At 39.1% G+C, this 144,179-nt stretch overlaps 2 protein-coding genes across 3 annotated transcripts; both read left to right on the top strand.

Annotated features, from left to right (window-relative positions):
- Positions 1–28,294: 28,294 nt before the first annotated feature.
- Positions 28,295–97,716, top strand: TMEM196 (transmembrane protein 196). Of its 2 annotated transcripts, none has more exons than XM_040260629.1 (4): positions 28,295–28,598; positions 88,864–88,920; positions 92,814–93,068; positions 97,240–97,716. In XM_040260629.1, exons 1-4 carry the CDS (start codon positions 28,452–28,454, stop codon positions 97,297–97,299), a joined length of 519 nt encoding a protein of 172 aa, XP_040116563.1. In that variant the 5' UTR covers positions 28,295–28,451; the 3' UTR covers positions 97,300–97,716. The 2 variants fall into 2 exon arrangements, with proteins under 2 accessions (XP_040116563.1, XP_040116562.1); XM_040260628.1 differs by having other exon boundaries at positions 28,295–28,616.
- Positions 97,717–112,820: 15,104 nt separating this feature from the next.
- On the top strand, positions 112,821–125,845 carry POLR1F (RNA polymerase I subunit F). Its single transcript, XM_040260626.1, has 4 exons — positions 112,821–113,105; positions 119,422–119,563; positions 121,826–122,034; positions 123,476–125,845. Exons 1-4 carry the CDS (start codon positions 112,864–112,866, stop codon positions 123,885–123,887), a joined length of 1,005 nt encoding a protein of 334 aa, XP_040116560.1. The 5' UTR covers positions 112,821–112,863; the 3' UTR covers positions 123,888–125,845.
- The last annotated feature ends 18,334 nt before the right edge of the window (positions 125,846–144,179 follow it).

The following is a 144,179-nucleotide window of genomic DNA, read 5'->3' as shown; positions in this document are numbered from 1 at the left end:
TCCACTACTCTTTCCTCTACTACACTTAGAAACTTTACTTGTAATTGCTTATTAAGGAGATAATATGCTCATCTGCGCTTCCTCCAAAGTGAAATAGCTTAAGTAAAACTTGTTTTTAAAAAACATGCATAGTGAAATGTGTCAGACATAGCAAGACACATACTGTATGATCTCACATGTGGAATCTTAAATAAACTCGTAGATACAGAAAACAGGTTAGTGGTTGCCAGAGGCAGAGGCCTTGGAAAGGGGGTGGGCAAAATAAGTGAAGATGGTCAAAATATATAAACTTCCAGTTATAAGATAAACAAGTCCTGGGATTGTATGTACAGCATGGCGATTGTAGTTAACAACTGCTATTGCTGTTCAGTTATTACTTAGTCATGTCTGACTCTTTCTGATCACATGGACTATAGCATACCAGGCTTCTCTGTCTTCCACTGTCTCCCAGAGTTTGCTCAAATTCATAACCATTGAGTCAGTAATGCTATCAAACCATCTCATCCTCTGCTCCCTGCTTCTCCCTTCACTTTCAGTCTTTCCAAGCACCAGGGTCTTTTCCAGTGAGTCAGCTCTTTGCATCAGGTGGCCAGAGTATTAGAGCTTTTGGCTTCAGCATCAGTCTTTCAAATGAATGTTCAGGGTTGATTTCCTTTAGGGTTGACTAAAGGAAATCTCCTTGCAGTCCAAGGGACTTTCAAAAGTCTTCTCCACATTCACAGTTCAAAAACATCAATTCTTTGGCATTCAGCCTTCTTTATGATCCAACTCTCACATCCATACATGATTACTGGCAAAACCATAGCTTTAACAAGATGGACCTTTGTTGGCAAAGTGATATCTCTACTTTTTAATATGCTGATTATAAAGCATATTAAACCTCGGAAAGTTTGTCACAGGTTTCCTTTCAAGGAGCAAGGGTCTTTTAAATTCATGGCTGCAGTCACCATACACAGTTATTTTGGAGCCCAAGAAAAGAAAATCTGTCACTGCTTTCACTTTCTCCACTTCTATTTGCCATGAAGTTGTGGGACTAAATGCCATCATCACAGTTTTTTAATGTTGAGTTTTAAGCCAGCTTTTTCACTCTCCTCTTTCACCTTCATCAAGAGGCTCTTTAGTTCCACTTTGTTTTCTGCCATTAGAGTGATACTTGTGTATCTGGAGTTGTTATTTCCCCCAGCAATCCTGATCCCAGTTTGTGATTCATCCAGCCCAGGATTTCACTTGATGTGCTTTGCATAGAAGTTAAATAAGCAGGGTGACAATATTCAGCTTTGTCATACTCCTTTCCCAATTTTGAACCTATCCATTGTTCCATGACTGGTTGTAACTGTTGCTTCTTGACCTGCATACAGGCTTCTCAGGAGACAGGTAAGGTGATCTGGTATTCCCAGCTCATGAAGAATTTCCCACAGTTTCTTGTGATCCACACAGTCAAAGGTTTTACTGTAGTCAATGAAGCAGATGTTTTTCTGGAATTCCCTTGCTTTCTCCATTATCCCATGAATGCTGGCAATTTGATCTTTGGTTCCTCTGCCTTTTCAAAACCCTGCTTGGACATCTGGATGTTCTTCGTTCATGTTCTGTTGAAGCCTTGCTTGAAGTATTTTGAGCATACCCCTGCCAGGAAGAGAGTTGGAACATTCTTTGGCATTGCCCTTCTTTGGGCTTGGAATAAAAACTGACGTCTTCAGGTCCTGTGGCCACTGCTGAGATTTCCAAACTTGCTGGCATATTGAGTGCAGCACTTTAAAGCATCATCTTTTAGGATTTGAAATAACTCAGTTGGAATTCCATCACTTCCACTAGCTTTGTTTATAGCAATGCTTCCTAAGGCCCACTTGACTTCACACTCCAGGATGTCTAGCACAGTGAGTGACCATGCCATCATGGTTATCCAAGTCATTAAGACCTTTCTTGAATAGTTCTTCTGTGTATTCTTGCCACCTCTTCTTAATCTCTTCTGCTTTTATTAAGTCCTTACTGTTTCTGTCCTTTATTGTACCCATCCTTGCGTGAAATGTTCTCTTAATATCACCAGTTTTCTTGAAGAGATCTCTAGTCTTTCCCATTCTGTTGTCTTCTTCTATTGTTTGCATTGTTCATTTAAGGACTTATCTCTCCTTGCTAGTCTCTAGAACTTTGCATTCAGTTGGATTTATCTTTCCCTTTCTCCCTTCTTTTGCTTGTCTTCTTTCCTCAGCTATTTGTAAACCCTCCTCAGACATCCACTTTGCCTACTTTTGTTTCTTTTCCTTTGGGATGGTTTTGGTCACTGCCTGCTGTACAGGGTTATGAACCTCCATCCACAGTTCTTCAGGCAGTCTGTCTACCAGGTCTATTCCTTTGAATCTGTCACCTCCACTGTATAATCATAAGGGATTTGATTTAGGTCCTTCCTAAATGACCTAGTGGTTTTCCCTAGACAGTAAATCTTAAAGGTTCTTTAAGAAAAATTAATATGTAACAATGTGTAATGAGAATATTATGTAAATATTATATATACTTACATGTAATATGTTTATTGGAGAAGGCAGTGGCACCCCACTCCAGTACTCTTGCCTGGAGAATCCCATGGATGGAGGAGCCTGGTAGGCTATAGTCCATGGGGTTGCAAAGAGTAGGACACGACTAAGCGACTTCTTTCACTTTTCTCTTTCCTGCACTGGAGAAGGAAATGGCAACCCACTCCAGTGTTCTTGCCTGGAGAATCCCAGGGACGGCGGAGCCTGGTAGGCTGCCATCTCTGGGGTTGCACAGGGTCGGACATGACTGAAGCGACTTAGCAGCAATATGTTTATAACTTTTAATATATAATGCTTAGCATCGTGCCTGGCTGATAATCATTACTCAGAGAATGATAGTGGTGATGATGGAAATCATAATTGAACACATAATCAGTAACAGTAATTATTTAATAACAACAAAAGTTAGGCAGTATAGAACATTTTGGCAACCTGTTGGGCAGTATCTTTCACAGATGAATATTTGTACAAGCTATCCCTCATTAATCCCATTCCAGAAGACGTCTGTATGTGTATATATGGGTGTATCTCTGAAATGGGTACATATTTCAGCAAATGGCATATACTAAAATGTTCATAATAGTGATATTTGTAATAGCCCAAAACTAGAAATTCCCAAATACCCATCAAGAGTGGAGTGGGTAAATAAATTGTGATGTATTTATAATTTATGGAATAGCACATAGCAATTGGAGTAATGATATAGAACTACATGTAACAGTATGGATGAATTTCATGAATATACTGTTAAATTAAAGAAGTCAAATATAAAAGAGTATAATATATGATTCTGCTGATGTGAAGTACAACAGTAGGCAAAAATGTGTGTTGGTAGAAGTCAGGGTTCTGGTTACTTTGAATTGTTACTAGAAATGGGCATGGAGGAGCTCTGAGGCTCCTGGTCTGGGTGTTCAATTGGCAAAACCCTATTGGTCTGTACATTTAAGTGCACTTTTCTCTTTGTATATTACACTACAAAAAATGTTAAAAACATAAAAGAAACTATGAAGTCATATAAAGGTCATTGCATATATGGAAGCTTTCAGTATCTAGCTATAAAACCCTGAGCTACTTGAGTTCTGAAAGGGAATATACCCATTTACAATATGTTACAGGGTTATTATAAAGAGTAAATGAAACATATGAAAGTATCACAAAGAAAGTTATCAGTATTAACCATGGGTACCTTTGTAATAGGCTTCAGACTGCTGAACTGTCAGTATGAGTGATGTGGTGGCAAAATGAGTAGTATATTGCTCGTTTTCAATTACTTCCTATAGTCTTTATCCAGATAATGATTATCTCAAGCTCAGTCATCAAGAAAGTTCCGTTTTTATGAGTTTGTGTCACTTGGCATGACTGCCAAGTGGTCATAAAATGAAATAAAATATGCTTTCTCATGGTATCAAAGAATGCCAGTACTATTTTGGGCACTGTGTCATGGTGAGAGGATTATTATCACTTTCAACATGACTGTGTTAAGATTGCACCTGAAAACTTTTTTCTTTTTTTTTTTTTGTACCTCAGGAGCCTCTAGAAGTAGAGCAAGTGGTAGGAAGCCTAGGAAATATGAAGTTCCATGTCTGTAAGAAAAAGAAAAAAGATTATAAATTAAAATGCATATAGTTGTGCTTTTTCAGTGAGAATGAACATAGTAGCTCATAAATATGGGAAAGGTATAAATTCTAAAAGATAAGGTAAAATAAGGATAAGGGCTTCCCTTGTAGCTCAGTTGGTAAAGAATCTGCCTTCAATGCAGGAGATCTGGGTTCAATTCCTGGGTTGGGAAGATCCCCTGGAGAAGGAAATGGCAACCCACTCCAGTATTCTTGCCTGGAGAACCCCATGGACAGAGGAACCTGGCAGGCTGCAGTCCATGGGGTCACAAGAGTCATACACAACTTAGCAACTAAACCACCACCAAAATAAGGATAAATGATTAAAGTCAAGTGTAAAAAGTTCTATGAGTGCATGCTAAGTCGCTTCAGTCATGTCTGATTCTTTGCAACCCTATGGACTGTAGCCCGCCAGGCTTGCCATTCCCTCCTCCAGGGGATCTTCCTGACCCAGGGATTGAACCCGAGTCTCTCATGCCTTCTGCATTGGCAGGTGGGTTTTTTATTACTAATGCCACCTGGGAAGCCCCCTATCTTTGAGTAGTAAGATATAATTTTTTAAAGAACAGTTTAGGTTTAACACAAAAGTCTCCTTAGAGAAACAGCAATTCAGCTGAACATACATTTAAGAGAGAAATGTGAGCCCCGTTTCTCAAGACAGTCCCAACAGAAGCAGCCTAAGCAGACAGGGAGTGTTATGGGGAGTAACTTCCTGACAAGAACTTAGTTTGGTCTAGCATAGTTTTTTTTTTTTTCCTTATCAAATGGTTATTTATGAAAATATTTATAGAGTCTAGATCATTTTTTAAATTTTTAAACAATTATATTGGAGTATAGTTGATTTAAAATGTTATGTTAATTTCTGCTGGGCAGCAAAGTAAATCAGTTATACATGCACATATATCCATTCTTATTTCCTATATATGTCATTACAGAGTATTAAGACAAGTTCCCTGTGCTATACGTTAGTTGTCTATTTTATATACAGTAGTATGTATATGTCAATCCCAATCTCCCAATTTGCCCCCCCCAACCCCACCCCCTAGTAACCATAAGTTTGGGTCTGGCATCTTAAATACTGAAATTGGTCTAATTTAAACATATACTAAGAGATGCCTGAGTTTGGATATATTTATTTTGCCTTTAATTTGTCTTGTTTCCAGTTGTTTGTCTCTCAGTGGGAAGATAAGAAAGATAAAATATCTGTATTATGGAATATGTTAATGTATCTCTGTTGTGGCATTAAAACTAATGATTTTTTAAAAGTTTTTTGGGGGAAAAAGCATAAATCTTTCTGTTCTAGTCTCAGCTCATAAAACAGTGCATTGTAGGAAGGCAGTAAATATTTTTTGGATAAATGATGAAAAGATTAAACATAGAAGGTAATACATATACCTAAATTATGTTCAGTATTTAAATAGAAAATGGACAAATTATTAGGCCATGCCAAATTCAATTTTCTACACCATATTGAATCCTAGATTCTGTTAGGGTATTTAAGTGCCATGGAATAAGTTCAATCCTTATATATTTGGAAATCAATTATTTAGTCTTTTCTTTTTCCTTAAATCTCTTTAAGGCCAAAGAGTAGTGCAGTATTAGATTTCCTATTTAGAAATAAAAAAATAACAAGAATTTCTGTTTCTACCAAGCTCTACTTACCAAACCTTTTTGTGAATATTATTGTTTACATAAATGTATAAACAAAAGCATGCTAGGTAAAATAGACAAGTTACTATTTTTGCTGGGATACCTCATGAAGGAAACCTGTTTTGCCAGGATTTTTCTGAATCTCCTTCTGTAAGCAAATGCTTATAATGCATTTGCATTAGATATATATAATGCAAAGTATCATGGTAACACTCTAAGACCAATTAATACCTTATGCGACAAATAAATTCTCATAAAAGAAGCTTTTGTTTACTCTTTTGCTGCCTTCTGATTTATAAATAGGTATGATCATTCTCCTCAAAACTTATATATAAGAAATATCACAATGTGTTTTAATTCATACACTTTCACTTACATCACTATTGCCAGAGTTTCTAAAACACTCATTATGGTGGAGGGCTAGGGAGAGATTTTTGTTTTTTCCAAAAATTGTTGTGTAAGAGTTCAAGAGACCATACACAATTCAGAAAACTGAAAAATCAGTTTGTCCTTCATTCTTCATCATCCACCCTGAGAAGGTCATTATCCAAATCAACACTTCCCAACCAAGGGTTTCATAAAAGTTATGTCCAAAGCCCTAAATATTAATATTTCATTGTATGTAATGATTTAACTTTTTTCTTTGCTCCAAGAATAGGACTACCTATAATTCATCCCTAGGAGGACTGACAAAATATTCATGTCTTGTTAAGCATAACTTTCTTGTTGAGGCTTGGCTGGGAAAAAGGTGGTCTGAATTCATGTGGTCTATTTTAAGCCTATTCCTTGACTGCTTACAGCATCCAGTCCTCTCTCAGCCACAGGGACTTTTCAACATTTCCAAGGCCTTGGTACCAGCAATCGTATATAACAGTTCCATCAGATCTACCTCTTTCCACCTCTCAGGCCCGTTAATGAGCATAAGGCCCAGGTTTCAATACTCAGAAATCACCCCTCCTTTATTCTTCACCTTGGCAAATCCAGTCTTCCCCAGTCTTTTTTCAACCCTTTCATGGGTTCTCCAGTTCTCCCCACTATCAAAACAAAGCCTCTTGGCTCTCTTGGAGCAAAGGGAGTCTTAAGATCAACTGGCTCTTTTGAGAGAAGAAATAGAAGTTGCCTCTTATTCTTTCTTGAAGTACCTAAGGAGCAATAGGGCAAGATTATTTCTCAGTTACTCTGAATAGACATGAATATCTGAACTGGCTTCATGCTCCTAACTATTCCTTCCAGTATTCTTAAGTTTCAAGACCTTCTTCAAGTCATGGCACATAGAGAAAATTATGGAAGATGTATGGCCCATTGGAGGAAAATTAGAGAATTTGGGGACATCTTTATGGGATTTATTTAAAACCTCATTGTGTTTCATTTATATGGCTTCAGTTCAGTCGCTCAGTCGTGTCCAACTCTTTGCAACCCCAAGGAATGCTTATTATATGGCTTAATTATGATGAAAAACCATTTAAAGTGTTAGAGAAAATATTACATTTTGAATTTATATAAAATTTCTAGATATCTGACAAAAATTTTATGGAAAATAATATTGTACCAATTTTTTTTCTGTGACATGTATGCATAATCCCTGATCAAAATTTTGTTAAAATTCAATTTCTTGACAAGCAACTTTATTTGGATCAGTTCAGTTCAGTCGCTCAGTTGTGTCCAACTCTTCACGACCCCATGGACCACAGCATGCCAGGCCTCCCTGTCCGTCCCCAACTCCCGGACTTTACTCAAACTCATGTCCATTGAGTCGGTGATGCCAGCCAACCATTTCATCTTCTGTCATCCCCTTCTCCTCTTGCCTTCAATCTTTCCCAGCATCAGGGTCTTTTCAAATGAGTCAGCTCTTCACATCAAGTGGCCAAAGAATTGGATTTTCATCTTCAACATCAGTCCTTCCAATGAACACTCAGGACTGATCTCCTTTAGGATGGACTGGTTGGATCTGCTTGCAGTCCAAGGGACTCTCAAGAGTCTTCTCCAACACCACAGTTCAAAAGCATCAATTCTTCGGCACTCAGCTTTCTTTATAGCCCAACTCTCACATCCATACATGACTACTGGAAAAACCATAGCCTCGACGAGACAGACCTTTGTTGGCAAAGTAATGTCTCTGCTTTTGAATATGCTGTCTCAGTTGGTCATAACTTTCCTTCCAAGGAGTAAGCGTCTTAATTTCATAGCTGCAGTAACCATCTGCAGTTAATAATAATTGTATGTTTTATTTTTATGTGCTTCTAATTTTTATTGAAGTATAGTTGATTTACAATATTATATTAGTTTCAGGTGTACAACATAGTGATTTGCATTTTTACAGATTATAGTCCATATAAAGTTACCATAAAATATTGGCTATAAACCCTATACTGTGTATCTTTATATCTTATATGTTGAAAATATATATGCACCCCTATGTTTATAGAGGCATTATTTATAATAGTCAATATATGGAAGCAACCTAAGTGTTCATCAATAGATGAATGAATAAAGAAGATGTGGTATGTATGTATTTGTGTGTATACACACACACACACACACACACACAATGCAATATTACACCTCCCCCCCCCCCCGGAAAAGAATGACATTTTGCCATTTGTAACAGGGATAGTGCTAAGAGGGTATTATGCTCATTGAAATAGGTCAGACAGAGAAAAATAAATACTAGTTTGTTTTAACTTATTTGTAAAATCCAAAGAGTAAAACAAATGAATATAACAAAATAGAATCAGACTCACAGACATAGAGAACATACTAGTAGTTATCAGATGGGAGAGGGGTGGTAGGAGGAAAAGTAGGGGAAGGGGATTAAGAAGCATAAACTACTAGATATAAAACAAAAGAGATAATTTTAAATCATTGCTATAAATGATCATAAATGATAACATTTGTAATGTAAAAATTCTGCATTAATTTCTATAATTTGCAAGTGTACTTTTGAAATTTCTTACAGTAATGTGACTGCTTCTCAAATTCAAGTAGATTTTTTTATATCAAGTATTTCCTAATAATTATCTGTAATTGTAAAACTGCTTTCAACTGGCTTACATGGCATTACAAGGGCACAAGTGCCACCAAAGGAATTTTCCAGTAAACATGAACACACTATGACCTAAAACTGCACCCTTCAAAGCTTCCACTTGGCCACCGTTCCTTTTTCCTGACTGTCACCTTGTAGTATTTCATTGATCCTTAGTACCTAGAGTAAGGGTTCCTAGGGAATATGTTTGCACCTGGCCAATTAAATAGATGTCCAAAAGACAGAGCTCTTCCTTGGCAACGCTCACTATCACATGCCATACCAGCAAGTACTGGACTTACTGAATATTCTGCTGGGGCAGCGACTGCAGATTCACTCAGCAGTGGGAAGTATCCAGCAGTGGGTATGGAAGGTGATGGGTGAACGGAGGAAGGATTTCTACCCAACACCCCACCCTAACAAGCACTCTAAAGACTGAGAAAACATACTTCCTGGCACGTATGTAATACGTTTACCATGCTGCAAAGTGGTGAAATACCAGTACCAACCTCTGCCTTAGGCAGTTTTACAAGAGTCACTCTTCCTGTCTCCTCTTTTATTCCTTGGCCTGGTTTCAGGTTCTCAGACCAGCACTATAAAATAAGATTGCAGCTGAATGTTCTACTTTAAAAAAAAATTCAGATTTCTTCTTTGTATTATGTTGTCAAAATGTACTTCTCACCACCTCCAACGCTACCTTTCTAGTTCAAGGTTTTATTTACAATTTCAATAGATTCCAGTTGCTTCCATCTCTACCCCATCCCTCAGTGGATTGTATGTTAGGAAGCTGATTTTATTAAAATATAAATCATATTATGTCACTTCTTTTCCCAAGAACGCTCAGTCTATCCACTTAGAATGAAATGCAAATATTACCCAACCAGGCAGGCTTAAATAATCTAGTCCTTGGCTATCTCTTCAACTTCGTTTCCAGCCACTTTTCCCCTAACTCACTAGCTGTTAGCTGTTCTCATGCTTAATGATCCTTTCTCCCCGTGTCTACTATACTTTTTCTCCAGTTCTTCCTTGAGTTTACATGCTCACTTTATATCTCTGATCATGTGCAACCTTGTGAAGACTATCTAAACTACCCATTTATCATTTCATTCCCATAACTTGACTTAATTTATCTGAAATTAAATTTATTTTTCAATATCTGAAATTATATAATTATGTGTTGATTTGGTTGGTTAAGTCCCACACAGAATGTAAACCATTTTAGGGTAGATGTTTCTGTATTATTTATGGAATACCCTCAGTGGCTAAAATAGTGCCTGGTACATGGTCAGTTCAGTTCAGTTCAGTCGCTCAGTTGTGTCTGACTCTTTGCGACCCCATGAATCGCAGCACGCCAAGGCCTCCCTGTCCATCACCAACTCCCGGAGTTCACTCAGACTCTCGTCCATCGAGTCAGTGATGTCATCCAGCCATCTCATCCTCTATCGTCCCCTTTTCTCATGCCCCTAGCACTCCATAACATCAGCTATTGTTCATCTTTAACTATTAAATGTCAGGTCCATGAATCAAGGCAAATTGGAAATGGTTAAACAAGAGATGGCAAGGGTGAACGTTGACATTCTAGGAATCAGTGAACTAAAATGGACTGGAATGGGTGAATTTAACTCAGATGACCATTATATCTACTACTGTGGGCAGGAATCCCTCAGAAGAAATGAAGTAACCATCATGGTCAACAAAAGAGTCCAAAATGCAGTACTTGGATGCAATCTCAAAAAGGACAGAATGATCTCTGTTCGTTTCTAAGGTAAACCATTCAATATCATAGTTATCCAAGTCTATGCCCCAACCAGTAATGGTGAAGAAGCTGAAGCTGAATGCTTTTATGAAGACCTTCAAGACCTTTTAGAACTAACACCCAACAAAGATGTCCTTTTCATTATAGGGGTCTGGAATGCAAAAGTAGGAACTCAAGAAACACCTGGAGTAACAGGCAAATTTGGCCTTGGAATGCAGAATGAAGCAGGGCAAAGACTAATACAGTTTTGCCAAGAAAATGCACTGGTCATAGCAAACACACTCTTCCAACAACACAAGAGAAGACTCTACACATGGACATCACCAGATGGTCAACACCGAAATCAGATGGATTATATTCTTTGCAGCCAAAGATGGAGAAGCTCTATACAGTCAACAAAAACAAGACCAGGAGCTGACTGTGGCTCAGATCATGAACTCCTTATTACCAAATTCAGACTTGAATTGCAGAAAGTAGGGAAAACCGCTAGACCATTCAGGTATGACCTAAATCAAATCCCTTATGATTATACAGTGGAAGTGAGAAATAGATTTAAGGGCCTAGATCTGATAGATAGAGTGCCTGATGAACTATGGAATGAAGTTCGTGCCATTGTACAGGAGACAGGGATCAAGACCATCCCCATGGAAAAGAAATGCAAAAAAGCAAAATGGCTGTCTGGGGAGGCCTTACAAATAGCTGTGAAAAGAAGAGAGGTGAAAAGCAAAGGAGAAAAGGAAAGATATAAGCATCTGAATGCAGAGTTCCAAAGAATAGCAAGAAGCGATAAGAAAGCCTTCTTCAGTGATCAGTGCAAAGAAATAGAGGAAAACAACAGAATGGGAAAGACTAGAGATCTCTTCAAGAAAATTAGAGATACCAAGGGAACATTTCATGCAAAGATGGGCTCAATAAAGGACAGAAATGGTATGGACCTAACAGGCAGAAGATATTAAGAAGAGGTGGCAAGAATACACGGAAGAACTGTACAAAAAAGATCTTCACAACCCAGATAATCATGATGATGTGATCACTAATCTCAAGCCAGACATCCTGGAATGTGAAGTCAAGTGGGCCTTAGAAAGCATCACTACGAAGAAAACTAGTGGAGGTGATGGAATTCCAGTGGAGCTATTTCAAATCCTGAAAGATGATGCTGTGAAAATGCTGCACTCAATATGCCAGCAAATTTGGAAAACTCAGCAGTGGCCACAGGACTGGAAAAGGTCAGTTTTCATTCCAATCCCAAAGAAAGGCAATGCCAAAGAATGCTCAAACTACTGCACAATTGCACTCATCTCACATGCTAGTAAAGTAATGCTCAAAATTCTCCAAGCCAGGCTTCAGCAATACGTGAACCGTGAACTTCCTGATGTTCAAGCTGGTTTCAGAAAAGGCAGAGGAACCAAGATCAAATTGCCAACATCCACTGGATCATGGAAAAAGCAAGAGAGTTCCAGAAAAACATCTATTTCTGCTTTATTGACTATGCCAAAGCATTTGACTGTGTGGATCACAATAAACTGTGCAAAATTCTGAGAGATGGGAATACCAGACCACCTAACCTGCCTCTTGAGAAATCTGGAAGGTCAGGAAGCAACAGTTAAAACTGGACATGGAACAACAGACTGGTTCCAAATAGGAAAAGGAGTATGTCAAAGCTATATATTGTCACCCTGCTTATTTAACTTATATGCAGAGTACATCATGAGAAACGCTGGATTGGAAGAAACACAAGCTGGAATCAAGATTGCTGGGAGAAATATCAATAACCTCAGATATGCAGATGACACCACCCTTATGGCAGAAAGTGAAGAGGAGCTAAAAAGCCTATTGATGAAAGTGAAAGAAGAGAGTGAAAAAGTTGGCTTAAATCTCAACATTCAGAAAACTAAGATCATGGCATCCGGTCCCATCACTTCATGGCAAATAGATGGGGAAACAGTGGAAGCAGTGTCAGACTTTATTTTCTTGGGTTCCAAAATCACTGCAGATGGTGACTGCAGCCATGAAATTAAAAGATGCTTACTCCTTGGAAGAAAAGGTATGACCAACCTAGATAGCATATTCAAAAGCAGAGACATTATTTTGCCAACTAAGGTCCGTCTAGTCAAGGCTATGGTTTTTCCAGTGGTCATGTATGGATGTGAGAGATGGACTGTGAAGAAGGCTGAGTGCCAAAGGATTGATGCTTTTGAACTGTGGTGTTGGAGAAGACTCTTGAGAGTCCCTTGGACTGCAAGGAGATCCAACCAGTCCATTCTGAAGATCAACCCTGGGATTTCTTTGGAAGGAATGATGCTAAAGCTGAGACTCCAGTACTTTGGCCACCTCATGCGAAGAGTTGACTCATTGGAAAAGACTCTGATGCTGGGAGGGATTGGGGGCAGGAGGAGAAGGGGACGACCAAGGATGAGATGGCTGGATGGCATCAGCGACTCGATGGACGTGAGTCTGAGTGAACTCCGGGAGTTGGTGATGGACAGGGAGGCCTGGCATGCTGCAATTCATGGGGTCGCAAAGAGTCAGACATGACTAAGCGACTGAACTGAACTGAACTGTTAACTCATGGATCAGTAAGTACTACCCTGTCCTTTTGCTCAGAAAATATTTCCGGAATCTGAGCCCATACATAGAACCCCAAGTCAAGATCTGATGTGGGTGTGGGTGATGGTAAACTAATTAGAAAAATTCAGAATAAAAATTAATCAAACCTTGAAAAATAATGTGTAATATATTTCTAATTCAGGGCCCTCAAAATAAAGTTTGACCTACTTCTTTAAACTTTCTTTTGTTATGAACAATGCCAATGTCACTATCTCACCAATCAGTAACACGCAAATGTTTAGTTACTGTTGGCTATGTACAGAGTTCTGAACTAAGAACCATTCCTAAGTTAGCAAGGAAATGTAAAGGCTACCTTTATTCCTCAAGATTTTTTTTAATGAAGATACAGGAAATAAAATATTACTTTTATTCAGGTCAAAATGGCCTGAAAAATGAACAGAACTTTCAGTGTTTCCTTGTTTACTCTAATAATTGGCATCTTTGCTGAGAAAAGATGGTGTTGATGGAGCAAAAAGAGTTTCCTTTGCAATCTCAGAAACTTTATGCTTATTCAACCCCTGCAGCTAAAATCTACTACAGTTAAAGTCTATCACTGGAGGAATAAACTCTTCCATATTATTGGATTTTCCATTTTCCCATATAATCCCTTAAGGGTTGAAGAATACATTTTGTCAAGCTTTAAAATTTCTGATTAAAAAAGAGATCTTTTTAAAATCTGTAATTCATTCCCCTGGCTTCATAAGCTGAGAATTTTTAACATGACTTCAGTTTCCAAACACTATCATTTTTAACTTAAGTTTCTAAGTGAAAGTTTCACAAAATGATGTCCTCTGGAGGTTTTGAGATTCACCTGCATTTTCCTACCCATGTTAAGTGATCACAGGCCGCTATGCTTTTTAGTTCCCATTTCTTATTTGTATAGCTTTCCTGATTAAAAATTAATGCAAGTTTTGTTCCCAAACTGAAAAGTACAGGAAGCATAAAGGAGAAAAGCATAACATCAAAACATTAGAGTACTAATACAGTTAATAAAACTAATAAAAAAAACAGACACATTATTTTTCCAACAAGGTCCATCTAGTAAAAGCTATGGTTTTTCCAGTAGTCATGTATGGATGTGAGAGTTGAACTATAAAGTAAGCTGAGCACCAGTGAATTGATGCTTTTGAACTATGGTGTTGGAAAAGACTCTTGAGAGTCCCCTGGATTGCAAAGAGATCCAATGAGTCCATCCTAAAGGAAATCAGTCATGAATATTCATTAGAAGGACTCATACTAAAGCTGAAACTGTGGTACTTCGGCCACCTGATGCGAAGAGCTGACTCATTTGTAAAGTAAAATAAAATAAAATAAAATAAAAAGAAAGCTTAGAAAAGAAAAGACCCTGATACTGGGAAATATTGAAGGCAGGAGGAGAAGGGGACAACAGAGGATGAGATGGCTGGATGGCATCACCGACTCAATGGACATGAGTTTAAGTAAACTCTGGGAGTTGGTGATGGACAGGGAGGCCTAGCCTACTGCAGTCCATGGAGTCGCAAAGTGTTGGACACAGCTGAGCAACTGAACTGAACTAATAAAATTATTGTGTAATTCCTTGTAGTGTTCTTTATATTCATATTTTTAAAGAAAATTAGGTTTATTTACTTATATGATTTTAAAGTATACTTCAAATCATATTAATAGCTATTTAATAGATAATATATGATTTTAATATATGATCTTAATCACTATGAATTATTCTCTTATAATTTTATGATTCTTTATTTCATTATTAGTTTTTAATTGAAAGATTAAGCTAATTTTATCTTTTTTCTACAATAATACTGTTGTTAACATTCTTATATGTAAATCTTTTTGATCATCAATGAGTTTTTTATTAGAGTAAAAATGCAAAGGTTATCACTGAGGTAAAGTTTATAAGCATTTCCAATACTCAATATGTATTATTAAATGTCTTTTCAAAATATTGTATCCATTTATATCTCCATAGTATTTATGAGACTAACCATTTAACTTTACCCCAGTAACATTTATTACTACTTTAAAAGAAATTTTTGCCAGTCTAATAGAATTAATCACCGCTTGCACATTTTGTTTACTATTGAGTCTGAACATTTGTAAAGATGTTAACTAGCCATTTGTGATATTTCATTTTAGTGTGAAAAGTGCCTGTTCATACACTGTGGTCTTTTTAATCAGGTTGTTTTCTTTTCTATTTGAAATGGGTATTTATATGTGAAGATGAAGACTTTATCATAAATATTTCACTTTTTTCCCCAAGTAATTATTTCATTTTATCCTAAATGAATCAGCGAAGGAAGCAAGGAGAGGCAGCAGTCACCATGATGATCAGATTATTTTTTTTATAACTAACTATAAGTAGTTGAAGAAGCTGAAGTGGATAATCTTAGAAAAATAACATTTTATCTCAATTCTTCATCAATTCTTTATTTTAAGTTACCACATATTTGTTAAACAGGTATTTATTATTTATTTGTTCAGTATGTTTACAAGTTAGTATCAACTCAAAATACAGCAAACAAGCATTGATATAGTAAAATATACACCCAAATCGCTAGAATACACAAGATGAGGCACTGGTCAGATACTCTAGTTGTAAGATAGCCGAACTGGACAGGATTCTCTTAAAACCAACATTGTGATTATAACTATAAATTCCTCCTTTGGGGGAAAATAAACAGATTAAAAACTATTAAGTCTCGTGTCGGCCCAGGAACTACTCAGATAGGCATGTATTTTGAGGGAAATGCACAAAGCTAAAAGAAGGGTCTTACACATGATGATAAACCGAGTGACAGGAATCTGGAAAAACAGAAGCAGAAGCAAGAGACATAAATGAGCAGAGCCTTGTTAAAGATGCCAAAGACAATAAAAATTACATCTTTAGGAATGTTCAGAACAAGAAAAATGAGGCCAGAATAGGCCCATTGCTTGGGGATATGACATACATAATACTAGAAGGAATAGCTAATGCATGGGATGACAGAGGATTCAAAATGACCTCTACAGGAAAGAATAAAGGGCCAGAGCTAACAGGATGAAATTAGATAGTTATAAACAAATCAACCTGTCCTTAGGTTAAAAAAAATCAACTGTACAAGTTTAGAGAAACAGAGTCTACAGGAAAAATATTCTGGGATTTTCACTGATTGAAAATTAAGTATGAACTGATCATTCAGAATGCAATCAGAAAGTGGCCACAATCATTGTAGGGCACATTTACAAAAATACAGAATCAGAGATAATTATCCTCCAGATTTAGCCCTTATAACACACTTGTATTTTTTCTTTTCTTTTTTTTTAACATAGATATAAGTGTTTTTACTCTAGAGAAACAGGGACAAGTTAAGACTCACTAGTATAGGTAGAGAACGGACTTGTAGACACACTAAAGGAAGGAGGCAGCAATGCATTGAGAAAGAAGTATTGCTGTATGTACTATACACTGCCATGTTCAAAACAGATAGCTAGTGGGATGCCGCTGTATAGCATAGGAAGCTCAGCTCGGTGCTCTGCAATGACCCACACAGGTGGGATAGATGGAGAAGGAGGGAGACTCAAAGGGGAGGGGATATATGAATACTGAGAGCTAATTCATATTGCTGTAAAGCAGACACTCACACAACATTATAAAGCAATTATCCTCCAATTAAAATCAACTTAATAAAGGACTCAGTATCAGTGATCTGGACCACTTTCTATGATCTTTAAGGAACTTAGAAATTTCTCCTGTAAATGTTGAACAAATTTTCACAAGGCATGAAAATTGTAAACTATTTGAACACCTGTGATAACAAAAATAGGTTTTACATGTTCTCTGTTTTCCAAAAGATAGAACTGAGTGCCATGGGTGGAATTAAAAAAAAAATTAAAAAAAATTACTTAGCCTTTTATTACTAGCCTCCTAGTCACCAGAAGAATTAAGAAGAGGTCAGAAATGTGGTAGAAAGGATTTAAATATAGGATGTAATCTAACAAGAGGGATTCTTATGGTCCTATCAAACCTATCATTCTGTGCTAGCACAGATAAAAATAATAATAAAATAGCACAGATAATAAAAAAATTTTTTTTTTTAATTTTTGGCTGTGTTGGGTCTTCACTGCTGCACGGGCTTGTCTCTAGTTACCATGAACTGGGGCTACACTCCAGCTGCGGTGTGCAGGCTTCTCATTGCTGCTGGCTTGTGTTGTTACAGAGCACAGGCTCAAGGGCTTGCAGGCTTCAGTGTTGGAGCACGTGTGCTCAGTTGTAGTTCCCAGTCTCTTGAGTGCAGGCTCAATACTTGTGGCCCATCGGCTTAGCTGCTCTGCGGCATGTGCGATCTTCCTGGACCAAGAAGTCTCCTGCATTGGCAGGTGGATTCTATACCACTGAACCACCAGGAAAGCCCTAGCTTACTTTTTGTATTTGTTAATGTAACCTAATAGCTTGCTCTCATCAGTTTGTCTCTGAAATAATTATGTAAATAGTTGCTCAGTTAATGAATGCATAACAAAATGATTATTAGATATCTGAACACTCAGAAGTTGTTTAAGAGAGTAACAAAAATCAGAAATAGGTGTGAAAACTGTATTCTGGCAGCAAAATTTGGGGAGAACTGCATTTCATTGAACTTCAAAAGTGAAGCAGCTGGTTCTTTATATGGTAGAACAAATCTCAGCAGATATTATTATCCCTGGTTTATTGATTAGGACAGTCAATTGATAGTTTTGTTTATTTCTCCTACGTATTTGCTGAGTTTTTCCTCAAATTGTTCTATCAACTGGGTATTTAAAATCTCCAAATATGGTAGAATTTTCCATTTATCTTTTAAATTCCATCAGTTTGTCTTACATGATTTGGCAGTTTCTTGTTGGGAGTTTTTACTTTTATGATTGTTATACCTTTGTATTAGTCTATTGCTCTGTAAAAACAAAATAATGCCAAAACTCAATGGCTCGAAGCAGCCTTATTATCTCACAGTTCTGGAAATTAGAAATGTGCACACATCTTAGGTGGTTCCTCTCTTGTAGTCATGGTATTGGCTAGGTATGCGGTCATCTCAAGACTTATGTGGTCAAGGATCAGCTTCCAAGATCACTCACTTTGTTGGCAGGGTTCATTCCCTTCTCCTGTTGTTGGACTGAAAGTGTTAATTCCTCATTGACCATTGCTCTGAGGCTGCCCTCAATTCCTTGTCTTGTGGGCCTCTCAACGTATCAGTATGCTTTCTTAAAAATATATAATCAGAGAAGGCAATAGAGATTGTCATAAAGTGGTAGTCAGAGTCTTTTAAAACCTTGTCACAGAGGTGACATCCCATCATTTTATCAAATTCTATTCGTTAGAAGTAAGTCACTAGGTCTAGGGAAGGGGAGTATACATTCAAGGGGAGTGGAATATACAAGCATTGGAATACTAGTAAGCAGAAATCATTGTGAGAATCATTGTCAGAAGCTAACTACCACAATCTATTTGTTAATATAACTCTTTTATTCTTTTATTATGTCTATTCCTGATTCTGATACATATAACTTTTTTCCTTTATTGCTTTTAAAATGCTCTTTATCTTTGGATTTCAGCTATTTGACTTTGCTTTGTTGTGCTTTGTTGTTAACGTTTTTACGTTTCTCTGCATATTGATTTAGCATCTCAAATATATGATTTTCTCCCTCTCATAACTGTAAAATTTTAGCCATTGTATTTTGAAAGATTTTTCTGTTCAGTCCTCTTACCCCTTCTTCTTCTAGTCCAGCTATACCTGTTTTTGACCATTTGCTATCATTTGCTATCATTTAGCAAGGTCCTGCACCACCATTTATTTTTTTTTTTTTACATTTTTATTTTTACTTTATTTTACTTTACAATACTGTATTGGTTTTGGCATACATTGACATGAATCCGCCACGGTGTACATGAGCTCCCAAACATGAACCCCCCTCCCACCTCCCACCCCACATCATCCCTCCGGATCATCCCCGTGCACCAGCCCCAAGCATCCTGCATCCTGCATCGAACATAGACTGGCGATTCGTTTCTTACATGATAGTATACATGTTTCAGTGCCATTCTCCCAAATCATCCCACCCTCTCTCTCTCCCTCAGAGTCCAAAAGTCTGCTCTACACATCTGTGTCTCTTTTGCTGTCTTGCATACAGGGTCATCATTACCATCTTTCTAAATTCCATATATATGTGTTAGTATACTGTATTGGTGTTTTTCTTTCTGGCTTACTTCACTCTGTATAATCGGCTCCAGTTTCATCCATCTCATTAGAACTGATTCAAATGTATTCTTTTTAATGGCTGAGTAATACTCCATTGTGTATATGTACCACAGCTTTCTTATCCATTCATCTGCTGATGGACATCTAGGTTGTTTCCATGTCCTGGCTATTATAAACAGTGCTGTGATGAACATTGGGGTACATGTGTCTCTTTCAATTCTGGTTTCCTCAGTGTGTATGCCCAGCAGTGGACTTGCTGGGTCATAACGCAGTTCTATTTGCAATTTTTAAAGGAAACTCCACACTGTTCTCCATAGTGGCTGTACTAGTTTGCATTCCCACCAACACTGCAAGAGGGTTCCCTTCTCTCCACACCCTCTCCAGCATCCATTGCCTACAGACTTTTGGATCGCAGTCATTCTGACTGGTGTGAAGTGGTACCTCATTGTAGTCTTGATTTGCATTTCTCTAATAATGAGTGACGTTGAGCATCTTTTCATGTGTTTGTTAGCCATCTGTATGTCTTCTTTGGAGAAATGTCTATTTAGTTTATTGGGTCGTTTATTTTTCTGGAATTGAGCTGCAGGAGTTGCTTGTATATTTTTGAGATTAGTTGTTTGTCAGTTGCTTCATTTGCTATTATTTTCTCCCATTCCAAAGGCTGTCTTTTCACCTTGCTTATAGTTTGCTTTGTTGTGCAGAAGCTTTTAATTTTAATTAGATCCCATTTGTTTATTTTTGCTTTTATTTCCAGAATTCTGGGAGGTGGATCATAGAGGATCCTGCTGTGATATATGTCGGAGAGTGTTTTGCCTATGTTCTCCTCTAGGAGTTTTATAGTTTCTGGTCTTACGTTTAGATCTTTAATCCATTTTGAGTTCATCTTTGTGTGCGGTGTTAGAAAGTGATCCAGTTTCATTCTTTTACAAGTGGTTGACCAGTTTTCCCAGCACCACTTGTTAAAGAGATTGTCTTTACTCTATTGCATATTCTTGCTTCCGTTGTCAAAGATAAGGTGTCCATATGTGTGTGGATTTATCTCTGGGCTTTCTATTTTGTTCCATTGATCTATATTTCTGTCTTTGTGCCAATACCACACTGTCTTGATGACTGTGGCTTTGTAGTAGAGCCTGAAGTCAGGCAAGTTGATTTCCACCATTTATTTTTAAAAGTTTCTATTACTTATGAAAATGAAAGTTGCTCAGTTGTGTCTGACACTTCACGACTCCATGAACTGTAGCCTGTCAGCCTCCTCTGTCCATGGAATTCTCCAGGCAAGAATACTGGAATGGGTAACCATTCCCTTTTCCAGGGGACCTTCCCAACCCAGGTCTCCCACATTGCAGGCAGATTCTTTACTGGCTGAGTTACCAGGGAAGTCTTACTTACTGTAATGTATCATTTATATAATTATCATTATTTGCTCTAAGTATTATATTATTTACTATAATCATTACTATAACTATTGTATTAAATACTGTAATTATTAATCAATATAATTACCATAATTATTACTACATCATTTACTATAATTATTAATATTTATTTATCCTTATTCAAACTAACTAACTCTTCTCTGTCATGTTCATTGAGCTTAGTCCTTCCAGTTTTATTTCAAATATTGTAGTTTTTACTTCTAGAATTTCCTTATTTAAATTTATATTACCTTTGCTAAGATTTCCCATTTCTCTACTGAAATATTCATTGGTTAAAAATGTTTTCTTTTAGTTCATTGCAGATAATTGTAAGTACTGTCTTGAAATCCTTATCTGTTAGTTTCAACATCTGCTTCATTTTCTGGTCAGACTTGTTTTTTCCTCTCTCTGTTGAGAGAAGGAAATTTATTTGGGGGTCCATCATATTTTGGATAATGTTTTTTATCATATCTAGGATAAGAATATTAAGTTGTAAAGATTCTAGATTCTGTGATTTTTCTTCTGTAAACATTATATCGTTTGTTTCCACTGTTAATTTTTTTTGGCTGTGCTGGAACTGCAGACTCTGTTTCTTGCATGGCAGCTCTGTTTTCAGTACATATTTCTTATTCTTTTTGAGACTAAAACTGAGAAAAAATACTGTTCATGGTTACTCTTCTATGTTGCATTATGGTGCTCAGCATTTGTTTGTGTAGGTCTGAGTTTCCTTCTAATATATTTTAATTCTGTTTGAAGCATATTTATTTTAATACCTATTAAGGTGAAGATCTCATGTCTTCACTGAATAAATTTGCTAAGCAAATTGTCTCAGTTTTTGTTGGTCTGACAATCTGTTTCTCTTTCACTTTTTATGGTATTTTTGCTGGGAATATAATTCTAGATTAATAGATTTTTTATTGTTTTTAAGTTTCAGTACTTTAAATTATCATTCACTTGTCATCTGGATTGAATAACTTTCTGGCATCCTTGCCTCTTTTTCTCTATATGTAGTGCATCCTTTTTCCTCTGGCTGCTTTTAATTTTTAATTCTTACCACTATTTTCCAGAAATTTGATTGTGGTATGCCTTGTTGTATTTATTCTATTTACAGTTTATTGCACCTCTTGGATATATGTGTTTGTAGTTTACATCAAATATAGAAAATAATTGGTCGTTTTTACTTAAATTTATTTTTACATACCTATTTTTCTACCACTTATATTATGTCCATATAACACTTTTTGAATTTTTCTACATGTCATTGAATCTGTTACTTTTTTCAGCCTTCTTTTTCTTCTGTGATTTAGTTTGTGTTGTGATTTTCTCTGTAATTTTAATTTCTATTGTTATGGCTTAATGTTTACTAACATTCTTCTTCAGTGTCTAACCTAATAATTTCAGATATACTATTTTTCATTTTACACATATAGTTTTTTCATCTATAGAAATTATATTTTGTTTTTTTGTTACAAATTCAATTTGTATCTTTATTACATTAATTTTTTTCTCTTTACCTTTGAAAATATTTCTAATATTTACAATAGAAATATTTAAGTGTTAACAAATTCCATTATCTCTAAAATCCTAGTTATGGGTCACATTTTCCTGGTTCTTCATATTTCAGGTATTAATTAGATAGTAGAGACTGTGAGCATTACATTGTTGAGAGATAGGTTTTGTCATTTTCTTTAAGATGTGTTAGAGTTTGTTACTTATAAAACAGACTGATACTTTAAAAGCTCGTTTAAAAGCATTTTTAGGTCTGAAATAGAGTTGCCTTTACTACAGGCATAGTTTAGCCCCACTTCGTATGTGTGCTCTTCCTGTTATCTCCACCAAAGGCTGAGTATTTATTCAACAAGCACTCTCATTGGCTATTATGAAACTGAAAAATTTCCCAGGATCATGTAAGCTTTAGATTTCAGTTCACTGGAAATGAAATTTCATTTCTAACCTTGTGCATTGCACTCCATGATTTTGTGGCTTAGATTCAACAAGGACACAAAGGAACCATATGGAGATTTATGGATCTCTTTATGAAACATCCTCTTCTCTAGTACTCTGTCCTGAAAATACTGGCAACCTCAGTCTCCAAGAACTCTGCTGTTTGTCCCATGAATTCTATTAAGATTACTGTGCTCTGCTTCATACTCTTCTTGTGAAACAGCCTGTTAGATGCCTATAACCTTGCTTGTCTTCTCACAGGGATTACACTTCTGCACTGTCTCTCGTGCACTGTTTATTTAAATGTCTGTGATAGGAGAGTAAATCCAGAACCAATTACTCCATACAGGTTACGAGTATAAATACTCACCACACTCTTTATTAAAAAGTAGGTATCAATATAAAATACACAATTGAGGTTTTATACATGCTTAAAAGTCAGTAATAATCAAAAGATATTTCAGACATAAATGGAAAATTGTGATAAATATAATGCTAAGTACTATAATTTCTCTAATTTTCATAAACACTGAAGTTACTAGTAGATATTAACACTAAAAGACAAAAGGCAGAAGATAAATTCAGGTTTAATTACCTCTTCTTGAGCTTTAAATAAGGAAAAAATCCTCAACAGTTTTTTCCCCTTTTACAGCAGAATTACTCTATAAAATCCTAACTAAGTCTTAGGTACCATTACTTTTAGCCACACTGACTAGAGTATTGAAATATTATATAGACTTGTAGCACTTTAAGAACTGCTAAATGGTTTGTAATAATTTTGTGATTTTTTATTTTTTATTTTTCTTAATCGTGTGTACAGCTTTGGTCATTCAGTACAGGTCTAAGATCACAGTAGTACAAACTATAGTTTTTAGATCTTTAATCTTTAGATCAAAGATCTTGTAACTTTTGTGACTTTAGATCACAAAACTGAAAAATTTATAATAATTTGAACACTTTAAACCAATTTTAAAAATTAATCAGTTTAAATTTTGACCTTTTCATTTACTAACCTTGTATTAAGACTAGACTGATTATTTCAGCAACTTACTTGACCATATTAAGACAGGTGGAATTTATTTCCCAGCTCCTGGATTTTCCTTTATCCATGTATTAAAATTTTTATATATGGCACAGGGAATATAGTCAATAATATTATAATAATTTTGTATGGTGAAAGATGATTATTAGACTTGTGGTAGTCAATTCATAATGTAGATAAATGTCAAGTCACTATGTAGTCTGCCTGAATCTAATATAATGTTGTATGTTAACTATAATTTAATAAAACAATTCTATAAATCTAACATTTATAAAACTAGACAGCTTATTAAAAAGCAGAGACATTACTTTGCCAACAAAGGTCCATCTAGTCAAAGGTATGGTTTTTCCAGTAGTCATGTATGGATGTGAGTTGGACTATAAAGAAAGCTGAGCGCCGAATAATTGATGCTTTTGAGCTGTGGTGTTGGAGGAGACATTTGAGAGTCCCTTGGACGCAAGGAGATCCAACCAGTCCACCCTAGAGGAAATCAGTCCTGAATATTCATTGCAAGGACTGATGCTGAAACTGAAACTGCTATTCTCTGGCCACCTGATGCAAAGAACTGACTCACTGGAAGAGACCCTGATGCTGGGAAAGATTGAAGGCAAGAGGAGAAGGGGACGACAGAGGATGAGATGGTTGCGTGACATCACTGACTCAATGGACATGAGTTTGAGTGAACTCTGGGAGTTGATGATGGACAGGGAAGCCTGAAGTACTGCAGTCCATGGGGTCACAAAGAGTCGGACACGATTGAGCAACTGAACTGACAGATAGATCTAATTTGGGTAAATGGGTCTGTGAACATCTCAGAACACTTAAATACTTATTGGCAGACTTAGGTCCTTAAAGAAAGGAATTATGGAGGATTTTTCCTGATTAGCTAGTAAATTTAATAAGAATTATTTTGAGTTGCACAATTCATATTCATTGTGTCCTATATGAGCCAGCAGGTGGCAAACTTGAGAGCTTTTGTACTATTGCTCCTATTGAAGTATAAGTACTGAATTAACTATATATGTATCTATACTATTCTATACTATACTATATATGTAGACGTTTCTGGTGGCTCAGATGGTAAAGCATCTGCCTACAATGCAGGAGACCTGGGTTCAATCCCTGGGTTGGGGAGATCTGGAAAAGAAAATGGCAACCCACTCCAGTATTCTTGTCTGGAAAATCCCATGGTCAGAGCAACCTGGTAGGCTACAGTCCATGGGGTCGCAAAAAGTCGGACAAGACTGAGCGACTTCACTTTCACTTTCTTTCATATGTGTATCAATGGACCTTATGAATAGCTTTTTTGTTGTACCATAGCATAAGAAAAATTAAAACCTCTAATTGTAGAGCCACTGGTGTTAGGATACCAATGTATTTTCTGTCTGTTTGTTTTTCTCTAGATTTATTGTTTTTCCTATAATTCTTTCCCTGATAAATAATTTTGAGAGAGGATGCTGACTGAACCTATTTTTTTGCTATGATTTCCACAAATAAGAGCAAAATGTAATGGTCCTGCATTTACTTGGAGGTGGAGATCTTTCCAACATTTAAAAGGACATGCAAAATATATTTTGTCTCCCAGAATAAGTAATATAAGATTTTTTTAAAGTTCTAATAACATTGATCTTCATGTTTTTAAATATAAAACAGTAATTTGTGGTGATGATTGTTTTCATTTTATTTCTATAAATATTTCCATTTGGGGGTGGCTTTTTGTTAGTCATATATAAGTGAGGATGGATTTAATTTATTTCTTTATTTTTATTGGAATATAGTTGATTTACAGTTGTGTCAGTTTCGGGTATACAGCAAAGAGAATCAGCTATATATATATCCACTCTTTTTTATATTGTTTCCCCATATTGGCCATTACAGAGTACTGAGTTGAGTTCCCTGTGCTATACAGTAGATCCTTATTAGTTATCTATTTTATATAGAGTAGTATGTATATGTCAATCCCAATTTTCCAATTTATCCATCTACCCTCTTACCTACTGATAAGCATGTTTGTTTTCTACATCTGTGACTCTATTTCTGTTTTGTAGATAAGTTCATTTGTACCCCTTTTTAAAAAAAGATTCTATGTATAAGTGATGTTATATATGTATATTTGACTTTCAAAAAATTGGTTATATTCAAACATATGATTAGGCTTTGGGGTTATAAGAAAACACATTTCTACCTATTACATTCAAAGATGAAAATTCAATCATAATACATAACATCCCTTTCTTTCTCTCTGGGAAGTTCATCCATTGCTAACACTACCTCTAAAAATTAATTTCCCTTCCTGTAAGTTACACTTCTTTTTATATGGCTGCTTTAACCTATCTATTTTAGCAATGACTATAAATTTCTCTTTTTGATGGGAAAGAATGAAAAAAGAAAAGCAATGACTAAAGATACACAAAAAGTAAGAGAACCTAGATGTTCCATTATTTCTACATATGAATTGGATCATTAAATGACTTTTATAAGATTTAAATAAAGTAAATTATTCTTCCCTAAAATAAAAAGCTATATGAATGATTGTTAGTGTTGTTAGTGGACTGAGTCTTTTAAGGGGTGGAAAGTAAACTCACCAAGTATTGAAAATACTTGAGTTCTTTTCCAAATACCACAATAACTGAAGGCTCTTTAAGACTTATTAAGTTTCTAATACTTTATAATTCTTCCTTCCTTGCTTTTTTTAAGGGAAGAAGATTCCATTTTTTAAAAAAATATGGAATATAAATATAAGGAAAGTAAATTATACTGTACAGTTGAATGTAAACAACGAAACAAGTTCTGAAATTTAAGAAATGTAGAACTGGCACTTATTATATAGGTTGTATATCACTCAACTTTAATGTTCTCAGCACTGGGGTTTAAAAAACAAAAGAGGAAAAAGCTTCTAATCAGAGGTAACTACTGCTCTAGTCTACATGCATTCAGAGATTCCCTGATCTTGTGCAGTGTGTTCTAAGTCCTCTTTTCTTCTGTTTTCCTTCACTCCATTTCCAAATTCCCCAGAAACCAGTTTTTGAGAAAGATGACCCACAAACACTTATCATCCCCCACTCCCCACTCTTTGCATCTTCCTGATGGAATACCTTGAGATTTTTCATGAAATCAAATCAGGGACATGAAACTGAGCCCAGACTTGGTGATTCCCGGACTTCTAGAGTCCTATGTGCATCGGATTACAAACCCAAAATCCCTGAACCATGGCTGGCCCTTGCTCTAAGGATTCTGATGAGTGCCAACTATCATAAAGTGTGCAGTGAGGCAGCTTTTTGTTTTCTTAAAAAAAAACAATGTTGTTTCTATTTAGTTCTTAAATACACATCTCTTGAATTTGAGTGAGAACACCTGGTCCCAGGCGTGTGATCTGGTGATGCAACCCAGAACATGCCCAGGGAGAGCTAGGGTCTGCCAGCTGAGGAGGAACCACGGCCACTTCCCTGGAGAAGTGTGGCCCCAGCCAACTGCATCTTCCCCATGTTCAACAGGGAGGATGACAGGTCATGGAAGCTCCTTAAAACATCCTGGAGAGTAACTCTTCTTGAGAGGGGAGTTCCTCCGTGAAGGTCCTTTGGAAGTCCTGTTGAATTTAGGAGTCTGTACCTTCTCCATTCCCTGTGCTCTCTGTGCCTTTCTTCACTCACTGCGCTCCCACATCACCCTGTGTACACGCAAAAGAAAGTTTCACACAGAATGAGCCCCGTGTTGACGCAGGCATCACCTCCCCTCCCATCTGGGCAGAAGCCCAGGAGGGAGCAAACGGGGCGGGGTGGGGGTGGGTGGGAGAGTGCGAAGGAAGGTATCGCTTGGATCTCTGTGGTAAGGGTCCCCAAGTGGGGCCGAGCAAGGGTCAGTCAAGAGTATTGGTCCTGCACCCACAAATACATCAAGCTTTTCCCTCCTCCATCAACCTCTTAAATCCCAATGAGGTCACTGCAATGAGAGAGAGTCAGATCCAGAGAGGGGGAGAGAAAGAGGAGGACGACGACGAGGGAGAAGAAATCCAGACAGGAAAAGGCCATCAGACAAGGTCGCTTTTTCTGGCGACACAGCAACTGTGAGGAGCGTGGTGCTGAATATCATCCGCCCGCTCAGCCTGGGGACCGAGGGACTCGTAGAAGCACTTCGTGTTACCACGAAAACAAAGGAAAGGAGACCGAGCGAGAGGAGGAGAGATGCTCTGAGCAGTCCCGTTTAGGATCTGGGGAAGCAAAGCTCGTGTACTTGCGGGGAAAGAAAAGGGAGCCTGAAAGGGTCTCGGAAGCAGAGGAGAGAACGGAATTTCCCTGCGGAGACTTGGGACGCGGCAGAACTCTGGACAGCGCCTCGACTCCGGAGCAGGGCTCCCAGCTCCCTGGCTCCCCCAGGCTTCTGGCTCCTTATTGAAAGCCCTTTCTGCCAGTGTGCTCTCCTGGACTCCGACCACCGACCGGGAAAATCCTTCTATGATCCCTGTCTGAACGTGCCAGGGGTGGAGCAACTCTGCTTCTGACCCGGTCAGGGAAGACGGTCTCCGGTTCAGGAAATCCAGTCCTTGTGGATAATGCTTCTCTGGTGAAGAAAGAAAAGTTTTGGGGTCTGGTAGCGGGCAGAGGGGATAAGGAGGAGAGTGGAAGGAAGAGGTGGATGGTCGGCTTCCCTCTCTGACCTGGAAGGAATGATGACCGAAGAAGGATGTGCACCAGCGGCCAGATTATTGGGAGCCTCCTGGTGCTCTCCGTGCTGGAGATAGGGCTGGGGGCGTCCAGCGTGGCAGTGGGGGCGGTCAGCTTCAGCCTGGCCCTCCGAGAGCACAAGCCGCAGCTTGGAGACTCGTCCCCGGTATGGAGCGGGGTGTGTGTACGTTGAGCCATTTCACTCTCTCTTTACCTCTTTACGATGATGGTCAGTGTGCGCGCGCGTTAGTCACTCCCTCCCTGGGGTTGAAAATCATGAATCTCCTCTGGCTTGGGTGTAGGTTCATGTCGCAGGCTATGCCTCTGTATGTTGTCCTTTACTTATTAGTAATTTCTTTTTGCTTACCTTGACTTGACACCAAATTAAATGGCTTTGTTTAAAGTTGGGGGAGGGCAGTTTCCACTGGCTGAATCTGCAAAAGCTTGCCCAGTGGGGCTGATTGGGGGAGTGGGGGCGGGGGTCACACCTGTCAAGGGCAGGCTCAGCCTCCATACTTTTACAAGGAAAATCAAAATGAAAGTGTTACATCATTTTCTTACACCACCAATAAGCAAGGGTAGAGTTATGCATTTATTTCTCGGTAACAGTGCCCAAAGTACACTAAAGACAACACAGATGTCACAAAGAGAAATATGATGTATGAAAGGAGGATTTCATCCCAGAAAACACTGCTCTTAATTTTCCCTTTATAAAACTCTTTCGTAAGTTCTAGGGAATAAGGTAAACAACAAATGATATGTAGCAACATTCTGATTCAAGAATAACTCAGCTTAAAGAGTAACTAATGGTCAGAGAAAATGTCATAATTTTCTTTAGGTCAGAGGGCAGACCCAGGGAGCTTCGAGTTTATTTACTGTGGGTGAATCTCCAGGAAAACCTTAAAGACCCATTCCTTCCACCCAGGATCAATAAAATAACTCAGCACTATTCCTAGTGTGAACCTACTTGTGAAAATCAGTTTTTCTTCTCCTTTAAGTTATATAGCTCTTGTATCCATATCCTTCTGGATCTTTAGCTTGATTCTACTTTGTAAGATAATTTAATAAGATGTTATTCTGTCACTGATAATTAGTGTAATTAACAATCATGGCTTAGTTATTTGTGCTTTAGGTGTCTGAGGAAAAAAATGATAATGTATGAGTTCAAGAGTAATTCTGAAGCAATTCATTTTTAAGTGAAGTTCTAGCATTCTTTAAACCGGCATAATTATGCTTTAGAAAATTAGTTTTTATACTTTAACTTTTCTAAGTGAGGAGAATGTTTTTAAATTGCAGAAATTAAAAGAAAAATGGTATTCAGTTCTAACATTGGATTCTTCTAAGAATCCTTGTTTTAAATTCAGTAAGTCCCAGCAACCATAAAGAATTACCTTTTGCTGTATTATTTTAAATATAAGTATGAAAGACTAAATAAAAGGCAAATCTTAAAGCTAGTTATTTTACGTCTTATATGTAGTAGTGATTATTTTGAGAGTTGTAGTTAGCATTATTATTTGATTAAACATAAATAAACTCAAAAACTTCTACCAGACAGTTTTCAAAATGAAATGTAATGTCAACATTTAAATCAAGCGGGAGAAAATGTGATCTTTTGGTGGCTTGTGAGGAAGAACACTTAAATAGTCTTCAAATTAATTTCCCTCTGAAGTTCCAAAAATTGAGTAAGTGAATGTAGGTTGTCTCAAAATAGCATTTAAGTATCCAGTTTACCTTCATGAATAAAAAGATGGTTGCATTTGCTTGGTGTCATGTAAGAAAAAAATTTTTTTAATTTTTTTTCTCTCTTTCTTGGCTATTTACTAATTATCTAGATGAGTTGACATGTGTATGTACAAAAAAAAATTTGAAGCAGCTCAGTGAAAAGCAAAATAGTAAAGCACAGTCATTATCATAAATAATTCTTTCTTTTTTAAACATTTTGCTTTGCAGAGTAACCAAATTCACCTATGATTCTGAAATAATAGGTTCAAATTCTGTTGTCTGATTCAGTAAAAAAAAGTTTAAAAATAAATCCATGTGATTGAATGAACCGATTTGAAATTTGAGTGCCAAAAGAGTTGGTAACTTTTATAAATTCAGTAAATCACATTTGCAAAGAAACAAATGTCTAAATTTGACCATTGTTTATCAAATTATAGTCTTGCTAACTTGATTTTTAAAATAATTTTTCAGAGGTCATTTGTAATACAGTCTGGATTATCACAATTCTGACGATGAATTCATGCAACCAATATTTATAGAGGGCTTACCGCATGCAAAGCATTTTACTGTTTAACACAAAGACTATTAAGATGAATCAGAATGCCAAGCTGAGGAAGTAAGATGGATATGTCACTTCCTTTACCAGTGGTGAGAAATTAGAGTTTGACTTCAAGGAGTTACAGATACAGGGGAGAGAAGAAATAACCTTGGGAGAAGTATTATTTTTCTCTTGATCTTTAAAGTTTATTGAAACTTGGAAGGAATGTATCATAGTATGAAATCTGGAGTCTGCCTGGGTGTAGATTGCAGGTCAGCTTTTAGCCATTTACTATCTGGTTGACTAGTCAAAGTTTCCTTATACTCTGTCAAGTAGGGTTGTTAGACGGCACAAGTAAAATCATGTTCTTAGTAAAATCTATGATATGTAGTATGCACTGAATAAATGCACATAGCTAGTTTTGGGTGCACAGAATGGCAGTGAATGCCTGAGAAAGAAAACCTTCTAGGCAGCAGGGTTGAAAACAAAAAACGGACAGGATGGGTTGTGTTTCAGGAAGAACAAGCTCTTATCTTTTTCTGAGGCTTAGGTGTGTGAGGGATAGATAAGGGTGGAGAGAATGGTAGGGACCAGACCATGAGAGGCTGTGTACTCAGGTTATTTCCTCATAGTTTTAATAAAATGATAATAATAACAATTCTTAATTTCCAAAGAGACCCCAGGAATAGGCAGTAGAAAACTAGACTGATAACTACTCATCTCTTTGGTATTATATGAATTAACAATCTTATGTTATTTCTAAACACTAGATGGGATTGTATAATTATTAACTTTTCAGGTCATAATCCATAAGCAGAGTGTATTTTGATTGGTGCTGTGAAGTTTTTTTCAATACATAAATATCATTATTACCAGATTTTGCTTTCAATTTTAGAAGCCAATAGAAATAAAAACTGTACTATGAAGGGATTGCTTATTATATATGGACCTCAACATCATAAGCTTTTAATCTAGATCAAATGCACTAAGAATTTAGGCAACTATTTTGATTATTTGGACTTAAATTATTGTTGGATATTTTGGGATCATTGTAAAAATGACTGGGCCAAAATTTTAAGTGGCTTGAAAATGAAACACTACGAAGAAAAGGGGCTTAAAATCCATAAGATGGATGTTTATACAGATTATTTCCAGTCACTATTTCATAATAAGGTAAATGGTTATGGCACTGGGGACCAGTCTAAAAGATGTGGGGAATTAGAAGGAAAAAAAATTTAAACTATAATTTCATAGCAAAAGAAAGCTATAAGTGCCTTATAGGATTTTGGCCTCTTCTTGATTCTTTGTTGTAGTTTATATAGATACCTCATTGAAAACATGAAATAACACATTACTACTAGATAACAATAAATGAACCATTGAATAAACTGCTTTGGAGAAGACATAGGCATGTGAAATATAACTGATGTGTAAGATACATTGACAGGGAGTTAGACAGGACTGTGTCTCCAAGCGGCTGTAGGATCATCATTTTTCTCAGTCTCCAGTACATCATCTGTAATGTGAATGGATCATATTCAGTGGTACACAGATCCAAGGAAATTTTATTTTGTTGCTCTAAATTGGCCTTTTGAAATCTAAAGATTCAAATGGTGGTGTCCAGAAAAACATCTGATACAGTTTTATTTTATACATACCATGCTAAATTCCATCCATGTATATCTGATATTCATTCTATAGATGTACTAAAAGAACTTTCCTTAAGCTCCTTTACCCCACATATAAAATAATCTTTTAAACTATTCACGATTTTATTAACAAAATCATAAAGTTTGAGTGATTTTATTTCTTCTGGAGCATTCTTAATTTGTACACCATAACTTTATCTGCTTCAAAAATCTGATATTTTAATGAAATTTATAGCCTAGTCAAGTCACATACTTAGTATGTGGATTTCTGATTGTGGATTCCTGATTCACCATGGCAACAACTCAGCCAACTGTAAGATTGTGTTGAAATTCACCTACTGTACATCCTAATCCATACCAGAGCAAAAGAAATGAAGTGCTGTATATAAATGATAGTTGCTCCAAAATGTTATTTCTAATATTTAAGTCTATTCAGTTCATTTAAGGAAAAAAAATAAGACAAAGTAAAAGAAACCCCTCAAACAGTTACTTCAAATGTACAAAATTTGAAGCTAGTATGTCTCTGGCTAGATAATGCATCATTTTTTCTAAAGTTAGAATATATAACATAAAGGACTCATATTATTTATCATGAGATGAAAACAGTGCCCTATCCTCAGAAAAAAACTACAACTGTACATTTATGTCCAATTTTTAAATTAATTTAAATTATATAAGTAATTTATAATTCCTGTTGCAAAGGGTTAAAAAAAGTCAAAACTGAAATTCTCTTCCCTACCACATCATCAAAATTAGCCAACATTATAAATTTAGTGTATAACCTCACAGATATTTCTCCATGCATACGTATTATTTTTTGAACATACAGAGTAATTTTTATATCAAGTTTCTGGGTATAATAAAGCCCCTTCATGGCTATCTAGAGCCCAGGTAAAGAATATTTTCTTTATCTGAGTCATACTCTTATTCTCAAGTGCTACTTGTTATCTACTGGAATCAGGGCAATTAAATAAGTGGCAATTAGATAAGTAGGACAAGCTAAACAGTTGGAATATGTAGTTATTATTCAAGGAACCATACTCTGTCAAAAAAAAAAAGTAAAATGCCTATTTCTGGTGTTGATTGATAATGACATGATGGGAGGAAAACAGTGAATTTTGTCATTATCTGACAATAGTTTTGTTTGTTTATTTTAGTCAATATTTCACCCATATGTAAGTGTCATGCATTGACATTTCTATCCAGAACACATGTCAAATTCTGTTTCAGGATTTTGGCCCTTATTCGAGGGTAAAAGTGGCCTTGAAGAATTTGCCATAGACATATTAGGGAAAAAATGATAATAATGGCATCAATCACCTATTTGTTGACAGTTTGCTTCGTACAAACATGATCTAGACATAGTCATATCTTTAATTTGGATGTTTTTGCATAAAATGTTCAAGTTAGATCTCTATATTGATTTGTTAGCCAGGTCATACATTATGTGCTTTGAATATAGCTAAGCAATTTAACCTTCCTGAATATTCACTCAGCCCTCAGAGCATACTTAATTATATTAGTAGTTGGGAGATATAACCCAGCCATCCAAACTGAAATGCCTGTCTTTAAAATTCGGTAAAAACTAGAATAGATTTTGGTGTGTGTGTACACACCATGGACAGAGGAGCCTGGCGGGTTACAGTCCATAGGGTTGCAAAGAGTTGGACATGACTGAGCACAGAGTTGTTGAAGTACATGGACAATGGAAGAATAAATAGGTAATAGTATAGAGAGACTCATTGAGCATCTTTCTAGCAGAAAAAGAGAAAGAAGAAAAAAAAGTTATGCTACTACTTTGCTCTGTGATGTATAAAGCCTTGCAATCCTCCTCATGAATGCAGATCTAATCTGTATGTATACTGTACTCGTAGTAAATGGTACATGGGATTCATACATCTCACTCTATATTACTGTGGCTCTGGATAACTTATGCTTCTTCACTAAGTCAGGGAGAGAAATAACAGTACCTATTATATGGGTTACTGTGAAGTTGTTGGGAAGCTAAGGCAATGCTTATAAAGCTGTCAATACTGAGCCTGGCCAGAAGTAAGTGCACAGTGAACATTAGCTGCTCCTTACTTCTACTGCCCTATTCAGCTCCATGACAACCAGGACCTCTAACCTACTAGTGATACACTGGTTCTCAATATGTCTCCAACATCCTTAACCAGCTCTAGTTTGACTCATCATTTTTGCTTTTGTTTTTCTTTTCATGTATTGTTGGTTGGTTGGTTTAGTCACTAAGTTGTGTCTGACTCTTGTGACCCCATGGACTGTAGCCTGCTAGGCTCCTCTTGTCCACAGGACTTTCCAGGCAAGCATACTGGAGTGGGTTGCCATTTTCTTCTCCAGGGGATCTTCCTGACTCAGGGATTGAACCTGGTCTCCTACATAACAGGGAGATTCTTTACCAACTGAGCTACAGACCCCGCATTTTCATGTATAGCATCTAGTTAGTTTTTGACTTATTATATACATTAAATTAAAAGACACTTACTCCTTGGAAGACAGTTATGACCAACCTAGATAGCATATTCAAAAGCAGAGACGTTACTTTGCCGACTAAGATCCATCTAGTCAAGGCTATAGTTTTTCCAGTGGTCATGTATGGATGTGAGAGTTGGATTGTGAAGAAGGCTGAGCGCTGAAGAATTGATGCTTTTGAACTGTGGTGTTGGAGAAGACTCTTGAGAGTCCCTTGGACTGCAAGGAGATCCAACCAGTCCATTCTGAAGGAGATCAGCCCTGGGATTTCTTTAGAAGGAATGATGCTGAAGCTGAAGCTCCAGTACTTTGGCCACCTCATGCGAAGAGTTGACTCATTGGAAAAGACTCTGATGCTGGGAGGGATTGGGGGCAGGAGGAGAAGGGGACGACCGAGGATGAGATGGCTGGATGGCATCATGGACTCGATGGATGTGAGTCTGAGTGAACTCTTGGAGTTGGTGATGGACAGGGAGGCCTGGTGTGCTGCCATTCATGGGGTCACAAAGAGTCAGACACGACTGAGCAACTGAACTGAACTGAACTGATATACATTATACATTAGCAACTACAAAAATATACCAAAATATTTACATTGGAAAAGTCATGTAGATATGCAGCTTAAAACTGAATGGGAGAACAGCTGCCATTGTAAGACACTTGTGTCTGTCTGTTTTTCTGTTGGAGGTGGAGAGGGTAGTGGAAGCTCTATGATAAAAATATTTGATAATCAGATACATTAGACAGTTATCTAAATTAGGCAAGTCAAACAGGGGGGATATGATAACTACTTTTGTACCATGAAGTCCTCAAAACACATATGTAATACAATAGAAGTTATTGTTATAAAGTCAGAATAAAAATGCAGAGTAACACTTCTGACAAAGATACTCAATAACCTGGAAATTTGTATGGTTTTGCCTGAACTACCCAAATAGCCTTTAAAACATAACTAACCCTCATGTTATTTAGTGACCATGATTTTTCGCAGTAATGCAACTCAAGAAGCAATTGAAACTTCCATGAGTTCATGATCTGTTATTAAATACTGGGGAAAAATAAGACAGAAATAAAATTAGTGGTTAAGCATATTACTGTGGAGGACAAGTTGCCTTGAGCTACTTGTCCTGTAGAAATAATACTAGGCATGATTTATTAATAGTTAACTATGGTCCATATGCTTTCATATACATTTTATTTCTAATATTAACAACTTCATGAACAATGTTTTGTTTTGTAAAATTTATATAGGAAAAAGAACTTAACTAGGGTACACCATTATTTAATCAGCTGAGTTAGTATTTAAAGCCAGGGCAGTCTTATTTCATAATCAATAGAGAAAATTTATTTGTGTGAAACATGGGAAATTTTCATGAAATGAAAAAGTCATTCACTGAGGCCTGACCTCATTATTTGCTCCCAACTTCAATCTGTGAGCCAGGCAAGATGGCATAAAGGCCAAGTCCTGATCACTGTTTGTTTTCCAGAAGAGACTGATAAAGTCACTTGATCAACCATGCAAGCTCCATGTTCTCAAAAGAGTGTGAGATACTAGATTAAATTGTTCCTACCCATAAATCTTAAGCTTTAGCCTTGAAAAATAAAGCTAAATAATGCATCTCAAATAATCATTAAATATTATAAGCCCAATCAGGAAGACACAAAATGACATATTTGTTTAAATACATTCAAAGTGAGAGGTATCAATAATCAAGGATATCCATCCTCATGGAGGAAGAACTTTACCCAGGCCTTGTAGATCAGGCAGATTTCCAGCAGCAGAGGGAAGAAGATAATGTGCTAAGCAAAGTTATTAACGTGTCAAGTCATGGAAGGGACAGTAAAATTGAGAGTTGGTGAGGGGGGGGGATTGAGGAGACCAAACTTGTTAGAGCAAAGATATATTCAAAGAAAAACTGGTAAGTGAAGCTCTACCTCACCTGAATAGGATGTGGCCAGCTTCAAAAGGGTCCTGAAAGAATCGTAAGATTTGTCTGCTCTTGATTCCCAGCTAAACTTTGTAAGTTCTACTTTTTAGAATTTGATGGGCTTGAGGCCAATGTATTCCTGCTCAATTTCAAGGCAAAACACCAGCCCTTGGTTCCCAGATGTGTACGTGGGATCAAAAGAAAGACTTGAGAGGAATCTTGAGATGTGTGTGTGTGTGTGTTAGTCACTCAGTTGTATCTGACTCTTTGCAACCCCATGGACTATTGCTCACCAGAGTCCTCTGTCCATGGAATTTTCCAGGCAAAAATACTGGAGTGGATCGCCATTTCCTTCTCTAGGGAATCTTCCAGACCCAGGGATCGAATCCACATCTCTTATCTACCTACATTGGCAGGCTGGTTCTTTACCACTAGCACCACCTGGAAAGCCCCTTTGAGACTTGAGGGAAGTGAAAATCTTACATCACAAACCTAACTCCAACTTCAAATGACTTTCCTATTGTTGATGGTAGATTTGTAAGATCATAAGTTCCTTATGCTCAATTATTCTTACAGCTGTCTGACATATAAGAGTTCATTTGTATAATTGGTAGTATTGGCATGATACAAATAAATGAAAACAGGTTTTGGAAGTATTGAGACTTGGGGTCAAATTCTAGCTCTAGCAGTTTCTAGTTGTTTAGGTTTGAATGAGTTAAATTATCTCACTGAGCAGTCAGCTAACTATCCATAAAATAGCAATCCTACTATTTCATGGAGTTTTCTAAAAATTAAATATAGTATTTATATAAAGGGCTTGATAAACATTAGGTATTCAGTAACTGTGACTGTCCCACAGTAATGACCACATGCTTTTGCTATATTTCTGGAAAATTCATTTTCTGTATGTGGCTTCTTTTGTGTATTACAGACATTCTGTTTTTACACATTCCTAAAGGGGAGGTTTATTGTAAGACTGTTGATGAAATTGACCTTGGACTCAAAACGAAGTAACATTTAGGTCATATACCTGGTCTTAGAAAACATGTACTTTTCATACCTAGTTTTAGGCATAGTAACAGTTGTGATTTAGTGTGCTTATTCCAGGATCACAGGAATAATATCTAGGTCAATACTGGGATAAAGAGGTGTGTTTTTTGTTTGGTCTACCAAGTACAGATGTGTTCTTGATTTTCTCATTATTTTTGCTGGGTTATTGGAATTTTTAGTTCTTTCATGACTTTTTTCTGCCAGTTAATTTCCTACACGGATAACTCTGAGGAATTAAAATAATTAATGATAATAATGATGACATAAATAATGGCAGTAGCAGTTTATATTTACAATATTCTATGTTGCCTAAGAATTCCACCTGCTTTTGTTATCCACTTATATTAGCAGGTGAGTTTCTTCACCTAAGGTATAAGAACCTAAAGGATTTAGGATTTAGTGACTTAAGATCAGAAAGTGAAATCCGTTACAGGAGCAAGATAGAAACCTACATCAGTTGAAGAAAGAGTGTGTGTGTGTGTGTGTGTGTGTGTGTGTGTACGCACGTGAACCCATGCAGGTGCTCATACATGTGCAGTGGAGATGAAAAAATAAGTAATTCCTAGAAGGAAGTTGATAACTGTTGCTGATATGCAATATAAGCTACATTCAGGCTTCTGTTGCCCTGATTTGGGGGCAGTTCAAAATGTTGTGAGCCCTCTGTGAGCTGCCTCTTATTTCCATAACTGGCTGGCTTTTGAAAACTGCCAGGCACGTTGGATGGCTATTTGTGCATGGTGTTGACAATTCTTAGGAAAAGCATAACTTCTACTCTTTATTCCTCTGGAGTCTCTGTACCTAAGATTTAGCTAGACAATTGTCACTTAAATATACTGCAGATTCAGAGTTCTTCTTGATGAAAATTTACAAGTTTAGTTAAAATGTTTCCTTGCTACTTAGGGAGCAGAGATGGCTTAAACATCAAAAAGCCTTGTTTACTTAGCACACTCAAAATATTCAACAGATTATTTTTTGAAAAGAAAAACTATCACAAAGCATAATTGTAACAGAATACAGTGCACAACTGGTTAAAATCCCAGTGGGATTGCATCACAGGAACTGAGTGGGGGAGTGAAGGGGTGAATGGCATTCTGAGAATCCAGGCTGACTCTTTCTGAAGAAAGAATTCCACACTGAAGGATCTGGGTCCCAGGCCACTGGAAAGTCTCTGAGATTTCTGGGCGTTGGTTCGTTTGGAGGAGCCTGACTTGCCAGGCAGAGGCATGCTGTGTTTCGTGCTTTCTTCTGAAATTCCCTCTTGTGCATTGCTGGTTTCATTCAGTTACAGTCTCAGCAAAGGCTTCTTTCACTACTCTCGTGCATCTGCATTTACCATGTAGGGTTTTTCCTTCCATTTCTCCCTTGGGTGCTTTGGTTTAATTTCTTTATTTGCTATGGTTACCTCTTATTCCATGACATCTGTTAAGCTACCAAGATGGCCTGTGCTAATGGCGGACTGCTTGCTCATCACATCAACATATCTCTTGTACATTTTATCCCCTAGGTATTTCCTATAAAGTTGATTATAATTGTCAGAGCTTATGGTTCTATTGAAAAAAAAATGTACATTTATCCTTTGTCAGTTAAACTTTAATTTTTGGGGGGTTTCAAATTTTCCTGGAGTGGAAGAAACATAGTACATGGATCAATATATATAAAATGCCTTGCTTTTTTCAGTGTTCTGTTTTGGGATGGAAAATAAGAAATTAGATCTAGCTTAAGGGGAAAAAAGAACACTGCATAATTAGCAGGGTTTTCCACTGACTAAGGAAAAAAAAGAAATATAAACAGGAAAGTATAAAAGTGATTTATTTTTTAAATGAACGCTTTGCTAAAAATGCAAAAGAACTGGGAAAGGGGAAAGAGAGGCCATTGATGAGATCTATAAATCTAATAAAGGCTGAAAAAGTCCAGGAAACCAAATTGTCAGATAGCACAGTCAGGTCCTAGGACCCCCAGGGGTTAAGCTTATGAAAATGGGGCCAAATCAATGTTGAGGTAAATGACAGAGAGCTGCATGGTTTACACTGAGTTAGGATGAGTCAAGAATAGGAATGAGCTGTGGAAAATCAGGAGAGTAGAGTTCCTGTTCCTGTTCTCATAAGCCAGATGCTTATTTTCCTCAGTTCGCTTCCCTATTAGATTTAGTTAATAACTATTGATTCCACAGTTACAACATTCTATGCTCTGAGTTAGGTTCTGAGAACTTAGCAGTTAATAAAACTATAATGGTCCCTGATCTTCTGAAGCTTAATTTAATAAGGAATATGAAGAAGGAGACGGTGGGATGAATGGAGAAAGTAGCATGAAAACATATACACTTCCCTATACAAAATAGAAAGCCAATGGGAATTTACTGTATGACTCAGGGAACTCAAATTGGGGCTCTGTAACAACCTAGAGAGGTGGGAAAGGGTGGGAGGAAGGAAGGAGGTTCAAGATGGAGAGGACATATGTATACCAGTAGCTGATTCATGTTGATGTATGAAGAAACCAACACAGTATTGTAAAGCAATTATCCTTCAATTACAAATAATTTAAAAAAATAAAAAGGAATATAGATAATGAACAAATAAGGCAAAATTAACAACTGAAGTTTGTACCTGGTAAATAGGAGAAATATAGGCTTATGCAGACTATAACAGTTATCAATAATGGGAGAATCAGAAAATGCATCTCTAAGGAAGCAACATTTCTGAAGGATGATGAGGTATTTCCCAGATGAAGAGGAAAAAAGCATTGTCCCAACCAGGGGGAACATCTGTGTAAAGACTCTGAGATAGAAAATGTTTCATATGCTTGAACAACTGAAAGAAGGCCAGGTGACTGGAGGATGACCAATGGGCAGGAGGAGATAGAAAGTTCTGGGTGAGGTGAAGAAACAAACGGTGTAAAAATCCCTTAAGGCTTTACAGACATGATACAATGGTTTTACTTTCTCCTAATTATAATAGGAGCCACCAAAAGATTTTAAGTGGGACAATGACAAGATTATATTTGCCTTTAAAGAAGCTCATTTGGGGCTGTAGTTTAAAAAGTATTTTGAAGTCAGACAAGTTCTTGTCACAAATTAAGTCACAGGTCTATTTAGGAGGCTACTGGGCTGTATGATACAGTGGTTACATGGATGAGAGTTAAGGAATAAAATAAAAACAGAAGAAGAACAGATACTTGAGATACAGGGTTAACAAGATTTTGTTTCATGAGATGCCACTGTAAAATATTAAGAATGAGTTTCACATTTCAGAACTGAGCATCTAAGAGGATCCTATTTACTCTTTGAGATGAGAGGATTAGAGGAGGAAAACCTGTGTGTGTGTGTGTGTGTGTGTGTGTGTGCGTGCACGCGCACGCGCTGTGGGCTATTAGATGGGTCTAGAGATCAATGCTGGAAATCTAAAAATGTATTAAATACATTTAAAGGTATTTAAAGCCACATGACTTGTTGAAACATCCAAAACAATGCCTTTAATTACTATTATATTCAGAAGCTGGACATTCAGAATTAACCATAATACTCAGGAGTAGAAAAAAGAGACTGAGAAGCTGTGATGAGAAAAAATAAGTTGAAGTCCAGGAGAGTGTGGTATCAGAGAAGCCCAAAGGAGAGGGGTTCCTTGTAGGATGAGGACTGAAATGTGGAAGTCGTTACTTATTTTAGCAAGAGGTGATCAAGTCAAAACAGAGGGTTTAGAAGCCAGTCTGGAGTCCGAGAGAGAAAAGGAAGTAAGAACATGGAAAGAGTTAAGTGTAGAAGCTTGGCAGTAAAGGGAAAATAGAGTAGAGAGATACAGCAATCAATGTAAAAAGATGTGGAGTCAAGAAGGTTTTCATTTTTTAAGGAAGATTTTGGAACTCTTTGGCAAGCTGATGTGAATAATGGAGTAGAATGAGAGAGAGATAAAGGGAGAGAAAAAGACTTTGAGTAAATGAAGGGTAATAGAACTAAGAGCTAAAATGGACGCTTTGTGTTGGTAAGTTTTATCTTCGTTTCTTATAATAAGGCAAGATAATATGAGTGAAGATACAGAGTTTGTCACACCTAATGGCAAATGGAGAAAGGAGTCTCTGATGGCTTCTGTGTTTTCTAATTTGAGACCTGTCAATAGCTAAAGGTAAAGAATAAACAAAAGTCTGGTTGACTCTGATAACATGATTAAAATGCCTTTCTCTTGGTTAAGAATTATAATTAAGTCACAATATGAACAGAAAAGGGACATAATTTATCCCAAACTTATGATTTTACAGGTAACTAAACTGAGGCCCACAGAGTTAGCACTGGTGGTAACTGTAGAACCAGGACAAGAGTCAGGTCATCTAATTCTTGGTCTAACACTATTTCCACAGACACCTCAAGACATTAAGTATCCTTAAAATAAGTGTTCAGCCAAAAGGATAATAAAGTTATCTGGCTACTGCCCCAAACTGAACAGGCATGATCTCAACTCACTGGCACTGCTAACTATCATGGAGATGTAATAATCACTTTAACAGATTTCAGGAGTTCCCTCCCAGTTTGGAGTTTCAAGGAAACAGCTTTCCATAGAAATTGTAATGTGTTCTCCCTGGTGATTTTCCAAAGTAACTGGGAAATTAATCAAAGCTAATTTTTAGAAGTTACTAGCATTTCCAAACCCACAAAAGCTAGTGATCAATTTAGGTAAGTAAGCAGAGTGCCTTTAAGAAGACTTTAAAAACAAAATCCAAAGCTCATTTGCTCATTTTTCAAGCTTTATACATTTGAAGAGCTTGGAAAGGGAATGCCAAACTCCTATAGTTCTAATATTTTCTGTCTGAGGCTTTTCTTTTTAATTCAAACATCTAGAAATTGAAATTAAGATTTAGTACACAGTTTGCCTGAAGCGGCTAGAAACAATATGTGTGTGTACACACATATAATGTCTTGATCTAACACTGTTGTAAGAATTGTCCAAGTATTTTGTAATGATAAATTCATTTAAAGGGACACACAAACACACAAAAAGGGGCTCTTTTTGTAAATATATCCTTGGCTGTGAATATAGTACAGTGTACTTACTAGTGATAGGACGAGCTGTGTTTTCTAGTGTGACATTAAAAAATTAAAATATTATGAAATATTAGCAATTTTTGCCACCTTTATACCCCCATTACTAGTAGTTGAAGAAAAAAATTTTCTCAAAGGAACAGTTCTTTTGAAGAAAGAGGTGTAACTTTAACTGGTGATTTTTTGCTGATGTCTTTTCAGCTCTAGCCAAAGGGGTATCTTCAACCTCTCAGACTTTCAAAATAGTGTCTTAGAGGGCTACTTAGGAGTTTATGAAATAAAAAGTTGAAAGTATCTACTGCATTGAAGATTCAAGTTTGGCAGACATCATGCAATGGGTTACCAGGAAAAGTGGCCCAATAGAGAGCAAAGAGTCTCTAGAGCTCTCACATATGGAAATAAACTAATTTAGGAAATTATTGTATTGCCTGGGTGATATTTGGGGTGGGGCAGGGTGGGGGGCAGGGGGACTTGTTTTTCTTTTACTTGGGACCATAGCAAGAATTAGGTGTTCTCTAGATTTAGAGAGCTTAGCCACATATTGCTACTGAGAACTTTAAATGTAGCTAGTCTGACTTTAGATATATTAATAAGTATAAAGTACACATTGGATTTCAATGACTGTATATGAAGTATCTCAAGTTTCTTAGAAGTTTGATTTCATGGAGAAATAATAGCATGAATATACTGAGTTAAATCATTAAAATTTTCACCTTTTTAATGTGACTATTGTGCTCAGTCATGTTTGACTCTTTGTGACCCCATGGACTGTAGCCCACCAGGCTTCTCTGTCCTTGGAATTCTCCAGGCTAGAATGCAGGAGTGGGTTGCCATTTCCTACTCCAGGGAATGTTACTATTAGAAAATGCAATTATGTATCGACCCACATCTGTGGCTTACATTAGATTTCTATTAGACAGCTCTCATCTAGATACATTTTTCTAATTAAAAAAAAAAAAGGTCATTAGCTGGTCAAGAGAAGTGTCATGCTTTGTCTGCCTAAAACATGAACTATAGATGAGGAAAGTCTTTAAGATAATTTGAGTTATTAGTGAATTGGGAAGGCTGAGTTGGCTGAGTTGTCTGGTAGAGATACTAGAAACAGCTAAGCGTTATAGCGCAGCATTTTCCAAAATGGACACTTAAATTGCTCCTATGACACAAGCCTTTTGGCCTCGGGTTTTTAAATGGTGAAATCAGACTCTGTGTGACTTTTTGTTAAAGGAATTTTAAATATGTTTCTGGAGACGAGAGGCTTTTCCCACTTCCTTTAATAACCTGAAATCCATTTCTTCATTTATCTATTCATCAACAAATATTCAGTGAATTTTTTGTATGTGTGAGGTCCTGTTTTAGTGCTAAAGTTTTAAAGATTAAAACATAACATCTGAACTCAAGAAGGAGTTCAAGCACTTTTAGAATGACAGATATATAGTGGATAATTACCATAAAATACGATCAGTGCATCAGTGTTATAACAGACATGAATATAATATTTTTGTTAGATCCTAGCTAGGAGTACATAGATGGGTTGAAAGGCTTCACAAATAATGGATCTTTATATTAAAAAAAAAATAATTTTCCAAAAGGAGAAAATATTTATTGGCACTTACCATGTGCCACAGTCAAGACTAAGCACTATCATGTGGGTTGTCTCTTAATTCCACATGTTCTTAATCCATGTTATATTAGTCTCCTCATTCTTATAGAAGGAATGGAGAATGTCTTTTTATTAGAAATGAAAGTTTATTGTAAATGGTATTTTCAGTGTCAGAGCTGTGATATGTGTCATGGTAGGTGCTGGAGAAACAGCTGGTACATACGGTCAATATTGGAGAAGTGTCTGCTTAAAATGAGTGGAGGAAAAACAAGGTTGCTGAGATTACTGATCAGAGAATGTCCGAGCAGGGAGAACAGCACAAAGCCCATCCAATTAAACTCTTTCCTTTTAAAGATGAAGCCCAGAGAATTTAGTTGACTCACCTAATATAATTAAATGACAAAGGAAGACTGAATGAGAGCCTAGGGCTTCTGTTCTGAAGTGCACACCTCCCCCCCCCCCCTTCCCTGACCCCCCATAGTGGATGGCCACAGCTTCCCTGCTGGCTCAGTGATAAAGAACCCTCATGCAGTGCAGGAGACCTGGGTTTGATCTCTGGGTCAGGAAGATCCCCTGGAGAAGGGAATGGCTACTCACTCTAGTATGCTTGCCTGGAGAATTCCATGGAGAGAGGAGTCTGCCATGGGGTCACAAAGAGTAGGACAACAACTGAGCGACTAACACTTTCACAGCTTGTTAAACCCATGACTACACAAAACAATTCTCTCAGGAGCAAGCTTTGATAACAATGCATCATTTACTGCTCATTGTTCACTGCAATTTTTCAGCTTGTTTGTACTCAATTCCTTTCCGTATTCTACTGTTTAAAGTCGCAGTTACAGTATTAATAATTTTTCACTAATTTCTCCAGTTTTGAAATCCTGATGATTTTCTCTCCTCTTTCCTTGCTTTGCTAAATACTTGTTCCTTTAACAGAAGAACAGAACTGGTCTTACTAAGATAGTTGTGCTAATACTAACATAGGGCTTTAAGATATACACAGGACCCTAGAGCTTCCCAGGAAATCAGATTGACATAATTACTGGTCTTACTTTAAATGAAGTGCTTTGCTGAGAATCTGAAGATAGATAATTATCTGGACTCTGGATTCAGGGGCTGTATAGCTGGTAGGAAAATGTATGTAAATATTAATAATAACAGATATTGAACACATATTCATTTAAGTGCATTCAGTTCAGTTCAGTTCAGTTCAGTGCTCAGTCGTGTCCGAATCTTTGTGACCCCATGAATCACAGCACGCCAGGCCTCCCGGTCCATCACCATCACCTGGAGTTCACTCAGACTCACGTCCATCGAGTCAGTGATTCCATCCAGCCATCTCATCCTCGGTCGTCCCCTTCTCCTCCTGCCCCCAATCCCTCCCACCATCAGAGTCTTTTCCAATGAGTCAGCACTTCGCATGTGGTGGCCAAAGTATTGGAGCTTCAGCTTTAGCATCATTCCTTCCAAAGAAATCCCAGGGCTGATCTCCTTCAGAATGGACTGGTTGGATCTCCTTGCAGTCAAGGGACTCTCAAGAGTCTTCTCCAACACCACAGTTCAAAAGCATCAATTCTTTGGCGCTCAGCCTTCTTCACAGTCCAACTCACATCCATACATGACCACAGGAAAAACCATAGCCTTGACTAGACGGATCTTCATCGGCAAAGTAACATCTGTGCTTTTGAATATGCTATCTAGGTTGGTCATAACTTTTCTTCCAAGGAGTAAGCGTCTTTTAATTTCATGGCAGCAGTCACCATCTGCAGTGATTTTGGAGCCCCCCAAAATAAAGTCTGACACTGTTTCCACTGTTTCCCCATCTATTTCCCATGAACTGATGGACCGGATGCCATGATCTTCGTTTCTGAATGTTGAGCTTTAAGTCAACTTTTTCACTCTCCTCTTTCAATTTCATCAAGAGGCTTTTTAGCTCCTCTTCACTTTCTGCCATAAGGGTGGTGTCATCTGCATATCTGAGGTTATTGATATTTCTCCCAGCAATCTTGATTCCAGCTTGTGTTTCTTCCAGTCCAGCGTTCCTCATGATGTACTCTGCGTATAAGTTAAATAAGCAGGGTGACAATATACAGCCTTGACGTACTCCTTTTCCTATTTGGAACCAGTCTGTTGTTCCATGTCCAGTTATAACTGTTGCTTCCTGACCTGCATACAGATTTCTCAAGAGGCAGGTCAGGTGGTCTGGTATTCCCATCTCTTTAAGAATTTCCCACAGTTTATTGTGATCCACACAGTCAAAGGCTTTGGCATAGTCAATAAAGCAGAAATAGATGTTTTTCTGGAACTCTCTTGCTTTTTCCATGATCCAGCAGATGTTGGCAATTTGATCTCTGGTTCCTCTGCCTTTTCTAAAACCAACTTGAACATCAGGGAGTTCACAGTTCACGTATTGCTGAAGCCTGGCTTGGAGAATTTTGAGCATTACTTTACTAGCATGTGAGATGAGTGCAATTGTGTGGTAGTTTGAGCATTCTTTGGCATTGCCTTTCTTTGGGATTGGAATGAAAACTGACCTTTTCCAGTCCTGTGTCCACTGCTGAGTTTTCCAAATTTGCTGGCATATTGAGTGCAGCACTTTCACAGCATCATCTTTCAGGATTTGAAACAGCTCCACTGGAATTCCATCACCCCACTAGCTTTGTTCATAGTGATGCTTTCTAAGGCCCACTTGACTTCACATTCCAGGATGTCTGGCCTGAGATTAGTGATCACGTCATCATGAATATCTGGGTCGTGAAGATCTTTTTTTGTACAGTTCTTCCATGTATTCTTGCCACCTCTTCTTAATATCTTCTGCTTCTGTTAGGTCCATACTATTTCTGTCCTTTACTGAGCCCATCTTTGCATGAAATGTTCCCTTGGTATCTCTAATTTTCTTGAAGAGATCTCTAGTCTTTCCCATTCTGTTGTTTTCCTCTATTTCTTTGCATTGATCGCTGAAGAAGGCTTTCTTATCTCTTCTTGCTATTCTTTGGAACTCTGCATTCAGATGCTTATATCTTTCCTTTTCTCCTTTGCTTTTCACCTCTCTTCTTTTCACAGCTATTTGTAAGGCCTCCCCAGACAGCCATTTTGCTTTTTTGCATTTCTTTTCCATGGCGATGGTCTTGATCCCTGTCTCCTGTACAATGTCACGAACCTCATTCCATAGTTCATCAGGCATTCTATCTATCAGATCTAGGCCCTTAAATCTATTTCTCACTTCCACTGTATAATCATAAGGGATTTGATTTAGGTCATACCTGAATGGTCTAGCGGTTTTCCCTACTTTCTTCAATTTAAGTCTGAATTGGTAATAAGGAGTTCATGATCTGAGCCACAGTCAGCTCCTGGTCTTGTTTTTGTTGACTGTATAGAGCTTCTCCATCTTTGGCTGCAAAGAATATAATCAGTCTGATTTCGGTGTTGACCATCTGGTGATGTCCATGTGTAGAGTCTTCTCTTGTGTTGTTGGAAGAGGGTGTTTGCTATGACCAGTGCATTTTCTTGGCAAAACTCTATTAGTCTTTGCCCTGCTTCATTCCTCATTCCAAGGCCAAATTTGCCTGTTACTCCAGGTGTTTCTTGACTTCCTACTTTTGCATTCCAATCCCCTATAATGAAAAGGACATGTTTTTTGGGTGTTCTAAAAGGTCTTGTAGGTCTTCATAAAACCGTTCAGCTTCAGTTTCTTCAGCGTTACTGGTTGGGGCATAGACTTGGATAACTGTGATATTGAATGGTTTGCCTTGGAGACGAACAGAGATCATTCTGTCGTTTTTGAGATTGCATCCAAGTACTGCATTTTGGACTCTTTTGTTGACCATGATGGCTACTCCATTTCTTCTGAGGGATTCCTGCCTGCAATAGTAGATATAATGGTCATCTGAGTTAAATTCACCCATTCCAGTCCATTTTAGTTCACTGATTCCTAGAATGTTGACGTTCACCCTTGCCATCTCTTGTTTGACCACTTCCAATTTGCCTTGATTCATGGACCTGACATTCCAGGTTCCTATGCAATATTGCTCTTTATAGCATCAGATCTTGCTTCTATCACCAGTCACATCCACAGCTGGATATTGTTTTTGCTTTGGCTCCATCCCTTCATTCTTTCTGGAGTTATTTCTCCACTGATCTCCAGTAGCATATTGGGCACCTAATGACCTGGGGAGTTCCTCTTTCGGTATCCTATCATTTTGCCTTTTCATACTGTTCATGGGGTTCTCAAGGCAAGAATACTGAAGTGGCTTGCCATTCCCTTCTCCAGTGGACCACAGGTGCATTACCTCTATTATATTATCTAATGTTTATAGCAATTCTATGAAGTATATTCTCTTATGTATCTAATTAAAGGGAAAACTGTGGCAAATTATTTAAATAACTTTCTCAAAGTCTCACTGCTGGAAAATGATGGAGCCATGATGCAAACCAGCCAATTTGCTTCTAAAGCAGTCATTCTTAATCTCTAAACTAACCGACTCCTACTAATCCAGATAAATACAGAATGCAGAGTACGCATATTCTATGCATGGGAAAGTGAGCTGGGAGACAGATGAACTCAAGGAGGGTGTGTTTTGGTGGCCAAGTCTGGGAAAAAATAAAGTAGGGAGAGCTTGATGGGAGGTGAGGAGAGAAAAGCATTTCAGGTTGGTGGAGACATGATCTGTGGAGAGCTTGAGAGTGGTAGAGGATGTTGGTTTCAGAGCCTAGAATGTTCAGAAAGAAGAGAGTCTCAAGAGGTTGGCTTGAGCTGTTAGAAACCTCAGTATTATACTATAGGATGTGAACTTACAGTTTTAAAGAAATGGACAGGTATTAAAAACGTTTTAAAGGTTTTGAGGAAGGAAGTAACAAGAATCGATGTATTTTAGGAATAATTACCTTAGAAGCAATTTGAAGAATTAAAGCCTGGGGATTATGACAATCTTTTGTGTTAAAATTTGGAATCAAAATGAAGATAACACCAGTAGGAATGGAAATTAAAAGGGCTTATGTGAGCTTTATGGAGTTAAATGATAACAAAACTTGGTGGGAAGCAGGTTATAAAAAATGAGGGTAGAAGAGATTGGAAATTAAAGCTTCTTTTCTGCCTGAGTTGAAGAAAATGAGAGAGTTTCCCTGAGATCTGGAAAACAAAAATGGAGGCATGTGTGGAAGGCAAGAAAACAAAATTAAGTTTAGACAAGTTGTGCTTTGTCAAGTCATTTATTCATGAAATACGCATGCATCGGTTTACAATAGACTTTGTGTTATATCTTCGAAATACAGTAAAGAACAAGAAGATAAGGTCCCTGCCTTCAGGACACTTACAGTCTACAGTAGGGAGACAGACAGTAAACAACTAAATATAGAAATAAGTATTTAATTACAGGGCTACAAAGGAAGGATGCCATCAGACCTTCATGGGAACTGAATCCAGAAAATTCAGGAATCCTTCCATGAAGTACTAATTTAAGCAGTTAGGTAATATTTAAATCAGGAATAGTCTTCAGTCAGTCTGAGAAGAATGGCCTGATTTCAGGCTAAGGAAATAGCATATTTCAAGCCGTTTCCTTGAGTAGGAAGGGATCTGATAAATTCCAAGAAGAGAGATATCAGTGAAGGTTGACACTGTAGAAGAAGGCAGATCATGAAACACTTTGTAAACTTCATAAAGAATTTTTTTTTTTACTTTTTCTTAAAAGGGCAATATGATCGCATTAACCGATATGAAATGTGAAAGAAACAAGTTCAGACAAGAGTGGATTTATGAAGGCAAGGTGAAAAAGACAATTTAAAAGTTTTTGCTGTAATACTGACGAGAGATGATTCTGGAGACAAACGAAAAAAAATGTGTGGCTCACTGACTTGTATATGAAGGTAGGAAGGAGGTGTCAGTAAGGCCTTCCCAGATGTCAAGAATGAGAGCTGAGTGCATGTCTGTGCTATTTCCAGAAGTGAGAAATATTGGAAGAGAAAAACATTTTCAGGGTGAAGATGGCAGGGTGAAGCTTTCAGGAGAATACGCTCACGGTGTCACAGTATTTTCAGGGGAAGATGATCAGAACATTCTGAGTGTAAAGCATTTTCGTGAGACACCTTGGCACCTAGTTCTTCTAGTCGTCATCATTCTTAGTTCTCACATTGTGGCCCCCAGCAGTTCTCAGGTCATATCATCATCAGAGGTAGGCCAGCAGAAAAGATGGTCTGCTTCCTGGCTGATGAAACAAAATGTCTAAACTTCATTGTCTTTTTCTCAGTTGACCTTACTTGCATCTTGTGGTCACATCTGAAGCACTCACTGTGACAAGAGGACAGAACCTGCTAATTTATTAAGCCTGAATCACAGGTCTGTAGGGGATGAGAAGCACATGCCTAGCAGTGATGGATGGATAGTTTTCTAGCAGAAAAATGAAGTGTAATTGCCGGAAGGTGGATAAATACATTCTGAAGAGCAAAATAGCAACTTTCTACCACCACACATAATAAGCAATGCCATGCTGCTGCTGCTGCTGCTGCTAAGTTGCATCAGTCGTGTCTGACTCTGTGCAACCCCATAGACGGCAGCCCACCAGGCTCCCCCTGTCCCTGGGATTCTCCAGGCAAGAACACTGGAGTGGGTTGCCATTTCCTTCTCCAATGCATGAAAGTGAAAAGTGAAAGTGAAGTCGCTCAGTCCTGTCCAACTCTTAGCGACCCCATGGACTGCAGCCTACGAGGCACCTAAGGAGCATTAAAAAGAGGTGCTTAAAAGTAAGAGGACAGCTGGTGAATTCAATGTCATGGAACCCAGTGAGGAGAGACCATTTTAAAAATGAAGGAATGACCAGTTAAATGGCACTGATAATCTTTGAATGGGCAATTTTAGTGAAGCTATATGTACTACTTTATTTATACAACAAATAATTACTAAGAACTTACTGATTGTTGGGCTTCCCCAATGGCTCAGTGGTAAAGAATCCAGCTGCAGTGCGGGAGGTACAGTTTCTATCCCTGTCTCAGGAAAATCCCCTCAAGGAGGACATGGAAATCCACTCCAGTATTTTTGCCTGGAGAATCCCATGGACAGAGGGATCTTTGAGGCTGTGGTCTATGGGGTCTTAAAAAGAGTCAGACCTGGCTGAAAGGACTGAGCACACACTGATTGTTAAGCACTGTGGTCAAGCACCTTGCTCTTCCATTCCAAAAATTCAGTATGTGTGTAATATAAACCAGGTCCCATGCCAGGTTTCTGGTGGGAGTAAGGTACTTTGTTTTTGTTCAGTTGTAACCCCATGGACTGCAGCACGCTAGGCTTCCCTGGCCTTCCCTATATCCCAGAGTTTGCTCAAACTCATGTCCATAGAGTTGATAATTTCCTCCAACCATCTTATCCTCTGTCGCCCCCTTCTCCTCCTTCCTTCAATCTTTCCCAGCATCAAGGTCTTTTCTACTAAGGTGCTGGTGGTCGTTATAAACCAGAATAAAAAATAGTCTCTTCCTTGAAGAGCTTACTGTCTAGTGATATAGATAACAAACATATAATACAAGAGAAATATAATAAGGACCATGAAAAGAGGTACATAAAGTAACTATGAGAATTCAGGGGGAAAGAAGATGGAATCACAACTGCTGTGATTAGAGATGGACCCTGGAGTATAGGTAAGAATGAGAAAATTTTGTTAGCAGAGGAGTAAATACAGGCAAAAACGATAAACCGAGAGTTTCCAGGGATTATTAAATCTGCTTTGGTTGTTAGGATATCAGTAGGAGATCAGCTTACAAATTAGGTTGGAACTATCCATCTGGGCCCTCATGACAGGGTGAGAATTTTGTGGAGAGTGGCTTCCTCCAGTGGGAAGGAAAAAAAAAAAAAGTGAGGTACTAAAAATCATGCTTAGAAAGAGTTTCAGATGACACTGGAGAAACAGAAGGCAAAGAGACTCTCCGGAGAGCTCTTAGATAATCCAGAGGAGGATGAGAAGGGCTTGAATAAAATCAGAGGTTCATTGTGAATGTAGAATTAATAGCACATGGTCATTGATTTGATAAAAGTGATATGGAAAGGAGGAAAAATCAGAAGTGCCTTTGAGTTTTAAAGAATAGTATTAAGAGTGATAGAAATAGTAAAGTGATGAATGAAAGCAGACTGAAGACTCATTTTGTGAGTATCTCTGCTGAATCTCTTCATTGATGTCCATCTATCTGGTTGTGAGCACACTGAATTGTATAATGATTGCAAGGTGAGTGAAAAACAGATGAAGCTTTCATGATGACCAACATAAGTTATTCTCTGGTCTCTTGGAACATGAGCCCACTTTACACATCACATTTTATTTCAAAACATCATATTCAGAAGGGAGTATTGTTGGCAACACTTAGAATACTGCCCTTGCGTCAAATAGAAATTAGTACTTTTGATAATTACTTACTAGAATGTAGTCCACTGACAAACTCTGAAGTGTTGTTCATTGCAGCTCAGCATATTAGGACTAGAACTCTGAGAGAATAATAGTGCCCTGAGTACATACTGATTTGATGTGTGTTTTCATTCCAATCCCAAAGAGAGGCAATGCCTAAGAATGCTCAAACTACTGCATAATTGCACTCATCTCACACGCTAGCAAAGTAATGGTCAAAATTCTCCAAGCCAGGCTTCAAGAGTACATGAACCATGAACTTGCACATGTTCAGGCTGGATTTATAAAAGGCAGAGGATGGCCAACATCCTTTGGATCATTGAAAAAGCAAGAAAGTTCCAGAAAAACATCTACTTCTGTTTTATTGACTGTGCCAAAGTCTTCTACTGTGTGGCTCACAACAAACTGTGGAAAATTCTTAAAGAGATGGGAATAACAGACCACCTGACCTATCTCTTGAGAAATCTGTATGCAGGTCAGGAAGCAACAATTAGAGCTGGACATGGAACAACAGACTGGTTCCAAATCGGGAAAGGAGTAAGTCAAAGCTGTATATTGTCACCGTGTTTATTTAACCTATATGCAGAGGGCATCATGAGAAAGGCTGGGTTGGAGGAAGCACAAGCTGGAATCAAGATTGCTGGGAGAAATACCAATGACATCAGATATGCAGATGACACCACCCTTATGGCAGAAAGCAAAGAAGAACTAAAGAGCCTCTTGATGAAAGTGAAAGAGGAGAGTGAAAAAGTTGGCTGAAAGCGCAACATTCAGAAAACGAAGATCATGGCATCTGGTCCCATCACTTCATGGCAAATAGATGAGGAAACAATGGAAAGTGACAGACTTTATTTTTTTGAGCTCCAAAATCACTGCGGATGGTGACTGCAACCATGAAATTAAAAGATTCTTGCTCCTTGGAGGAAAACTTATGACCAACCTGGACAGCATATTAAAAATCAGAGACATTACTTTGCCAACAAAGGTCCATCTAGTTAAAGCTATGGTTTTTCCAGTAGTCGTGTATGGATGTGAGAGTTGGACTATAAAGAAAGCTGAGCACCAAAAAATTGATGCTTTTGAACTGTGGTGTTGGAGAAGACTCTTAGGAATCCCTTGGACTGCAAGGAGATCCAACTAGTCCATCCTAAAGGAAATCCATCCTGAATATTCATTGGAAGGACTGATGCTGAAGCTGAAGCTCCAATACTTTGGCCACCTGATGCAAAGAACTGACTCATTGGAAAAGATCTGGATGCTGGGAAAGACTGAAGGTGGGAGGAGAAGGGGATGACAGAGATGGTTGAATGGCATCACTGACTCAATGGACATGAGTTTGAGTAAACTCCAGGAGTTGGTGATGGACAGGGAGGCCTGGAGTGCTGCAGTCCATGGGGTCGCAAAGAGTCAGACATGACTGAGCAACTGAACTGAACTGAACTGAACCCACATCCATAAAGGGGCAAATATACATACAGTTTTGGCATAAGATAAGATTTTATGATAAAATAATATCAAAGAATGTATGTATAAAATTTTTTTATAGTTCCTGTTAGGAATTCAGACACTGGACTATAGTCATCAATTGTAATACTCAGAAGTATTATAATTTTAACAATTATGAATAACTCCAATTGCTTATGGTTTATTGGGTATTAGAAATTGCACTAAGCACCAAACACACCATAAGCATTATCTCATTAATTATTTTAATATGACTGTAAGACGAGGATTAGAGAAGGCAATGGCAACCCACTCCAGTACTCTTGCCTGGAAAAATCCCATGGATGGAGGAGCCTGGTAGGCTGCAGTCCATGGGGTCACTAAGAGTTGGACACAACTGAGTGACTTCACTCTCACTTTTCACTTTTCTGCATTGGAGAAGGAAATGGGAACCCACTCCAGTGTTCTTGCCCGGAGAATCCCAGGGACGGGGGAGCCTCGTGGGCTGCTGTCTATGGGGTCACACAGAGTCGGACACAACTGAAGTGACTTAGCAGCAGCAAGATGAGGATATCTGTAGTAGTGTAGCCATTTTATTAAATAAGTGTGTGCGTGCTTAGTCACTCAGTCATGTCCAACTCTTTGCGACCACGTAGATTGTAGCCCATTAGGCTCCTCTGTCCATGGGGTTCTCCAGGCAAGAATACTGGAGTGGGGTGCCAATTCTTCCTACAGGGAAATCTTCCCAACCCAGGGATTGAACCCAGATTCCTGTGTCTCTGACATTGCAGGTGGATTCTTTACTGCTATGCCATCTGGGAAGTCCATCAATTTTACAGATGGGAAATTGAGATTCAGAGTTAAGGTAGCTGCTATAAGTCCCACTAACATGTGGCATAACCAAATTTAAAACCCATGTTTTCCTGACTCCAAAGTCTGTACCCTTAACACTACACTCCATCCATTTTTTCCAAGCTCTGGCTATATAAAGCAGCACTGGTTCTATACCCCAGACCTTAGTGAACAGCACCCATTGGTTAATCATTTCCTAGAATGAGGAATGTCCTGAAACATAAATACAACTCCAACAATTCCTCAGGGTGGCTGGCAGTTCAGCTTGAAAAGGCATTGCGGATACCTTTCTTCCACTGGTAATTCTCTTCTGTGAGCTGACACACAGCCATCATGCTGTCTTGTCAAGAGAACTAGATTATTTTTTCTTCCAATATTTGTGTTTCTTCTTCATGTCATTTAACAGAGAAACCATGAAACCTGCATTTTCCTAATTCTTCACATTAAAAATAATAATAATAACCATGATATCTTTTTCCTCAAATTAGATGTTCTTATTTTTTTCACCAGAAATCAAACTTAAAATTGCATTCTATTTTTTCACAATTCCCCTCAGTTTCTCCCAAGTATTACAGTTAGTTCTCACAGACACTTTTGGAAACAAAACACTATTCAAGGAAATGAGCATTGGGAAATTATAACCTCTAAAACAAATATTTAAAAAGAGCATAAAGCACATTTCTCCCTCAGAGCTTCTGAAGCTGTATCTTGGTGATAAATTGTGGAAGCCCCACTTTACTTCTGAGAGATTAATGTTACTTTTATTGAGCTGTGTAAAGTATAAAACTTTAAAATTATTGGATTATGGGTAGTGTTTGTTTAAAAACTTCAAAACATTGTAAGGATCCCCAGGTAGCTCAGGGGTAAAGAATCTGCCTGCCAAAGCAGGAGACACTGGAGACGTGGGTTTGATCCCTGGGTCAAGAGTATTCCTAGGAGAAGGAAATGGCAGCCCACTCCAGTATTCTTGCCAGGAAAATTCCATGGACAGAGGAGCCTGGTGGACTACATTCCATGGGGTCGCAGAGAGGCAGGCAGACTGAGCACAGACACGAATTGAAGACCCTATATGTTTTCATCTGTTATCCTGTTTGAGTGCAGAATGGCCTGGAATAGACAAAGAAGGCCGGAAGTATCTATCACCCAACAGCAAATTTCCATCCATTTAAGATTGCTAAATGTTAATTATTCTGCAATACAAATAACAATAGGTAGGGTAAACTTATGGACCAGACAGAAGCCCCCCAGGCTCCTCTGTCTATGAGGATCTTCCAGGCAAAAATACTGGAATGGGTTGCCATGCCCTCCTCCAGAGGATCTCCCCAACCCAGGGATCGAACCCTCATCTCTTGCATCTTCTACATTGGCAGGCAGGTTCCTTACGACTAGCGACACCTTTGCTGTTGTTGTTCAGCCACTCAGTCCTGCCTGACTCTTTGTGACCCCATGGACTGCAGCACTCCAGGCTTCCCCATGCTTCACCATCTCCAGGAGTTTGCTTAAATTCATGTCCATTGAGTCAGTGATTACCATGCAACCATCTTGTCCTCTGTCGTCCCCTTCTCCTCCCGCCTTCAATCTTTCCCAGCATCAGGGTCTTTTCTAATGAGTCGACACTTCGCATCAGGTGGCCAAAGTATCAGAGCTTCAGCTTCAGCATCAGTCCTTCCAATGAATATTCAGGATTGATTTCCTTTAAAATTGACTGGTTTGATCTCCTTGCAGTTCAAGGGACTCTCAAGAATCTTCTCTAACAAAACAGTTCAAAAGCATCAATTCTTTGGTGCTCAGTTTTCTTTATGGCCCAACTCTCACATCCATACATGACTACTGGAAAAGCTGTAGCTTTGACTAGACGCACCTTTGTTGGCAAAATAATGCTCTGCTTTTCAATATGTTGTCTAGGTTTGTCAGAGCTTTCCTTCCAAGAGCAGCCTTTAATTTCATGTTTGCAGTCATAATCTGCAGTGATCTTGAAGCCCAAGAAAATAAAGTCTGTCACTGTTTCCATTGTTTTCCCATCTATTTGCCATGAAGTAATGGGACTGGATGTCATGATCTTTGGTTTTTGAATATTGAGTTTTCAGCCAGCTTTTTCACTCTCCTCTTTCATCTTCATCAAAAGGTCTTAGTCCCCCTTCCATTTCTGCCATAAAGCTGGTGATATTTGCATATCGGAAGCTATTGATATTTCTCCTGGCAATATTGATTCTGGCTTATACTTCCTACAGCCTAGCATATTGAATGATGTACTCTGCATGTAAGTTAAATAAGCAGAGTGAGAATTTACAGCCTTGATGTACTCCTTTCCCAATTTGGAACCAGTCTGTTGTTCCATGTCCAGTTCTAACTGTTGATCTGCATATAGGTTTCTTAGGAGGCCAAAGTAATATTGTATTCCCATCTCTCTAAGAGTTTTCCAAAGTGTGATGTGATCCACGCTGTCAAAGGCTTTTGTGTAGTCAATGAAGCAGAAGTAGATGTTTTTTCTGGAATTCTCTTCCTTTTTCTATGATCCAATAGATGTTGGCAATTTGATATCTGATTCCTCTGCCTTTTCTAAATCCAGCTTGAACATCTGGAAGTTCTCCATTCATGTATTGTTGAAGCCTGACTTGGAGAATAGTGAGTATTATCTTGCTAACATGTGAAAGGCATGCACCTGTGCAGTAGTTTGAACATTCTTTGGCATTTCTCTTCTTTGGGACTGGAATGAAAACTGACCTTTTCCAATCCTGTGGCCACTGCCCAGTTTTCCACATTTGCTGGCATATTAAGTGCAACATTTTCACAGCATCATCTTTTAAGATTTAAAATAGCTCAAATGGAATTCCATCACCTCCACTAGCTTTGTTTGTAGTGATGCTTCCTAAGGCCCACTTGACTTTGCACTCAAAGATGTCTGGCTCTAGGTGAGTGATCACACCATTGTGATTATCTGAGTCATTAAGATCTGCTTCATATAGTCCTTCTATGTATTCTTGCCACCTCTTCTCAATATCTTCTGCTTCTGTTAGGTCCATTCCATTTCTGTCCTTTACTGTGTCCATCCTTGCATGAAATGTTCCCTTGGTATCTCTAATTTTCTTGAAGAGATCTTTCCAAGCTCTTCTTTGTAACTCTGCATTCAAATGGGTTTATTTTTCCTTTTTTCCTTTGCCTTTTACTTCTCTTTTTTTTCTCAGCTATTTGTAAAGCCTCCTCAGACAACCATTTTGCCTTTTAGCATTTCTTTTTCTTAAGGATGATTTTGATCACCATCACCTGTACAGTGTTACAAACCTCCATCCATAGTTCTTCAGGCAATATATCACATCTGATTCCTTGAATCTATTTGCCACTTGCACTGTATAATCATAAGGGATTTGATTTAGGTCACCCAAATGACCTAGTGGTTTTCCCTACTTTCCGCAATTTAAGTCTGAATTTGGCAATAAGGAGTTCATGATCTGAGCCACAGTCAGTTCCCAGTCTTGTTTTTGCTGACTGTATAGAGCTTCTCCATCTTTGGCTGCAAAGAATATAATCAATCTGATTTTGGTGTTGACCATCTGGTGATATCCATGTGTAAGTTGTCTCTAGTGTTGTTGGAAGAGGGTGTTTTCTATGACCAGTGCATTCTCTTGGCAAAACTCTTGTTAGCCTTTGCCCTGGTTCATGTTTTACTCCAAGGCCAAACCTGCCTGTTACTCCAGGTAGCTCTTGACTTGCTATTATTGCATTCCAGTCCCCTGTGATGAAAGAACATCTTTCTTTGCTCTTAGTTCTAGAAGATCTTGTAGGTCTTCATAGAACCCATTCAACTTCAGCTTCTTTGACATTAGTGGTTGGGGCATAGACTTGGATGACTGTGATACTGAATGGAAACAAACAGAGATCATTCTGGAAACAGACGGAGATCATTCTGTTGTTTTTGAGATTCCACCCAAGTACTGCATTTCAGATGCTTTTGTTGACTACAAGGGTTACTCCATTTCTTGTAAGAGATTTTTGCCCACAATAGTAGATATAATTGTCATCTGAATTAAATTTGCCTATTCTACTTTAGTTCACTGATTCCTAAAATGTCGATATTCACTCACCATCTCCTGGTTGACCACTTCCAATTTACCTTGATTCATGCACCTAACATTCCAGGTTCCTATGCAATATTGTTCTTTACAGCAGTGGACTTTACTTCCATCACCAGACACATCCACAACTGGGTGTTGCCTTTTACTTTGGCTCGGCTTCTTCATTCCTTCTGTAGCTGTTTCTCTACTCTTATTCAGTAGCATATTGGGCACCTACTGACCTGGGGAGTTCATATTTCTGTGTCATATCTTTTTGCCTTTTCATACTGTTCTTGGCATTCTCAAGGCAAGAATACTAAAGTGGTTTGCCATTCCCTTCTTCAGTGGACCATGTTTTGTCAGAACTCTCCACCGTGTCCCATCCATCTTGGGGGGCCCTATGCAGTGTGGCTCATAGTTTCAGTGAATTAGACAAGGCTGTGATCCATGTGATCAGTTTGGTTAGTTTTCTGTGATTGTGGTTTCCATTCTTTCTGCCCTCTGATGGATGAGAAGAGGCTTGTGGAAGCTTCCTGATGGGAGGGACTGGCTTAGGGGAAACCAGGGTCTTCTTGCTCTGGTGGGCATGGCCATGCTCAATAAATCTTTAATCCAATTTTCTGTTGATGGGTGGGACTGTGTTCCCTCCCTGTACTTGGCCTCAGGCCAAGCAATGATAGGGGTAATGGTGGTAATGGCAGCCTCCTTAAAAATTACTTATGCCAGCAGTACCACCTGGGAAGCCCTAATAATGATGAGAGACACCAGTGATCTGAAAATCTGCTGGAAAGAAATCCTCTCCTGGATAAAATAAGATCTGCCAATTTATTGATTGTTTTTTAGGCAGTTCCATTGCTATCAGAGAAGGAACATTCTGGAGAGAGTGTTCAGAACATTCAGGAGAGAGTGACCAGGAGCAGGGCTGAGGAGTCAGAGCTTGTTTGCCCCCAGAGGAAACAGAGTTAATGGGGTCTTTGTCTTAAAATGTGGATAGTGGGAAGATACCACAGAGATAAAGCCCTCAGGCTTACTGAAAGAATGAACTCTCTGACAAGTTGAGTCACTTAATGATGAAAAAGGCTGATTCTTGATGGAGCAGACTGATCCAAAACTGTAAACACTTTTGTCAAGCAAGGGATGCAAATACTAGAATTATGTTGGTTGGGCATGTTATGTCCGTATGAATCACTAACATCCTAGGTTTCAGAGCAACAGCTTGAGTTTAGACCCAGTAAATAGGAGGACTGTTTGTGAGCATTGTTTACTTGGAAGCAGGAAGATAAACAAGAGAAGATCTAGAGGAGCTGTTCAGGAACACAAGGCTCACAAAACGCCGTGACCTCCTCTTTCACTGGAAACAGAGCTCTCCAGGACACTGAGTACTGTTCTGGATTATCACCAAGGGTTCTTATATATATATATATATATATATATATATAAAACAATAAAATGGTGTTTTCCTATATGGGTTCTAATTTTTTTTTTCTTTTTGCATGTAAAACCCACCCAAGTTGTAACTGGGAATTTAAATTGATGCCCTTCAGGATTTTGTGACCTAATTCAAATATATCATTCAGTTGGTGGGGACTTAAAGTCAAGGAGAGAAATGCTTTGACTAGTTCCTTCCGTAACCAGTCCATCCTGAAGGAAATCAGTCCTGAGTGTTCATTGGAAGGACTGATGCTGAAGCTGAAGCTCCAATACTTTGGCCACCTGATGCGAAGAACTGACTTATTTGAAAAGACCCGGATGCTGGGAAAGATTGAAGGTGGGAGGAGAAGGGGCGACAGAGGATGAGATGATTGGATGGGCATCACTGACTCGATGGACATGAGTTTGAGTAAACTCTGGGAGTTGGTGATGGACAGGGAGGCCTGGAGTGATGCAGTCCATGGGGTCACAAGAGTCAGACACAACTGAGCGACTGAACTGAACTGTATTACACTTTATCAGTAGATCTTTGTCTGTCTTTAAGAAGCTCTCCCATCTTATTTTCCATCTTTTTCCTATTCATTAAGTCCTCTAAATGCTACAGTACTATATTATTTTGTAAGACTTTACTGTACAGAGGGGCTTCCCAGGTGGTGCAGTTGTAAAGAATCTGCCAGCCAGTGGAAGAGATGCAGGAGACACAGGTTCAAGTTCTGGGTCAGGAAGGTCCCCTGGAGAAGGAAATGGCAACCCACTCCAGTATCCTTGCCTGGGAAATCCCATGGACAGAGGAGCCTGGCAGGCTACAGTCCAGGGGGTTGCAGAGTCGGACACGACTGAGCACACACACGCTGTAGAGAATCGGGGAAAATGCAGAAGAGGAAAACTAACATTGAAATCACCAAAGAGTCCACCACTCAGAGATTGGTGGTAGTGGTTTAGCGGCTAAGTCTTATCCGACTCTTGCAACCCCATGGACAGAGGAGCCTGGCAGGCTAAAGTCCATGGGATTCTCCAGGCAAGAATACTGGAGTGGGTTGCCATTTCCTTCTCCAGAGGATCTTCCCAACCCCGGGATTGAACCCATGTATCCTGCATTGTAGGCGGATTCTTTACCAACTAAGTGACAAGGGAAGCCCACTCAGAGATTATTCACTGTTTGTATTGTGACGTATTGCCTTACCTTTGTATGAAAATAATAATTTTTGTAATATAAGCAATGTGCATAAATTTTTTGCTTTCCACTGTTTGTTAAACTTAAAATAATGTTATAACCTATTCAAAGTAAGCACAGTTTTAAAGACTAAAGTTCAGTTCTTTGGTCCAGTGTTCTGCTTCCAGATGGTTTCATACATTTACTTAAGACTAATATTATCTATACCTCCTAAAATATATTTGCTTTCAGTTCAGTTCAGTCCCTTAGTCATGTCCGACTCTTTGTGACCCCATGGACTGCAGCATTCCAGGCCTCCCTGTCCATCACCAACTCCCAGAGTTTACTCAGACTCATGTCCATTGAGTCGGTGATGCCAACTAACCATCTCATCCTCTGTTGTCCCCTTCTCCTCCTGCCCTCAATCTTAACCAGCATCCGGGTCTTTTCAAATGAGTCAAAGGCTTAGGGGAAACCAGGGTCTTCTTGCTCTGGTGGGCACAGCCATGCTCAATAAATCTTTAATCCAATTTTCTGTTGATGGGTGGGACTCCAAAGGATTGGAGTTTCAGCTTCAGCATCGGTCCTTCCAATGAACACCCAGGACTGATTTCCTTTAGGATGGACTGGTTAGATCTCCTTGCAGTCCAAGGGACTCCCAAGAGTCTTCTCCAACACCACAGTTCAAAAGCATTAATTCTTCGGTGCTCAGCTTTCTTTATAGTCCACCCATCACATCCGTACATGACTACTGGAAAAACCATAGCCTTGACTAGACGGACATCTGTTGGCAAAGTAATGTCTCTGCTTTTTAATATACTGTCTAGATTGGTCATAACTTTTCCTCCAAGGAGTAAGCGTCTTTTAATTTCATGGCTGCAGTCACCATCTGCAGTGATTTTGGAGCACAAAAAAATAAAGTCCATCACTATTTCAACTGTTTCCCCATCTATTTCCCATGAAGTGATAGGACCAGATGCCATGATCTTAGGTTTTTGAATGTTGAACGTTAAGCCAGCTTTTTCATTTTCCTCTTTCACTTTCATCAAGAGGTTTTTTAGTTCCTCTTCACTTTCTGCCATAAGGGTGGTGTCATCTGCATATCTGAGGTTATTGATATTTCTCCTGGCAACCTTGATTCCAGCTTGTGCTTCATCCAGCCCAACATTTCTCATGATGCACTCTGCATATAAGTTAAATAAGCAGGGTTACAATATACAGCTTTGACATACTTTTTTCCCGATTTGGAACCAGTCTATTGTTCCATGTTCAGTTCCAGCTGTTGCTTCCTGACCTGTAAACAGATTTTGCAGGAGGCAGGTCAGGTGGTCTGGTATTCCCATCTCTTTCAGAATTTTCCAGTTTATTGTGATCCACACAGTCAAAGGCTTTGGCATAGTCAATAAAGCAGAAATAGATGTTTTTCTGCAACTCTCTTGCTTTTTTTAATGATCCAGTGGATGTTGGCAATTTGATCTCTGATTCCTCTGCCTTTTCTAAATCCAACTTGAACATCAGGAAGTTCACAGTTCACGTATTGCTGAAGCCTTCTTTGGAGATCTTAGTAGAGCATTCCAACTTTCTACCTGACTTCAAAATGTCTTCTTTAACAAATAAACTTATATCTTCTTGTCTCCACATCAGAGAATTAAGCATCCTTAGAATTTTGACTTTTCTTTTTAATCTTGAAACTTAAAAGTCTTTCATAACTGCTTCTTTCCTTAGACATGCTTGTACTGTTACCAGAGTCAGCATGAGACAGTGGGGAGTGTGCATGACATAGAGACTCCCGGTTCTGTATTTGAACCCTGATCTGGCAACGCAGGAGACCTGGGTTCAATTCTAGGTCAGAAAGATCCCCTGGAGGAGGGCATGGCCCACTCCAGTATTTTTGCCTGGAGAATTCCATGGTCAGAGGAGCACGGTGGGCTGCAGTTCAGGGGGTCACAAAGAGTCAGACACGACTGAGAGACTAAGCACAGCACATACATTTTATACATTTCTGCCATTCGTTAACTTTATATACCATCCAAACGTATCTTGGAAAAGATCGCATATTTTTTTTAACTTCAGGTTCTTCTTATGTAAAATAGACTGGTTTTGTGAACTAAAACATGTTTAATATTTCTTTATTACTTTAAACCAATGTGAATAAGTTAATAAGTCAATGTTTGTATTAATAAGTTTCCTTCCAGTTATGTTTTGATAAAACCTCCTATCTATTCTTACCTAGCTCTGTCATCATCCTGTTTTGGTCAGCTACACAATAAGTACCTTGAAAACTATAAGGCTGAACAGAGGAAACTTCTCTATGTAGTAATTTTGTATAGTCTTTATTCTAAAGGGAAATCAAAGGACTTTTAGGAAGGCAGAAGGACATCCAAATAATGTCCAAGATATCATTATAATTATCATAAAGTACATCGGAGAATAACTGATAGAAATAAATTCATTCTATGAGAAGGTTAATTAATTGAAGGGAGAAAGGTTAAAAAAAAAAAAAAAAAAAAAAAGGTCACTCCCAGCTAAAGACCAGCATTTCTATTGTAAATTGAAAAACAACCGTGTAAATTAATTGGTAGCTGCTGCCACCAAGTGGTAGGAAAATATTTGTTCAAAGATAAGGATCCAATAGCCTTTAGGGGGAAAAGCTTCCTTATCACAATTTAGTAATTAACCGTGGACCTGAATTTATTTCATCCCTTCCTATTGCATAATAACCACCCAGAACCTGATCTTCATTAGATGCTCATCTGTCTTTGATTTATATTACCACACTACCAAAGTATCTTTCTGTTCAAAGAGAAAACTTAAGGCTTATTTTGCTGTCTGTCCCAGGAGCTTTCTCCAATACAGAAAGAAAAAAAAGAAATATAAATACAATGAACACTGAGAGAGTTGGGATAAAATCATGATGGAAAATCCTTCTGTAGTTCAGAAAGATGGATGCTTGAGCTTTGCCACTTACCAGATATATGATGTGAAAAAAATTGGTCATAGGATCTGTTTTCTTAATTGACTATAAGGATTTGATTACATGATATATATGTAAAATGTTTAGCCTAGAGCCTGATATCCTCCAGTGCTCAATAAATGATAACCAGTTCTTCTTATTACTATGACTGTTATAGTACATTATAATTGTATGACTATATATGACATTTATGGGCTTCCCGGGCAGTTCAGATGGTAAAGAATTTTCCTGCAATGCAGGAGTCCTAACTTTGAGCCCTTGGTTGGGAAGATCCCCTGGAGAAGGGAATGGCAACCCACTCCAGTTATTGTTGCCTGGAAAATTCCATGGACAGAAAAGCCTGGGGGGCTACAGTCCATGGGATCCCAAAGAGTCGGACACAACCGAGCAACCAACACCACACTACACTACATTGTAGTATAGTATTATCCTGTACTATCTTCTTTCCCTAATCCTAAATAAATATTTATTGTCATGACAACTAGTAATAATATAATTTAACCCAGCCCTAAAAAGTTTTCGGTTAAGAAGATAAAGGGTTTCCCAGATGGTACTAGTAGTAAGGAACTCACCTGCCAATGCAGGAGACATAAGGGATGTGGATTCTATCCCTGGGTCAGTTTGGAAGATTCCCTGGAGAAGGAAATGACAACCCATTCCAGTATTCTTACTTGGAAAATCCCATGGACGGAGGTGCCTGGTGGGCTACACTCCATGGGATCGCAAAGAGTCGGACTTGACTGACTGACTAACACTTTCAAAGAAAACAAGGGTGAAAATACAGAAATGAAGAAATATTCATTCAGCCTGGATCTGGTGGTTTGTCCTTCCTGCTGAGGTTCTATTACATTTTTGGATAGATATTAATGGATAGGAGGTTTTATTAATGTTTAAGAAACTGGACTAAGATACAAAATCCCTATTTGATGCCAATTATAGTTTTATACACTAGAAACCATAGTCATCTATTATTAAGCTTAAATAAAATGGTAAAAATAGCATGGCTGTTTTTCCAGTTACAGTAAATGGTTGTCTGGCATTCTATATTCAGTAACCTCAAATAATCAGTCAGTTTATACATTTATACATTGTCTTCAGTAACTTATGACAATAAATAGGTCAAGGCACTGAGGAGCCTAAAATGTCTTCTGTTTCCTTAAAGACAGCATGGTGTCACATGTTTGTCACTGAGCTCCAGTTCTTTAAACGTTGATCATCTAGTCATGCAGTATATTTCTCTCACCTAAAATGTCACTAGGTTTCTTAGAATCCTACTTCAAACTCTTGTCAAAGCTGTACCCACTAGTTCTCTGCAACCCAAGAGGTGGTCGTACAGTCATTCCACCAAACATTTCTAGAGGGACCTCATTAATGTTATGAGGAAGCCTAAGCTTACTCTGTGGACAGGTCTGTTCATTAGAAAATATTTCCTGGTAATGCATGGAAATCTCCATCCATATAATACATATCCATTATTCTTGGCTCTAGAATTGAAATCTAAAAATAATAGGCAACATTTTAGGCTATGGTCATCTCCCAGAGAGGCTAAAGGTCAGAATTTTGAATAGTACTAGCTTCACTGTATAAATATGCATATCCTACAGTAAGAAGGTACCTGTTCTGTGTAACTTACCTTTCAACAACCATGCAATGTCATGGATGGAGATTTTAATGGTCTCAGCAGTTTAAAAGAAATAAAAAGTAAGATTCTCTGAGTTATCTGATTTGTAAAACCTCTGACTAGAATCAAATGAAATGCAAAAGAGTCATCATTTTTATTAAATCAATTCACAGAGTAATCCAAAGGATGATTTCAATTGGGAGCAGATGACCACAGAAGTGGCCTCTGGCCCTTTGTCTCCTAAGACTGGATCTGCTTTTGGAATCTTCAGTATGGGGTCCTTCAAACAGGATGTGAGATGGAACCCAGCCTACAAATTAAATGAGTTATGTACAAACAAGTGGGCCGTTTCCATGCATCTTATAATTTCTTTGCTGATTTTGCTCTTGTATCCCTTTGTTTTCTTTTTTTTTTTTTTATCAAGTTCCTTTGAAAACATCAGCTTATTTTAGTTGTGTAGAGGGGATAAAATACAAAGGAATTTGTTTTATGCTAGAGTTTGTTTACAACTGGGCTGGAGATACAGCTGGAAACCTCAAGCTAAGGATGATAGTGCCTTTGAGGGAAAGAGAAGAAATTTCAAGGAGAGGGGTAAAGCTGAAGTGGTAGTCATATTTGTATAGCTGTCCTCCCTTTCATGGAGATTTCTCTTTAAAAACTTTCCCCTGGGAACATTTTATGACTTGTTTGTTTTGACAAGGTGTTTCTAATATATTCGAAGCAAATGTGAAATGGGGTGGAGTGTACAAGAAGAGATGATTTGGGTACCCCAATTTTCAGTTTTCATTGAACTGCTGCCACTGACTTCCTGTATATTTTTTTTTTTTTGGCATCTTATTCCTCTATCCACAAAATGGAAATATTAAGGAGTTTGTTCAGCCTTCCCAGAAATACTGGGAGAGAGAACCCAAATAGTAAGTGTTGCAAACTTCTGAAAAAGTAAACTGTGGAAATTTGAGGATTTATACCAACAGAATACTTAAGAAACTGTTTCCATTTGGGGTTCTCTAACAGGAATCAAAATAAAGAGACTGGATGATGAGGGTAAAGGTTCATCTGCTTGGAAACTGTCTTCCAGTAAGGCTCGGTCTTTGAGCTGAAGGCTGTTGATGGGCAGTGCAGCATTTAGTATCTTCTCCAAAGCCTATAACCCATTTTTTAAGTGCTCCAAAATTATTTCTTTTGCCACATTATTATTTCTTCCTGTAATCTTTGTGAGGTTTTCAGTAAAAGCATACCTTAACTCCAGGAAATAGCAAATCTATCAGGCTTAGCTTTTCTGCTACTTGAAGAGCCATTACCTGGTTGTCTGGCTGTATTGAGAGTTTAGGTTATATTTTTATTCACAGTGGTATCATAATACCACAAAGACATGTAAGTGTCCCTGCCACTGCTGGCATAATAAACTTGCTGAGTAATAAAGAAATGAATCAGTGGATGACTTGAATTAAAATAATTCAAAATTATTTTATGATGGTCTTCTTTATCCAGAGAAAGCTGAAAGCCATCCCATTTATAGCATAAATCAATGAAGCTCAGAAACCACAATTCAGAACTATTCAGAAACCATTCAGAAACTCAGCATCTTCCCTGAGTTTTCTATTAGCTTAAGTTAATAAATCTTTTCTACCATATTACACTTCAGTTACAATGATTCCTTCCAAATTGTGGTCTTCAAAAACCTCACTCTCCAGATTCATTTCCCAGAATCCCTGAACAACCTGATTCATGTTCTTATGTGATCTTGTACTTAAAATTTTTTAGGCAATGAAAAATGTATAATTTTATCAATTTTATAAGTTTCCTAATGACCTTTTTTGAGAATTGCTATACAATTGATGTACAAGTCTCCCTATTGACTTTGTCAAGGTTTTAGGGCTCTCTGGGATCAAACTGAACCAGGTATAGGAAAGATGTAATGCATGATTGCCATCATTTAAAACCTGTTTGAAGTTAACTAAATAGGTATGTGAAGAGAAGGGACACTTCACCTTCTGAACTCATTAATAGCAACTTACTGATAGTGCTCTGCAACTCATTGGTTACCCATGGTTTATGGAAACACCTTATTTTAGTTCACTTTTTCCAGGCTTGCAAAGTTCATAGTCCTTTTATGTATACTGAAACATTCTGGCATAAATATATTGAGGGATAAAATTGTAATTTCCTACTTCATCCAAAATATTCATTATGACAACTGTGGCAAACAGAATGCCTGGCTAAGTAATATAAACTATAATACTCAACCACAGAGTGGAATAACATTCTCTGTGTTTATTGCACAAGATTAATCAACTGCTCCAGACTCTCTTAAAAGAGAGAAGGAAACAGACAAACAGGTGAACAGAGGAAGCTGGGCAAGAAAACCTTCCCTTTTGTTAATGCCCTGTAGAGAAGCAATTCCGTCATTTCTTTGAGGCTCTTTGTGGAATACTGATAGCCCCACCTTCGATTCAGTCTAAGTGTTCTGATCACTAGAAATGATTCATCTTTAAGGGCAACACAGCGGGGGGAAAAGCTTAAAAGACCTTACAAGCCCAAATATACCACCATTTCTTGATGGGAAAAATGAATCTTGCAAAGATAAACCACTTCAAGCTTTTCATGCAAAGGCATAAAGTAGCTACAGTAGGTCCTAGAGAAAGCAACATCACCTTCCTCTCCCAGTGCCTGATGATATGCATGGACAAGACACTCTTACCTCTGCAAGAATTCTTCTGTCAACTGGCCTAACACCTGGGAATGGAGAGAAAAGTGTTCTCTATGAGGGTTTAAACCCTTCAGGAAAGAGAAGCAGCTTGCTCTACCTTATAAGCCTAGGGAGTCTTCAGAGTCTGCTATTAGACATCCATTCCTGCTCCCCTCAGGGCTGTTACTTCTGTGCTAGGTTCCACAGCTGGCCAGTTCCTGGTGGGTCTGCTCATCTAAGCCAAACTAAAGAGTTAAACCATTCCTTTGATTTTACAGCTAAGGTTCTCAAATTATAGGAAGGGTTAACAGTTACCTTGGAATTTACCCAAGATATGGATTTTTTTAATCCTATACCACCAAAATTTAATTCAAGAGGGCCTCATGACTGCATTTATAACAAGTATATCCATGTTATTATGATAAAAATGGTTTATGGTTCTCATTCTTGGGAAAATTCTTGCCAGTGCTTTGTAACTCAGGTCATTTGGGCTAAAGGGTGTCCAGTTGTTAAGACAGCCAAAAGCATATTCTCAAAGACTGTCCTTGGAGAAGAAAAAGGGTGTGGTGTGAGCAGCTTTATATAGTGCCTAAATCCAAAGTGTTTGGGGAAAACTTGTTACTTCAAGCTGCTGCTGCTGCTAAGTCGCTTCAGTCGTGTCCGACTCTGTGCGACCCCATAGACATCAGCCCACTGGGCACCCCCATCCCTGGGATTCTCCAGGCAAGAACACTGGAGTGGGTTGCCATTTCCTTCTCCAACGCATGAAAGTGAAAAGTGAAAGGGAAGTCGCTCAGTCGTGTCCAACTCTTAGCGACCTCATGGACTGCAGCCCACCAGGCTCCTCCGTCCATGGGATTTTCCAGACAAGGGTACTGGAGTGGGGTGCCATTGCCTTCTCTGGTTACTTCAAGCTAGATAGATACATTTTCAGATGGGACTTTTATGTGAAACATATGTCCTTAACTGGGGAGTGTTCCCTTTACTTTGAGTGAGATCTTAACAAAGACCTTTTGTAGTAGAGTACATAAAGTCAAGATTATTTTGAATATGATAAGCCCTAAGGTTTGATGAAGCTGATTTTAGGGATCCTACTCTGCCTGCCATTGTATTCTCTTTTTCCCCAAAAGAAACACAAAAAGATAGTCTTGAAAATTACATACCTTTAGTCATAGGCATTTCAAGACGGCCTATTGCTTCTAATCGGAAAGTGAGATACTCTTTAAGCTTCAGAATCTCTGCTTTCAGACATTCTTGGCTTGGCTGGTATAGTACCTGATGGCTTAACCACAGAATAACAGAGCAATTGACCTGATGATGGTTTAAAAAATTGTGTTCTTATTATTTGAAGCCCTGAAGCTTTCTGTGATGTCCTTTAATTGTTTTTCATTATTTGATCTTGACTGACTGAAAAGTGTCCGTACTTCTTCTAGAAGCAAATTTCTTTTTTTTTAAATTAATTAATTGATTAATTAATTAATTTTTTATTTTACTTTACAATTCTGTATTGGTTTTGCCATACATTGACATGAATCCACCACGGGTGTACATGCATTCCCAAACATGAACCCCCCTCCCACCCCCCTCCCCGCAACATCTAAGCTGTGGTACATAGAAGCAAATTTCTGAATGGGATTGAGATAGAGTGCATTAAGATTAAAGGATAGTTAAAGAGGAGATTTAAATAGCTCAACTGGAATTCATCACCTCCACTAGCTTTGTTCGTGGTGAGGATTTCTAAGGCCCACTTGACTTCCCATTCTAGGATGTCTGGCTCTAGGTGAGTGATCATACCATCATGATTATCTGGGTCGTGAAGATCTTTTTTTGTACAGTTCTGTGTATTCTTGCCACCTCTTCTTAATATCCTGCTTCTGTGATGTGCTGCCCTCAATATGCCAGCAAATTTGGAAAACTCAGCAGTGGCCACAGGACTGGAAAAGGTCAGTTTTCATTCCAATCCCAAAGAAAGGCAATGCCAAAGAATGCTCAAACTACTGCACAATTGCACTCATCTCACACGCTAGTAAAGTAATGCTCAAAATTCTTCAGTAATGCTCAAGCCAGGCTTCAGCAATATGTGAACTGTGGACTTCCAGATGTTCAAGTTGGTTTTAGAAAAGGCAGAGGAACCAGAGATCAAATTGCCAACATCCACTGGATCATCAAAAAAGAAAGAGTTCCAGAAAAACATCTATTTCTGCTTTATTGACTATGCCAAAGCCTTTGACTGTGTGGATCACTATAAACTGTGGAAAATTCTGAGAAAGATGGGAATACCAGACCACCTGATCTGCCTCTTGAGAAAGCTATATGCAGGTCAGGAAGCAACAGTTAGAACTGAACATGGAACAATAGGCTGGTTCCAAATAGGAAAAGGAGTACGTCAAGGCTGTATGTTGTCACCCTGCTTATTTAACTTCTATGCAGAGTACATCATGAGAAACGCTGGTCTGGAAGAAGCACAAGCTGGAATCAAGATTGCTGGGAGAAATATCAATAACCTCAGATATGCAGATGACACCACCCTTATGGCAGAAAGTGAAGAGGAACTAAAAAGCCTCTTGATGAAAGTGAAAGAGGAAAGTGAAAAAGTTGGCTTAAAGCTCAACATTCAGAAAACGAAGATCATGGCATTTAGTCCCATGACTTCATGGGAAATAGATGGGCAAACAGTGGAAACAGTGTCAGAATTTATTTTTTGGGCTCCAAAATCACTGCAGATGGTGACTGCAGCCATGAAATTAAAAGACACTTACTCCTTGGAAGGAAAGTTATGACCAACCTAGATAGCATATTCAAAAGCAGAGACATTACTTTGCCGACTAAGGTCCGTCTAGTCAAGGCTATGGTTTTTCCTGTGGTCATGTATGGATGTGAGAGTTGGACTGTGAAGAAAGCTGAGCGCCAAAGAATTGATGCTTTTGAACTGTGGTGTTGGAGAAGACTCTTGAGAGTCCCTTGACTGCAAAGAGATCCAACCAGTCCATCCTAAAGGAGATCAGTCCTGGGTGTTCATTGGAAGGACCGATGCTGAAGCTGAAACTCCAATACTTTGACCACCTCATGCGAAGAGTTGACTCATTGGAAAAGACCCTGATGCTGGGAGGGATTGGGGGCAGGAGGAGAAGGGGACAACAGAGGATGAGATGGCTGAATGGCATCACCAACTCGATGGACATGAGTTTGGGTGAACTCCGGGAGTTGGTCATGGACAAGGAGGTCTGGCATGCTGTGATTTATGGGGTCTCAAAGAGTCGGACATGACTGAGCAATTGAACTGAACTGAAAGTTGAGATTAGACCGTCATCACTCAGAATAGTTTACTTTTGATCAGACCAGTGGTTATGGATAATAGCATTCACGTGAAAGTACTGAGGCACTGTCCAAATTCTAAATTTACCAAAGGGGAAAAAACTATTCTGGGTCTATACTGAAGCCAAGGTTGGTATTCTGAGAGAAAATGAATCAACAGGTAGGATATACACTCATTGGTAACTTTCCTAAGTCTATTTCTCTCTTACAGACCCAAAAGTACAAATTCATGTAATGTTATACATAAATTATTGTGCAATTAAAAATTAATCAAACATTTTTAAAGAACACAACTTTTTTTCATTCCAGAAGCACCTTATCATCTTTAAAAAGAATCTTCTGGTAATTATCACTCAGTTCCAAGGTATTTTGTTTTTTAGTTTCTTATTTTTATTTTTGTAGAAAGGTCTACTTATACTGACATCTCTAGACCATCTGAGGCTTGATAAGGAAATTTTTGAAACCCACAAAGCTAAGTTGTGACATTTAAAAAGTCCACACCTCTAAATTATTTTTTAGGGAATTAACCTAATCTGATCAAACATGAGTATTTTGAAATAAATTTAATTGGAAATAAACTATAAATTTAATTGGAATTTATTCAGTAAAAAACTAATTGCACCCAGTTATATATCTTGCCGTTGTTGATGTTGTTCTGTTGCTCAGTTGTGTCTGACTCTTTGTGATCCTATGGACTGCAGCACGCCAGGCATCCCTGTCTTTCGCCGTCTCCTGGAGCTTCTTCAAATTCATGTCCATTGACTTGGTGATGCCATCCAACCATCTCATCCTCTGTCATCCCCTTCTCCTCCTACCTTCAATCTTTCCCAGCATCAGGGTCTTTTCTAATTAGTTGATTCTTCGCATCAGATGGCCAAAGTACTGGAGTTTTAGCTTCAGCTTCAGTCCTTCCAATGAATATTCAGGACTGATTTCCTTTAGGATGGGCTGGTTTAATCTCCTTGCAGTCGAAGGGACTCCCAAGAGTCTTCTCCAACACCACAGTTCAAAAGCATCAATTCTTCTTGCTCAGTTTTCTTTAGTCCAACCTCCCCATCCATACATGACCACTGGAAAAGCCATAACTTTGACTAGACAGATGATGGTCAGCAAAGTAATGTCTGCATTTAAGTACACTGTCTAGTTTTGTCATAGCTTTTCTTCCAAGGAGCAAGCATATTTTAATTTAATAGCTGCAGTAGCCATCTGCAGTGATTTCCCAGCCCAAGAAAATAAAGTTTATCACTATTTCCATTTTATCCCCATCTATATGCCATGAAGTGATGGAACCAGATGCCACAGTGTGCGTATTTTGAATGATGAGTTTTAAACCAGCTTTTTCACTCTCATCTTTCACCTTCATCAAGAGGTCTTAGTTCTTCTTCACTTTCTGCCATAAGGCTGGTGTCATCTGCATATCTGAGGTTATTGATATTTCTCCCAGCAATCTTGATTTCAGCTTGTGCTTCATCCAGCCTGGCATTTTGCATGATGTGCTCTTCATATAAGTTAAATAGGTAGGGAGACAATATACAGCTTGGCATGCTCCTTTCCCAATTTGGAACCAGTCTGTTGTTCCATGTCCAGTTCTAACTGTTGCTTCTTGACCTGCATACAGATTTCTCAGTAGGCAGGTAAGGTAATCTTGTATTCCCAATCTCTTTAAGAATTTTCCACAGTTTGTTGTGATCCACACAGTCCAAGGCTTTTGTGTAGTCAGTGAAACAGAAGTAGAAGTTTTTCTAGAATTCTCTTGCTTTTTCAATGATCCAAAGGATGTTGGCAATTTGATCTCTGGTTCCTCTGCCTTTTCTAAATCTAGCTTGAACATCTAGAAATTCTCAGTTCATGTACTGTTGAAGCCTGGCCTGGAGATATTGAGCATTACTTTGCTAGCATGTGAAATGAGTGCAACTGTGTGGTAGTTTGAACATTCTTTGGCATTGCCCTTCTTTGGGATTGGAATGAAAACCGATCTTTTCCAGTCTTGTGGCCACTGCCCAGTTTTCCACACTTGCTGGCATATTGAGTGCAACACTTTAATAGCATCAGCTTTTAGGACTTAAAATAGCTCAACTAGAATTCCATCACCTCCACTAGCTTTGTTCATAGTGATTCTTCATAAAGCCCACTTGACTTCACACTCTGAGATGTCAGGGTCTTGGTGAGTAATCACACCACCATGGTTATCTGGGTCATTAAGATCTTTTTTGTATAGTTCTTCTGTGTATTCTTGCCACCTCTTCTTAGTATCTTCTGCTTCTATTAGGTCCATACCATTTCTGTCCTTTACTGTGCCCACCCTTATTTGAAATGTTCCCTTGGTATGTCTAATTTTCTTGAAGAGATCTCTAGTCTCTCCCATTCTATTATTTTCCTATATTTTTATGCATTGTTCACTTAGGAAGGCTTTCTTATCTCTCCTAGCTCTTCTTTGGAACTCTGTATTCAAATGGGTATATCTTTCTTTTTCTCCTTTGCCTTTAGTTTCTCTCCTTTTCTCAGCTATTTTAAGGCCTCTCAGACAACCATTTTGCCTTTTTGAATTTATTTTTCCTAGGGATGGTTTTGATCACTGCCTCCTGTACAGTGTCAAGAACCTCTATCCATAGTTTTCATGTACTCTGTCTCAGATCTAATCCCTTGAGTCTATTTTTCACTTCCACTATATAATCACAAAGGATTTGGTTAAGATCATATGAAAAGGCCTAATGGTTTTCCCTATGTTCTTCAATTTAAGTCTGAATTTTGCAAAAAGTAGTTCATGATCTGAGCCACAGTCAGCTCCTGGTCTTGTTTTTGCTGACTGTATAAAGTTTCTCCATCTTCAGCTGCAAATATAATCAATCTGATTTCAGTATTGACCATCTGGTGATGTCCATGTGTAGAGTAGTCTCTTGTGTTATCAGAAAAGGGTGTTTGCTATGACCAGTATGTGCTATTGGCAAAACTGTTAGCCTTTGCCCTTCTTCATTTTGTACACTAAAGCCAAACTTGCCTGTTACTCCAGATATCTTTTGATTTGTTACTTTTGCATTCCAGTCCCCTGTGATGAAAAGGACGTCTTTTTTGGGTGTTAGTTCTAGAAGGTCTTGTAGGTCTTCATAGCACCGTTCAAATTCTTAGGCATTAGTGGTTGGGGCATTGACTTAGATTACTGTGATACCGAATGGTTAGCCTTGGAAATGAACCGAGATCATTGTCATTTTTTGAGACTGCACCCAAGAACTGCATTTTGGACTCTTTTCTCGACTATGCCCACTAATCCATTTTTCCCAAGGGAGAAATGTACTACCCACACAGTAGTAGATATATAGATCATCTGAATTAAATTCACGCATTCCAGTCCATTTTAGTTCAGTGAGTCATAAAATGTGATGCTCATTCTTGCCATCTCCTGTTTGAATACTGCCTGTTTATCCTGATTCAAGGACCTAACATTCCAAGTTCCTATGCAGTATTGTTCTTTACAGCATCAGACTTTACTTTCACCACCAGATACATCCACAACTGGGTGTTTCCACTTTGGCTCTGCCTCTTCATTCCTTCTGGAGTTATTTCTCTGTTTTTCACCAGTAGCATATTGAACACCTACTGATGTGGGGAGTTCATCTTTCAGTTTCATATCTTTTTGCCTTTTCATACTTTTTATAGGGTTCTACATCTTGGAATTGGCTAAATTTTTGCCCCTCCTCAGCATGCTGTAAATACATTCATGCATCCATACTAATTCATTCATTCTGTTTGAAATTCTATTATGTCATCTAGAAACTTTATTTCAATAGCATAGCTTTGTCTGAGGAGCTGGCAAAGTCAAATATAAAAATAGATGATCCTGGGTTGAGAAGATCCCCTGGAGGACGGGATGGCAACCCACTCTAGTATTTTTTTGCTTCCCTGATGGCTCAGCTGGTAAAGAATCTGCCTGCAGTGTGGGAGACCTGGATTCAATCTCTGGATTGGGAAGATTCCCCTGGAGAAGGGAAAGGCTACCCACTCCAGTATTGTGGCCTAGAGGATTCCATGGACTGCAGAGACCATTGGGTTGCAAAGAGTCAGGTACAACTGAGCGACTTTCACTCACTCACTCTAAGAGTACCCATAATGGCAAATGAAATAATACATCCAATTCCATTTTTGTAGTAATATGAGGTTCAAAGCTGTTTTTCTGCTCTGTTATTTCTTTTCTTCATTGACTTGCCCATTATGGAGCAAAATTCCCTTTTTCAATCCACTATTTTTCTAGAGGATTAAGAGATATCAAAATGCTTTTAAAAATACAAATATTATTTCATCTACTATTATGATTAAGTAGAACTACAAAACCTTTCCCTAAATAAAGATGAGATATGGTGGTCATTGAGGGTGAAGCTGTATTTACTTTAATACACAGTGGTTTGATTCATCATATTTAACTGAGAATAAAACTACATCCAGCCTTCAATCACAGTTCTCCATGATAGGTTTCATTTATTTCAAAAGGACTGAACTCAATCCTTGTAAACTGCTCTGTGGCATTTCTGGATCTGTGCCTGAAAGCTCTGACTGTGGCAGGTTCCAAACTCAGTTCAACATGCAAAAGCATCCTCGTGTAAAAGTAGGCAAGATGCTGGCCTTAGTGTTGTGACTGAAGAGATACTAGCACAGCTCCTTGACTTCAGAATATGTGCTGCCATCCTTCTTTCCAATATACATTCTGAAAACACATACACTGGGGAGTTTTGTTAGTTTTTTTTTTTTTTTTAATACTCATAAGAAGCCTGGAACTTTGAGTCATTCCAACTGAATTTAATCAATTCTCTACTAACAGTTGAGATTGCTCCTCTTGTATCATTACTAACACTTATAGAATAAATAATTTGACACTAGATCGTTTTGTACACTTGCAGCCATAACAGTTGGATAAATTCTTAAATGCAGGTTACGGGGCAAATTATATATATATATGCATGTACATATGTGTGTGTATGTGTATACTACATGCACGTATGTGTGTGTGTGGGTGTGTATTATATTGGACAAGGGCATGTCAACCCACTCCAGTATACTTGCCTAGAGAACCCCATAGACAGAAGAGCCTGGCAGACTACAGTCCATAGGGTTCGCATAGAGTAGGACATGACTGAAGCAACTTAACCTGGCCTAATGCAAGTGTTTTATATGCATGTCTATATGTGTACATGTATATATATGTGCTTAGTCGCTCAGTCATGTTCGATTCTTTGTGAGTCCATGGACTATAACCCGCCAAGCTCCTCTGTCCATGAGGATTCTCCAGGCAAGAATACGGGAGGGGGTAGCCTTCCCTTCTCCAGGGGATCTTTCCAACCCAGGGATCAAACCCAGGTCTCCCACATTGCAGGTGGATTCTTTACCGTCTGAGCCACCACGGAAGCCCAAGAATACTGGAGTGGGTAGCCTATCTCTTCTGCATGGGATCTTCCCAACCCAGGAATTGAACCAGGGGTCTCCTGGTGGATTTTTTACCAGCTGTACTACCAGGGAAGCCCTGGTAGTACATATGTATGTGTGTGTGTTTGTGTGTGTGAATATGTGTATGCATATATAGGTAATTTTAATAATCTTTGCCAAATTCCTCTTAGTGGAGGCTACATCAATTTATATTTCCACAAGCAATATATGACAATTTGGTTCCCCATATCCTTGCCATAGTTATCAAGTTTTAGGATTCCTGCCAATCTGATAGATGAAAAAAATATATCTGATTTCATTTGAAATTACATTTGTCTCACTATTGATGAAGTTGAGCATTTTCAAGTTTAGCCGTCATTTGTATTTCAGGGAATTATCTGTTCATATCCTTTGCCTATTTTTCTGTTAGATTGCTAGCCTTTTCCTTGCTGATTTTCAGGAGTTCATTTTATTTTAGGGAGATTAGTCTTTTGTTTATAAATTGCAAATATTTTCCCCAGTTTGTCATTTTGAGCTTGTTCATGACAATTTTCTGCCATGCAGCAATTTTTTTTGCTTATTTTCTTGCTTTAATTTTTGAACAAATCAGTCTTTCATGAACTTAAATCATAATTAAAAGATCTTTGTAACTTCAAAATAATAAAAGATTATACTTTCTTCTACTTTTTTATGATTTTGTTTTAAATTTAAGTACATTAGGTGTGCTGCAGTCCATGGGGTCGCAAAGAGTTGAGCATGACTGAGTGACTGAACTGAACTGAACTGACATTAGGCAACTACCCTGTTATGTGATATAAAGTATATATCTAGTTTCTTTTATTTTTCCAGATGGATACACAGATGTCTGTTTCTCATAAATGTTTAGAGATACCATTTTATTACATAGTAAATTTCATATACATTCTGTCTCTTAGCTTTATAATTCTACTGTTCAATTTTTCTACTCATGTGTCAGTGTTATTCTGTATTAATTATTGAGGCTTTATAATATGTTTTGATATTTGATGTTAACATGTGCCCTCATTTCTCATCTTTGCCAGAGTGTTGCTGACAAAATTTAGGTATTTATTCTTTTACATTAATTTTAACGTCATGTTTCCAATTAAAAATTGATATTTTTGTTGTTTTTATTGAATTATGTTAAATTTACAAATTATATTATGAAGTATAAGCATAATTTTTAAGTTAAAACTTTTTATCCAAGATCATGTATTTTTCCATTTATAAAAATATTCTATTATCTTATTTATTAATGTTCTTAGGGTTTATCTTTATCAGTTAATACTTGATTATAAATGTATTTTTAAGAATTTTACTGTTTCTTATTGAAAATGGGATTTCTTCCCTTACAGATTCCAGTAGGATGTTATTTGTAGACATGAAATAACATGTGTATAGTTTCAATATATTGATTTGTGCCTTACTACTTTACTAAATCATCTTATTTTTTGTAGTTAATGTTAGAGCTAATTCTCTTGAAAATTTCATGTGTTAATCATACTTTCTGCAAACAATGATAGTTTTATCTCCTTTTTTCTAATTGTAATACCTTAAATCCCTTTCTAGTAACTAATTATGTTGTATAGTAGCTCCATTCCAATATTCAAGAAAAGTGACACTAGGTATTCTTGCTGTTTTCATCACATCATATCAATAACACATACTCTCTACATGATTTATTGCTTCTGGCGTCGACCATGGTCACCTGGCTGAGGTCAGTCAGTTGGTCAGTTCAGCCACTCAGTCGTATCCGACTGTTTGCGACCCCATGAACCACAGCACGCCAGGCCTCCCTGTCCATCACCAACTGCTGGAGTCCACCAAAACCCATGTCTGTTGAGTCAGTGATGCCATCCAACCATCTCATCTTCTGTCATCCCCTTCTCCTTGTGCCTTCAATCTTTCCCAGCATAAGGCTCTTTTCAAATGAGTCAACTCTTCGCATCAGGTGGCCAAAGTATTTGTAAAATCTCTCCTCTAAGTGACTCCTCTAACCCCTTTTTCATATGACCCTCTTTGGAAGGAAGTCTTTACATGTAGACCACACCTGTCTGAGAGTTAAGTAGCTACATAAAATATTTGGAATTTTTCTGCATAAATTTGTCTCTTCTTTATAGTTATTTATGTATTTACTTATTTATCCATCATTCATGAATATTTATTTACTTACTGTTCATATTCCAATATTACTTTATTGTGTAGCTCAGATTGTTCCAGCTTTAATCACTGGGTGCTCTTTCAGCTGGCTGCTGCATCCCTCTGATGGACCTCAATTAATCTGGGTTTTTGTTTGTTTTTTGAGCACTTCCATACTTTCTGACACAATAGCATGCTCCTGGCTGGTATCATATTTTCCCTGTCGCATTCCAAGGAGAGACATATCTCTAAGGATTTATGATTCCTTTTACTGGAGAACAGTTTTAGAAACCAAGAGCTGAGTGATTGCATTTCTTGCTACTAGTATCATTGCATCTAGGCCCTCTCAGTTGACAGAGCAAGAAAGCTAATACTAATGTGTATATGCACAGACCTATAAATAGTTCTTTTATGCAACTATATTTATAGATATTAAGCTAAATATCTACAACTCTAATCCATTACCATATAGATCATTCTAGGCTGTTCCCTGTGGTTATAAGTAAACTCTCACTCCAATACTAAGAAACCTACTTCCCACCATCCCTCATCCATTTAATCCACTGTTCCATTTTAGTAGGATCAGAATTGTTAACCAGTAACTTTATAGGAAGCCACTTTGTCAAACAGATCATAATGCTTACATACAGTTTATTTTGCCTTTAGGCTATAGACTGCATTCATTTCCAAAGTTACTCATGCCAGTGTCTTTTCACTTCCTTCAGTGAAACGATTTCATAAATGTGTTACGTAGTAGACTGCTTTGTCATATTCTGCATTCCATCTTGTGATTTCATGAGCCTATAAGTGATTTTTTAATTGCATACATTAAGGTTTGTTCTTTGTGCTATGCAGTTCTATGTGTTTTGATAAATGTGTAGTGTCTAGTAACCATAATCACAATGTTGTCTTAAAAATATCCCCTAGTTACTGATTCAACTTCCTCTACCTTTTCCCAGACCCTGGAAACTATTGAACTTTTCAGTATCTCTTTTATTTACTTTTTTAAGAATTTCATATAATTGGAATCATACAGTATGCAGTCTTTTTAGACTGGGTTTTTCATTTAGCCATATACATTTAAATTTCATACATGTCTTTGAGTATGTTGATACCTCATTTATTTTTATCACTGAATAGTATTTCATTGCATGGATGTATCTGACTTATCCATTCACCTATTGAAGGACATCTTGGGTGCTTCCAGTTTTTGTAATTGATGAACAACTGCTATAAAGTTGCAAATTAGATGATTAAATACCTAAAAGTACAATTGCTGGATCACATGTAAAGACTATGTTTAGCTTTGTAAGAGTTGCCATTAGATCTTTCAAAGTAGCTGTATCATTTTCCACACCTATTAAGCAATGAATGAAAATTTCTGTTTTTCCACACTACCAACAACTAGTATTTCCAGTTTTGTTTCTGTTTGTTTGTTTAGCTATTCTAATAGCTACATAGTGGTATTTCATTGTTGATTTTTTTAATGACAAATGACACTAAATATCTTTCATACATACCATCCTTAGATCTTTGGACAGATGTCTGTTCAGATATTTTGCCCGTGTTAATTCAGTTGCTTGTTTGTTTTAATTGTTGATCATATTCTTATTTCAACATATTTCCTCCCAATATTTTTTACAACAATCATTAAAAATGATCATTATTTGTATCAAAGTCTTTATGATGCCTATTTTCTTAATTCCTGACACAAAATTAGTCAGATTCTTCCAGATAATAGTGTTATCAGGCCCAATTCTAGATCTAGTTAACTAAAAACACAGAAAATGTAGGGAAGATTAGGAGCCTAAGAGAAACATCTTTTAGCAATGATCAAGGCACTGAGTAGAATAAGCTTAAAAATTATGAAATAATGTCTCTGTTTCTAAGAGCCACTAGAGAGCAAAGAGCTCTGACACTCTGAACTTATGTTACAAACGAGGACTTTGCCTTTCTCCCTTGAGGAGCATTTTCTTGGCCTCATATTTGTTGGTATTTCACTGAGAGTGATTAAGAAGAATATCAGTGCTCCACTGAAGAGCTCTAAGATGAGTAGGCCTACCGGCAAAGCACAGGTACACACCTCACATGCAGTTCCAGACCATGAAAGCACTTTACAGTTATCTGGGAAGATTTGAAATGTTGATGCCCGAGTCCCAGCCCAGAGATTCTGGTTCTTACTTAGTCAAGGTAGCAGGAATTGTAAAAGTTAATACGCAGCCAGGTTTGGGAGTCTCTGCTTTCAGACCGGCTTTCCAACCTAGTAAACTTTCTTCATTCAACACATAATTGGTATTGGACTCACTAAAGAAATGGGATGATCCCAAAGGAAAAGAAGCCCATGACAAAGAGGACATCCTTAGGAGTCTAGCCTGGTGTCATATAAGAAGGTCAAAATCATATTGGCACAGTATCAAGAAGAATATGAACCACTGTGGCATACTAGCATTTTGTGAGCTAAACTACAAAATAATCCTTTTAGAAACTTCAGTTATTATTCTTTAACAGATGATTGAAGTAGAGTGAAAATATTCAAGAATTGGAGGTAACAAATCATCAACTTTTTAATCCAGATACAGGGAGAAATATACCCTTTTTATTAGAGATAGATTTCTTTGAATCAATTTCTCAACATTTTTGTGTGTGTTCTGTTTTTATGCATGTTTTAAAGAACCTAACTTTGATGAAACTGTATAAATCATTGACTGTTACCAAACCATTAAGTTCAATTTATGGTTCATGTCATTATCTTGAAGTAGGAAAAAAGTAACCATTTCTATTTTTGAATGCATCTTCCTTAATGGCTAGTGAATTTCAATGAAAATTAATTCACTTGATATGGTTAAATGTTATGTGAGAAAAATTTTAACAAACTGTCTTAAAATATGATTGGCCCACTGTCTCTCATAATCCCATCTGCCCAGCACTTGCTTCTTCTCCTAGCCAGCGGATAGAACCACTGGTTTATGTGCTTCCATGACAACTATGGTTCCCAATTTTCTATTACATAATTTAAATAGAAATTCTACAGTAGCCTTTTTAACTCTTAGTCCTTTATCAAAATAATCTTTCTTGGACAAAAAGAAATAGTAATAAGGAAGTCATTAACTAGTATCTAGGTCAAGGCTGAGAGAGAAAGAAAACCAGTAAGGAAAGAGGTTTTCATTCATAACATATCTCTTCTTTACCTAGCAGGGTTTCCCTCTCTTTATTTTCCCTATTATTAGAGAAATTGAACACATTCACATATGTTCTGATTGCTTACATTACTGAAATTATTTACATCAACTTATTTTATTGTTTTACTATCACTTTATTTCCTTACCTTTTTCAAACTTCCCTGACATCTGTTGGTTCAATCTTTATTGTTGTTGCTGTATTTTTTCTGTTTATTTTTATTTTCTAGTCTTTGATTTTTTAATGCACACATTTAAACTTCTACTTTTTCATTAATTTCTAGCACATTAGCTCCTCTATTATTCTGCTATATGATACAAGAATCTTAGAATATTTTACATACATCTTCTTTGTCTCCAACCTGACATCTCTCATGCCAGCATCATCTTGCATATTCATTCTAAAGAGATATTAATTTTTCTAATCAATTATTTCAGTTCAGTCGCTCAGTCATGTCCAACTCTTTGCGACCCCATGGACTGCAACATACCAGGCTTCCCTGTCCATCAGCAACTCCCGGAGTTTACTCAAACTCATATCCATCAAGTCGGTGATGCCATCCAACCATCTTATCCTCTGTCGTCCCCTTCTCCTCCTGCCTTCAATCTTTCCCAGCATCAGGGTTTTTTTTCAATGAATCAGTTCTTTGCATCAGATGGCCAAAGTATTGGAGGTTCAGCTTCAGCATCAATCCTTCTAATGAATATTCAGGATTGATTTCCTTTAGGATGGACTGGTTTAATCTCCTTGCAGTCCAAGGGACTCTCAAGAGTCTTCTCCAACACCACAATTCAAAAGCATCAATTCTTCAGTGCTCAACTTTCCTTATGGTCCAATTCTCACATCCATACATGACTACTGGAAAAACCATAGCTTGACTAGATGGACCTTTGTCAGCAAAGTAATGTCTCTGCTTTTTAATATGCTGTCCAGGTTGGTCATAGTTTTTCTTCCAAGGAGCAAGCGTCTTTTAATTTCATGGCTGCAGTCACCATCTGCAGTGATTTTGGAGCTCCCCAAAATGAAGTTTCTCACTGTTTCCATTTCTAATCAGTAGTTTCTATTTTAAAATTTTACTGTTTTGCTTTATTTTGTACTCTTGCTCTGTATCTCTCTTAACTCGTGTCTTTCTCTGTTTGTTTCCCCTAAGAACAGCTTCTAGTTCTTTCAAAGTGTCTAATTCTTTTGAGACTGTCAGATGAAATAATGCTTTGGAGCCTATATTAGTTTCCTCTTGCTGCTAGAACAAATTACCATAAACTTAGTGACTTAAAATAACAGAACTTTATTTTCTCACAATGCTGGAGGGTAGAAATCTAAAATGGGCCTACAGGGCTACACTCTTTCTATAGGTTCCAGGAGAGAATCCCATTTCCTTACCCTTTCCATCACAGAGTCCACCCACATCCTTTGCCTCTTCTATCACCTTCAAAGGCACAGGTGTAGCCTCTTCAAGTATCTGTATCTCGGCATCTTCAGATAATTTTCTTTTGACCTTCTTGTGTTCCTCTTAAGGGACCTTGTGATTATATTTAACACCTACTTGAATAATCCACAATAATCCCCTCATCTTTAGATTTTTTTAGTTTAATCACATCTGCACAAGGCTTTTGTGCCTATAAGGAAACATTATGGATGGTGGGGATTAGGATGTGTGTATCCTGGTGGCCATTATTCAGCCTACCACAGTTCTTTTGCCCTAATGAGCATATCTTTTTTTGAAATCTCTTTTGTAAATGAGAGACTGGCTGAATGTTCAGCACAATTTCAAAAGATACTCTTTCAAAATCTTGTATTTTATCTTAATATCTTCTTTTAGGATGTTACTGTGAAAAGTGGAGCCATTCTGATGAGGAGCTGATTTCACTGTTACAATGACTGTCTTTGGTGCTTGTTTTCAGATTCCATTAATGGAGGGGTGTGGTCACCTGAACTTCTCACCCTTGTCAGTGCCTCACCCTCAGCTTTCCATCATTCCTTCTCACTTACGGAAAAGTTCTCAGTCTGCAGTTTATTCACTTTTTCTTACTGTTAAACCAGTACTTCTTTAGCGTTTCTACATCCTAAGCAATAGCAGAAGGCTCCATGGACCTTCATTAAGAAAATCACTCAAAATATAGAATGCTATTGCATAACAGCTCCATTTCATCCTACAATGATTCACAGCCTTAGTTATCTACTGAATTTAATCTTAATTGAAATCAAACAAATTTCACTTGGAGGACAACAAGTTTTATTACATAGTTGCCCTTGATGTCCTGCCATTAGATTGCTTCATTTACATAACTTCCTAGTAAGAACAAAGCAAATAATTCTCCTTGGATTTAAATAGCCTAACTTCTCAGAAATACAATTATATATTCTCATGTAAAATTATATATCTAATTCAGGATGTAGATATGATATAGACATAAATATCCAACCATCAGTTTTTCTTTTTTAAAAAACTAATCCATTTTTCACTTGTTTTATAATTTCTACAATATAGGTCAATGTTTTGCATCCTGGATAAAGTTATGTGGACTAAAAATAGTACCTTAAAATATGAGACTCTTTATATAGTAAGGTACACTTAATCTTAGACTGTGGTACAATCAGCTAATCTTATAATTATTTTTATTACAATAAAAATTAACAAATGGCAAGGGTAAAGAGTGCAGTTATAGATGGTGAGGTGTCATTGAATGCTTCTGGTTAGATCTTCTAGTGTAATGTAGTCTGCACTAACACTGAAAAGTCCTTTTGAAAAGCATTCCCTTTACATTACGTGGCTTCCCTGGTGGCTCAGATGCAAAGAATCCGTCTGCAATGCAGGAGACCTGGGTTACGTCCTGGATCAAGAAGATCCCCTGGAGAAGGGAATGACTACCCACTCCAGTATTCTTGCCTGGAGAATTCCATGGACAGAGAAGCCTGGTGGGCTATAGTCCATGGTGTTGCAAAGAGTCGAACATGACTGAGCGACTCACTTTCACTTCCCGTTGCATTATTAGAAATCAGTTAACTTAGACACTTAATCAGGACTTCCCTGGTGACTCAGATGATAAACCATCTGCCTACAGTGCAGGAGACCTGGGTTCGATCCCTGGGTCATGAAGATCCTCTGGGGAAGGAAATGGTAACCCACTCCAGTACTCTTGCCTGGAAAATCCCATGGATGGAGGAGCGTAGTAGGCTACAGTCCATGGAGTCGCAAAGAGCCGACACGACTGAGCGACTTCACTTCAGGCACTTAATCAAGACTTTGATTTTATGTGCAATTTGTGACCTTGATGTGTGACCCTGAGTGAATGACAACCTGTCTGGACCTCTCATTTCTTATGTGCAGACAGCAAAGGCTCAATTAAGTCACCTTTTAGGATCCTTTCTGTGCTATGACTTGGAATAAAGCTAGCCAATGAAAGAAAAGATTATTCGCTGCTTTATGCTCTTCTTCTACTCTTTTCTATAACCTGTGGTGGCTGAACCTAAGCCAGGGTCCCTTAAACCCGCCTCAGGATTGCATGGTCTGTTTTCCTTCCCATTCAGTTCAGTTCAGTCGCTCAGTCATGTCCAGCTCTTTGCAACCCCATGAATCGCAGCACGCCAGGCCTCCCTGTCCATCACCAGCTCCCGGAGTTCACTCAGACTCACGTCCATCGAGTCAGTGATGCCATCCAGCCATCTCATCCTCTGTCGTCCCTTTCTCCTCCTGCCCCCAATCCCTCCCAGCATCAGACTCTTTTCCAATGAGTCAACTCTTCGCATGAGGTGGCCAAAGTACTGGAGTTTCAGCTCAGGTTACAGTTTCCTCTAAGGAGAGTGGATTTTGGATTCTCTACCAGCAGTATTTACACTGCAGGCCTGCAAGAGAGTGGAGAAACGTTGTTGGATTCCCTTCCTTCTCTATCTTCTCCCTCCCAAATTTGATCTTCAGTTTCTTAAAGGTACACTAGGAAGAAGCAATTTTATTGCACTTACATTGTCCCAACCCAGTGAATGGAGAGTTAGGTTGAGCTCTGCTTAGGGTCCCGAGGTCCCCTTGGGCTTTGCTGTGGATAAATCATGGCAATGTTTATAGATTTCAAAAAGATCAAAGGAACAAAAAACTGCACTGCTTTCAAATTATTTCAAGAATGAGTTCTCCTTGATGGACTTTCAGGGTAATAATGGGTTAGTCAGGGGAGCAGACGTAAGACATCTGAAGCTCTGATTTGAAGCTTGGAACCACTGAGAGGAACAGAATTGGTCCAAACTGGAATGACTTGAGCATAACCTTTGAAGGTCAGAGATGAGATCAGTAAGAAAGGGTCCATGTGAGGACAAGATCATCAAGACCTAGGATGTAGAGGAGGTCAGAAATTGTTACTCAGAATTTGCTTTATAAGGCTTCTGAAAATTCTACAAGTATGCAATGTTTATAAAGTTGTGAGTTTCTTTCGGTTCATGGTTTAATGGAATTAAAATTATTTTATTAGCTTTATTTATATAGTATGATGACCTTTTGCCTATTATATGCTTTCTGAATATAATCCCAGTTTATTTTGTGCCTTTGAGAGCAAAGGCACAGAATAAAGTGTCTTTTACTATCAAAATTATAATTTTAGTGTTTGTATTTTCTATTTTGGTCTGTGACTTTGCTGCTGCGTTTAGTTATATACCAAATTCTTATATATCCTTGTGTTACCTGGTCTAACTATTTTGCTGCATCTTTGCCTGCTTTATAATCATTTTGTTCTCTTGCATGGAAATTTCTCTGCAAAGGTAAATTTCTCTTACCTATTTTTCATCAAATTTTGTTGGTGTTTAACATATTGCATACTTCAGATAATCCTTAGAGTATTTTGATGTGTATATTTTAAAATATGTTCAGAGTTTAACAGTTTAAACTCAGTTAAAACCACTTATATTATTAGTTCTGACTTGAAATAATAACATTTAAAAGAAAAATCAAATGAAGACAAGTGTAACCATATTAATGGTTTCCTTTGCTAATCTGAAAGCCCTTATTATTTATTAATGAATGTATTGTTTTACTTCTATGGTTTACTTCCAGCAAAAGTATGCACAAATGGCCCTAAACGTTTCTCTACAAACTAGGCAGTTTACCACTTTCTGATAACCCAAATGTATACTAGTGTGTCACTGGTAGACTATTTGATGCAGCTGCTTTTGCAAAGCAATTATGTCATCAATGTGCTTATTTACAAGAAATTACATCCCACTGACAGCTTCATTCCCTGTGTTCTTCTGACATATCCACAAGGACAGTATTTCTGTTAGAATGAGGAGGTAGCTATTTTACTGGACATAGTTTAAGATGTACAAAGAATATGTCTATAGAAAAATATCTCCTGTCCGGGGCCTTGTCCTTTTATGTGCGATACATTCGCTTCCTATAGCAGAGCCCACTGATTTCTCATAACTTAGTATGAATGAATGTACCATCTCACCTTTTCCCTGAGAAAACAGAAAGGGATAAGAAGACAGTGAAAGCAGACAGGAGGAACGAAACTCTAAACTCACCTACTTCATCATTTTGCCCAGGGGTAAAGCAGATTCTGGTTTCTCTTAAATTCCACAATCACCTATATCAACTTTGCACAAAGCTTCCATTAGCGTTTGCGTTTTTATCCATTACTATTCTAGAATGAGGTATTTTTCTTTTCAGCTTTTGATGGGAATGTAAGATTTTCAAGCTTCCTTGAAACAAGTGAATGAGTGAACTATAATCTGAAAACTGGAAGTCCTCTTATCTTGGGATGCGAAATAATTGTTCTTCTTTTCCTTTGCAGTTTCTTCTTTGTGGCATATGTGGAATATTGTGCGCCAAAAAAAAATCTGGACTTGTCGTAAGTTTTGGCCATGTTTGTATTATGCACTGAACTGTTTGAAATGTAAGAACTCAGAAAGGGAAATAATGACTAGCCAACTTTCATATCCTGAATGTTACTCACTTAAGATAAAAAGAAGACTGACAAATAAATTCTGACTTTTTTTCTTTTCAAAGAAAACCATCAAGATTATTACAGACTGTGACAAAAGAGAAAGAAAAGCTTTGATATACTCTTTAAATACATGAATCTGCAACCCTTAATGACTGCTGTGGATGGAAGTCTCCACTTTTCATTTGTAGACTTCCAGACACAGGAATCCTTCATCGAGCTAAAAAAGACAGGGCTTGAATTCATGGGAAATTTAACTGTTCAGATATGGAAGTGAGCCTAAAGATTGCTGGCTTTGACTGTGAAGTTCATTGTGCAAAGCAGCAAAACAGCTGTGTTGTTATAGTTGCAGTTAATTCCCAAAGATTTTTTAAATTTAATTTTATCTTATGACTATGAATGCAAATGTCAGCATTCTCAGAAGTTTTATGGTACTGTCTTGTGTCTTGAGGGGTGCTCCCAGTTAACTCTGATGTAGACTAGAGAAGGATTACAGCACGCTGCAGTATGGACCCCCCTGTCTTTCATGACATTTTTTTGAGAATTAGAAAGTAGAAAAAAAGTCATGTTTATTTTATTGAGGACAATAGGAAATAACATAGGCCTTTATAAGTTGGCAACATTAATATTGTACATGGACCCTAGAAAGTGGTCTTTGAGACTAAAAAAAGGAGAAGGCCAGGGAAGGGGGACTATGCAGTCCTTTATTTAACTCCTTTTTCTAATCATAGTTCTCTTAGTAAGGGTACCTATTGCAACAAAAAGGATGAAGCCCCCATTGCCTCAGAAATGTGAGGTGTGATTTTAAAAAATTATTTTAAGGAAATGTTTAGATAGACATTTTTTGGAGGCTTGTAATTTGCATTTGTGATTCCCCCATCACTCTTTCCCATGGTTTTCTTACTTTCTACACTTTTTCTCTATCAAGTCTCTCCATGGCTATATACTAACAATTACTTGGAACATGGATAAAACAAAATGAAAGAAAGGAAGGAAGGAGAGAAGGGACAAAAGAAAGATGGAAAGAAAGCAGGGGGGAAGGAAAGGGAAGCCCTTTAAAGCAGTGGGGGTGGGGAGTCAGGGGGAGAGACATGTGGGTCAGCCTGGCCTACTCTGACAAAGCACCATGGATTGGGAGGCTCACAAAGAACAGAGATTCATTTCTCGCAGTTCTGGAGGCTGGGAGTCTCAGGTAAACGTGCCAGCAGAGCTGGGTTCTAATAAGACTCTCTTCTGGGCTACACATTTCTGGCTGTGTTTTCCCGGAATAGAGCTCTCTAGAATCTCCTAGTAAAACATAGACCTGGTTCCTGAAGCTCCACTGTCTTGACTTAATTATCTCCCAAAGGTCCTGCCTCCAAATACTGTTTAATACTAGGGATTGGGCTTCAGCCTAGTAAATTCTGGAGGGACAAGTGCTCAATTCATAGTAGAAGAAAAAGGAAGTTGTTTTATTTTGTTTGTTTATTTTTTGAAAAACAGGTGTTTGGTTTTTTTTTAACAGATCTTCTGTTTTTCTAATTCTGTTATAAAAAAAATTATAAGATCTGAGTTTTTTAGAAATTACCATCTACTTTATCTTCCTGTACCATCTGGGGTTTCCATAGAAGACATTAACTGTCAAAGATTCCCTACACTTTAATCAAATTATGTGAGAATTTCTTCACTCCACATATCTCTAGTCTGGTAAGATTGAAAATAGTATATGGTTAAAAACTTGGTACAGATTTTAACATTTTAATTCTTGAGTAAAAATGTTTTATCTGTATTTGTTAATGAAGTATCATGTCCTTAAGGAATTAATGTCAATAACATAGGAGAGATAGTTTTCCTGTAATAATCCTTTATGTTTGTTGTTTGTTTTATTAATTAACAGTAATTATTAAAAGGCTAGAATGTAATATCTTTCCATATTTTCTGAGAATGAGTAAACACCAAAATATATTCCCAGGTAACAGCATGCCATTTGAATATACTTTAAAAGGAAATAGAACTGATTGATTCTATTTGAAATTGAGAGCTACAATTTCCCACTGGGGATGATTTGTTTATTTGGTAATTGACATTTAGTGTTATGTTTAATCAATTATTAAAAGATTATACTCATCCATCACTAGGTTTTCAGTTTTGGTGATAAGTACTATAAGACTGACACAAAGAGAAACGCTGAATTAAGTTAGAGAAACAAAACAAACTAGTAGTTCTTTCTGCCCATCATCCTGTATCACACATCCACGGTCTTACCCTTTGCTGGGAACTACATGCCCTTAGCCGAGATGATAAGTTGTCAAGGAAGCTTTGTCTGAAACCCCCGACTGGGCTGAATTCCCCTCCTCCCTGCTCCAAGGGCAGCCTTTCATCCCTCTTTCTTAATATTTGTCATACCATGTTGTAATGTTGGATCTTCTCTTAGACTGGAGGGCAGTGTACTCAAGAGGAACAACTATGAGCTGTTCTTTCTTGTAATGACACCTGCTGCCTCACTCATGGCCTAATAGATGCTAGGTGCTCAGTAACTGCTCAATTCAACTATCGACAGAAAATAATATATAATGATCTAAAATTAAACACTAAAGTTATATAGCTGTTTGCCCTGTGGACTTATGCCAGAGGAGACGTCCAGGAATGTTTTCTGAGGAAGTAAGAGTTAGTCTTCCATTTAAGGAGCCAAGCAAGAAGCAAAACAGTTTCCAGGAAATGAAAATATCACTGAGGCAGGAATGAACAAGCTGTATTGAGGGACCAGGGAGGTGACCAGAATAGAGACTGTATTCCAGGGAAAGATGGAAATAAGGTTGGTTGTTAAATTAGCATCACACTGAAAAGTATCATGAAAGCCCATAGGAGAATTGAACCCAGATAAAAATTACATAATAAAGCCATTAAAGCTATTAAAATATTCAATTAAATTTAATATTAAATTAAATTTTAAATATGCACAGAACATTTACTACACAGAAGGCATTGTGCTTGACTCTGCCAGGGATCCTGCGATATTTAAGTTGAATAAAATCCCCCAAGCTCTATTAATAGAGACCCAGAGCAAACCAAGAGTAGATCAAAAGCAAAGCCACATCCTGCATTTCTCCATAGCAATCCACCAAACAGCATTTTGTTATATATTCTGGGTGGTGTCACAGAGTAACAAGATTTGAAAAATAAAGAGCCAGTTCAGAGGGGGAGCTCCCTAATTTGCCTGTTGAGAAAACAGATACTAAACCAATCAAATTGTTATAAATGAAAAAAAAAAGGAGTTAACTAACTTCCCTAAGCTCACACAGTTAGAGGAGTACCAAGTTTTTGAAGCTAAGTGTAACTAATAACAATTCAGTGAGAAGATGTTTGGATTTTGAGTCTGAAAATCTGGATTTTCAGTCCCTGAACTACAGTGTTAACTTCTTACCATTCGTTTTCCAAATGTACGTTACCTCTCAGGATTAGTGGGTAGGTTAATTGAGATTCTACCTATTCACATTCCTGGCATAGCAGCACACTATAGATATCAAATATTATTTAAATCGTAATCTACTATCAGATAAACTTTACTTACTTCAGAATTTTCATAAGCTGTATCCCTGGCCTTTATATAGTTGGCTATGAATTCCTGAGACACTGCAGGGCAGGCCCTCTCCACTGAGTCAGAGTGCAGCGAAGCCGGGCAAAAAGAGGGCCTCTGTGCTCCAAGAAGCACCGAGAGCGCCTTCTCTTCATCGTAGCTCAGCCATCCCTGATGTGCAGTGTGTGCTCATCAGCTTCACCTCCTCCACTTTAACCCCCCCGGCCCCTCTTTTTCTCACCAGATGATCCTCTTTTCTGCCTGCTGCATCTGCGGGCTCATTGGGGGCATCCTGAATTTTCAGTTCCTCCGGGCAGTGACAAAGAAGACCTCTTCCCTCTACCCCCTGCATCTCGCCTCCATGTCTCTCGCATGCATTGGGATCGGAGGCTGCACCCTCTCTTCGTGGCTCACATGTCGACTAGCCAGCTATGAACAGAGGAGGATGTTCTCAGAAAGGGAGCATTCTCTGCATCACTCTCATGAAATGGCTGAGAAAGTGAGTTTTGTACTTTTTCCTCTCACTGCTAGCACGTGATGAAGACTGCAGTCACATCTAGGTGATCAACTTGCAGCTTTAGATGAGAACTTGAGGTATTGGATTTTGTAAAAGTTTGGCCCTGTTGGATTAAGAATAGGAGTTTATTATTTTTTCCCTGTAATTCTGGGTACACCTGTTTTCAACATAATTTTGTAGCCTGTAGGTAAAAACAAGCTCCTAAAATAGAACTCATAAAGTATTGAATGTCTTATAGATATGGATTTTTATGTATTGTACTGAGGAAAAACATAAACTAAAAACACTCTGAATAATGCCAGATTTAGAAATCCAGTGAGTTTTCCTTTCTAACTTACCCCTTGTGCCTGTAAGTAGATGCATTTGATTATGTAAATTAGGTTTGCAAGCATAAAGGGATCTTGTAATAAGGCAACAAAAAGCCCTGCCTATCAGTGCAGATATTATAACACACATAAAGCTTCATTTAATTCTCATCTAAATTTCATGCATATTTGGGTAGCTTTGCCTGTATATGAACATTTAAATAACTGTTTCATAACTGTTGTATCCCCCACATAACTGTTTCATGAAACTCATTCAAACAAGAAGTTATAATTATTGCATCAAAGGACAAATGATACAATGAGCTGTCTGTGTTTCTTCTGAGGCTTCCCAGGGGGTCCAGTGGTAAAGAACCCACCTGCCAATGCAAGAGACACAGGTTTGATCCCTGAGTCAGGGAGATCCCCTGGAGAAGGAAATGACAAGCCACTCCAGTATTCTTGCCTGGGAAATCCCATGGAAAAAGGAGCCTGGTGGGCTACAGCCCATGAGGTCACAGAGTCCGACACGACTGAGTATGCACACACGCTATATTGCTTCTACGTTTTGCCCATATTTCTCAATTCAGTTCCTGCTTACAGGATCTGTTAAGGAAAGGATAGAACAACTGTAAAATAAACTCACTAAGCTAATGGCCACATCATATTTTACTTGATATCATGGAAATAAAACTGCATAACAACAGAATAGAAGGAAGAGTAGCAAGAGTTACAAGTAGTATACAACTGCTTGCATACTACTACTGCTTGTATATTACACACTGTACAGTTATAGTGTGATTTTAGAGGAAAAAAATGCTCTGTGTAGTTTATGTGTTTCCCTTTCATATACAATCTATACACTCAAATAAGGAGGATAGATGCTCTTGAAATGTTCCAAGAAGGCAGTTTTCAACAGATCTACACGTGTCCGTCAAAAAGAGTTCATAGTACAAATAGCAGGACTGGTAATTTAATGGATTGTTAAAAAGAGGTTATCATTATATATTTGGATAATGGTTCTTTTGTGTGTCTATTTTTATACTAGTGTGATTTAGGTTTTTGTATGTATGTTTGTGCAATATTTATTGTATGACTGTTATATTTACATTAGAGATTGAGGGCTATTGAAATAACCGACTTGCCCAGCTGCCCGGTGGTGCCCCCGACACCAGAGTTACCTACAAGGTACGCTGATTTCTAGGGAGTTACCGTGTTGTAATGTCACTGCAGGAAGCACTGCCTCTTCAAGGGAGCCGTGATGCCAGCAGATCAGTCTGGACTGATGCTGTGATATTGCTCCTCAAAGTACTGCTGCTGTGAGAGCTGCTTTGAGGGCCTGACATAAACCAACACGGCAGAGTCTTGCAACGTGCAAGTCGGCTGAGTATTTAAAATATTCAGCCTGCCTGTAAGCATCCAAACACATTTCTGCTTGGATGATTCATGACTCCTTTATTCTCTGCCACAACATGACTGACTCCGTATCATCGTTCACAGAACTAGAGTTTTGCTTTTAATAATAGATGTGTCTGATAAAGGCAAACTTTGTATCGCTCTCATGCCAAAGCCGCATGGGTAGATAACCTAAGTTTGACACTAACACAGTTAACCTTATGTGTAGAAGCTTTCTTTCTGTGAACTTCCTTGGTATGAGATAGTTCATATTTATTTCATATATTTCAGATTTCTTAAAATAGTTACCATTCTTGCTTTGGTTAAATACCATAATAAGAAATATAAGAAGTTACACAGATAATGTGGCCCAACTGCAGAAAGTATATCCATTTGCCAACAGTCATTTAATCCTGCCAGATTTAAAATATAATCTTTTGCCAAAGTGGACATGCCTATTTGCAAATAAACTGAAGATACTCATCCATTTAAAAACCAATTTTAACTGTTTTTCCTATCAGTGATTTCACTGTGTCCATATTAGGGTGAATTTAATTAAGAAAATTCTTTCCATAAGATTTTTTAAAACTGATGTTTTTTCTTAATCTTGCAATAAATGATTATACCTTAGATTAAGTTTTTATTATTTTTAAGACACTTTTTGAATGCAAACCTATTTTAGGAGAGGAAAAGGCATCTAGGAATCCTACTTCTATAAATTCCTTAGAAAACAGTTTTTGTCCTACTAAAAGGAAGAGCTACAGGTGGATGAGTAGATTTTGTTAAAGATCATTTTGGAGAGACAGTTCCATTTTTCTTGCCACCAACAGTGAGTTCTAAAATGAACTTCAAATCAGGTATCTCATCAAGAAACTAAACCTCATCCCAGTAACCTTAGTGTTTTTGTAGACCTAATTCTGTGGCATCTCTCTAGCAAAAGCCGGCCTCTCAGTGAGACTGAACCACTGCCAGACATAAAGGCAGATTGTTGGCTCCAAAAGAACTTCACTTTCTATCAGAGACTTAACCCTAAACTGGTTTAAGTTTTTAGGCTTCAGGCAATTCCTCAGCACTTAATCAGGGATACCCACTTATAAGACAACCCCTATGGCCTGTAAGGGGGCCAGGCACTTTGCACGGGGATGGGTCTTGATGTGAGAAGAGGAAGGGTCTTCTTTGCATATTGTCCTCTTTCTCAGAATTTTTTTTGGATGACACTCTACCTGATGTTCTAAAAGACACCGAAGTTTCTAAAAGCATAGTTCCAAAACCAAACCCATTCCTACCTTCCAGTCCCTCCCTGACTCTCCTAAGCTACTTCCAGAACCACGAAAGACAAGAAGTCAACATCTTTATTTTACTTTCTCTCTCCTGTACTGAATTTTCAAAAAGAGAATAAAAATGAGGCATAGATATCTTTTCATTTTTGAAATAAAGATTTGGAAGAATTTCTAAAGTTTACAAAAGCAAACACATTACTTTCTTTTTTTACCCAGACACAGACATTAGACATACCTGATAGGCTTGAGATCATTGAGAAAACCTCTTTCTACTAGAGTCTTTGTTACAGCACTTTTGCAAATAGGCTTGTTCAAGCATGGAATGATATTTTCATCTATTTTTAGATAGTTCTGCCTAAATACTATTTATAATATGATCCAATAACCATTATAAGTGTGAATGGGCCTCACATCTCCTTATTACCTTTCATTGTATAGGGAAGAGTTTAATGTTCAACAAAACATATGAATTCAAAGCATCTGAATTTTCCTTAAATTAACATATTTTCTAAAATTACAAATGAAACTTGAGTAAGTTCATCGTTTTTACTAAAACTCCTGTTGCCTTCTCATGTAGCTTTCCTTTTTAACTATTGAGTAATTGATCTCTTAAAAAAACACGTTAAGAGCTTTTACAGTTTGTTTTCTTAGTGTATGAGTGACAATGCCGTGAAAAGCAGTACGTCCCACTGTGAATTATTAGTGTTGCTCAGTTACAGACAGACAGTCCCTTTGTTGCCTTTTCCAGTTCTTCAGAAAAGGCCCCAGAGTTTTCTACACAGTAGAGGTAACCCCTAGCATCTGTTGCCATTTTGTTGATATGCTCAACAGACAAACCTATACATTGGAAAAACTTGGGTATTTAAGCATCTTTTTTCTAGGCGAGGTCTTTCCAAAACAGAGATGAGGAATGATAGGGGAAACTGAGGAGACTGAGGAGAGAGTGTACTCTTGTGGGTAGAAGATTTTGGTCTAAGAGACTGTCACTTCAGCATTTTCATGGGTTCCAAGATGGCTTGAAATTTCATTTTCTCAGAATCAGCAATATTAATCCTGGTCCTTCCCCCAAACTCAGAAAGTTTTTCAATGGCTTGAAATTTCTGTTTTGTAAACAAAGTAACCGAATTAATGTCTTATTTCGAAAGTGAATTTTAATTAATTTTATTTTCCTAACAGGAAATGACAGACAACATGAGCAATGGAGGACCACAGCTGATATTTAATGGAAGAGTATAATCAATATTTTAAAGAACTGAACATTTTTCATGAGGCAAAGAAATACCAAAGGACTAGGAGATAAGTTAAAATAGCTCTCGCATTTGCTGTTATCTCTCCTGAGTACTTGCTGAAATTCTTCTTCAATTTTGCCTCACTTTATTTCTTCAGCTTTTTTTTTTTTTTTCTTACTGGTGAAAAACTTTCCAGAAATATTCTAATACAGTAATTTCAATCAACTTTCCAGACCATTCTATAAAAGACTTTCCAGGAAAAAGAAATAGATAAAATAGAAAGATTCATATTCTACACAAACACTGTTTGAATAGCATGAATGTTAGACTTGTAATGACATATTTCATATAAGTAATTAAAAAGTGCAAATATCAAGAAATAACAATAACTTACCAATGTCTTTGTTCTGAAAGACGATGGCTTCAAAGAATGCCACAATTTAAAACCTCAGCAATGCCTTGTTGTAAAAACATTGTAATTATTTTCAATTTGTGAATGAAATATGTTTCATAATTTTCTTGTAAATTAACAAAACATAAAACATAAAAAAGAGGGTTTTTTTAGAGAGAGAGAATATTAATCTGTATGATATTTTTGCACAAAAGAGCAGAGTTATAAATGAATATCACTTAAGGAAAAGAAGTATCTTTTGATTATACTGTGCAGATTGACATGCCTGGTTGTGAATGAGCCTAAGAATAAAGTATGTTTGTGTGTATATTTGTAAATATAGAAAATATATATAGCACATATTTATAACATTCATGAATGTAAATATGTAGTAGAAAAGAAATTGTGATGCTGTGGGAGTATCATCAAGATTCTATTCCCATAGAAATGGAAAAGTGGTTTTTTAGACTTTTCTGTGCCCACAGAGTCACATTTAATTTCAACTAAATTTTCTTAGTTTTATTTCTTTTATTATGTCTATATAAATACCACTGTGGCTGAAATTTATGAGGTGAAGTAGTTTGAATAGTATCAAGACAAACTGCTTAATTATTTGGCAATTATTATTTTGGTATTTATGTGAGAACAATTATTATTGATTTATAAACATAACAGCTTTAATTCAGATACTTCCATGTTTATAAATATAGATAGAATTACTTGCAATTATTCATGACACTTATATTTCAAATACATTATAGCCCAATTAAAATTATATAAAAGGACAAATGATGTATGCCCAAAAGATGAAGTTACAGTTAGCATCGTTAGAATATAATTTAGGATTTTTGTTTTGTTTTACAGTTTTCATGGAAAAATACAGACAGATCATTCTCAAGAATGCCTATACCCAAAGAACCTGCAAGAGATCTCTGTAGAAGGAAGCTAAAAGATAGGCTTATGTTTAAATAGCTAGATTCAGTCCTTCACTTTCATAAAGGAATGTTAAAATATTAACCTATGATACTATATATTGGAGAGAAAACAGCATGGTCTTTGAAAATATTTATGAGAATATAACTTGTGGCAATTTACTTCTGTTTATTTGATGCCATAATTATGAATGATTTTTAAACACTGAAAATCTGAATTATATAATACAGGTATTTGTGTATATACGGTTCTACTGAATTTATGCAAGGATGTGGTTTTGTACCGAAAGAATAACTACCAACTCTCATTTTAGGTGGCATTTCTTTGTAGACATGTTTGCACAGTACAGAGTTATAATATATCAGTAAGATGTTTTAATGCCTTTTGAAATAATAAAGAAATCACCCATAAAGGACAAAAGCAGGCACATGACTGCTTTGACATAGAGTTAAGAAGAGATGCCATCATCATAGTTATCCAAGTAGTCTACAATGTATTTAACCACGTATAGATAGATCTTTAATTATTTTAATATTTAGCCCAACATTTTCAGGACTCAGTTATTTAGAATCATTTATTTGGGATTTGCAGTGATTCTTTTTGAGGTAAGTAGGGGAAGTTAGGAAGACATTTGTCAAGTATTTGAAAATTAAATTTTAAAAAAACTTTGAACTAGAATATTTTAAGTGACTACATTACAGTTTTAGTATGAGCCTACCCTTGGGAAAAAGTAATGTGATACTAAATTAGAAAAAAAAAATGTGACACTAATATGGTAGTGTGCCATAGAGACTAGATACTAAAAGGTCCAGTAATTATAAGCATAAAAGAAGTGAACTCTGTTTAAAAATTTTTGACATATGTGTGTGTGTCCCTACACATACATATATACAGTTGTTTAGAAGTGGAACATGGTATGATAACTCTATTGATTTGTCTGTGTAATAAATGGTGTGCTTTGAAACTTACATATGGTGTGAACATTCTTTCCATCACAATACAAGAAACAGTCCCTTCTTCCTATAGCTGCTGCTGCTGCTGCTAAGTCACTTCAGTCGTGTCTGACTGTGCGACCCCATAGACAGCAGCCCACCAGGCTCCTCTGTCCATGGGATTTTCCAGGCAAGAGTACTGGAGTGGGGTGCCATTGCCTTCTCCTCTCCCTATAGCTAGGTGAATAAATGTATAGTTCTCAGACTGTCAGGAGACAGGATGCTGTGAATGAGGCGGAGACAGTCCCAGCTGGAGGACATGAAATTAAGAAATGGTATTTAGTTTTTTCCTGCTGCAGCTGCTGCTAAGTCGCTTCAGTCGTGTCCGACTCTGTGCGACCCCATGGACAGCAGCCCACCAGGCTCCCCCGTCCCTGGGATTCTCCAGGCAAGAACACTGGAGTGGGTTGCCATTTCCTTCTCCAATGCAGGAAAGTGAAAAGTGAAAGTGAAGTCACTCAGTCATGTCCGACTCTTCGTGACCCCATGGACTGCAGCCCACTAGGCTTCTCTGTCTATGGGGTTTTCCAGGCAAGAGTACTGACATAATTTGTAAAGATTAAAGTATGTTCAAATATAGACAGGAAGTGGTTGAGGATACAGAACAAAATTAGCATGATAAAAGAACCTTGAGGAGGCAGGAGGAAATAAGATACAGATCATAGGAGATAGAATTAACTGTAGATAGCACTGAGATTCAGAGAAGGCAGTGGCACCCCACTCCAGTACTCTTGCCTGGAAAATCCCATGGACGGAGGAGCCTGGTGGGCTGCAGTCCATGGGGTCACTAAGAGTCGGACATGACTGAGTGACTTCACTTTCACTTTTCACTTTCATGCATTGGAGAAGGAAATGGCAACCCACTCCAGTGTTCTTGCCTGGAGAATCCCAGGGACGGGGGAGCCTGGTGGGCTGCTGTCCATGGGGTCGTACAGAGTCGGACACGACTGAAGCGACTTAGCAGCAGCTGCAGCACTGAGGTTGCAGATCTCACAAATGAATCCTTAAGCTGAAATATTTAGAGAACTTGGCTGACCTATTTGGATTTGTCACATTGGTTCCTACTGGCATTTGGGGTGGACAGTAATTCATTGTCAGAGAAGGCAACGGCAACCCACTCCAGTGTTCTTGCCTGGAAAATCCCAGGGACGGGGGAGCCTGGTGGGCTGCCGTCTATGGGGTCGCACAGAGTCGGACATGACTGAAGCGAATTAGCAGCAGCAGCAGCAGTAATTCATGGTGCAGACTATTATACATTTCAAGCCATTAAGCATCTCGGGCCACCACCCACTGAACGCCAGGAGGACACTTCAGTTGTAACAATAAGAAATATCCTAACAAATTTACACCTCTCTAAATTAGGGAAGTGAAAGTGAAGTCGCTCAGTCGTGTTCCACTCTTTGTGACCCAATGGTCTGTAGCCTACCAGGCTTCTCCGTCCATGGGATTCTCCAGGCAAGAATACTGGAGTGGGTTGCCATTTCCTTCTCCAGGGGGGTCTTCCCGACCCAGGGATCAAACCCGGGTCTCCCACATTGCAGGCAGACGCTTTACCCTCTGAGCCACCAGGGAAGCCCCAAATTAGGGAAGTATTACCCCCTAATTTAGAACCGCTGAGGAACACCAAGCAACCAATGTTAGTGCTACCCACAAGTGTAGGCTTGAATTGCTCAGGGTCATAAATGCACTGTTCTAAGGTCTACTGTAGTATCTGATACAGTAGTCACAACCCTTTCCACATGAGTATTCAAATTTAAATATAAATTAGTTAAAATCAAATATTCAGTTTCTCAGTTGAGCTAGTCATGGTCCAAGTGCTGAACAGCTACATATGGACTACAGTTACAGAATATTTCCATCATCTCAGAAATTCTTATTGGACTGAGTTAGTCAAAAGGACTCAGAGAACTGGTCTTCACCCTCAGTACCTAAAAATTTCTTCCCTTGTCAGCCAATTATCATTATAATAGAATGTGACAAGGGTTGGTAAACACTCCATGAAATTTGAAGTTGATGAACTGGTTAAAGTCAAAGACTGGACGAAACTAGCCAAAATCCAGTGTAAGTCAAACACACGGTGAAGTTGAGAAGTTGTGGTAGAGATGTAACATTTAAAAAAAATCTGTTCCTGCAATGAGTCCACTAAATCAGTCAATATTTTATATTTGACAGATAAAATAAGATATTGTGTAACTCCTGTTCTTGAAGAAATTGACTCAGTTCCTCACCATGTGTCACTGACAAATTCTGCATTTCTTGGGCTTGAGAAGGTGAGAACAATAAGTTGCTCTCCACTGGTTTCGTTGACTTAGCTGGAAAGCAGCATGATTTAGAGCTGCATTTTCAAGCATTATTTAGCAAACACATTTCAGAAACTTAGAGAGAGCATCTTAAGTACCATTTGGTTAGAACACAGTTTCCAAATACAGTTTCAGAACTTGGCATCACTTCACTCTTTTCTCCCTTAAATCATTTTTCTGGAAACATATGTAATATTTCTTACTCCAAGTATCTGACAGCCAAGAAATTCAATTATTCCAAGCCCATAAATCACAGGTTGTCAGTTACTCATAGCAGAGGAAACTAATTCAGAAATTGCTGGAAATGTGGATGCCTAGTAAAGTATTTTTTAAAACTTTTTGCCAGGAAAATTATCTACTGAATACATAATCTCTTATTAGGGATGTATTTCCCAAGAAATATATTGTGAAAAGTCAAATTCTAGATCTAAAAAAATGTGTTGTACTATTTAATAGTTTAGAATTATCTGCATCAACTAATTATAGGTAGGTCACATTCATTTAATTAGGAATCTTTAAAACTAGGAATATTTTTCACTTTCCTTTTCATGAGCTGAAGACTTAGTGATTTCAAAGGTTTTCCTACCTTAACATCCAAAGACTCTGCTTCTGTTCCCACACAAGGTGCAGCAAACCCTGCGCCACCCCCACCCCCCCCAGCCAAAATGTACTGTGGTACTAAAAATTGCTAGAGAGACTCTGGGAGCTTCACAGAAAAACCCTAAATCTTGTCAAATTTGCATTGTCTCTTGTTGATTACTTTATTCTTAGGATATTGGCCCCCACCTACTCACTAAGACACAGGACCTCAATCGTCCTTCAACAACATCTGGAGCTGGGGCTGGAAGAAATCCCTTGGGCCCTCCAAGCTTACTGCCCAGGAAAGAAGAGCCACAGTTTTTCCGTGGGTGGCTGGATCAGCCAATGCTGTCCCTCACTCTGTCCGTAATGGTCAGTCAGCCAAGGAAAGAGGTAACACTGAATCTTATTCCCTTCAGTAGACTCGAAGTGCTCCCTCCAGGCTGCTAGAGGTCCACTGCCCACATCACCATCCCCAAAGATTTTATGATTGGGACATATCGTTTTTCTGTCCTAAGTATATTAATACTTTCACATAAATATCTGAGAAAAATAGAAAAGAATGAAAGAAAGGCGCTGTGTCCTTTATAGTGCAACAAATTGCAGGGAAGTTTTCAAGTCCTAATAGGCGATGTTAGCATCTTGCTATCTGTGAGTAAAACCTGTGGTGGTGCAGCATTTCTGAAGGGCTATTATACTGTCCACTGTCTATAAATGTGAATATTCCTCTATCGTACTAGTAGTATTTATTCTATTTAAAATAAGGAAAAGGTGGGAAGACATCAATATTTCACCTGAAAGGTGAGATCATATCTGGCTATACCCATGAATCTTAGTCATTCAACCAAATCTTGCAACTTACATACACTTAGGTCTAAAATCCAAACCACAAGTCCACCCCATATGAACCACTCCCCTTGACTTGTTCTGCTGCTTCTGATTTTGATCCAAGTATCTGCTCTGTGGTGCTGTGGTGATTTCAGTTTCTGGTTCCTGCACTCGGCCCTGAGACTATCTCTCTGGTTGTCAAGCTTTGACTTCACTCTCAGCAAACAGGACTTCAACAAACTAGGTTCCTGGTAAACAAGCATGTGCTCAAACTGAAAACAGGAATTCAGAGGAAGGATCTCACGTTAAATAAAGGGAAAGCTTGAGTTCTCTATACCTGAAATGTAAAAAGGTTGAAAAATCTATGTGGTCATCGGAGACAGGCCGGGAGCTAGCTATAAGTGAGAAACCAAGGCGAGATCATTTCTGCTCTGCCCCACCATCCCCAAGCTTCATAAGGGGATTGGACCAGTAGTCTATAAAGAAAACTAATTTGAAACTGAACAAAAGTCTGCTTTTATATGTTAGTTCTGTTCATTTCTTGTACTTTCTTTCTCTTTTCCAGTCTCTAGTTTGGCCTACTCATCTGCACCAAAAAATATCAGAGAAGTTTTATTCAAGCAGCGCTAACACTATCAGCACGTATCATTCTAAAGCCAACATGGTGGGTGACAATAGGAATCACAACAAGCAACGTCAAGGGAAAGTGAGACATTAGGGGAGAGAGTTGCTTTCAGTAAGTCCTTTATCCTCCTCACCCGAAAATACTCATTTCAGTGTGAAGTTTGGAGTTCCAGAGTTTTATTTTACTGACAAATGTGGCTTTTATGTACTATCTTCCCTTGTAAATTCTGCACACTGTTGCATTTTTTCACAAGTGGGAAAGTCCACTTTGTCACTGGATAAAGAGAAATTTACTACGTTAATAATTTGCAAAGAGCACAAAAGTATCAAGAGCATCTTGTAGTCATAAGAGGAAGTGGGGAATATGATCCGTCAGTATGCATTTTGTGTAATGACTTGAGAGTCTGTTCTATATTAAAATGCACCGTGTTTAAATTTCATTTGATCTACATTCCACTCTCAAACTTCCACACTATGTTCTTTGGAATATATTTAATGTCTAAGATCTGCAAGTTCTCACCTACACAAACTCTGCAGACAGCAAGTGGTTTATTAAACTACAGCTTTAAGGTACCACCCCCAAAACAGAAAGGGAAACTGTTTTCTTTATGTTCTGCAGGAAGCTAAAGACAGATGGAAACAGATAATTTCCATGGACACCCTTGCAATCATCATGATTAATTTTATTGGCCAGATTCCTCAGATTTGAAAACTTTGAAAGAGGGGTGTTGAAACTGTCACAGGAACATCTAACTAAGAAGGAAATAGAGCCTTAAGAGAAATACTGACTCTCCTTTTCATCAAAGGATAGTAAGTTATATAAAGAAGGCACCAAATCCTCAGTAGGTAACCCAGCCTTTCTGATACCTTCTTAACCTCTCCCCAGTGGTCAGCAGCGCACACAGCCACACATGTACACCCACATGAACAAACACATGCCCCGAATTAATTAAGCCAATCCTTTTCAACTAGGATGTTTCATCTAGTCTTCCTGGTAATGACTGATAGATACCTAGATAGATACTTGCAACCTCAGGTAGGTGAAGCTAAAAGATTTATATGATTTTATCATTTTACCCCAGTCCATATTTTAAAGTTCACATTTAAACAAATACACACATACATATTACCCATGTGTGTACAGAGAGGAAATTCTAACACACACGCCTCTAGATAATAGTCAGAATATCTGAAGTATGGCTAGGAGATTAAGCATAAAGATCACGATGTTTCAACACTATTATATCTGTTACCACAAAAGTCAGACACAAATAATTACATTTTCTAGAGAGTGAAAATACAATGAATCCTTATGATTTTTGCTCTTGTTATTACCCTCATAAGCACCTAATATGATTTACAAATAGTCTATTTATTAAAACTGTGTTTATATATTACAGATGAGAAAAAAGTTGTCTCTGTACTGAAGTAGTTGAGTAAACGCTGATTCTTCATGGAAGGGTAGTTTATGTATTCTTTGATAAATATAGAATTAATAAAAATTCAAATAGAGAATTGAAACATAGTAGTGATAGTACTCTTTAGGATAAAATTATCACATCGATAAACAATTTTGTATATCTTCTCTTTTTTAAAAAAAAAAATGTGCCTGAGTATATTTATTGTTAATTTAAAATGACTCTTATCTCAGGGACAAAATTGCAGGAAAATTTGGCTTTGCCTTAGAGAAAATAGAACATACACATGTGTTGATGCAAATAAGAATAATACATGTTTTGTAGAAAATTATTTTCCTTCATGAAGATTGTTCTCTACTCCTGGGAAATAATCCTGTCTTGACTTAGTTTGTATTTGTTTCATTAGGTTGTAATGTAAAATGTACCATAATGTTATCCCTTTCAGTATAACGCAAAGGGGAACATAAGCCGCAATTCTTTTGGTGTAAGAAATGCTTGGAAATTAAGTCATGGCTTCTAACCTTCTGACTCATGTTCTTTATTTGAAAGAACTGTGTTTGAGCACTAAATAATAAGAAAGAAATAATCAACTACATGGTTGATTATTACTGTATTTATATCAGTTACACCTGAACAAAAGTCATAAATTCAGAGCCTCTCTTCTGTATTTCAAGCTGCTTTAGAGGCTTTGGTTCTCATACTTCAGCATGTATTTGATCACCTGGGCTTCATCCCAGAATTGTGATTTTACTTAGGCCTGGGTGTGGCCTAAGAACCTGCACATCTACCTCTCAGGGGATGGAGCTGTTGCTGGGCTAGGGACCTGACTTTGAGGGTCACTAATAAAATGTAACCTCATTAAAACAGACAGGTCTTACCTTTTAAGCAGATGTATTTGAGTCATTGCATTTCTATGTATTTCAGTAATAGCTATAGCTTGCAAAATGTAAAATCTATTATATTCAATAAAAAGTAATGAAATGTGCTTTATTTCTTTTTCTTCACTGTAAGCACAGTGTACATTTGTTAGTTCAACAATCTAAGAAGCCAGTAGGAAGGGCTTTCAGAGTCAGAACTTGACCTTACATCCTTCATTTAAGGATTACACGTAAAAACCATTTGTCAATAAATAGTTGCCTTGGTTTTTGCCATTCCTACAGTACTTTGGGCTAAAGCAAAACTTTATAAACTTAAAGCTCATGATTGCCATCTGCTGACGTATTTGTGAATTACAAGTAGTCTGCATGGTTGGTATATATTGTGTTCAGATTTGGGGGTTTTGTATTTTCTTTTCAAAATCCGTTAGGTAAATTTTATATCTGACTTTATACATGTATTTTCCCTAAGTAATGTATTTCACAATTTATTGAACAACTAAAATAAAACTGTTTACCAAGTTGAACACATTTATTTCACACAGCTAGTCTGTACTGATACTATTTTTTTTTATTTTAATTTTTACTTTCTTTTACTTTACAATACTGTATTGGTTTTGCCATACATTGACATGAATAATTTTTCCTATTAACAAAGTGAAATTATAAATTTGTCTCAGTATACATAGTTCATATCTAGAGTGAATTTTATCAATAGATTTTTTATTTTAAGAGGATATATTTAATTCTTTAATTGCTTTACCCTGAATCAAATGTTTATGTAATTAGATTGCTTACAATGGCAGTATATTGAAGGAGAGCTGAAATTAATCATGCTAACACCTATATATATATTCCTAGCAGTGGAGCCAAGGCATTTTCCAGTTTTTAGTCATAATCTTTTCCAAATTTTCCTCTTTAGTGCTGGGCTTTGCATTGTTATTCATTCAAAAAGATCATAAGCTTCTGCTCCCATGTTCAACTTTACAATCTTAATGAAACTGAATCAAACATATTAAACTGAAGTGTCAGTCAAGGACTCAAGAAAGAATCATTTAGTATAAACACTTTTTGTGCTTAGTACTGCACTGTCATTATCTCCTTTAATCCGCACAACTTTCCATACCTTTACAGTACAAAACTTTGGCCACCTCATGCGAAGAGTTGACTCATTGGAAAAGACTCTGATGCTGGGAGGGGTTGGGGGCAGGAGGAAAAGGGGACGACAGAGGATGAGATGGCTGGATGGCATCACCGACTCGATGGACATGAGTCTGAGTGAACTGTGGGAGTTGGTGATGGACAGGGAGGCCTGGCGTGCTGCGATTCACGGGGTCGCAAAGAGTCGGACACGACTGAGTGACTGAACCGAACCGAACAGTACACATTATGAAGCTGAAGTTTACAAAGACTAGACAAGTTTTCAAAGGTCACAGAGCACAGACTGATACTTAAAACAGCCTGACTGTGGCATCTGGCTCCTGCAAGCCAGGCCATTTTGCCTGAATTATTTTCTGCCAGACTACCAGTCCCAATACTTTGGCCAGACCAGTGCTCCTTTGACATCTTCCCAAGTCTGTTAAAATGGTAGTGTTTACCACTTTGATGGTTTTAGGCAGAGGATAAGTAAAATAAGCAACCCATTTTACTGACTCACAATTTCTTCCTTTATCAGTATTGGTCATGTGTCTACGAAAAGTGAGGATTTTTAGTAATTCAAAGCATGAGTTGTGAAATAAGTCATGCCTCAGTTAGAGTCCTTAACTGATTAACATCTCTGTCTCCTTAGTAAAGTGAATCATTCATTCAAGAAATACATTCTAAGCAGTCAGTGACTTCCTTTAAAAAAGAAAGAAAGAAACATGACTTTTAGCACCCAGGCTTTTCACCTTGCACTATATTAAATCATCTAAAAATAAAGGGTTTCTTGAAAGAATGCTGAAACTACCTCACAATTGCACTCATCTCACACGCTAGTAAAGTAATGCTCAAAATTCTCCAAGCCAGGCTTCAGCAATACATAAACCATGAACTTCCAGATGTTCAAGCTGGTTTTAGAAAAGGCAGAGGAACCAGAGATCAAATTGCCAACATCTACTGGATCATCAAAAAAGCAAGAGAGTTCCAGAAAAACATCTATTTCTGCTTTATTGACTATGCCAAAACCTTTGACTGTGTGGATCACTATAAACTGTGGAAAATTCTGAAGGAGATGGGAATACCAGACCACCTGACCTGCCTCTAGTGATATGCAGGTCAGGAAGCAACAGTTAGAACTGGACATGGAACAACAGACTGGTTCCAAATAGGAAAAGGAGTACGTCAAGGCTGTATATTGTCACCCTGCTTATTTAACTTATATGCAGAGTACATCATGAGAAATGCTGGTCTGGAAGAAGCACAAGCTGGAATCAAGATTGCTGGGAGAAATATGAATAACCTCAGATATGCAGATGACACCACCCTAATGGCAGAAAAGAGGAATTAAAAAGCCTCTTGATGAAAGAGGAGAATGAAAAAGTTGGCTGAAAGCTCAACATTCAGAAAACCAAGATCATGGCATCTGGTCCCATCACTTCATGGCAAATAGATGGGGAAACAGTGGAAACAGTGTCAGACTTTATTTTTGGGGGCTCCAAAATCACTGCAGATGGTGACTGCAGCCATAAAATTAAAAGACGCTTACTCCTTGGAAGGAAAGTTATGACCAACCTAGATAGCATATTCAAAAGCAGAGATATTACTTTGCCAACAAAGGTCCATGTAATCAAGGCTATGGTTTTTCCTGTGGTCATGTATGGATGTGAGAGTTGGACTGTGAAGAAACCTGAGCACTGAAGAAGTGATGCTTTGGAACTGTGGTGTTGGAGAAGACTCTTGAGAGTCCCTTGGACTGCAAGGAGATCCAACCAGACTGTCCTAAAGGAGATCAGTCCTGGGTGTTCACTGGAGGACTGATGCTGAGGCTGAAACTCCAATACTTTGGCCACCTCATGCGAAGAGTTGACTCACTGGAAAAGATCCTGATGCTGGGAAGGATTGGGGGCAGGAGGAGAAGGGGACGACCGAGGATGAGATGGCTGGATGGCATCACCGACTCGATGCACATGAGTTTGGGTGAACTCCCAGAGTTGGTGATGGACAGGGAGGTCTGGCGTGCTGCTATTCACGGGGTCGCATAGAGTCGGACACGACTGAGCGACTGAACTGAAGTGTAATAACCAAAATCTTCAGCAACAGGAGGGATCTCATGGTACTTGTTTTTTTTTTTCTTCCCTGGGGTGGTGGGTAGAACAGGTTAATTTGGGAAAGTCACTCCATGATGGTCAACATTTACATGCAGGCTGAATTACTCTTTTATCCCTTGAAATCATGACACATTGGATAATGGCTAACAGTCAAAGCAGATTTAAGAGACTAAAAACTAAAAAAGTTTTCAAAGTCAAACAAGAAAATTGCCTTTAAACATCCAAAGAGTTACAAAATTACTTCATATTTTACATTTGTGTAAAATCATTACCGGAGTAGTTGATTTCAGGTAAGTTTTGTTTTGACTTAATTGTTCTGATGTCCAACTGTTTGTTTGTTTGTTTTGGGGGGGTTTTTTGGTTGTTGTTATTGTTGTTTCAGTAAGTTGTGTTTGGAAAAATTATTTTTATTCATGTTTTATCATCTGCAGACAATCTAGATACATCTTCACTTCAAAGAGAGGTTTTGACCAAATTGCTCTGGAATGCCCCCTAGGCATCAGGGGATTTTAAGGTTCTGCCAGGTTGAGAATACTGGACTACAGAGTCTAACACAGGGAGGCTACAGGCTTTGCAACAAAATCAAGGTAAAGGCAAGGTAATCATTTGCAAATGTAACACATTTACCATTGGGCTTTGGAAGCAGTTTTATCCCATTCTCATCTCATGCTAAATTTGGAGTCAGTTAAAAAGTACTAAAGAAAATGCTTTTTATTTACCTTATTTAAACCTGATTTTACAAGTGGAAAACAGGTATCGAGAGCTTAGACATTTTCACAGTACCTAGGGCACATGGGAGGGTGTTATACTCATACCACTAATTGATATACATTTCTCTCGGCACTTAGGATCTAGGCATAAACCTGTATTAGATGCATATTTCATCACTTAGTCTGTAAGCTCTTCATCACCTGTTATTTTATTCGTTCGTTTATGCATTTATACATTCATTCATGCATCGTGTCGACAAGAAATTAATAGTCAATCTAAGGAAGAAATGGAAAATTTTTTTCAGGCCAACTTGAGGTTTGTAAACCTGGGAGACAGACACCTTTCAGAAAGCTCTGAGTGTTGGGGCCAGTGTGAGGAAAGCAGGAGAGACTCCATCTTGAAGCCTGTCATGCATCTTACAGACAGGATGTGAACTGGGCCTGAACCCTGCCCAGGAGTGAGGAAACTGTTGCTAGTGAAAACCAGGTCTCCTGGAGACTTCCTTCCCTACAGATGGCAAACGGAGATTGTAGTTGAGGTCAGGCTGCCCATTAGATTCACCACGGAGACATCCCCCTTTGATGTATAATCATTGTTCCTCCCTCTTTAACCTTAACTGTTTGTTCTCCTACCACCTACTTGTTGTAAAACTCAGTCATATACAACAAAGAGGTTGCTAACAAGTAACCAGTCACGTGGGCAGGGTGGGGGGTGTATAAAACTGGGCCCATCAGAAACATCAGGGTCCTTGTTGGGAACTGATTCCCCTTGGACTCACTGGCATAATAAATTGTACTCCATTGTGTTTTGCGACTCTGGATCCCACAACATGAGGAGTGGTCTCCCTGCTGAGGGCAAAGCACAATTATATACTATACGTTTTTGAGAGGAAGGGTTATACATCAAATGATGCACTGACAGTTTATACAGTCCAGATACGCACTTTCAAAGTGAGTAGGGACTCACTGTGGCCCCTTACAGGATTACAGTGGAAAGTTATCTCCTAAGGAGGTCTGGTTACTGGGCATGCGCAATACACACTAAAGGGGGGGGGGGGAGCCCAAACCAGCAGAGAAAATTATGTTTAAATTTTTCTTGTCTTGCCATAAAGTATGAATTTTCTTTCTTTCTTTTTTTTTTGAGTCATAAGGAGGCTGCAGTGGTGAACTAGACTGGTATCAGGGTCCCAATCTTAAGTGAGGTGGGGTCTGTGGAAGGCACAGGAAGAAGGCCAGGCAATTAACATAAAATTAACATAAAACAAGAGCTTGAAGTTGGTAATTCACAAAGATGGAGAGCTACCTTATCTTTAGATGGGGACGAGAAATGTAGCAAACTAGGCAGGGGGGCGGGGGTGGAGTGGGTTGGGATGTTGCTGTTTCCCTGGTGGCTCAGTGGTAAAGAAATCTCCTGCCAATGCTGGCGACTCCAGTTGGATCCCTGGGTTCGAAAGTTGGGAAGATTCCCTGGAGAAGGGAATGGCAACCCACTCCAGTATTCTTGCCTGGGAAATCCCATGGACAGAGGAGCTTGAAGGGCTACAGTCCATGTGGTTAGCAACACACCAACAACAAACTATGCAGAGGAAATGAATGTAAAATCTAAGCTGAAATTTCCCCAATGAGAGAAGCTGCCCTATTCCCAGATAGAAGGAGCAGCGTCAGACTGAAGAGCAGGAGAGGAAGAAGGGGGGGAGGGGAAAGGATGAGAGAGGTGTGGGGAGGGGCAGAGGTGGGTTGAAAGTGGGTCACTGAATATGGGTATGGCTAGCTGAGTGTGTAAAGCGAGGAGTGGGTAATGAAAATGCTGGGTGCAAATCATAAAACGGCTTGGTAATTTAATAGCCAGATTAAGGAGTTTGGGTTATCCGCTGGAAAACGAGGCGCCTGTGTGGGGCTTTAAACAAGGCAAGTCATGGTCATATTTGTGTTTCAGAGAGGTGGTTGCACTTCTTGGCCATGAAACTAAGCTTCCGCACGCAACTCTGTAGTTTTGGAAGCACGGATTGAGAGAAATGTCCGAACAGAGGGACGTTTCAGCTTTGGGTCCCACAGGTATTTGGGCTTGTGTGATGTTTGGAGGTACCAGAGAGGCCCCAAGGATGACAGCTGGACAGAGCCCTTTGGAAAGAGGGATATGTATTATTTCCTGAATTAGTGATTACAGAATGAGGAGAGAAACTGATCTGGAGAGAGACGGAGGGTTCGTTTTCAGAAGGGTTGCATTTGAGACATCTGGACTGTTTTTTAGGATTGGATTCTCTGCAGGAAATACATTCCATAAATATTTTTAAATTTATAATTGCACAGTCTAACCTTGTAAATCTACCAAACCACCTCACTACTGGATATGATCAAAGTGTGAACCCCTATTAAATCTACATTCTAAATCTATTGAGGGCGTTAGCTAAAACATAGGCTGTGCTCCCTGAAGAGATGAGGTGATGGTTGGCTTTAAAGAATGCTCAATCCTTAACTACAGGTTCCTAGCTTCACAGTGGTTCAAGTTGTGGGGGGACGGTTGCCCCCTGCTGGTAAGAACTGAATACTGCAGCCCCGGGAGAGGAAACTTCCTAGGGGCGTGGTAGCTGGTGGATGACGTAAAAGCGGCGTCCGGATAGGCGGTTATTGACTGCGTCATTAGTGCGCGCCGTGGGAAACCTAGCTAGCCGCATGGCTGAGGGTTCCTCAGTGGCTCCGCGCCCTAAGGCGGCCTCAGAAGGGCCGGCCGGCGTCTTGCCTTGCCTAGAATTGCCTACCTACGCGGCTGCTTGTGCGCTTGTGAATAGCCGCTACTCCTGCCTGGTGGCTGGGCCGCACCGAAGACACATCGCCCTATCGCCGCGCTATCTTAACAAGAAACGCACCGGTATTCGAGAACAGCTCAATGCAGAGCTCCTGCGCTATTCGGAGAGGTACTGGTCTCTTACATTTTTTGTTCCCAGAGCGGACATAATGTTAACGTTAATAATCTTGACGTTGCCTGTCGCTCCTTTGGGGCACGGGACGGGGCAGCAGGGGGACGTTTAGTGGCAACAGAAGGAGGTCGCACCAGCTACCGCGAGTTTAGCCCCAGGGCAGTCGCAGTCCACCTCGGGAGACTAGTGCCTCCCTGGTCAAGATCTGTGCCGAGTCCGTTTCGTAGGCAGGAAAGAAAACGTTACGGTGACAGGAATTGTGTCAGCGGAGGGGGTAAAGAAGCTCGCTGCCAGACAGGTAAAGATAAAAATAGACCAGGGGTCTGGAGACCGGCTAGTTCTGTTTTCTCATTTTAAGATGAAAGTTTGGAATTACTGCAGTAGTTAAAAACATTCTCACTATATAGAAAATTATACGCGAAGCGTTAATACTTCCTTTAATTATTTATAAACCACGAAGGTTGGTTTTGTTTTGACCCTGGTTCTTTTCCAGGGTTTTTTTTCTCTTGAACCTGATCAGGGATGAAGAAATACTATTAACCTTGTTTCCTTTTTAAGAATAGGAAAGCTTGATGCTTTTGAAGTTGAAAAAAAAAAAGTGCATTTAAAGTAAGATATTGGAAAATGACTTGGGCAAAGTTTCTCAAGGGATCCTGAACCCTACACAGATTAAGGATTTAGAATTTACAGCTTCCTCCAAGCACCTGCACACACTTGTGGGTCTATTTTGAATACTAGAGAATTGGGGAATAAAACCAAAGAAACAAACAAGACCCTTATTTCAGGAGCTATAAGCGCTAGTAAAAGAGATGTAGGCCAGATAAATCCAATGAAATGTTAAAATCTGACAAATCTAAGTTATAGTCAAGAGCGGTGAATTGGATCTTAGGACCTTTGAGAACAACTTGATAGGAGGAGGGTACTTCTGAGATAGTAGCATTCTGGGCAAAAAGAGTGGCATAAACAAATGGATACTGGTTGTGAAATAGAATACTTTGACCAGATAATTGTGAGCACTTTATAACTAAAGTTTATATATCAGGAGAAAAACATTGGGTACAGCTGAAAAGCTGGACAGTTAGGGGTCGAGTGGATCAGAGATGGGGTGGAGGATAATTCAGAGGATGTTTTTTGCTCTTTCTTTCCTGCCTTTGCCAGGTGTTTGGGGGTTTTTGCTTGTTTTTCTGTTTGCTTAAGCCGGAAACTGGGTTACCACTTCATCCTCTGCTGCTAAGTCGCTTCAGCTGTGTCCAACTCTGTGCGACCCCAGAGATGGCAGCCCACCAGGCTCCACCGTCCCTGGGATTCTCCAGGCAAGAACACCAGAGTGGGTTACCATCTCCTTCTCAAATGCATGAAAGTGAAAAGTGAAAGGGAAGTTGCTCAGTCGCTACCTCTGGTAGCCTCCAATTCAGAAAACACTAGACACACTATTGAGACAGTGGTATCTCTGGGATATAATCAGATTTGTAGTTTAAGAAACCACTTGATAGAGTTAGGTGGTGGTTTAGGGAGGGTGAGGCAGTAAGCATGGAGAACATGTTTATAATTAAGAGACTGTTAAAAGTGTAGAGAAAATCCATGACAGTTTGCATTTGGGAGATTTAAGGATATGGAAGGTAGTCATAAAATCTGGAAACGTAAACAAATCTTTGATCTGTAACCAGTTAATGGTTCCACTTGACAGGCTAGGGGAATAGGAGCCAGTACCCCCAGAGAGATGAAGAGCTGATTGGATAATGATAATTTCTGTAACAGAATTGGGATAGTGTGGCCCTGTGGCCTCAATCGCACTCTGAACAAATCTGAACTCCCCACCTGACCCCATTATTTTGGGGGTGTGCTGAAAACTCCAGTTTATTCTGTGCAAAAGGGGTACCATAGATTAATAATGAGGGACAAAACATTTGAACATATCAATAATTGTAATACTGATCAACCATTTATCATATATAGTTTGTTTCCAGACTTTGGGGCCATCCTGTACCATCAGAGAGGACCTGCTTCTCCGTTTAAGAAATGAAGAAAGAGTTGAGAATGGCTCTTACCTTAGTCATCTCAGCAGCAGCCCTATTTGACAGATTGTCCACCTTTTTTTCCCCAGTGACAATTTTTTAAAAGATGATCGCATTTCAGTTTTGAAAAATCTGCTTAGAGAAAGTAGTTTCTAAAAATCACATTAAGATTTCTATCTTTGAGAGGTCATTAGTGACAGCTCTTGAGTTATTTGAAAATGGCAAATATGTTCCCTCCCAGTAGTTCCAGTTTATTAATTCAAAATGTCTCAAAGAACAAATGAACAACCAGTTTCCATGAAGAGTCAGTGTTTACTCAACTTTTTCAGTATAGGTAGGTAGTTTAGTTGCTAAGTCGTGTCCAACTCTTGTGACCCCATGGACTATAGCCTGCCAGGTACCTCTGTCCGTGGGATTCTCCAGGCAAGAATACTGGAGTGAGTTGCCATTTCCTTCGCCATTTTCAGTACAGAGGCCCTTTATTCTCATGTATAATATATGTCTTAAGTGTGCATGCAATCTGCTGATCCCTTAAACTTGATATAATGGTTCTCTCAATATCTCAAGTGAGGCTACCACTCTGCCTGGAAACATACTTAGGATGGTTTCAGAAAAGCAAGAGAGGAAAAGATATAACATTGAGGTATCTGTCTCTCTGATAATTTTTACTATATTTTATGCAATGAGTTGCTTCCCAAAATTCACACAAGCCATAGGTAGCAGTTCTGAACCCTGCAAAACTCCATTCGCTCTCTTGAAACGTACTTTCCTGTACTGAAATTAAACTTAGAGATAATATTGGATTGGCCACAAGATTCTGTAACATTTTACAGAAAAACCCAAATGAACCTTCTGGTCAACCCAATATGATCTACCAACACAGTTGGGGGGAAAAAAAATTCATTTAGAACTCAAATACAATCAAATGTATTACAGTGTGATAATGCTCAAGCATGGCTACCCAGAAAGAATAAAGTAGTTAGATGCCTCCTGAAGCAATATCTTGAATCCATGTGAAAGTATTAGTTGCAAATGTAGAGTGATGCAGGGGTTTTGAGTTGACAACTCACATCACATACAGTGTCTATGGTGGTAAAATACTCCTCTGAAATCATGTGCAATTCTCAGTAAAGTGCCACACACAACAATCTACTCTTGAATTTATAGTTATATTCCTGAAAATTTTAATTGATATTGAAACCATGCAAAGATCATTTTATCTCCATATGTATACACATTAAGCTAGGTACTATAATCAGTTATTTATAAATATTTATTAAATGAGGGTTGTCCGCTCATTTAAATCACGCAGACCCAGGGACAGTTTTCATTGTGTAGGGCTGTTTTTACATGGCAGGATATCTCCCATCCCTGGCCTTCACAGGTGTGACAACTATGATTTATCTCACAAACTCCCACATGCCACCAACGGGACAGCAGTATCCCCCCACTGGAAACTGATTTGGGGAAACAAAGTCTTGTTTTCGTTTTTTGTCTGATATGGCAGTTATTTTTAACCCCTCCTTGCTCTCTGTTTTCTGGGCCTCTAATATTGTTTTAGTGATGGTATAGTTCCTGTTTAGGAAAGCTACATGCAGAAATTAGTAATTCAAAGAAAGCCTTTCTGGAGTAAATCTCAGTGTTTATGGATTTCCTCAGAGAAGGCAATGGCACCCCACTCCAGTACTCTTGCCTGGAAAATCCCATGGACGGAGGAGCCTGGTAGGCTGCAGTCCATGGGGTCGCTAAGAGTTGGACACTACTGAGTGACTTCACTTTCACTTTTCACTTTCATGCATTGGAGAAGGAAATGGCAACCCACTCCAGTGTTCTTGCCTGGAGAATCCCAGGGACAGAGGAGCCTGGTGGGCTGCTGTCTGTAGGGTTGCACAGAGTCAGACACGACTGAAGCGACTTAGCAGCAGCAGCAGCATGGATTTCCTAATTGGGTGATTAAGTTGTATTCTAGTGACTCCTGGCTGTTTTAAAACAACTGCTCCTAGGTATAAATTCTTTCTTTTATTCTGTGTGAACCATTCTAGAAATTTGAGTTCACCAAAAATGTTCTCTGCTCTCAAAGACCTAAGAGTCCTCTCTAGAATCCAAACATATAAGCAAAGATAAATACAGTGATAAGCTTTCTCAGGGTTCCCAGGTGGCGCTAGTGGTAAAGAACGCACCTGCCAGTGCAGTAGACAGAGATGCAGGTTTGACCCCTGGGTCAGGACAAATGCCCTGGAGGAGTGTATGGCAACCCCCTCCAGTATTCTTGCCAGGAGAATCCCATGGACAGACTGTTGTAGGCCTGGTAGGCTACTGTCCATGGGGTCGCAGAGTCCGACATGACTGAAGTGACTTAGCGTGCACGCTTTCCTCAGAGTCCTGTAGGAGTAGAGGCAGCATGGCTTCAGCTTTGCCTGGGGAGCCAGGGAAGCTTGCTGAAACAGGTAATGGCTGTGGCGGTGAAGCCACCAGCTCAGCCTCCTTCAGTTCAGTTCAGTTCAGTTCAGTTCAGTTGCTCAGTCGTGTCCAACTCTTTGCGACCCCATGAATCGCAGCACGCCAGGCCTCCCTGTCCATCACCATCTCCCGGAGTTCACTCAGACTTGCGTCCATCGAGTCAGTGATGCCATCCAGCCATCTCATCCTCTGTCGTCCCCTTCTCCTCTTGCCCCCAATCCCTCCTAGCATCAGAGTCTTTTCCAGTGAGTCAACTCTTCGCATGAGGTGCCCAAAGTACTGGAGTTTCAGCTTTAGCATCATTCCTTCCAAAGAAATCCCTGGGTTGATCTCCTTTAGAATGGACTGGTTGGATCTCCTTGCAGTCCAAGGGACTCTCAAGAGTCTTCTCCAACACTACAGTTCAGAAGCATCAATTCTTCAGTGCTCAGCTTTCTTCACAGTCCAACTCTCACATCCATACATGACCACAGGAAAAACCATAGCCTTGACTAGACAGACCTTAGTCGGTAATGTCTCTGCTTTTGAATATACTATCTAGGTTGTTCATAACTTTTCTTCCAAAGAGTAAGCATCTTTTAATTTCATGGCTGCAATCACCATCTGCAGTGATTTTGGAGCCCCCCAAAATAAAGTCTGACACTGTTTCCACTGTTTCCCCATCCATTTCCCATGAAGTGATAGGACTAAATGCCATGATCTTCGTTTTCTGAATGTTGAGCTTTCAGCCAACTTTTTCACTCTCCTCTTTTACTTTCATCAAGAGGCTTTTTAGTTCCTCTTCACTTTCTGCCATAAGGGTGGTGTCATCTGCATATCTGAGGTTATTGATATTTCTCCTGGCAATCTTGATTCCAGCTTGTGTTTCTTCTAATCCAGCATTTCTCATGATGTACTCTGCATGTAAGTCAAATAAGCAGGGTGACAATATACAGCCTTGACATACTCCTTTTCCTATTTGGAACCAGTCTGTTGTTCCATGTCCAGTTCTAACTGTTGCTTCCTGGCCTGCATACAGATTTCTCAAGAGGCAGGTTATGTGGTCTGGTATTCCCATCTTTTTCAGAATTTTCCACAGTTTATTCAGCCTCCTTAACTAGTTGTAATTTTTTAATAACTTGGAAATGACATTTGGAAATAGTTGTTGTCCAGTCCCGCAGTCGTGTCAGACTCTCTGCGAGCCCGTGGACTGCAGCACATCAGGCCTCCCTGTCTCTGGAAATAGTAATTGCCTCCTAATCCTGACTGTCAAGCTCCAGATTGGTGTCAGAGTCAGTTCTCAAAAGCTAATCTAATTGTATTTCTTACTTCCTTACACTAGCAACAGTTGCAGTTCCGGGATTTTTCTCCATCAGGTTATTGGCTTTAACATTCAGGGCTTCAACTTGAATCCTAACACTTCTCCTGCTACATGCCATCTAGTACAGATATTCAGTAATGGTGGGTAATACCAAAATTGCCTTGGTTCAGTAATAGTCACAGAACAACATTTTTCTTACTAAGTCTCATTTTTTACCTCTCATTCTAGCATAACTAGAATTCAAATGGATAGCAAATAGGGAAGAAGGATCAACTTATTGCTCTTGTATAATGGACATTTTTTTTCTGAGTATTTACCTTGAATAATTATTTTTAAGTTAGCCATTCTTTTGGAACCTTTGGGTGAAATTGAACCACTAACGTTGTTATAGGCTAATCATATATTATTGTATATGTATATATTTTCACCATGGGTGTGATTATATTAGGAGATGTATACTTTCTGGACTTGGAATCTGTATAATAGCCTATTTTAAAAGAGTATAAATAACATTTTCCTTTCCTTTTTTTTTTAATAGCCTTTTAGGTGTACCCATTGCTTATGATAACATCAAAGTAGTGGGTGAGTTAGGAGACATTTATGATGATCAAGGACACATTCATCTTAACATTGAAGCAGATTTTGTTATTTTCTGCCCTGAACCAGGGCAAAAACTTATGGTATGTATCTTTTTTCCTATTGTTCTTTGTACAATTATTAAATTATGTAATTGGAGAAATTTAAGAGACTGTACACTTTGGGATTTTACAAGGATTGTTATTTCAGGTGACTAAAAATCATTTTTAAAGAAAAGTTTTCAGTTTAGGTTTTCAGTTTTTATTGAAGTGTAATTGGTTTGCATTGTTCTGTTTCAAGTGGCAAGTGATTCAGTTGAGATACGTGTGTATGTATATGTATTTCAGATTCTTTTCTGTTACAGATTATTATACTGAGTACAGTTCCCTGTGCCACACAGTAGATCCTTGTTCTGTTAACCCAAACCTCCTGACTTACCCCCTCTCCCCTTCCCCTTTGGTAACCATAAGTTTGTCCTTTGTGAATCTATTTCTGTTCTATAAATAAGTTTATTTGTATCGTGTTTTTAAATTCCACATGTAAGTGATACCATGTTTCTCTGCTCTCCTCTGTCTCACTTAACTTCACTTGGTATGATCATCTCTAGGTCCAGTCACGTGGCTGTCAATGGCATTTCATGGCTGAGTATATTCAGCATGAATAACACATCCTTATCCATTCATCTGTGGATGGACACTTCAGTTACTTCCATGTCTTGGTTACTATGCTACTGTGAACATTGGAAGCACGTATCTTTTTCAAGTAGAGTTTTGTCTTTTCTAGATATATGCCCAGGAGTGGAACTGCTGGATCATATGGGACTCTGTTTTTAATTTTTTAAGGAACCTCCATACTGTTCTCCATAGTGGTTGCACCAGTTTATATTCCCAGCGACAGTGTAGGAGGGTTCCCTTTCCTCCATGTCCTCTCCAGCATTTACTGTTTCTGGGCTTGTTGGTGAGGGCTGTTCTGATATCTGTGCAGTGACCATCGCATTGGCGTCTGTGCAGTTTTCTAGTAATCAGCCATGTTGAGCGTCTTTGTGGGCCTTTTGGCATCTGTATGTCCATGTATGTGCAACACTGTTTTAGGTTACTGGTCTTTTCATTTCAGAAGCATTGCTGCTATCTTGTATTGGTACTTTTCTCTAATTTATCATATTGTACTTTCATACTTACTGCTTTCTAGATCCCACCAAAGAAACTTGGCTCCCTCTTGGTTGTGAAGATATTATTCTATGCAAGTCTAAAATTTTGATAGTTTTTCCTTTCCTCATTGAGTATTTAATTGATAAACATTGTCTTTTACAGCAGTTTTAGAGAAAAACTGAATGGAAAGTATAGTGTTCTCATATACCTCTCACTCTACCCACCCCCAAAAAACCATACATAATGTTTCTCTTATTGATAAGATGTGGTGCATTTTAATTGTTGAGCCAGTATTGATACATTAAGTACAGTCCATGGTTTACAGTAGAGTTCACTGTTTCTGTTGTACCTTCTATGGGTTTTGACAAAGGTAGAATGACATGAATCCAACATTATAGTATTCTTATGGAATAATTGGCCACTGCTCTAAAAATCCGGTGTGGTCTGCCTGTTCATTGCTCCCTCTCTCCCCTGGAAACCGTGGCAACTACTTTTTTTTTTTTTTAACTGTCTCCATAGTTTTGCCTGTTCCAGAATATCATATAGTGGAATCATAGAGTATGTAACTTTTCCAGATTGGTTTCTTTCCCTTGGCACTGTATGTTTAAGCTTCCTCCATGTCTTTTTCTTGATAGCTTATTTTTGTTGCAGAATAATATTCCATTGTATAGATGTACCAGTTTGTATGGACCACCTAGAAGGTACCATTCTGGACTCCAGACTCCTTATGATGACAGACAGGTTTTACTCTGTCACGTGTGGAAGGAGGTGCTGATATTAAACCACACTGTGTATATATATGTTGTTTATAGTTCTGTAATTCAAAAGGTGATTTTTAAAAAAGCTTCAGGTTTTCATTCATCTAGTTTATATTTGTGGATTCTTAAGGGAATAAGAAACTTGGAAATTTTAACCTTAAAATCATATAGAATGTATTGTTATTTTACTTTTAAAGCTTCTAGTAACATTATGATTTAGTTAAAATAGCCATGCTCAGGGTGAGCTTTCTAAAAAATTCTTTTCTAAAAAATTCTCGTGTTCCTAAATTGATATTTTAGTGTGACATGCGGTAAGCTTTAAATGAAGATCAGCTTTTTTGATACCACATCATACCATTATTTTGGTATTTTCTCTGAAGATCAGTTTAAAGATTGTAAGGTTCATTTCATCTTTTTGGCACTCTTCTTGATGTAATACTCATTTTTTCCCTTTTCTCAGGGTACAGTTAATAAAGTGTCCTCGAGCCACATTGGCTGCTTGGTCCATAGGTGCTTCAATGCCTCCATCCCTAAGCCTGAGCAGATGCCAGCTGACCAGTGGCAGATGCTGCAGATAAACGTGGGTGATGAATTAGAATTTGAAGTATTTCGTTTAGACTCAGATGCTGCTGGAGTATTCTGCATTCGGGGAAAACTAAGTTTCACTAGGTCAGTTCCTAAGCACATTATTACCATTTTGATACTTAATCATTTCTACTTAATTCTGAATTTAGGAAACATAAGTCCCTCTTTTAAAAGTTAATTTATTAGACTATTTGTACTTCCAAACCACAGAGTCAATGTAAATACAAATCTTAAGTGTTATGACAGTGCATTGAATATTCTAAAGCTTTTCATCTAAGTGGTCTACATCGTAATAATTCAGTCTTTCAAACTATTGTCATGTTGTTAATCTTTTTTTTTTTAAAGTTAATCCTTGAACTTGAGACTACTAGAAGCTTAATGATATTAACATAACTATTAGTATTTTGTTTTTACACTGTTGAAAACAAAAATTATTTGATTATTGTCATTATACCTGGTAGATCATTTAATTTCTGTATTTTTCTTGTTTGGAATTCTTTTAGGAAATACTCTGATCCTGACCCTGGTTTTATGGCAGGGCCTAGTTGAGGGGTCATACTTCCTCTGTTATCAAGGCAGAATCCAGAAAAAGTTGCTAAGAAATGAGAATATGGGGTAAAGGTTTAGAGCAGCTGACCAACAGAACTTTCTGTAATGACAGAAGTGTGCTGTGTGCGTGCAGTACAGTGGCTTCACTCTTGGGGAATTGAAATGTGTGACTAGTATGTCACTGAGGAAGTGGGTTTTTAACATTGCCTTATTGAAATTACTTAAATTTAAATAGTTCTATGTGGCTATTGCTAATTCAAGGGACAGCAGTTCTATAGAGTCCTGCTTCACTGATCTTTATTTACTTCTATAAAATACTCAGAGCTTTGCAGCATAATATTGCTTCGTGCGTGCTCAGTCGTGTCGACTCTTTGCAACCCCACAAACTGTGGCCCACGAAACTCCTCTGCCCATGGAGTTCTCCAGGCAAGAATCCTGGAGTGGGTTGCCATGCCCTCCTTCAGGGGAGCTTCCCGACCCAGGGGTCAAACCTCTGTCTCTTCCAGTCTCCTGCATTGGCAGGCAGATTCTTTACAACTAGCGCCACCTGGGAATCTAATACTGCTTCAGTGTAGTTTAAGAAAAACAATGGAACAAGAATTGGGATAGTAGCTGGGGAACTCCAACATTTTGATAAATACCAAAAGTATGTTTTCTCCCTATCATATGTTACTGGTTTGGCTAATAAGGCTGGGTGGTGATGTTTAGGGTTCAGCATTTTTCTGAACCATATTAAAATTCAGAAACCCTGTTTTCACAAAACTTTTATGTCATTTTTATGTGTGAAACAGTCTGGGAAAAATACTCGGGAAACAAAAAATTTAACATTTCTAAGACTATCAATGTTCTGTGACAGTCATGTTATTTTGTACTACTGTCATAATTTAGAAAGACCTTACCATGTTGGAATATTCTTGATCTTACTTTGTTCTTTTATTTTTGCTTAATGCCCTATAAATTTTTTTAATTCTTACAGTTTACAAACCAAGTGCTCTGCAGTTCCTGAAGAAGCACCAGAAACTGGCGCGGACGAGCCTGTCAAAAAACCTCCAAAGAAGAAAAAGAAAAAGAAGAAAGACCTAGAGCCATGTGAAGTGGAAGGCAGTAGCACAGAGCCAGCAGAACTTGCAGATGCTACCGTGAAGGACGAGACAGACCTGCCCGCTAGTAACAGTGTGAATGGCCTCTGGGAGGAAGAGCCGAAGAAGAAGAAGAAGAAGAAGAAGAAGCAGCACCAGGAAGATCAGGACCAAGAGCCTGTCTACCAAGGCAGTGACTCCAGTGGTTATCAGAGTGACCATACAAAGCAAAAAAAGAAAAGAAAGCGTGAGGAGGCTGCGTCTACACCACTTGTGGAACGTGCGCCTAAAAAGAAAAGGGAGAAGTAATCTTTTGTGCGTTTTAAATATGATTTGGTTTGTTAAAGATTTATACACAGTAGATGACGAAAGTTTAAGAAATGTTTTGTATTGCAGTATTTTGCATAAAAGGGAACATTTTGATTAGTTGAGTTTTTGGTACTAAAATTAATTTGGAAAATACCAGTATTATTAAAGTGCCACTTCTTGTATACAGAATAGAAAGGTAAGAACTGCCTTCATTCTCTCATGCTTCCAGTGGATACATTCTAAATAAAATCGTTGCTACAGTCCTGAGACTAACAAAAAGACTTTTGTAGTGCAGTGATATCATGTACATCATAAAGAATGAGTTTTGAGCTTGGGGGGGTTGTTGTTACAGGTTTTGAATTTAGTCATAATGTTACATGCCATGTCATTAGGCTTTGTTTAAAATTTAAAACCAGTTTTAGGTGGTTTTTTTTGTTTGTTTGTTTGTTTTAGTCATGGCTTCTGCAGTAGTTTTGTTGTTTACCTTGGGATGGTTTGTCAGAGGTATTTCTGAAGTTTTCAGAGCTCTTCAGAAACTACCCTCTTTAGAACCGTAGCCCTACCTGTGGATCATGAGTTAGGAAACAGTGCTAGTCTTTCCTTCTCTGCGCGTGTGGTGGTCTCTTTTCTCTCTGTCTCAACCATTTTGCTCTTGTTGTGTGTTGGAGGAAGAGTCTGATGAAGACAGAATAAAGGTGATTCTGACTAGTGGGGAATTTCCCTATTTTTAATAACTGAGTTAAGCTACTAGAAACTATTACGGAAACAGTTATACACTGCTTTCACTGAGAAAATGTGGAATATGTCTTAACTATTGGAAAACGCTGAAGAAGGAACTGACAAGCGAATTTAGCCTGATAATCAGTGCAAGGTTGTGTTCATTCATTCAGCAAAATTCAGTGTGCTTGGGTTACACATAGTAGACCGGCATTCTCCTAAGGTTGGGGGTATAAGGGCAAACAAGGCAGGAATGGTTCCTTCCCTCGGGCAGTGTCACAGGAGAAGCAGATGCGCACATACAGTGCAAGCAAGAAAGAGAATGACTCATTCTGGAAAGTTCTAAAAGGAAAAAGAAGGTTCTTTTCCCACTGCTGTGATGCATGGCGGCCCCTTTCGGTTCCATTTATCTCGTGTCAGACGCAGTACCACCCTTACTGTTTACTGCCTGCGCCAACAGAAGATGGAGTGGGAGAGTCGTTCATGGTGTTTGTCTGTAAACACATGTGCCAGACAGTGGGAAGGGGTGAGCCGGTGTCCTTCCTTACCATTAAGTTCGTGTGGATATTTAGTCCTCGCAATGAAGCTAGTCCAAATTGAAATGAGGTTTGAGATGAGGTGTCAGTATAAAACACACATCAGACTTTGAAGATGTACAAAGAGAGTGCAAAATACCTCAGTTTTGTATATTGGTGAGATTATAATATTTTGGTATAGTGGAGTAAATAAAATTTCAATTGGCTTTTTCGGTTTTTGTTTTTGCTTTTTAATTTAAAAATTGTATCTGAGGCCTGTATTGTCTTTGTTTTGTAGAGCACTGGTTTGAAGGATGATTTGAAAAAGATTTAAAATGTCTGACTTAATGTAAAAGTTAACGTTTAGTGAAACAATTCTAAATTCCTGATGGTAATGGCCAAGCAAGCTGTTAAATTAATGCTATTCATAGCAAAATACATCCTGGCTTACCAAAATAAATCCCCACATATTATTTTTACATTTTTTAAGAAAAAAGTATGCTGAACTTGAAACTAAACTTATCCATGGTTTTTCACCATGACAGCAGAACCGGTCATTTGCTTTGCCTCTAACAGTGACAGTGGCAGACTTTACCTGATACGGAAACCTCTGATTACGGTATCATCCACGTATCCTTCAAAACATTTCTTACATGCTACACTAATCCAGGTTTTTCCTTTTCTGTCTTGGAATTTGCTCATTAAAATCCTCTAGCCTAGCCTAAACCTCTTACCCTCGCTTCAGTTCCTTATAATCACTGGAAATAGAAGTTTGCAATGTATTTAGAGCTATGCTTCCCACAACCCCAGTCACACCCCCCATCATACAAACTCTTAATACAGCTCAATATGAAAAAAAGCCAAACAACACAATCAAAATATGGGCAGAAAGCCTGGCAGACATTTATTTCTCCAAACAAAGCATACAGATGGAGTACAAATCAAGACAACAGTGAGGCGCCACTTCACAGAGGCCATCATTAAGTCTAGAGGTGGTAAATGCTGAGAAAGCGTGGAGAAACGAGAAACCTCTGCACTGTTGGTAAGGATTTAAATTGGTGCGGCTGCTGTGGAGAACAGTATGGAGGTTCCCTAAAAACCGAAACTACCGTATGACCCAGGAATCCCGCTACCAGGCATCTACCCAGAGAAAACCATAAATCAGAAAGGCAACATGCTCACTGCAGTATTATACACAATACCCAAGATGGGGAAGCGTCCTAGATGTCCACCCACATCTGTGAGTGGGTAACGGAGCTGCTATACCTACATACAAGGGAATGTTACTGAGTGATCAAACTAAGTGAAGTAAGGCAGAGAAAGACAGCCCGCACGGTATCACTGATAGGTGGAATCAGCAGTTGAGATGCAGGGACTCACGAAGAACAGACTCACTTCAGAAACCCACTGAGTGTTACAGAAGGGACAACATCAGGGCAGGGAACATGTCAGGAGGTTGGCCTTAACGTATACACACTTACATATATAAAACTAGGTCACAGCAAGGAGCTCCTGTACAGCCCAGGGAGCTCTATTCGTCAACACACTGAAGTAACCTGTATGGCCAAAGCATCAGGATCAGAGAGGATATGTACTTCTACATATACCTAAATGAAGATGTGCACCTCCAACAAACATGGGTCATCAACTGTACTCCAGCACGAAACACACACAAATTTGACAACTGGAGGAAATGCCTACCATAGTCCCCTCAGGCCACGGTGACCCGGGATGGTGACACATTCCTGGAGTTTGAACAGCCTTGCCTGCCAAGGCTGGCCCCTCCTGGGGCTGAGGGAGCTGAGGGCGATGACGAAGCAATGAGGCCCCTAAGGTCCTCTAGTGTTTGTCCGTTCTAGAAGAAACAGCCCTCTCCAGACCAGGGCTGGTTATCCATGACTAAAACAATCAGCCCACAGGGACTCGGGAGAGCAATTGTGCTGAATAGCTTGGAAAAGTCATCTGATAGCCATGCCTCCTGGTGCTGGGGTTCTTACCTCCAGCATCTTAGTCACTCATTCGTAGATGATATCACTCGGCAGAACACGTGTGGAAGGCTTGGAATTTGCCTTGCGTGAGGAAGTGAAGAATGATGAAGCAATGAGACACAAGCCCTGGGTGTGTGTGCTGACATTCCACACCCATTTACAATGCAGGAAAACGACTTGCTCTTCACTTTGCTGCACCAAGAAGCAGAGTGGGGCATATAGAAATGCTGCCACCTTGTGGCCATTGTGTGTAACAACTCTAAAACTAGGGCTTTGCACTCAGAAGGCCCTGCTGCTGCTGCTGCTGCTGCTAAGTCGCTTCAGTCGTGTCCGACTCTGTGCGACCCCATAGACAGCAGCCCACCAGGCTCCCCCATCCCTGGGATTCTCCAGGCAAGAACACTGGAGTGGGTTGCCATTTCCTTCTCCAATGCAGGAAAGTGAAAAGTGAAAGTGGGGATGTAAATGACTCTTGCCCTTAAGAAACAGCCTTGGGATGGGTAATTGAGTAAGAATCAGAAAACGGACAGCCTTTCGAAAGTCAATTGCAGCAGGTGAATTTACTCACAACACTTTAACCAAAAAGATACAAAGATCCCCTTGTCACACATTAGAGAAAGGGAAAGGAAGCCTACAAGTAGCTGTAGTGCTGCAGAGGGCCTGCAGCGAAGGGAATCCTATGCCAGAGTGGGAATGGAAATTGCCAACAGCCATATGGAACTGAACATGGAGGTTCCCTAAAAATCTGAAGATGCAGATATTGTGTGATCCAGAAATCTTACTCTTGGCCGTACATCCGGATCAAACTATAGTTGGAAAAGACATCCACCCCAACCTACACTACAGTACTGTTTTCAAGAACCCAGACAGGGAAGCAATCAGAATGTCCATGGAGAGATGAAAAAGAAGATACGGTACATATATTCAAAGGAATGTTACTCAGACATCCAAAAAAATAGAATGCCATTTGCAGCAACCCAGAAGGACCTAGCCATGGTGATACTAGGGGAAGTAAGTCAGAGAGGGAGAGAAATATCATATGGGATCACTGTTAGGTGGAATCTAAAATGTGACACAAAGGCACTCATTTCCAAAGCAACAGAATCTCAGACTTTAAAAAGCCACTTTGTGTTACAAAAGAGGTCACATCAGGAGGAGGAGGTCAACAAGGACCCTGAGATTAACATATGAACTCTTTAGTATATGAACCTAGAGCATCAAAAAGTACTTAGTACATAGCACCAGGAACCCTATTCAACATTGCATAAAACCTTATAGGGGCAAAGCTCCTAATACAGACTGGATATGCACCTATGAATACCTGAATCAAGTTGCTGGACACTTTGTAACAAACTCAACACTGGATATCGACTATATCCCAATAGAAAATAAATGTTAATTGTCAAATAAGTGAAAATAACAGCTATATTCCCCTCTGCCCTCTGTGATCTGGGCTCCTGTTGCAAACCCAGACACATTCCCACCGGTGCACAGCTACATTCCACGTCCATTTGTAATCCCGGAACAGAACTTGCACTCAGCTTTGTTGCCCTAAGAACCAGAGTGGGGCACACAGAAATGCTGCTGCCTAGTGGCCATTTTGTGTAACAATAACTGTAAAACGGTCTGAGAACTTCATGCTCTCAAGATGCCAGGGCCTGTAAATGACTCCTGCCCTCAAGAAATAGCCTTGGAGTGGGTAATCGAATAAGAATTCAAAAAGAGACAAGTATATTTTATACACACTCTTTAAAGACAATCATACCTACTAAGATCCTGGTATCAAACATTAGAGAATGGAAAATGAAATCTATGAGAGGTATCACCTCCACCCATCATAATGGCCATCATCAAAAAGTCTGCAGTCACTGCTGCAGAGGGCCTGCAGAAAAGGGAATCCTCCTACCCTGATGCTGGGAATGGAAATTGCTGACAGTCAGCTGGACTTGAGTGTGGAGGTTCCTTAAAAACTTGAAGATGCAGATCCGTGATCTGAAATGCCACACTTGGGCATGCATCCGGATTAAACTGTGGTTGGGAAAGACATACGCAGCCCAGCCTTCACTGCAGCATTGTTTCAAAGAGCCAAAATATGGAAAAAACCAGAATATTCATTGAGAGATGAAAAAGGTGTGGTACACATATTGAAGGGAATGTTAGGCAGCCATCAAAAAGTAGGAAGTAATGCTACTGACAGCAACATGGAGGTGACCCACCATGATTGTATTAGGGAAAGTAAGTCAGACAGAGGAAGGCAAATATGTGAGATCACTGGTAAGTTAATTCTAAAAAGTGACACAAAGGAACTCATTTCTAAAACAGACACAGAGTCTCAGACTTTGAAAAGGCACTTGGTTTTGCAAAAGGGGTCACACTGTAAAGAAGGATTAAATCAGGATGCTGGGATTAACATGGACATCCCTGGTAGGCAGACAGTAAAGAATCCAACTGCAATGCAGGAGACCTGGGTTCAATCCCTGGGTAGGGAAGATCCCCTGGAGGAGGAAATGGCAACCCACTCCAGTACTCTTGCCTGGAGAATTCCATGGACAGAGCAGCCTCGTGGGCTATCTTCCTTGGAGTTGCAAAAAGTGGGACATGACTGAGCAACTGACACTTTCACATGCTTTTTCCAAGATTGACATAAGCACACTTATCTAGTATATGTGCTGCTGAAGTGAGCACTATGCAGTCTTGACTATACGAACCTATAGCATCAATAAGGACCTAGTGTATAGCACAGGGACGCCTACTCAACACTCTGTAAAATCCTATAGCTGCAAAGCTCCCCAAAAGACTGGATATTCACCTAAATATGCCTGAAACAAGTTGCTGGACCCCTGCAACAAACTCAACACTGGACGTCAACTATACGCCAATAGAAAATAAACATTAATTTTCCAAATAAAATGAAATAACTGCTATATTCCCCTTTGCACTTGGTGACCTGGGCTACTGTTGCAAATCCTGAGCCTAAGCAGCCTTGGAATCTGCAGCTGGATTGTCCTGAGTCTGAGGGAATCGAGAAGGATGTGCCAGCAGATGGGCCCCCACAGGACCGGAAGTGTTTGTCCCCTCTGGATCAAATCACATTCTCGAGACCCTGGCCATTCCCACACAGCTACAGCAAGTCTCGTGCATACAAGGAGGGTGGATACTCTGGGCTGGAAGACATTTGAAGGGTCATGGGATCCTGCAGGCCTCCCAGTGCTGCAGTGCTTACCTCCAGCCTCCTGCCTTAGATTCGACCCACTTGCAGATGACAGCACCCAAGGGAGGGCTGATTTGGAGGACTTGGGATTTGTTTGGGGTGGGAAAGTGAAGAATGATGAAGAAATAATGAGACACAAGCCCTGGGTGTCTGTTCTGGCAGATTCCATACCCATCTACAATCCAGGCATAGGACTTGCACTCAGCTTTGTTGCCCCAAGAATCAGAGTGGGGCATACAGAAATGCTGCTGCCTTGTGGTCGTTCTGTGTAACAACAACTCTTAAACTGGAGTTCCAAGGAACTTCAGGCTTCCCTGATAGCTCAGAGAATCAAGAATCCGCCTGCAATGCAGGAGACCCCGGTTCAATTCCTGGGTCAGAGAAGGGATAGATTGCCCACCCCAGTATTCTTGGGCTTCCCTTGTGGCTCAGCTGGTAAATAATCCTCCTGCAATGTGAGAGACCTGGGTTTGATCCCTGGGTTGGGAAGATTCCCTGGAGAAGGGAAGGGCTACCCACTCCAGTATTCTGGCCTGAAGAATTCCATGGACTGTATAGTCCGTGGGGTCACAAACAGTTGAACACAGCTGAGAGGACTGGAAAAGTTCAGTTTTCATTCCTATCCCAAAGAAAGGCAATGCCAAAAAATGCTCAAACTACCACACAATTGCACTCATCTCACACGCTAGTAAAGTAATGTTCAAAATTCTCCAAGCCGGGCTTCAGTAATCTGTGAACCATGAACTTCCAGATGTTCAAGCTGGTTTCAGAAAAGGCAGAAGAACCAGAGATCAAATTGCCAACATCTGCTGGATCATCAAAAAAAAGCAAGAGAGTTCCAGAAAAGCATCTATTTCTGCTTTATTGACTATGCCAAAGCCTTTGACTATGTGGATCACAATAAACTGTGGAAAATTCTGAGAGAGATGGGAATACCAGACCACCTGACCTGCCTCTTGAGAAACCTATATGCAAATCAGGAAGCAACAGTTAGAACTGGACATGGAACAACAGACTGGTTCCAAATAGGAAAGGGAGTACGTCAAGGCTGTATATTGTCACCATGCTTATTTAATTTATATGTAGAGTACATCATGAAAAATGCTGGGCTGGAAGAAGCACAAGCTGGAATCAAGATTGCCAGGAGAAATATCAATCACCTCAGATATGCAGATGACACCACCCTTATGGCAGAAAGTGAAGAGGAACTAAAAAGCCTCTTAATGAAAGTGAAAGAGGAGAGTGAAAAAGTTGGCTTAAAGCTCAACATTCAGAAAACCAAGATCATGGCATCTGGTCCCATCTCTTCATGGCAAATACATGGGGAAAGAGTGGCTGACTTTGGGCTCCAAAATCACTGCAGATGGTGACTGCAGCCATGAAATTAAAGGATGCTTACTCCTTGGAAGGAAAGTTATGACCAACCTAGACAGCATATTCAAAAGCAGAGACATTACTTTGCCAACAAAGTCCATCTAGTCAAGGCTATGGTTTTTCCAGTAGTTATGTATGGATGTGAGAGTTGGACTGTGAAGAAAGCTGAGCATGGAAGAATTGATGCATTTAAACTGTGGTGTTGGAGAAGACTCTTGAGAGTCCCTTGGACTGCAAGGAGATCCAACCATCCATTCTAAAGGAGATCAATCCTGGGTGTTCTTTGGAAGGACTGCTGCTGAAGCTGAAACTCCAATCCTTTGGCCACCTGATGTGAAGAGCTGACTCATTGGAAAAGACCCTGATGCTGGGAAGGATTGAGGGCCGGAGGAGAAGGGGACGACAGAGGATGAGATGGTTGGATGGCATCACTGACTCAATGGACATGAGTTTGGGTAAACACCTGGAGTTGGTGATGGAAAGGGAGGCCTGGCCTGTTGTGGTTCATGGGGTCGTAAAGAGTTCAGATACAACTGAGCAACTAAACTGAACTGGGAGACTTTCACTTTCAGAGGAACTTTACACACACAAGGCCCTAGGGAATGTAAACCACTGCTGCCTTCAAGAAATAGCTTTGGGGTGAGTAATCGAAAAAGAATTTGAAAACAGGCAGGTCTACCAGAAGCCATTTCAGCAGGTACATTATCCTGCTGCTAAGTCACTTCAGTCGTGTCCAACTCTGTGCGACCCCATAGACGGCAGCCCACCAGGCTCCCCCGTCCCTGCGATTCTCCAGGCAAGAACACGAGTGGGTTGCCATTTCCTTCTCCAATGCCTGAAAGTGAAAAGTGAAAGTGAAGTCGCTCAGTCGTGTCCGACTCTTAGCGACCCCATGGGCCGCAGTCTACCAGGCTCCTCCGTCCATGGGATTTTCTAGGCAAGAGGACTGGAGTGGGGGGCCACTGCCTTCTCCCAGGTGCCTTTTTCACACACTCTAAAAACAAATAGTGCAGATACACATTTCCTCAATTGCACATTATTAGAAAAAGGAAAATGAAATCTGCAATGAGAACGATCCCCTTCCACCCACCACAGTGATCATCATCAAAAAGTCTAAACAGTCAGTGCTGGAGAGGGCCTGGAGAAAAGGGAGCCCTCCTCTGCCAGTGCTGGGAATGGAAATTGCTACAGACACTGAGGAGCACAGAATGGAGGTTCCTTAAAATCCTGAAGATGCAGCTCTCCTGTGACCCAGTGATCCCACACTAGGGCTACATCCGGATCAAACTGTAGTTGGAGAAGGCACACGAATCCCAGCCTTCACTGCAGCACTATTTCCAAGCCAAGACATGGAAGCAACTAGAAAGTTCTTGGAGAGATGAAAGGGAAAAGCAGATGAGGGGCACATAAGGAAGGGAATGTTCCTCGGCCACCAAACAGAAGGGAACTGCCATTTGCAGCAACACAGCAGGACCTAGTGGAGAAGGTGATGGTGGCCCACTCCAGCACTCTCGCCTGGAGAATCCCACGGGTGGAGGAGCCTGGTGGGCCGCAGTCCATGGGCTCGCTGAGAATCGGACATGACTGAGCGACTTCACTTTCACTTTTCACTTTCCTGCATTGGAGAAGGAAATGGCAACCCACTCCAGTGTTCCTGCTTGGAGAATCCCAGGGATGGGGGAGCCTGGTGGGCTGCCGTCTATGGGGTTGCACAGAGTCGGACACGACTGAAGCGACTTAGCAGCAGCAGCAGAAGGACCTAGCCATGATCATAGCAGGTGAATTAAGTCAGACAGAGGAAGACAGATATCGTATAGTATCACTGATAGGTGGAATCTAAAAAGTGCCAGAAAGGAACTCATTTCCAAAGAGGAAACAGATTCACAAACTTTGAAAAGTCACTTAGGGCTACAGAAGGGGTCACATCAAGAGAAGTTAGATCAGGATGCTGGGATTAACATACACATTCTTTAATACATAAACCTAGAGCATCATTAAGTACAGGGAAACCTACTCAACACTCTGTAAACGCTTATAAGGGCAAAGCTGTTGAAAAGACTGGATATTCATGTATGTTTACCTGAATCAAGTTGCTGAACACCTGCAATAAATTCAGCACTGAAATTCAACTCTATACCAATAGAAAACAAACATTAATTTTCCAACTAAAATGAAATATTCCCTATGCTCTTGGTGACCAGGGCTCCTGTTGCCAAGCTGGAGACTGAGCAGCCTTGGGGACCACGTCTGGATTGTCTGGGGGATGAGGAGCTGAGAAGGACGCACCAGCAGATGATCCCCACTGGACCTGAAGCGTCTGTCCCCCTAGATCAAACCACAGTCTCGAGAGCCTGGCTGCCCCTGCACGGCTGCTGCAAGCGTCCTGCGCATGAGGAGGGGGCGTTCCCTTTCGGGCGGAAGATCCTTGAAAAGTCATGGGATCCTGCAGGCCTCCCAGTGCTGGGGTGCTTACTTCCAGTCTCCTTCCTTAGAGTCGCCCTACCTGCAGATGACAGCAACCAAGGCACGACTGATTTGGAGGGCTGCCTGGGACTTGTCTAGGGTGGAGGAGTGAAGAAAGATGGGGAAGAAATATTGAGACAAGCCTACAGGTGTCTGTTCTGGCACATTCCATGCCCACTTACAACCCAAGAAAACAACTTTCAGTCAGCCTTTTGCCCTCAAAACCAGAGGGGGACATACAGAAACGCTGCTGTCTGTGGCCGTTCATGTGATAACAGCTGTAAAACTGGTTCAGGTGAGCTTCAAACTCACAAGGCCCATAGTCTGTAAATGACTCCTGCCTTCAAGAAATAACCTTGGAGTGGGTAAGTTAATACGAATTTGAAATCAGGCAAGCTTTCCAGTCATCAGTTTCAGCAGGTATATTGTATACACACTCTTTAAAATACAAAAAAATCACATATACAAAGAGCCTCATATCACATGCTATTAGAGAAATGAAAATGAAATTTACAGCGTATCACCCTCACACATCACGATGGCCACCATCAAAAGGTCAAAAAACAATGAAATTCAGAAAAGGGAATTCTCCCCGAACAGTACTGAGAATAGAAGCTACTGCAGACACTGTGGAGCACAGCACGGAGGTTCCTTAAAACCCTGAAGATGCAGACATCCTGTGACCCAGCAGTCCCACACTAGGGCTACATCCAAGTCAGACTATTGTTGGAGAAGACACATGTACACAAACCTGTGTCACAGTGTCCAAGAGCCAAGATATGGGAGAAACCAGAATGTCCAGGGAAAGACGAGAGGAAACGAGGTACACTTTTTGAAGGGAATGTTACTCAGCCATCAAAAAGAAGCAAATGATTCCATTTGCAGGAACACAGAAGGACTTAGGCATGATTGTATCAGGTGAAGTGAGTCAGAAAGAAGAAGAGAAATATGCAATATCATTGATAAGTAGAGTCTAAAAAGTAACACAGATTTTAGGTGGAAAATAAAAGGGACACAAAGGAACTCATCTCCAGAATGGTAACAGATTCAGATTTAGAAGAGCCACTTAGTGTTACAGAAGGGGTAACATCAGGAGAAATGGGTAACATCAGGAGAAATGGTTAACTCAGGATGCTGCAATTTACATACACATTCTTCAATACAGAAAACTAGAGCATCAAAATGGACCTTCTGTATAGCATAGGAAACCTACTAAACACTCTGTAAAACCCTATAGAGGTAAAGCTCCCATAAAGACTGGATATTCATCTACACATGCCTGAATCAAGTAGCTGGACACCGGTAACAAACTCAACACTGGAAGTCTGCTATACACTAATAGAAAACAAACATTAATTTTTCAAATGAAATAACTGCTATATTCCCTTCTGTGCTCAGTGACTGTGACTCCTCTTGCAAACTGGAGCCTTGGGCCCCATAGCTTGATTGTCATGGGGATGAGGGAGCTAACAAGATGTGCCAGCAGGTGGGCCCCCACAGGACCTGGAGTGTTTGTCCCCTGTGGACCAACCATATTCTCTAGACCCTGACCATCTCTGCAAAGCTACAGCAAGCCTAGTGCTCACAAGAAGGTGTTCCCTTTGGGCTAGAGGACCTGTGAAAAGTCATCATATCTGCATGTCTCCCGGCTAGGGTGCTTACCTCTAGACCTGATTTTTAGAGTTGCCCCACCTGACAAAATGTCCACTGGAGAAGGGAATTACAAACCATTTCAGTATTCTTGCCTCAAAAACCCCAAGCACAGTATTAAAAGGCAAAAAGATATGACACTGAAAGATGACCCCCAGGTCAGTATGTGTCCAAATGCTACTGGGGAAGAGCAGAGAAATAGCTCTAGAAGAAATGAAGAGGTTGAGCCAAAATGAAAATGAAGCCCAGTTGTGGATGTATCTGGTGGTAAAAGTAAAATCCGATGTTATAAAGGACAATACTGCATAGGAACCTGGAATGTTAGGTCCATGAATCAAGGTAAATTGCAAGTGGTCAAGCAAGAGATGGCAAGAGGGAACATTGACATTTTACAAATCAGTGAACTTAAATGTATGGCAGTGGGTGAATTTAATTCAGATGACCATTATATCTACTACTGTGGGCAAGAATCCCTAAGAAGACATGAAGTAGCCCTCATAGTCAACAAAAGACTCTAAAATGCAGTGGTGGTTTACTCTCTAAGTCGTGTCCAACTCTTGCAGTCCCATGGGCTGTAGCCTGCCAGGCGCCTCTGTCCAAGGGATTTTCCAGACAAGAATATTGGAGTGGGTTGCTATGCAGTACTTGGGTAAAATCTCAAAAAGAACAGAATTTTCTCCATTGGTTTCCAGGGCAAGTCATTCAATATCACAGTAATCCAAATCAATGCCCCAACCATGAATGCTGAAGAAGCTAAAGTTGAATGATTCTATGAAGACCTACAAGACCTCCTAGAACTAACACCAAAAAAGATGTCCTTTTCATCATCTTGGATTGGATGCAAAAGTAGGAAGTCAAGAAATACCTGGAGTAAAAGGCAAGTTTGGCCTTGGAGTACAAAATGAAGTGGGGCAAAGGCTAACAAAGTGTTGCCAAGAATATGCAATGGTCATAGCAGTCAAAACCCTCTTCCAGCAGCACAAGAGATGACTCTACACATGGACATCACCAGATGGTCAATACCAAAATCAGATTGATTATACTCTTTACAGCCAAAGATGGAGAAGCTCTCAGTTCAATTCAGTTCAGTTGCTCAGTCGTGTCCAACTCTTTGCAACCCCATGAATTGCACCACACCAGGCCTCCCTGTCCATCACCAACTCCTGGAGTTCACTCAAACTCATGTCCATCAAGTTGGTGATGCCATCCAGCCATCTCATCCTTTGTCATCCCCTTCTCCTCCTGCCCCCAATCCCTCCCAGCATCAGAGTCTTTTCCAATGAGTCAACTCTTCGCATGAGGTGGCCAAAGTACTGGAGTTTCAGCTTTAGCATCATTCCTTCCAAAGAACACCCAGGACTTATCTCCTTTAGAATGGACTGGTTGGATCTCTTTGCAGTCAAGGAACTCTCAAGAGTCTTCTCCAACACCACAGTTCAAAAGCATCAATTCTTCCGTGCTCAGCTTTCTTCGCAGTCCAACTCTCACGTCCATACATGACTACTGGAAAAACCATAGCCTTGACTAGATGGACCTTTGTTGCCAAAGTTGTCTCTGCTTTTGAATATGCTATCTAGGTTGGTCATAACTTTCCTTCCAAGGAGTAAGTGTCTTTTAATTTCATGGCTGCACTCACCATCTGCAGTGATTTTGGAGCCCCCCAAAATAAAGTCTGACACTGTTTCCACTGTTTCCCCATCTATTTCCCATGAAGGGATGGGACCAGATGCCATGATCTTCGTTTTCTGAATGTTGAGCTTTAAGCCAAATTTTTCACTCTCCTCTTTCACTTTCATTAAGAGGCTTTTTAGTGTCACATGCTAGTAAAGCAATGCTCAAAATTCTCCAAGCCAGGCTTCAGCAATACGTGAACCATGAACTTCTAGATGTTCAAGCTGGTTTAAGAAAAGGCAGAGGAACCAGGGATCAAATTGCCAACATCCGCTGGGTCATCAAAAAAGCAAGAGAGTTCCAGAAAAACATCTATTTCTGCTTTATTGACTATGCCAAAGCCTTTGACTGTGTGGATCACAATAAACTGTGGAAAATTCTGAAGGAGATGGGAATACCAGACCACCTGACCTGCCTCTTGAGAAACCTATATGCAGGTCAGGAAGCAACAATTAGAACTGAACATGGAACAACAGACTGGTTCCAAATAGGAAAGGGAGTACGTCAAGGCTGTATATTGTCACCCTGCTTATTTAATTTATATGCAGAGTACATCATGAGAAATGCTGGGCTGGAGGAAGCACAAGCTGGAATCAAGATTGCTGGGAGAAATATCAATCACCTCAGATATGCAGATGACACCACCCTTATGGCAGAAAGTGAAGAGGAACTAAAAAGCCTCTTAATGAAAGTGAATGAGGAGAGTGAAAAAGCTCTATACAGTCAGAAAAACAAGACTTGGAGCTGACTGTGGCTGAAACATGATCTCCTTATTACAAAATTCAGGCTTAAATTGAAGAAAGTAGGGAAAACCATGAGACCATTCAGATATGACCTAGATCAAACCCCTTATGATTATATAGTGGAGGTGATGAAGAGACTCAAGGGATTAGATCTTGTAGACAGAGTGCTTGAAGAACAATGGACAGACATTCACAGCATTGTACAGGAGGCGGTGACCAAAACCATCCTCAAGAAAAATAAATGCAAGGCAAAGTGGTTGTCTGAGGAGGGCCTCACAAATAGTTGAGAAAAGAGGAGAAGCAAAAGGCAAAAGGAGAAAGGGAAGGATATACCCAACTAATGCAGAGTTTCTGAGAATAGCAAGGAGAGGTAAGAAAGCCTTAAGTGAACAATGCAGAGAAACAGAGGAAAACAATAGAACTGGAAAGACTAGAGATCTCTTCAAGAAAATTAGAGATACCAAGGGAACATTTCATATAAAGATGTGCACAATAAAGGATAAATAGGGTTCAAGAACCCAACAGAAGCAGAAGACGCTAAGAGGGGGCAAGAATACACAGAAGATCTGTACAAAAAAGGTCTTAATGTCCCAGATAACCACAATGGTGTGGTCACTCACCTAGAGCCAGACATCTTGGAGTGCGAAGTCAACTGGGCCTTAGGAAGCATCACTATGAATAAAGCTAGTGCAGGTAATGGAATTCCAGGTGATCTATTTAAAATCCTAAAAGATGATGCTGTTAAAGTGCTGCACTCAATATGCCAGCAAATTTGGAAAACTCAGTAGTGGCACAAGACTGGAAAAGGTCAGTTTTCATTACAATCCCAAAGAAAGGCAATGCCAAAGAATGCTCAAATTACTGTACAACTGCACTTATCTCACATGCCAACAAGGTAATGTTCAAAATATTTCAGGCTAGCCTCAAGACTGAACCCAGAACTTGCAAATATATAAGCTAAGCTTGATTTATAAAAGGCAGAGGAACCAGAGATCAAAGTGCCAACATCTGCTGGATCAAAGAAAAGCAAGAGAATTCCAAAAATATATTTATTTCTGCTTCATTGACTATGCTAAAGCCTCTGTTTGGATCACAACAAACTATGGAAAATTCTTAAAGAGATTAGAATACCAGACCACCTTACCTGTCTCCTGAGAAACCTGAATGCAGGATAAGAAGCAACAGTTAGATCGAACATAGAACATGTACTGGTTCAAAATTCAGAAAGTTGTATATCAAGGCTGTCTATTGTCACTCTGCTAATTTAACTTATATGCAGAGAACATCATGCAAAATGCCAGGCTGGATGACTCGCCAGCTATATTCAAGACTGCTGGGAGAAATAACAACCTCAGATATGCAGCTGATGCAACGCTAATGGCAGAAGGCAAAGAGCCTCTTTATGAGGGTGATAGAGGAGAGTGAAATAGCTGGCCTAAAACTCAACATTCAGAAAACTAAGATCATGGCATCCATCCCATCACTTCGTGGCAAATAGAAGGGGAAAAAGTGGAAGCAGTGACAGATTTTACTTTCCTTTGCTCCAAAATCACTATAGTGACTGCAGTCATCAAATTAAAAGATGCTTGTTTCTTGGAAGGAAAGCTATGGCTAACTGAGGTGGCATATTAGAAAGCAGAGACATCACATTGCAGACAAATGTCCATATAGTCAAATCTATGGTTTTTCCAGTAGTCATATACAGTTGTGAGATTTGGACCATAAAGAAGGCTGAGTGCTGAAGAACTGATGCTTTTGAACTGTGGTGCTAGAGAAGACTCTTGAGAGTCCTTTGGACTGCAAGGAGATCAAACCAGTTCTTCCTAAAGAAAATCAACCATGGATATTCACTGGAAGGACTGATGCTGAAGCTGGAGGTCCAATAGTTTGGCCACCTGATGTGAGGAGCTGACTCACTGGAAAAGACCCTGATGCTGAGAAAGACTGAGGGCAGGAGGAGAAGCAGGTAACAGAGGATAAGATGGTTGGATGGCAACACTGACTCAACGGACATAAGCTTGAGCAAACTCTGGGAGAGAAATGAAGGACAGGGAAGCCTGGTGTGCTGTAGTTCATTAGGTCACATTGAGTGGGGTATGACTTAGAGGCTGAACTACATTTGTAGATGAGAGCACCCTAGTTAGGGCAGATATGGAGGGCTTGAGATTTTTTTCCAGTGGGAAAGGGAAGAATGATGGGGAATAAGTATTGAGACACAAGTCCATGGGCCTATTCTGGCACATACCATGCCCATTTACAACCCAGGAACAGGAATTGCACCTAGCTTTGTTGCCCAAAGAACCAGAGTGGGGCATACAGAAATGCTGCTGCTTTCTGGCTGTTTCATGTAACAAGAACTGTAAAACAGGCTCAGAAGAAATTAACACTCACAAGGCCCGGGGAGCTGTAAATGACCTCTGCCCTCAGGAAATAGCCCTGGGCTGGGGAATGGAATAAGAGATTGAAAACAGACAGACGTTCACAAAATCATTTCAGAAGGTACCTTTTACTCACACTCTTTAAAAACAAGAACCTTCCTACAAAGATACTCTTACCGTACATTTTATAGAATGGAGAATGAAATCTATGAGATATAGCATCCTCCACCCATCACAGTGGTCATAATCAAAAAGTATAGAAACAGTCAATGCTACAGAGAAGGAAACCGTCCCGTGCAGGTGCTGGTCAAGGAATTGCTAACAGCCAGCTGGAGTTGAGCATGGAGGTTCCTTAAAAACCTGAAGATGCATTACCCTGTGATCCAGAAATCCCACTCATGGGCACACATCCAGATCAAACAATAATGATAAAGACATAAGCACCCCAACCTTCACTGAAGCACTGTTTCTAAGAGCCAAGATATGGAAACAACCAGAATGTCCACGGAGAGATGAAAGGAAAACGAGGGACACTGATTGAAGGGGATGGTACTCACCCATCAAAAAGCATAAAATGATGTCATTTGCAACAAGACAAAAGGACCTAGCCATGATCATACTAAGGGAAGTAAGTCAGACAGAAGAAGAGAAATATAGGATCACTGATAACCTGAATCCAGGTAGTGACACAAGGGAGCTCATTTCCAAAACAAAAACAATCTCAGACAATGAAAAGCCACTTTGTATTACAAAAGAGGTCATATCAGGAGGAAGGCTTCAGTGAGGACACTGGGGTTAACATATGCACTGTTCAGTATATGAACCTACACCATCAACAAGGACCTAGTGAATAGCACAGGGGACCCTACTCAACACTCTGTAAAATCTTAGAGGGGCAAAGCTCCCGATAAAGATTGGATATTCATCTACATATACCCGAACCAAGTTGCTGGATCCCTGCAACAAACTCAACATTGGAAATCAATTATATGCCACTAGAAAATAAACATTAATTTTTCAAATAAAATGAAAGAACTGCTATATCACCCTCTGCTCTCAGTGACCCAAGCTCCTATTGCAAACTGGAGCCTGAGCAGTCTCGAAGCCCACGGCTGGAATCTCCTGGGATGAGTGAGCTGCGAACGATGTGCCAGCAGATGGTCCCCTACTGGACTTGAAGTGTTTGGCCCCTCTGGATGAAACCACATTCTCGAGAACCTGGCTGTCCCCGTCCAGGTACTGCAGGCCTAGTGCACAAAGGAGGGCGGACACTCTGGGCTGGAAGGTCTTTGAATAGGCATAGGTTTGCGCATCTCCCGGCGCTAGGGTGCTTACCTTCACCCTCCTTCCTTAGAGTCACCCCACTTGCAGATAACAGCATCCCAGGAAGGACTGATTTGGAGGGCTTGGGATTTGTTTGAGGTAGGGAAGTGAAGAATGATGAAGAAGTAATGAGGCACAAGCCCCAGGAGTCTGTTCTGGCACATTCCACGACTATTTACAACCCAAGAACAGGACTTGCACTCAGCTTTGTTGCCCCAAGAGCCAGAGTGGGGCACACGGAAATGCTGCCGCCTTGTGGCCATTTTGTGTAACAACTCTAAAACTAGGGCTCAGGGGAACTTCACACTCACAACACGCTGCTGCTGCTGCTGCTGCTGGTAAGTCGCTTCAGTCGTGTCCAACCCTGGGCGACCCCATAGACGGCAGCCCACCAGGCTCCCCTGTCCCTGGGATTCTCTAGGCAAGAACACTGGAGTGGGTTGCCATTTCCTTCTCCAATGCATGAAAGTGAAAAGTCAAAGTGAAGTCGCTTAGTCATGTCCGACTCTTTGCGACCCCATGGACTGCAGCCTACCAGGCTCCTCCGTCCATGGGATTTTCCGGGCAAGAGTACTGGAGTGGGGTGCCATTGCCTTCACAACGCCCTAGGGATTGTAAATGACTCCTGCCCTCAAGAAACAATTTTGGGGTGAAAATCGAATAAGAATATGAAAACAAGCAGGCCTTCAGAAAGCCGTTTCATCAGGTAAATTTTACACACACTCTTTAAAAACAAATAATGCCCATACAGTATTCTTGCCTGGAGAATCCCATGGACAGAGGAGCCTGGAGGGCTACAGTCTATGGGGTCGCAAAGAGTCGGATACGACTGAGCGACTAAACACACACACACACACACACACACACGCACACACACAAACACACACACACACTTCTTCATATTGCACATTATCAGAGAAAGGAAAATGAAATCTACAGTGAGACATATGCCCTTCCACCCATCACAATGGCCGTCACCAAAAAGTCTGCAAACAGTCAATGATGGAGAGGGCCTTCAGAAAAGGGAATCCTCCCCCAGCAGTACTGGGAATAGAAGTTACTACAGACACCGTGGAGCGCAGCACGGAGGTTCTTTAAAACTCTGAAGACGCAGATATCCTATGACCCAGGATTCCCACACTAGGGCCACATCCAGATCAGACTATTGCTGGAGACGACACATGCACCCAAACCTTCTGTAGCACAGTTTCCAAGATCCAAGACTTGGAAGCAACCAGAATGTTTTGGAGAGTTGAAAGGAAAAAGTAGATGTGGCGCACGTATGCAATGGAAGGTTAGTCAGCCATCAAAACCATGAAATAATGCCATTTGTAGCAACATAGGAAGACCTAGCCATGACCACAGTAGGTGAATTAAGTCAGATAGAGGAAGATAAATTTATAGTATCACTGATAGGTGGAATCTAAAATGTGCCAGAAAGTAACTCATTTCCTAAAAGCAAACAGATTCACGTTCCATGTCCAGTTACAGCCCAGGAACAGGACCTGCACTCCGCTGTGGTTCCCAAAGAAACAGTGAGGCACAAAGAAATACTGCCGCCTTGTGGCCATGTTGTGTAACAACTATAAAACTGGGAGGGTTCAGGGAAGCTTAAAACTCACAAGGCCTGTGGACTGTAAAATCTCCTGCCCTCAGGAAATGTCCTGGGGGAGGGGGCAGTAATTACATAAGAAGTGGAAAAGGTCAGGCTTTCAACAAGACAGTTTTAGCAGGTACATTTTACTCACACTCTTCAAAAACAAAAACCGCACATATATGTCTCCTCATCTCGTACATTATTACAGACAGGAAAATGAAATCTATGAGATGTATTCCCTTCTACCCACCACAGTGACCATCATCAAAAAGTCTACAAACAGTCAACGGTGGAGAGGGCCTCAGAAAAGGGAGCCCTCCTCTGCCAGTGCTGGGAATGAAAATTGCTACAGATACTGAGGAGCACAGAGTGGAGGTTCCTTAAAATCCTGAAGATGCAGCTATCCTGTGACCCAGCGATCCCACACTTGGGCTACATCCGGATCAAACTGTAATTGGAGAAGGCATGTGAACCCCAGCCTTCACTGCAGCACCATTTTAAAGCCAAACTTGTAGGCAACCAGAAAGTTCTTGGAGAGATGAAAGGGAAAAGTAGGTGTGGTATACACAAGCAAAGGAATGTTCCTCAGCCACCAAACAGAAGGGAGCAAAGCCACTTGCAGCAACAAAGACGGACCTAGCCACGATCACAGCAGGGGAATT

This window comes from Oryx dammah, unplaced genomic scaffold, assembly GCF_014754425.2.
Source record: "Oryx dammah isolate SB20612 unplaced genomic scaffold, SCBI_Odam_1.1 HiC_scaffold_18, whole genome shotgun sequence".
Taxonomy (NCBI): Eukaryota; Metazoa; Chordata; class Mammalia; order Artiodactyla; family Bovidae; genus Oryx; species Oryx dammah.
The sequence above is the reverse complement of the archived record's forward strand: the minus strand, read 5'-3'. Positions and strand labels throughout refer to the sequence as shown.

What these genes read in the sequence shown, in the direction of transcription:
- TMEM196 (XM_040260628.1), top strand. Translation starts at nt 28,452, where the DNA reads ATGTGCACCAGCGGCCAGATTATTGGGAGCCTCCTGGTGCTCTCCGTG. An exon ending in AAAAAAAATCTGGACTTGTC is followed by an intron (nt 88,921 to 92,813) that starts GTAAGTTTTGGC and finishes TTTTCTCACCAG; the next exon opens with ATGATCCTCTTTTCTGCCTG. An exon ending in CTCATGAAATGGCTGAGAAA is followed by an intron (nt 93,069 to 97,239) that starts GTGAGTTTTGTA and finishes TTTTCCTAACAG; the next exon opens with GAAATGACAGACAACATGAG.
- POLR1F (XM_040260626.1), top strand. Translation starts at nt 112,864, where the DNA reads ATGGCTGAGGGTTCCTCAGTGGCTCCGCGCCCTAAGGCGGCCTCAGAA. An exon ending in CTCCTGCGCTATTCGGAGAG is followed by an intron (nt 113,106 to 119,421) that starts GTACTGGTCTCT and finishes TTTTTTTAATAG; the next exon opens with CCTTTTAGGTGTACCCATTG. An exon ending in AACCAGGGCAAAAACTTATG is followed by an intron (nt 119,564 to 121,825) that starts GTATGTATCTTT and finishes CCCTTTTCTCAG; the next exon opens with GGTACAGTTAATAAAGTGTC.